The following is a 144,179-nucleotide window of genomic DNA, read 5'->3' as shown; positions in this document are numbered from 1 at the left end:
CCCCTACTGATTGCTTTACAGAACTAAAAACGAGATCTAGCTTCTGATTCTTGAAAGCATCTATTACAACATGAGTCACTGAGGCAGAGGTGGTGGATCTGGGTGTTATCCTTGGTGGCAGGAAGTAGGTATTAAAGGTATTAGGAGGGATCTCACAACAAGAGAGGGAAGGAAAAGAAAGGCAGTGATGGCAGCCACAGTACCCTTGGAGGAACATTTCATTATTGCAGATGTTTGAGAATGTGATCTACTTTAGAATCACCTCAGATTCCCAAATCTTGTCCAAGACTGTTTTTTAAAAACCTCTTTTGCTGTGAGAACCTGTATTTTTTTCTTTTTCTTTCCTTTGGCTGAGCCTCATGGCAGGTGGAACTTTCCTGCCCTGGGATCAAACCCGCACCCCTGCAGTAGAAGCACAGAGTCTTAACTACTGGACCACCAGTTACCTGCATTTTTAACAGTCTCTCACACCTATTATACCTAATAAAGGTTGAGAATTATTCTATCAAGGGTAGATGGCAGGCTTAAAAATCTAGCTCATCATTTCCATCGTGTTTACCATTTTTCCCAAGAAGAAACCCCTTGTGATGTGATAAGATACTAACAGTCACTGTTGGTTCAGTCCTCACCATATGCCAGGCTCTGTGCTAATCAATGCACAGTGAGGTAGCAATTACACAAATTCTGAAGATGATGAAGTAGAGACTCAAAGAGCAAGTAAATTGCTTAAGGTTGATCAAGGAAGGAATGGTGAAGTCAGAGTTCAAATGCAGATTTCTTTAACTTCAAAATCAAGGCCTTAGCCTAAAAGCCAGTGGTTTTTTGACTTTAACAAAAAGCTCATCAGAATCACCCAGAAAGCTTGTGAAAACAGTTTGCAGGCTTTACCCCCACCCTAGTCAGCAGGTCTAGGGTGGGCCCTGACAATCTGTATATCCAAATTGAGGCTGATGCTGTGGGTCCAGGGACCATACTTCAAGGACCACTGCTCTAAACCACACAGCTCTCATTCCTCTTTTGGGTAAACCTGGAGACCTCGAGCCCAGCTTTGTCTTGAACAGCCACATTCAGAGATGCCAACTGAAGACACTAAATGAGCCTGTGTTGAGTTTGTAGTTGACTTAATTGCTATGAGTTTAAAGGCACAGATACAGCCTCAGTCACCAGAAAGCTGACTCAAAAGTGTAAGAGACTTGAACTCACCGATCAGAGGGACATTTTCTGAGGCTGGCATGATCTCTGCCACCATGAGCTGAAATACAGTCATGGCCAACAGTATGGTCACTCCCAGGGAGACCTTTTCCCCAGAGGCTGCTGGGAGATAGAAACTCAAGGGAGCCAGGAAAGATATGAGGACGCATGGGATGAGGAGGTTGACGATGTAGAAGGAGGATCTCCTCTTCAGAAGGAGAGTGAACGTCACATCCGGGTAAGGCTCAGAGCAGCAGCCGTAGGAGATGACGTTCTTCACAGCAGGCATGCCGTGCACCTCCCACTCCACGTCTTCAATGAAGTCGGAGAGGTCTCCACTGTCCAGGGCATTGAAGATATCCACCTGATTGCCATTGTAGGTCCAGGAGCCAAAGGTCAGGTTGCACTGCTGATTATCAAAGGGGAAGTAGGTGACGTCCACCACACAGGAGCTTTTGGTGATGGCTGGTGCATCCCAAGTGATCAGGCCGTCATACCGCAGGACCACATTGGTGTTCATGGGCTCAGAAGACTCATCGTCAGCCCTGGAGGTCAGAGGAGGAAAATGAGAGCTGCTTACCAGGACAACTCACCAAGTTCTTTAACCCAGACAGCTCACTGCCCTTTTCCCATCACTTCAGTGTCTTTGGCAATGGACCACCATTCTCGGTACACTGGCTTGCAAGTCCAAAATCAACTCTAATTTGCCCTTCTTCTCCACCTCCTGTAACTAGTCAGGGCCAAGTTCTCTTGGATTTTTCCTTTAAAGCACCTCTGCCAGACTTTCTTAGTGGTCCAGTGGTTAAGAATCCACCTGCCAATGCAGGGGACACGGGTTCAATCCCTGGACTGGGAAGATCCCACATGCTGCGAGGCAACTAAGCCCATGCCCCACAACTACTGGGCCTGTGCACACAGAACTCGTGATCCACAGCAGAAGAAGCCACCGCAGTGAGAAGCCAGTGCACCCCAACGAAGAGTAGACCCCGCTCACCGCAAGAAGAGAGCCCACGTGCAGCCCAGGGCAACCAAAATTAAACAAATAAGCATCTCTGCCTATTATCCTTTCCTCTCCATTCCCAATGCCATTCTCTTGGTCCAGGTATAATGATTCAAATACCTAGACAAAAAGTAAACGAGGCTAAAATCTGACAGAGAGGCTCTGCTTAAATGGTTTTGTTAACTTTGGGCACAAGAATATTAAAGTAGCTCTTTGTTGCTGTTGGAAGAATTTTACATGTTTATTGTAGAACATCTGAAAAACACAGAGGAAAAAATTATTCATCTATAATCTAAAAGATAATTTATTCTAGATATATCTTGTTTTTGCTTTATCAACATTTATGGCTGGCATTTTGGGGGTACAAAATTTCTATTTCGCTTTGGGGAATGACTTTCTCCACCACCATTGTAAGGCAGATGAAATGATCAAGGTACCCTAGGCTCCCCTGGCCAGGGGCTTGCTTGTGACCTGAGCTAGGTCCAACTGATTCACACTTCCTGGAGTTTAAATATTAAGCAGAGTGACCCAAAGGCCAAAAAGAGTCAATCTGATGATGGATTCCTAGAAATTACTTAAAATTTTTTAAAAAATTCAATAGCCCCTTGTCTTGAACTATGGAGTAGTCCTAGTCTGTTCTTTCCAAGGCCCTATCAATGATTTTTCTCCTTTAATTCAGTGAGCTGAGCATATCCTTCCTACAAATTCCTTTTTTGACAAAGTCAGTTTTCAATGTTTTCAGCCTTAACTGATACGTTTCTGTTAATATTTAATGCATATTTTTCTGATTGTTCCTTACAATTTTTTTCCCTATAAACTATATTATGGATAAATGTAATGTGATATGCTGGATTAGATCCTGAAACAGAAAATAGGACATTAGTGGAAAAGCTGGTGAAGTCCAAATAAAACCTGTAGTTTAATTGTGTGCTCAGTCGTTCTGACCTGCCCAACTCTTTGTGGCCTCATGGATTGTAATCCACCAGGCTCCTCTGCCCATGGAATTCTCCAGTCAAGAATACTGGAGTGGGTTGCCATTTCTTACAACAGGGGATCTTCCTGACCCAGAGATCAAACCTGCATCTCTTGTGTCTCCTGCATCAACAGGCAGATTCTTTACCAATAGCACCACTAATAGTATTATATCAGTTTTGGCATATGTATTATGGTTATGTAAGACATGACGTTAAGGAAAACTGTGTGAAAAGTATACAGGAACTCTGTACCATCTTTCCAACTTTTCTGTAAAATTATCTTGAAATAAAAAAGTTAGTTTACCAAAAACAAGACTGAGACAATTTTAAAATGTAGGTGGTCATCTGTCCATAATCTTCTGCAACATTATTTTCATGGTTAAATGATATTCAATTATACTCCTTTTTAGAGATGTGCCATAGTAATTTAACCAGCTCACTGATGTTCCGCATTATGGTTGTTTCTATTTTTCACATTTACAAACAATGCAACAGTGAACATCCCCGTGGTCAAACTGTTGCATTTATCCACTGACTCTTTCCTTAGGTTAAATTGCTAGAAGATGATGTATTAGATCTAAGAACTGACATGTTTTACAAGTTTTTTCCTACTTATTAACCTTTAGGTACCACAATGCAATGGTCTGATTGTGTCCACTCTAATCAAAGCACTGCAGCTGAATTGTGGTGCTCAATTTTTAATGCAGGTCTAAAGAGGGGATCTTTAATGTGGGTCTTGTGAAGACAACAAAATGGCATTTTTGAAAATGCCAGAACCTACCCTTTGTAAAAATAAAAAGTATATATAATTAGCTATCCAAGAATTGAGAACTGGAGCATCACTCACCTATCCTACGTTGGTACAAGAGATCTGGGAGTCAGAGAGAATATATTTGGAGCTAGAACGATTCTATTAGTCATGGTCCTTGCAGGAAATGGATGGCACATTCAAATTAGATAGCTTGAGGAGGATTTAATAAAAGGACTCTACTAAGATAAGTATAGGGCAACCACTTTAGGACTAGTAACAGCAGAGTTATTACCATTCCTGGGCCTGAAGAAATGAAGGGAAGGTGCAATTACCAATACCTGGAGGGAAGAGTGGCAGAAGAGGGTCACCACGATAGGAGACATGCTGCTGCTGCTGCTGCTGCTGCTGCTAAATCACGTCAGTCGTGTCCGACTCTGTGCGACCCCATAGACAGCAGCCCACCAGGCTCCTCTGTCCCTGGGATTCTCCAGGCAAGAACACTGGAGTGGGATGCCATCTCCTTCTCCCATAGAAGACATGCCTTCTGTCAAAGGATACAGCCAGCCAAAGATAATAACTCTAAGAAGGGAGCAAGGGAATACATGCCCCAACCTTACTCTCTTTTCTTCCTCCAACTGCTCACAATGTTTCTCATTGGGCCAACCCAACCAAAAGCCAGAGGGTAAAGGAGCCCACTGTCTGAAAACATCACCCCAGCTACTCAGGAGGAGTTTGAAGACATTACTATTAATTGCTTCATGACCAGTACTTTGTTTTATTTCCCTGGTTTCTCTGATCACATCATTTTACAGCTCAGCACGTGCAACGGTTTCCTATGGCCCACCAGTGCTTCCAGATCTCCTTGAGCAGTTCTATAAGGGCTTAAAGGGGTTTTGATAGCTCTATCCCTGACCTTCTTTCCAGGCTTTAAACTGGCCTTTGCAATCTCTTTGTTGACCATCTCCGTGCGAATGTTCCTTTGGTCTTCCAAACTGAACAGGTCTCACAATAAATCCATACATTTTTCTCCAAAACTTTTCCTCTTCTCCCTCCTTTACTACTAATCTCATCTTTTTTTTTTCTTTTTAAAGAGTTTTATTGATTGGCATACAATAAACTGCATACATTTAAAGTGTAAAATTTGAACAAATTTGACATATGTATATCCAACCTCATCTGAAAGTTTTCCTACACTTTCTTTCATCTAAGCTACGTAAGCAGAACTTAAAGCTAAATTATAGACAAATCTTCTGATTTCAGCAGGGTACCTAATTTCTCATTAGGTCTAAAATCCAAGTGTTAAACCTGTTCGTTAAAATCCAACCATTAAAACTGTCTCATAATAAACACACATCTGAAATTTCTGCAATCCACTCTTTACCTAGTTTAAAAATGTCAGGAATCCTTGCAGTCTCTTACACCAACCATTATATTGGCCACAGACCTATACTAAACAACCCCACCAGAACTTCGAGCTTCAATTTATTTATTCCTTTACTGAACTGCTAATAGCCAATATCTGCTTGAATCATTATATTGTTATAGAGCTCACTACCTCTTAGGAAAACTCATTATTCAAATTATTAGTTTTTCTTTTAATTGAATTAAAATGCAATTTTTAAAACCCTTTAACTTCTACTCGTTGTTTTGGGTTTTGTCCTCTGGAGGAATTTCCTCTTTTCCCTCCACCTTATTTTCTCTCTGATTGCCTATGATAGCCATCAAGTCTTCCTAAGGACCTCTCTCTTTCTAACTAAGCATCAATCAATTCGACTGCTCCTCACACGAAATAGCTTCCAGGCACACCACCATCCTGCTCACTCACTCCCCAGATAATCTACCCCATGGACTCAGGCACCAATGGTGAATCTAGATGTTCAGCATCTTCCTGCCCAAACTATGTTTATCACACACGACTGCATCACCTGTCCTACACCCCTCTTTATTCTCCCTACCACCACTCAGGAAGCCCATTCCGGGGTCTACAAGGTTTGGTACTGGTTTCTGAGAAGTACTGATATTATATCTGAGATCAGAAGATTCTACAGGTCCAGGGATTCAGCTAGAAGGACCAGGGTCAGGGCAACAGCTATCACTGGAGATCCTCCTTTGCCTGATACTCTAACTCTCTTCCATTCTCATTTCAGCTGCTCAAAGGGATGCAAATGACATCCAATCACAGCTACATTTAGGGTTTCCTCTAAATATTGATAGTAAAACTCTGATGTTACTGAGAAGGAGAATACACAGGAGAAAAGAGGATTCAAAACAGAACTGTCTATAAGAGCAGAGCAAAGAAGACTAAAGAGTTAACCCAGACGAACAGAAAAGAATTGATGAACCAGTATAGTGGGAAAGGTCTGTGTGGGGACCAGAACTCACACATCTCAAGGAGGCCAGTGATCTGGGCAGGGAGGGGAAGGATGGAGAATGGGGACAAAATTTACCAAAGCCACCACAGGTTTGTGTGAGCTCATTAGTGATTAACTGGCTTCTCTGATAAAGGAGGTCTGGGGCAGGCTTAACTTAGGTCACCATGCCAGCTCACAAAGAAGACTTTCAATAAGAGCTGGTCACTGCTTCAGTCAATCAAAGCAAGAGGAAAAGGAGAACCAGCATTCTGTTTTTTTCAGGGAGAATTCTGAACTTACAGAATGCTTTAAGTGTTCTATGTAAAGTATATCCTCTGATTCTTCTCCAGGAGGAGGTGATGGACATCCTGGCCCATTCTCTTGCCTTCTACATGTGTGTATTTGTGTGTGTGCTGGGGAGGAGAGGTGGGGGCAGGGTGTGAACCATGGTAATAAAGCACCAGTACTTGGAGAAGGAAATGGCAACCCACTCCCATATTCTTGCCTGGAGAATCCCATGGACAGAGGAACCTGGTGGGCTACAGCCCATGGGGTCGCAAAGAGTCAGGCATGACTGAAAGAGACTTAGCACTTGGATGTTACCTTGCTTAGGAAGGCATACAGAAGATACCTCTGGCCACTCAGAGTGGGGAATAGTCAGCAGGATCAGAGGTATGATTCACAAGGTTGTGACCCTTGGACAAGCTGAGTAGGGACTAAAACTAAAATCCAGGCTGCAACCAAGCAGTGTGGCATCCTGAAGGGAAACTCACGCCCAACAGATGGCTGAGTCCCCAGGAGAGTCCCCCTGTCCAAGTTGCTCCTCATTCATCTCTCTCTGCTCAAAGAGGAATTTTCCTAACTCTGAGAGACTTGAGTTCCAGAATAAAAAGAGAGAGAGCCCCTTTGACAACAGGTGGAGCAGCTGAGCCTGAGTTGTGACAGAGTGATCTGGTTCATTCTCAAAGTGTGGTCCATGGGCCAGCAGCACTACCGTCTGGAGCTCAGAGAAATGCAGAACGACCAACTCTACCCCAGACCTACTGAATGAGAATCTGTATTTTAGCAGGCTCCTCAGGTGATTCATGCCCACTTTACAATTTTAGAAACTGAAGCCTTACCTGCCCACTCACTAAGACCCCTTGCTCTCAGACCAGGAAAAGGCCAACTGGTGATCTTATGGTCCAGTTCATCTTTCACTCTATACAAAGTCCAAAATCCATAGGCCAGCTTTTAGCTGGTCCATTCTGATTAAATCTTAATGTACTCAGTAGCTCAGTTGTGCCTAACAGTTTGTGACCCCATGGACTGTAGCCCGCCAGGCTCTTCTGTCCGTGGAATTTTCCAGGCAAGAATACTGGAGGGGGTTGCCATTTTCTACTCTAGCGGAACTTCCTAAGCCAGGAATTGAACCCCTGTCTCTTGCATCTCCCGCATTGGCAGGCAGATTTACCACTGCACCACCTGGAAAGCCCCTTAATCTTAACAGTAACATGTATTTTCCATACATGATCATTGACAAGGAAGCACCACTGTCATGGGCTGAATTGCATCTGCAAAAATTTCATGTGTTGAATCCTACCCCGGCACTTCAGAATGTGACCTTATTTGGAACAGTCATTGCAGCTGTAATTAGTAGTTAAATGTATTTAAAAGAAGAGGTCATATTCTGTGGGATTATGAGTAATTTTTACTTCTGTCTTAGTGCCTTAATTTAGACAACTTTATCTTTTTTAAACAGTAAGTCTGTAATTTTTGTGTGTTAAGAAAAGCACAATAAAATTATCTTTAATTTTTTAAAAAAGATGAGGTCATATTGGTGTAGGGTGAGCATCTAATTCAACATGACTGGTGTCTTCAATGCAAGGGGAAATATGGACACAGGGAACAGGATGCCATGTGAAGAAGAAGGCAGAGATTGGGGTGATGCTTGTACAAGTCAAGAGACCAAAGATTGCCAGCAACCACCCAAGAATCTAGGGCAGAGACAGGGAACAGATTTTCCTCATCGCCTCAGAAGGAACTAACTTTGCCAATACCTTTATCTTATACTTCTAGCCTCCAGAACTGTGAGACAACAGTTCCTGTGGTTTAAGCCACCCAGCTTGTAGTACTTTGCTACAGTAGCCCTAGAAAACTAACAGGACTTCCAATACAGTTTCTCACCTGAAAGGGAGAATGTAGCTCTAAGATTTTTATGACCATTATTATTTTATTATCTGAGGTTTTCTAACTATCAGTTCAGGATCTAGGAACATGAATTGACTTAACTTCATGCATGTTTCAAACTTCCCTCTTCCATTATGTTTGGTGGTTGGTGGTGGTTTACTTGCTAAAATCATGTCGGACTCTTTGTGACCCCAGGGACTGTAGCCTGCCAGGCTCCTCGGTCCATGGGATCTTCCAGGCAAGAATACTGGAGTGGATTGCCATTTCCTTCTCCAGGGGATTTTCCCTACCCAGGGATTAAACCTGGGTCTCCTGCATTACAGATGGATTCTTTACCAACTGAGCCAGCAGGGAGGCCACATTATGTTTACGTTCTGCCTAATCAAGTTCATTCCTGAGAAGCTACTGACTTGCACTTACTTGTTATATAGGACAATATCCGGTCTCCACACCAGGTCGCTGGGGATCCTGATGGAGTCCAGTCCATCATATTGGTCTCGATCCCATGTGAGATACGCATCATGCCAGATTTGGCGGATCCACAAATAGGCAGTCAGAATTTGGTTTCTCTCATCCTGCACAATTAACCCAGATATAACTGTCCAGTAGACACCTCAACCAAACACATTTTGTCTGTAAAACAGCTGTCTTCAAAACAGGAATTCCAAGAGCGCTAATCTATTTCCAATAAGTAAGCGAGAGTTTTTTCAAATCAATCCCCTTGATTGTCTGCCAAGGTTATATTTTTCCTGCTTGATTAGTGTTTGGAACATCAAGTGGACAAATATTTAAATCATCATGCATGGGTCAACTGCTCAAATTTCTCTGAAAATTGATCAACTGATGAATTATTTTTTTTATGAAAAAGTCAGCAAACATCAACAATGTACAGAAGAAAAGATTTTGAAGTTTCATAACTTTGTGTAACTAAACACATATGAGCATCAATGTATGTCATCTTAAAACATCTTTTAAAAATTAGGATAAAATTCATATTGCATGAAACTCACCACTTTAACTATTTAAAGTGTGCAATTCAGCGGTTTCCAGTTTATTCACAATGTCATGCAACCATCCCCATTCTCTGCTTCCAGAACATTTTGTCATTCCCAAAGAGAAATCATATGACAATCAAGCAGTAAATCACTATTTCCTCATCATTCTCACAGCTCCTGGCAACCTAACTCCTCTTTCTGTCTTTATGGTCTTGCTGACTTTACACATTTCATAGAAATGGAACATGTAATGTGTAACCAACTTTCTTGAGATGTTCTAAGACTGTTAATGTTCATGGAAAGACTCAGGTAATTTAGTGCAATTAATTTTGTAGAAAGTGTTCCTCCTCTGGAATTCCCTTCTCCCTCCAGCTTGCACACAGAGCTGTCTGTTCTCATTTTCGGTCAAATTCAGGTAAGACATTCCCTTTAGAAAGCACTGTTAGTTTCATTCGAACCATTCAGAAGAGTCAACACTATGTTACTCACCATATCCTTAATCTGAGAAAGTGTAATCTGGAGTGTGACGTTCAAGACTTTATCTGTATCCTCTACTGGACGAAGAGCATTAGAGTAGTCTTCAAAAAGGTCATTGAACAACTTCTGAGCATATTTTCCATCTGCTGGTTCTACAGCTGCTCAAAAAGCGGGATCTGGATCAAGCTTCAGTGTTATGAGTGTTTCAAGGCAAAGAGCAACAGACCAAGGACTAGCATTGGTTCTATCATCCCTGCCTACCATCCTAGCTATCTACCTACCTACCATCAGCTGGGGACAAGCTCTGGGTCAAGTGGAGTTATTTCTCTGGCAGGCCCTACAGGATCAGCATGAGACTGTAAGAAGCTGAAATACTTCCTCACAGTTAGAGCGTCTGTTCTTTTCCTGGCCCACCCAACATTCCACCAAAGAAGTGATCCCTGGGCTAAGAGAGTTGCACACCCACCAGCCTCTTACCTCTCAGTCTGGAGGCAGCAAAGTAAATCCAGCAAAAGGAGATGCAGGAATGGGGCCAGTTCATCTTTTTCCCTAAGTGTCTATAAGTCCCCGGCTAGGCACTGCAGTCTTCCACTTCTCCAGCAGTGGGAAGGGTCTGGGCACACAGCTGCCGCTCTGTTTCTGTCTCTGCACAGCAGATGGGGAGCTCAGGCTTGCCAGACACAAAGCAAGCTTGCCAGGTCCCCTCCCCATCAGTAATCTGAGACTAGCAGCTCCAGCAGGTAAGATGCCAGGAGCCCCAGGTGGGTTAGGTAAGGCAGTGCTGCCCTGGGGGAGCTGCCCCAGTTGAGAATCCCCAGCTACCTTCACTAGGAATATCCAGACCAATCTTTCAAAGGAAGAGAGGTGGGAGCCCAACACACCTGAGATTCCACCTATCCAGACCAGGCATTTTCTACACCTGCAGTGAGTAGATTCAGTCTGAGTTCCGGGTCTAAGAAAAGCTGAACTGACCCATCCATGGGGTAGCCCATCCAGAAAGGCCCTATGCGCTTTGAGTGCCTTTTGAAGAGGGAAAGAGAAGCAGTTTCATGATCTTTGGGTTTCTTCTCTGCCTCTGCTTATCATTCCTTCAGTTGTCCCACTGACCATGGACCTTGTACACTGTTGCGTGAGTCTGCATGTGCGCATGCGTGCACGTAGGTGGGTGGGGGCACCAGTGGATGGGAACAGAGCATTAGCTTCCTTCGGAAGCTGCAGCAGCCCTGTGATTTGGACTAACAGTAGACGACCTAGGTTTGACTGCTAGTCCAAACCCTCCCTCATTATACACAGCTTTCCTGAACTAGAGACAGGGAGAATAATCCCTCTCTCCCAGAGTTACTGGGGTATTGTATGTAGAAACCGTTTGTAAATTGTAAAGCGCTAAGAGTTGGACACATCTGAGCGACTTTCGGAGAAGGCAATGGCACCCCACTCCAGTACTTTTGCCTAGAAAATCCCATGGACGGAAGAGCCTGGTAGGCTGCAGTCCATGGGGTCGCTAGAGTCGGACACGACTGAGCGACTTCACTTTCACTTTTCACTTTCATGCATTGGAGAAGGAAATGGCAACCCACTCCAGTGTTCTTGCCTGGAGAATCCCAGGGACGGGGAAGCCTGGTGGGCTGCCGTCTATGGGGTCGCACAGAGTCCGACACGACTGAAGCGACTTAGCAGCAGCAGCAGAGCGACTTTCACTTTCATGTAAATATTAGTAATTTTCCCCTCTGATCAGCTTTGCAGATACAGAATTTCTGCATTTACCAAGTCATCCACGGTTTACTAGCACTTAAAAAAAAAGTTCAAATGCTAAGAATGTATAAGAATGATTCATAACTAATGGTGCTTTGCATTTGAATGCTACTTTATATACTTTATGCTACTATATATACTTTATATACTTTATAATTTTGTGTGATCTAATTCTGCTCACACAAAAGAATGTCAGTTTCCAATTGTCATAGTCTGTCCCTTCTCTTGCCTGGGGAAACTGCCTTGGAAAACTAAATTAAGATCATTCGGTTGCCTGGAATCAGAGCAAGGAAATTGGATAGCTCTACTTCATCAGGTTACAGCCATCTGATGAGTCAGCCTGTCCCTCTTCAGGAATATAACCTCCAAATGGAACAGACACTCAAACCATCAGCTAAGTGTGTTTCTTAATTGCCTGTGCCCTTGTGTTGATCGTGAAGATGTAACTTTTCTGACGCCCTTAGTCTGACTCATTCATCAGATGACACAGTTCCTGGTGCCCACGCACAGCCCTCCCTCCTAGAAAAAACCATCCACTCTGGAATCTTAGAGGCTGAAGGTCCTTTTGAAATGGAGTCAAGTGCCTCATTTTCACAGGAGGAAGCTGATGTCTAGAGATTCGAGTGGCTTGCCTCTAGCAGCACTTGGCCAGACACAGAATCCAGGCCACCCACCCTGGCTCAGTGTGCTCCCCATGCTAACGTGGCCTCTTCTTCTCATGGGGAGAGATGCTCTATCTTCTGTCTTTGATGCCCCATCACTGGGAACAGCCCCTGGGAATAAGTGATCAGTGAACACACACATGGCGTTAGCTACTGCTCCAGCTGCTTGAAAGCCGCCTCAAAAGCAATCATCTTTGGTAGTCTGATTGCTTTCCGTTAACTCAGTTCATTCAGTTGGTCACTTGGAATTCGTTTAAAAAATGGTAAGAGCCCTGAAATCAGTCCTGAATATTCATTGGAAGGACTATTGTTGAAGCTGAAACTCCAATACTTTGGGCACCTGATTCAAAGAGCTGACTCATTTGAAAAGACCCTGATGCTGGGAATGATTGAAGGTGGGAGAAGGGGACGACAAAAGATGAGATGGTTGGATGGCATCACCAACTCGATGGATATGAGTCTGAGTAAACTCCGGGAGTTGGTGATGGACAGGGAGGCCTGGAATGCTGCAGTCCATGGGGTTGCAAAGAGTTGGACACGACTGAGCTACTGAACTGACTGAGGCTCATCTGTCAGTGTTAACACAAACCAAATTAACCCAATACTTTTGAGGGGGCAATTCTGCCTTTTAGGGCAAAGATGTTAATAACTAGAAAGCAAACTCCTCTTCAGTTCAGTTGCTCAGTCGTGTCCGATTCTTTGCGACCCCATGAATTGCAGCACACCAGGCCTCCCTGTCCATCATCATCTACTGGAGTTCACTCAAATTCATGTCCATTGAGTCGGTGATGCCATCCAGCTATCTCATCCTCTGGCATCCCCTTTTCCTCCTGCCCTCAATCCCTCCCAGCATCAGAGTCTTTTCCAATGAGTCAACTCTTCGCATGAGGTGGCCAAAGTACTGGAGTTTCAGCTTTAGCATCATTCCTCCCAAAGAACACCCAGGGCTGATCTCCTTCAGAATGGACTGGTTGGATCTCCTTGCAGTCCAAGGGACTCTCCAGAGTCTTCTCCAACACCACAGTTCAAAAGCATCAATTCTTCGGTGCTCAGCTTTCTTCACAGTCCAACTCTCACATCCATACATGACCACAGGAAAAACCATAGCCTTGACTAGACGAAACTTTGTTGCCAGAGTAACGTCTCTAATTTTGAATATGCTATCTAGGTTGGTCATAACTTTCCTTCCAAGGAGTAAGCGTCTTTTAATTTCATGGCTGCAATCACCATCTGTGGTGACTTTGGAGCCCAGAAAAATAAAGTCTGACACTATTTCCACTGTTTCCCCATCTATTTGCCATGAAGTGATGGGACCAGATGCCATGATCTTCGTTTTCTGAATGTTGAGCTTTAAGCCCACTTTTTCACTCTCCTCTTTCACTCTCATCAAGAGGCTTTTGAGTTCCTCTTCACTTTCTGCCATAAGGGTGGTGTCATCTGCATATCTGAGGTTATTGCTATTTCTCCCGGCAATCTTGATTCCAGCTTGTGCTTCTTCCAGCCCAGCGTTTCTCGTGATGTACTCTTAAATTCATTCTAAAAACAACCACTACAACGAGAAGCCCGTGTACTACAAGGAAGAGTCGTCCTGCTCACCACAAGTACAAAAAGCCCACGCAAAGTAAAGAAGACCCAGTTCAGTCAAAAATAAAGAAAGAAAGAAAATTTTAAATGAAAGAAAACAACCACTAGGTGTTCTCCTGGGGACCCACACGCGTTTACCCAATCACTGAGCTCCCATTAGTTCCAAATTACAGAGAGAGACGAGACGTCTTTAACATAGTGGTCCTAGAACTTGTAAGAAACTAGTGGAAGAAGTAATCCATTAAGCTCACCATTTAGAGTTCAATAAGGCTAAAAAGCAAGCAGACATAATTTAGACTGACTTTCTAAATCATACTCAGGCAATGAAGATTATCTAAATAAACCACAGCCATCCAGAAATCTGGAACCTCCAGGGTACATCCCATTTCCTCAGAGTCCATTAACTTTGGAATGGTCACATCTGTTAGCATATTAACTCAGGTTCACAGAGCACAAAACTATTTAAGTTGGGAAGTTCATGATACTCAGGCCAGCAGTTACCTTTCCTGGATCATGGGTAGAAATTCCAAACAGCATTTCACCATAGTTTGTGTGATATCACCATCTGAGGGAGTATATTCTGGCCCTGCCCAGGGACCTACAATTCAGAAAATTTCTACAGAGCACAAATCCTTTCAATATCTGTATCTTTTGAGAAGCAGCTTGTTGTTATTCATTAGTAAAGTCACGTCTGACTCTTTGTGATCCCATGAACTGCAGCACACCAGGCTTCCCTATCCTTCACTATCTCCCTGAGTTTGCTTAAACTCATGTCCATTGAGTTAGTGATGCCATCCAACCATCTCATCCTCTGCTGCCCTCTTCTCTTACCCTCAGTCTTTCTCAGCATCAGGGTCTTTTCCAATGAGTTGGCTCTTTGCATCAGGTGGCCAAGGTATTGAGAAGCACCATTCCTTGCCAAAATAAAGTATTTCAGCCATTTCAGAGTTTAGATCAGATCGGATCAGATCAGTCGCTCAGTCGTGTCCGACTCTTTGAGACCCCATGAATCGCAGCACGCCAGGCCTCCCTGTCCATCATCAACTCCCAGACTTCACCCAGCCCCACATCCATCGAGTCAGTGATGCCATCCAGCCATCTCATCCTCTGTCGTTCCCTTCTCTTGCCCCCAATCCCTCCCAGCATCAGAGTCTTTTCCAATGAGTCAACTCTTCACATGAGGTGGCCAAAGTACTGGAGTTTCAGCTTTAGCATCATTCCTTCCAAAGAAATCCCAGGGCTGATCTCCTTCAGAATAGACTGGTTGGATCTCCTTGCAGTTCAAGGGACTCTCCAGAGTCTTCTCCAACACCACAGTTCAAAAGCATCAATTCTTCGGTGCTCAGCTTTCTTCACAGTCCAACTCTCACATCCATACATGACCACAGGAAAAACCATAGCCTTGACTAGACGAAACTTTGTTGGCAAAGTAATGTCTCTGCTTTTGAATATGCTATCTAGGTTGGTCATAACTTTCCTTCCAAGGAGTAAGCGTCTTTTAATTTCATGGCTGCAATCACCATCTGTGGTGATTTTGGAGCCCAGAAAAATAAAGTCTGATACTGTTTCCACTGTTTCCCCATCTATTTGCCATGAAGTGATGGGACCAGATGCCATGATCTTCGTTTTCTGAATGTTGAGCTTTAAGCCCACTTTTTCACTCTCCTCTTTCACTCTCATCAAGAGGCTTTTGAGTTCCTCTTCACTTTCTGCCATAAGGGTGGTGTCATCTGCATGTCTGAAGTTATTGATATTTCTCCCGGCAATCTTGATTCCAGCTTGTGTTTCTTCCAGTCCAGCGTTTCTCATGATGTACTCTGCATGTAAGTTAAATAAACAGGGTGACAATATACAGCCTTGACGTACTCCTTTTCCTATTTGGAACCAGTCTGTTGTTCCATGTCCAGTTCTAACTGTTGCTTCCTGACCTGCATACAAATTTCTCAAGAGGCAGATCAGGTGGTCTGGTATTCCCATCTCTTTCAGAATTGTCCACAGTTTATTGTGATCCACACAGTCAAAGGCTTTGGCATAGTCAATAAAGCAGAAATAGATGCTTTTCTGGAACTCTCTTGCTTTTTCCATGATCCAGCGGATGTTGGCAATTTGATCTCTGGTTCCTCTGCCTTTTCTAAAACCAGCTTGAACATCAGGAAGTTCACGGTTCACATATTGCTGAAGTCTGGTTTGGAGAATTTTGAGCATGACTTTACTAGCGTGTGAGATGAGTGCAATTGTGCGGTAGTTTGAGCATTCTTTGGCATTGCCTTTCTTTGGGATTGGAATGAAAACTGACCTTTTCCAGTCCTGTGGCCACTGCTGAGTTTTCCAAATTTGCTGGCATATTGAGTGCAGCACTTTCACAGCATCATCTTTCAGGATTTGGAATAGCTCAACTGGAATTCCATCACCTCCACTAGCTTTGTTCGTAGTGATGCTTTCCAAGGCCCACTTGACTTCACGTTCCAGGATGTCTAGCTCTGGGTCAGTGATCACACCATCCTGATTATCTGGGTCATGAAGATCTTTTTTGTACAGTTCTTCTGTGTATTCTTGCCATCTCTTCTTAATATCTTCTGCTTCTGTTAGGTCCATACCATTTCTGTCCTTTATCGAGCCCATCTTTGCATGAAATGTTCCTTTGGTATCTCTCATTTTCTTGAAGAGATCTCTAGTCTTTCCCATTCTGTTGTTTTCCTCTATTTCTTTGCATTGATCGGTGAAGAAGGCTTTCTTATCTCTTCTTGCTATTCTTTGGAACTCTGCATTCAGATGTTTATATCTTTCCTTTTTCTCCTTTGCTTTTCGCTTCTCTTGTTTTCACAGCTATTTGTAAGGCCTCCCCAGACAGCCATTTTGCTTTTTTGCATTTCTTTTCCATGGGGATGGTCTTGATTCCTGTCTCCTGTACAATGTCACGAACCTCATTCCATAGTTCATCAGGCACTCTATCTATCAGATCTAGGCCCTTAAATCTATTTCTCACTTCCACTGTATAATCATAAGGGATTTGATTTAGGTCATACCTGAATGGTCTGGTGGTTTTCCCTACTTTCTTCAATTTAAGTCTGAATTTGGCAATAAGGAGTTCATGGTCTGAGCCACAGTCAGCTCCTGGTCTTGTTTTTGCTGACTGCATAGAGCTTCTCCATCTTTGGCTGCAAAGAATATAATCAATCTGATTTCGGTGTTTACCATCTGGTGATGTCCATGTATAGAGTCTTCTCTTGTGTTGTTGGAAGAGGGTGTTTGTTATGACCAGTGCATTTTCTTGGCAAAACTCTATTAGTCTTTGCCCTGCTTCGTTCCATATTCCAAGGCCAAATTTGCCTGTTACTCCAGGTGTTTCTTGACTTCCTACTTACTGGAGAAGGGAATGGCAAACCACTTCAGTATTCTTACCTTGAGAACCCCATGAACAGTATGAAAAGGCAAAATGATAGGATACTGAAAGAGAAACTCCCCAGGTCAGTAGGTGCCCAATATGCTACTGGAGATCAGTGGAGAAATAACTCCATAAAGAATGAAGGGATGGAGCCAAAGCAAAAAGAATACCCAGCTGTGGATGTGACTGGTGATAGAAGTAGGGTCCAATGCTATAAAGAGCAATATTGCATAGGAACCTGGAATGTCAGGTCCATGAATCAAGGGAAATTGGAAGTGGTCAAACAAGAGATGGCAAGAATGAATGTCGACATTCTAGGAATCAGCAAACTGAAATGGACTGGAATGGGTGAATTTAACTCAGATGACCATTACATCTACTACTGCGGGCAGGAATCCCTCAGAAGAAATGGAGTAACCATCATGGTCAACAAAAGAGTCTGAAATGCAGTACTTGGATGCAATCTCAAAAACGACAGAATGATCTCTGTTCGTTTCCAAGGCAAACCATTCAGCATCACAGTAATCCAAGTCTATGCCCCAACCAGTAACGCTGAAGAAGCTGAAGTTGAACGGTTCTATGAAGACCTACAAGACCTTTTAGAGCTAACACCCAAAAAAGATGTCCTTTTCATTTCAGAGTTACTATGAGCCAAATCCTCTTCTATGGACAAATTTCAGGGGACTTGTCTGTTCCCAAAATATAATGTTAGGATATTAGCCCTAAATAAAAATCAAGGGTCTCCAGTTCTTCCTCAAGGGCCAAAGATAATATCCTGAGCCGTATCCTTGAGTTGTTTTGTAGGTACTAAGACCACCACCAGGTAGAAGACATTAACTGCATGCTGACCACCATCACAGAGATCCCAGATGTGAGACAGAGGCTGATATTGTTGACTTCTGAACTACTGTTCTATTAGCTCACCATCAGCCAATCAGAAGAATGTGCATGAGCTGCTGAAGCACCCCAGAACTCTCACCTCTAATGATGTTTTTAAAAGTCCTTCCCTGAAAGCCACTGGGGAATTTAGGTCTTTGTGCATTATCCACCCATTCTCCTTGTTTGACACTTTGAAATGAATGCTGCCCTTTTCTTCAGCACAACTTGGTGTCAGAAGATTGGCTCTGCTTTGAGTTGGGTGAGAGGACCCAAATTTGACTTGGTAACACCCTGATAACAGTGCTTAACTATAAAAAGTACTAAACAAGTGACGATGAAAGGGGAAAAATGCAACCCCAGCATTTTTTAAAAACTGAACATATAAACTATAGCCACAATTTACCTATCATCTACTCATTTCTCTCCTCTCTCCCTGCCCCCTGCCCTTCTTCCTCTTTCTCTCTCTTCCAGGTTCTTGACAGCCCTGATTAGAGAATTATTATTTTATCTGACAAGCAATCTGCACTATGAGTGGGAGAATGTGAGTGCTCCCATTGTCTTCTTTCCTCCTTTTTCATTGCAGTATTAGTACTATTGTCAATCCACTGTGGATTTCATTATTTACATATTTTTGTAACAGTCTTTTTAACTCTTTTTAAGGATTTATTTATTCATTCATTGTTATTTATTTTATTTTTGGTTGCACGGGGTCTTTGCTGCTGTGCACGAGCTCTCTCTAGTCTCAGTAAGCAGGGGCTGCTCTTCATTGAGGTTCTTGGGCTTCTCCTTGCAGGGGTTTCCTCTTGTTGTCGCTCCCAGGCTCTAGAGCGCTGGCTCAGTAGTTGTGGCACATCGGGTTCGTTGTCCCAAGGCGTGCAGTATCTTCCTGGACCAGGAATAGAATCTATGTCCCCTGCATTAGCAGGCAGATTCTTTACCACTGAGCCACCAGGGAAGCCCTTACTCTTCTTTTCTGCTCTGTGAGAGTTAGCAGATCTAAATCTATCACTGAGGTTGGCAGTCTCTTTAGATAAAGGGCCAGATAGTAAATATTTTCAGCTTTGCAGGCCATATGGTCTCTCTAGCAACCACTCCTCTCTGCTATTATGTTGTAAAAGCAGCCAAAGGCAATATGTGAATGAATGGGCATGGCTTTGTTCCAATAAAACTTTATTTACAAAAATAGGTGGCTGGTCAGAGTTTGCTGGCTCTTAATATATCTCATCAAACCCTTAAATCCACTTAACCAGGCTCAAACAAACTGCAGTAGGGATCAGCATTCCAGATGAAGATGGATCATAGCCTGAAGGGAAAAGAGAGTCACAAGGCACAAGCATGATTGTAGGCCGATGCCTGGTGAGTCTGGAGCTGACACTGAGTTCAGCTCAGCCAGTTCCATTAGATCCCACCTGTCTTCCAGTGCAGGCTCCCAGGGGTCCTGTACCAGATTCCGAGAGAGAGGGAGCTCTCCACGTAAAAGGAGACTTTCCACTGAACAGAAACACATGGAAACTGGAGAGCCCACATCGGTCCTGTTTGATGTCTGGAGGCTTGACAGTTGTCCTCACTCCCACATAGTGACCACAGAAGTACTCTGGCAGGGAATCAGAGTCCCCAGATATGGGTGACATACGCAGTGGTGATAGAACCTGTGGCAACAGCCAGGCTAGGAGCTGAGAGCAGTGAGCAGCAGAGGAATGTTTCAGAAGTACACGTGAGACCCTCTCGGGTCCCCAGGAAGGAGACAGAGAGACCCTGGAGGCAGGACTCCAGCAGCATCACTGAGTAGCAACCCAGATCCCTACTCTATTTCTAGGATGGTGACCCCACTGCCCCTCAATTGTGCCCACATCCATTTGGCTTGGGGAAATGCAGGTGAAATCAGAACAAAAGGGATTCCAGAGGGAAGAAAAGAGGACCTCCAAGAACACAGGCAGAGGGGGCTGCTTACGTCCACATGGTGCTGACACCCCACGCCAGTGAGCATTGTAAAGTGTCCATCTGACCATGCCACCCCTCCACTCAGCTCTCCCCAGTAGATTCTCGTTTTGCTCAGAGTAAAAGCCCAAATCCTTACTAGCAACTACAAGGCCCTGACTTTCTACTTCTAACACTCTCCCTTCACTGACTGCACTCCAGCCAGGCTGGTCTCGGCCGTCCCACAAACAGGCTTTTTCCTCCTGTTCCTTCTGCCTGCAAGACCCTTGGTGATATCTTCTTGGTTCCCTCTCTCTCTTCCCTCTTGGTTCAGTTAGAATGCCACCTTATTAGAAGGCCCTTCCCAGATGACCTTACCTAAAGCGACACTCCACTCACGTCTGCCCATCTTCCCTGCTTCAGTTTCATCCCGCTTATGCCTAGCTGAAGTATATGCCTGTCTCTGTGTGCTTGCTTGCTTATTGTCTGTCTTCCTACAGGAAATTAAGTTCCCTGAGAGTAGGGACTTGGCCTTGTTCTGTGCTGTACTCTTAGACCCAGAGAAGATATCTATTGATTGAATAAATGAGTAATATCTAGGCTGAGAAAAGAAATCCAAGGAATTAGAAAGCAGGGAAAAGGCCAGCTTTCAGACAAAGGACACTGGATATATTTCCTATGATTCATAAGCTTGCCAGAATCTCGTTAGCACTCAAGGTTGGAGTGTTATTTATGGCCTTATATTGCTAGTCTACAGCTGCATTATATTTTAACCTGTGTCAAAGCAAACTCCTTGATAACATGGATCATAATTTCCACTTCTTTATATGTAGACTGTGCCTTGTATACAGTCCTAGATCGAAGGGAACAACCACAAACATCATTAGCAGTGTCTGCCATGGATGCAGGAGGAGGGTGGGGAGCCGTCTCCCCATGTTTCTGCTGACCTAATGCAACAGAAAGAACATAAAGACAGAGTAGGAGTCCTGTGGGCCAGGTTCAAATCCTGGAACCATCATTTACTACTTACGTGAGCATGAGCATGTCATATAATTTCTTTGTGTCTCAGAGATCTGAGTTCGATCCCTGGGTTGGGAAGATCCCCTGGAGAAGGGAAAGGCTACCCACTCCAGTATTCTGGCCTAGAGAATTCCATGGATTGTATAGTCCATGGGGTCGCAAAGAGTCAGACACGACTGAGCGACTTTCACTTCACTCACTCTGTCATTTTGTAAAAATGATAATTATAAGATTTACTTAAAAGGCTTATTGTGATGATTAAAGAGAAAACAGATGAAGCGCCAAACATAGACTTGTGTATAGCAGGCTGTGGATAAATGTCAGTATGTTCCCTGCTGACCACATGGGCTCCAGCAGTCAGCAAAACCTCTACTGGTAAAAAGAGACCCATTATATTGCCGAGAGAGGAGCCAGGTTCATGAAGAGCCACAAGCAGGTGATAAGGGATGTGCAGTTTTCTGGGTCAGGAGAACAGCTGATACGTGATCTAGGGTATCCGATGTGTCCCGGTGAGTGATCTGGGGACTGGGGCCGGCTCTGATGTCTGTGCTTTGTCAGAGGGCTCATGAGCTTCTTCCTGAAATCCCCAGGGGTATTATACTGGAAAGCCATAACGCCTTACACAGTTGTATAGCGTGAGTACCTCTTGGCTTCCTCTTATTTGTGGTGTTTGTCTTTACTATGTGTTGAGCAGCCCCATCCATGAGACTCTTTGGGCCTCCTTGTCAAGGTCACTTGCTTCTCAGGGCTTTTTTGAAATTCTTCTTTGTTCTTGAGTTTCTGATCCTTTTTCACCCCAGTAAGTTCTCAACCCACCGGCTTTACTTCCTCTTTTCACAGCGGCTTCTGTGGTTCCAATTGCACAATCTTTTCCTGCTATTTGCAGTCACCATCAGTCTGATTACCAGGCAGAGTTAGGTGAAAGGCAGATGAGGAGAATGCAGGAGGGGAACCCTCTCCTCTTGTGAACCCAGCAGGCTACTTCCGTATTGCCAGTTCTCGCGAAGAGGAATGAAGAAACGTGGGAACTGAACTCCCACCCTTCCAGGCCACTTGAGATAGACTAGCTTCCAACGTCTCCCACAGACACGCACCCCAGAGAACCAGCACTTCCTGAGGTCCCAGACTCTCACCTCTCCCTCCCCCACGCCCTGCCCTGGTCCTGGCCACAGGAGAACAAAGCGAGCGTGTTAAAGCAGAAAAGAAGCAAGAAGGGACTTTCTCACTGGAACAATGCCCTCCTCTACCTCAGGCCCACTCAGCAGACAGCAGCTAGGTGTGAATGAGTGACTCAGGCCCTGTTCCTGAGAAGCAGGCTTGGGAAGAACATGGAGGAAGGAGGGTGCTGTAAAGGAAAACAGGAGAAATGGAAGATTCCATTCCCTATTTTTCCCCCAGGGCCACCTTTAAGTTTTCTGTTCTCTATTTTTTCTTCTTCTCGATCACTGCCCTTGACCTAGGCTCCTTACCCTTGACCAGAATGAGAGGACATGGGAAGAGACACAGGAGGGACAAGGAGACCATGGGTGGAGGTGGGGTGGTTGCCATGCATTCACTGAACATGCGAGGACCCGGTGAGGGGCTAGGCCATCGAGTTTTTTGGGTCTTTTCAGTGCCTTTGGAGCCATATTGGAACCTGAGATAAAAAAGGGAAAATCAGTAATAATGATTCCTGTATTTAAAATTGTACTATTTTTATTTATAATGAATTTTTTGCATTAATTTTGACTTTTTAAATTAATTGCATTAGAATGTGATCTATATTCATTACTGATGTTTTTTGCACCTCCTTAAATTTGCATTTGCCTCGGCCTAGTCTTGGTTTTCCTAGCCTAGCTATGGTGCTAGCCAATCCACCTGATTGATGGTTTCTTTAGGAAAGAAAGGCTGAAGGATATAAAAATAATCTAAAAGAATAAAAGCCTATTTTTTAAACATGTAACTGCAATTCTTCAAAAAAGAACTGGAATGAAGAATTCTCTATCAAAAACCAAATTTTAGACACAATTCAAATCCTTTCTTTTCTAACAAAGCCGGGGTACTTTACCTTATCAGCCACCAGGTGTCGCTGTCAACTCCCTGCACGTCCCCACACAGAGTATTAAAGATAACGTCACAAGTGAAATCTGGTTTTCAGCCAACTTTAAAGAGATGGCGGGCGCGCGCACACACACACACACACACACACACACACACACACACACACACACAGCTTGAAATGCAACAGCATCAGATACAAAAGCTACAGAGATCCATCGGTTTATCTAGGATTTCTGGCTAATAGCTAAATGCTTTGATAATACAATCTACCAACAGATTTAAGCTATGAAATAGATTATTACTAGAGTTAGTGTGTCCTAATCAACATACTTTCTAGAATGTTCCTGGGTTATTCTGTCCTCATTCCTTACCCAGATTAATTTCTAACAGAGCACTCTCAGGTCTCAGGGAAACTGACTCTTCATTGGATTTGTAGGACTAGATCTCTCATTTCTTTGGGGCAGGAAATTTTGAAAACAGTATTCAAGGTCAGGGTCCAGATTACAAAGTGGTGGGAAAGTTGTGCCATTCTGCACAAGTCAGTGTACTTAGATGTGTTATCATCTTCTTCCTTTACACCACTTATCCTGCCCTCAAAAAGAAATGTAAACACACCAGTGAACAGACTATTTCCTCTGACCTTAAATTTTTTCCTGAGTTTATTCTACAAATCAGCTCTTCTTCACTCAATACCCTGGAGGGATCATAAATCCTTTCTCAAAGGATCCAGGAATATTACTCTTATGAGAAATCTCTGTACTGATGCTTCTTGGGTTTCCCTAGCTTGTTCAACACAGCATCTGTTCTTCATTTTTTAATTACTACTAATAATAATTACAGGAACAATGGCTGATGTTTATGGAGGACTTACTATGTGCTCATCAGTGTGATAGGAGAACCTGACTAGAGAACCTTGAAAGGTCTCTGCTTTGGGTTTCCATGACTGTCACACTCTCTTGTTTTTTTCCTAGATTTCTGGACAACTCGACCTCATCTACTCCTTCCAGTACTGAATTCCTCGGATTCAGTCCCAGGCCTGCTTCTCTTGGCCAATGTAGCAGAAAATCTTAGCAGTTAAAATGAAAGCTCAAACTAAGAAAAGAGGGGGAGCGATAGTGGCTGCCAAGAGGATAAATGAATTGCATGACCAGAAGAGGAGTACCAACTGCAGATGACCCGTCATCTCCAAGCAGATGAGTTCTTTATATTAGTGCGTCTCAGTGTTAAAGTGCAATCAAATTATAGGGTAGATTGGTATCTTATTATAATGCAGGTTGTGAGTCTGCTGGTCTGAAGTGAGATTCTTTGTCCACATGATGCTGATGCTGCTGGTCCGTGGACCACACTTTGAGTAGTGAGGTTCTAGATGACACTACCATTATAATGAGGTATTAATAAAGCACATGCAAGTTGCCAATTAGTAACAGATCAGATCAATATATTATGATGGTTGAATTGTGGGACATTTTTTTAAATTTATTTTTAATTGGAGGATAATTGCTTTATGTTGGCTTCTGCCTTACAGGAATGTGAGTCAGCCATAAGTATACATATGCCCATCCCATCACCCACCCCATCCCGCCCCTCTGAGTTGTCATAGCACACCAGGTTGCACTCCCTGTTATACAGGAACTTCCCATTAGCTGTTTTACATATGGCAACATATATGTTTCAACGCTACTCTTTCAGTTCATCCCATCCTCTCCTTCCCCCACTGTGTACCAGACTGTGAACATTTTAAAGAACCCATGCTTCTTTTGGTTTTCAAAACTCAAAATCTATTAGAACTTAAAAGGGACGTTAAAGTTCTGTGGCATCAAAAATGAGACTTGATTGTTTTTAAACGTTTCAACCTAAAGACTAATTGTGCAGGTTTGAATTGCTAGGTATGGTTTCCTCACTAAAGAACCAACTATTTGATAATTCAAAATCTGCAACTTTGGCTGGACTTTAATTTTTTGGCATGGTGGGGGTGATGTGTATGATTATTGTTGCTATAAACTAATAAAGAAATAGAAATTCCAGGAAGGTATAAAATTAAAATTAAAATATGGCTAAGAAGGGATAGGATGAACAACCAACTTAAATCCATGAGAGTAGCAATTTAAAAATACATTTTGCATGATAATTTCTGTAACCACTACAATTTTAGTGTGCATCTTGTCAGTTTTTTAAGATTTCTGATGCATTTATGAAAATCCAGTGTGCTCACATTGTGGTTTTAATTAAATGGATGAAAGAATTTATTAATTTAGGCTCACAATCAGCATTCAAATGTTTGAGGGAAATTATTTTCTTAAAATCATGAGTTTCGCTTTATTAGTCATATACATCCTATAGAGAGAGAAATGCTGACTGTTGAAGACTTAATAGAATGCTAATTGCTAAATAAATTTACAAGACAGTCTCCTGTTGATTCTTTTAGTGTTTCAGCCACTCTGAGTTCCCTCCCAAAGCAAGACTTCTGCAGTTCCTCTTTCCTAGAATGCGTTTTCCCCGTTTCACACATCTGTTTGTGTCTTAGTGCCCTTAATGACTCTTACCCTGGATCGTGAAGTCTGTACCACTTTCTGTAACCCTCATGACTCTATGCAGTTAATTAATACCATCCCATGAACACATGAGGAAGCAGGCTTAAAGAGTTTTAAGTAATACCGCCAGGCAGAGTCAGGATGGAACCAAAGTCTCCCTGACTCAGGAGCCCATGATCATTATAATTGTTGTTGTTATTTAGTCATTCAGTCATGCTGGACTCTTTGCAACCCCAGGGACTATAGCCTGCCAGGCTCCTCTGTCCATGGGGTTTCCCAGGCAAAGAATACTGGAGTGGGTTGGCATTCCCTTCTCTAGGGGATCTTCCTGACCCAGGGATCGAACTCAGGTCTCCTGTATCTCCTGCATCACCAGGCAGATTCTTTACCACGGAGTCATCTGGAAAGCCCTCAGTAAGATTACACTGAATTTAACAGATCTCTTACTGAATGGTAATGCTGCTCAGGGAGCCTGCTATGGTCTGCAAATACAAAGTCACACAATTATAGGAACTCCCATAGCTTTTCGTGGAAAGAAGATCTGGAACAAATTGTTGAACACTGCTTCCTTGAAGGATCAATTATGGGAGAACACAGTGAAAATGTCCACCTGTGATTTAGGCCTTAATGTAAATTAGGTGATTTTCCCTTTACCAAATCCATGCAGTGATAAACTGAAAGCTCAAAGTGATGTTTCCTTTATTTTTACTTTTTTACATAGAAAGGCAGCATAACACAGTAGTTAAGCGCCTCTTTTTAAAAGGATTCTGGGGCTTCCCAGGTGGCACTACTTGGGCCAGACTGTCTGGATTCAAATATTGGAAATGCCACTTTTTAGCTGAGTGGCCTTGGATAAATCACTTAAACTCTCTGTGTTCAGTTTACTAGTTTCCAAAGGAAGCTTAATAAAGGACATACTGTGAGGTTTTTCTGAAGTTTGAAGGAGCTTAAAACTGTGACTGTATCTCTACAAGTAGTTATCAAACATCTATTACACATCTGATAATCTATTACAGACACCTAACCAATTAGTTGAGGAATCAATATTTGAACCCAGAATATTAGACTCTAAACTCTGGCACCAAGTCAGACCCCTACCTTTCCACTGTGGCTGGACTTTGCTACCATTTGTACCCTGTAAACAAGATGTCTCTGCCCCGCTTCCTCGCTTCCACTGCTGCATTTCTTTTCACTGTGCAATTGAAAACCCCAACTGCAGAAGAAGGTCTATTTATAGCTGGAAAAAATTAGTGTTATTTAGCCTGAGCGTTTCTGCAACCATCAGTCCATTACTGTAAGAGCATCCACATTTACATTGCAACATCATTCTATTTTCCCAGTGCCCTGTAATCATTAATTAGCTTCTCAAAACAATGTTTATTGAATGTCTGCAGAAACAGAAGTCCAATCCAGCCTCTACCATCAGAAACCAGCCTCTTCCAGGAGCTTGGATTCCCAAACACCAACCACTTACTAGGCAGCTCTGCTTGGAGGTCCCACATGCAATTTAGATGTGGTCAAAATGTAACTCACCCACTGCCCTGACCTTCTTCCCTGACCTCCACCATGTGTTCCTGATTTTGCTGAAAGGGGCCACCATTCCCATCTCCCCATGCCAAGACTGGGCATGTCCTAGACTCCCCCCACAAACCACCACAGCCCATCTGTCACTAGCCAGGCTTCCTCAGTCCCATCAGCTAAGGCCACAGCGCCCCTCTTATCTCTCCTGACACAGACAGGGTGGTGTGGCCTGGCCGCCTGTGATCACTGGTCCCTCTACTTCAGGCTCTGCCTCCTCTAGCCCCACCCTCACGTGGCCATTGAAAGTGAACGTGTTAGAGGCCAAGTCCTGTCCCACTCTTCACAACCCTGAGGACCGTAGCCCACCTTGCTCCTCTGTCCATGGAATTCTCCAGGCAAGAATACTGGAGTGGGTTGCCGTTCCCTTCTCCAGAGGGGTCTTCCCAACCCAGGGGTTGAACCTAGGTCTTCCGCATGGCAGGCAGATTCCTTACTGTCTGAGCCACCAGGGAAACCCTCATTGTCATTACATAGATATTTTGAAATCTGTGTTACAGCTCCTCCCCATTTGAAATCCTTCCACATTCTCCCATCATCCAGAGCATGGAGACCCAACTTAAGTCGAAGAGGACCTTCATATTCGCATCTTGGGTCATCCCACCCAGTGTTAGTAACTAGGTGCCTTCCCTACATCCCTTCTCGCTTCTATGCTACTGTGCGTGCTGTTCCTCAGCCTGGAGCCCTCAGCCTGCCTCACCCAACCAGAACAACTTCTCCTTCAAGATATTTTGAGAATCACCTAATCAGTGAAGGTTTTCCCAGCCTCCTGGGGCAGAATTCTGTACTATTCCCTCTGTGTTCTTGAGGTTTCTCACACTTCTTTCTCTCTCTTTTTTTCTTTTCTTTTTTTTTACAGTTCCAGTATATATTACAATCATTTTTTAAGTAGATAAATTAAGATTCTTAGTTGGAGTTTCAAAATCAAACTCTCAAAAAGTAATGAATATACAGAAAAGTAGAAGGATATGATAGACCTGAAGAGCATCATGAACCAATTCAACATAACTAAGATTTATACAACTTTCACACAACAGTAGGATACAAATTCTAATCAAGTTTCCATAGACTATAAGCTAGGAGACACCAGAACATATCCAGGGACATAAAACAGGGTGCAAAAATTATGATCTAAAGGTTATGATCTAAAGGTATTGAAATTTCCCAGAGTCTGCTCTCTTTTCACTGTCTCACACACACTTCTAACGTGTATCCAATTGTATGTTTACAATGGATACGTGTTAGACTAGCACCTCTCAAATGCCCTTTTGTCACTGTATCCCCACTGTCTGGCAAACAAGAAGTGTCCAATAAATGTTCATGAAATATATGATTGGAGAGGCCAGAGCCTGTCAGGATGCCAGCTGACACCCTCCCACACCACACTTGCCCCTGGTGGTCTTGGCCTGCTTCCCCTGAGGACTGGTGCTGTCTGATGTCCACTGTGGGAGGATGTTGGGGGCTGAGCGCTTTGGATCTTAACCTGACTATGTGTGTACCTGTGCCAGGCTTGGATCCCTGGAGGGCAGCCGTAAGAAGAAGGCAAAACAAATCTGGATATAAATGCATCTAGCTGGGAAGCCAGCGACTTGATCCCAGGTCCACCCGCGTCGCAGCTTGTTGGAGCAGAATCCTATATCTGGCCTGGGAACCAACAGATTCCAGTTAGAATGGAAGAGGTGAATTTGAATTTAGATTTCACCTTTGACCCAAATCCAGTGTTGAAACAGCCCAGCTACACGTGTGCTCAAGATGCTAAGTTCCTAGAAAAAGAGATCTGGATTTCACTTATCTTAAGTAGTTAACCCCTCAGTGTGTGTGTGTGGGGGGGGCAGTAAAAAAGTCATTTAATTAGATGTTTTTGATGAGAATGTTTTCAGATAAAAATTAAAATCGTTTGCTGGTTTCCTAGTACCAATGAGCCCTGGGAAGTTATGTTTTGACCAGAATTCTGCTGCTAAAATCATTCTTCCTGCAGATATTTACTGAATGCTGGGCACAGTTTAGTGAAAAATGAATAAATTACTCTTTCCTTCAAGATGCTTATGGATTTCTTGGAGAAAAAGACAAACCTCTAGGGAAAGCTGAATAATAGTAACAGAGTTGAACAAGTGATATAAGAAGAATATGCCTTGAAGGGGTGACTCGCTGTTAGATGAGAAGTTCAGACAAGGAGGAAGATGTGGGCCTCCAGGCTGGACTGACTCAGAGGACAGAGACAGTGGGGTTTCCACCTGACAGCTTGGACCAGCCGGAGGGCATGAGGTGGCAGGAGGGGGCATCATGGTAGAAAGGAAAGAACAGATCCTTTGGAACCTGTAGTTTGAGTTCCTATTCTGCCATTTATTAGCTACATAGCTTGGGCATTTTTGAACTTCTCTGCACTTGGAGAAGGCAATGGCACCCCACTCCAGTACTCTTGCCTGGAGAATCCCATGGATGGAGGAGCCTGGTAGGCTGCAGTCCATGGGGTCACTAAGAGTCGGACACGACTGAGCAACTTCACTTTCATTTTCACTTTCATGCATTGGAGAAGGAAATGACAACCCACTCCAGTGTTCTTGCCTGGAGAATCCCAGGGACGGGGGAGCCTGGTGGGCTGCCGTCTATGGGGTCGCACAGAGTCGGACACGACTGATGCAACTTAGCAGCAGCAGCAGCAGCAGCCCTTCAGTTTCTGGAAAAACAGGGGTAATGTTATCTACCTCATGGGTTCCATACATCATTCAAGACTACAGACATTTTGCACAAACACAGGTGCTAAGTCCTGGAGTACAAAGATGGAAAGAGAAGGGTCTTGCCCTTAAAGCCTATCACACGAGGTGTGTGGTCATATGCTCAGCCGTGTCCGATTCTTTGCGACTCCATGGACAGAAGTCTGTCAGACTCCTCTGTCCATGGGACTCTCCTGGCAAGAGCTGCAGCAGGTTGCCATGCCCTCCTCCAGCAGGTCTTCCAGACCCAGGGATGGAACCCACATCTCTAGCGGCTCCTGCATTGGCAGGCAGATTCTCTATCACTGAGCATCTCTTGTGTCTCCTGCACTGCAGGTGGATTCTTTACCACTAGCACCACCTGGGAAGCCCACGTGAGGAGGGGTAGAAAAATATTAGTCCCCCTTTTCCTTTACCCTCTAGGCATCTGCCACTTTAAAGGACAGGTGGCCAGATCCAGTGGCCCATGACTAGGGGGAATTCAGGACGCGAGTTCTCAAGTTTGGAGGCAGAATAGGCTCTTTACTTCACATTCCTGTGAAGGAATTCCTGTGGAGGATTCCTGCCCTCCGGTTCCACCTTCTATTAGGTGTATTATTATTACTTCTATTCTGTAGCTCCTGAGGCCAGATCTCCTGATCTGAAGCTTCCCTCTTGAGCTCTGATGAGGTCTAGAGGGAGCCAAGGTCAGAGGCAGTAACCCTTAGTCAACTGCTATCATTGCTCCAAATGCTTTTTGTGCTGTGTGCTCAGTCGTGTCTGATTCCTTGAGACCCCATGGACTGTAGCCCTCCAGGCTCCTCTAGGGAAATCCTAGGATTTCCCAGAAAAGAATACTAGAGTGGGTTGCCATTTCCTTTTCCAAGGGATCTTTCCCACCCAGGGATGGAACCTGTGTCTCCTGTGTATCCTGCATGGTCAGGGAGATTCTGTATCATTGAGCCACCTGGGAAGCCCTGCCTGCTGTTTACTTCCTTACTTAATTTTTGTAATTACAAAAGACTACCACCAGGGGGTGTAGGAGCAAGTAGCTGAGGTCTGACCCCATTTACCAAGCAGAATGCTTTTTGTTTTCTTGCTGAAAAAATGTAGTTGAGATCCACAAGCATACCTTGTGGGTTGAGAACACCACCTTCTGCACCTTGTACAAACCCTTTGTAAAGAACACGGCTCCCCTGAGGCTCAAAATCATTTTTGACTCAGCCCATCCTCCACAGCCCATCAGGCTGGGCCAAGGGTTTCTAGGCTCCGATTCCAGTTTTCAGTGTTTCTTCCTGATTAAAAGCCCTTTGGCTCAGCAGGATTGTCTATAATGATAGTAAATGGCTCACATGATGATGAGGCAGGCTTGTCACATCTTGAGCTGCAATCTGTCTTGTAAAGACTCACCACTATCTGAATCCACAGCCCTGGATTCTCAGGAAAGCCATCTACCTGGGTTATTGGTTTTGGCCCCTGTTCCCTTCCCCCACCCCAATTTCCCACCACTTGCAGAGACTCGAATAGCTGTCCTACTCTACCTCCCTATGGCGATCCTCATTAAAATCAAGCACTCATCGGCCAGGAAAAAAAAAAAAAATACCACAGGGTCCCTGTGTGTCTCTGGGGTCACAGAAACTCAAGCCTCCGTGACAAAGCTTGTTTTTTCCTCACAGGAGTCTGCTTTCGCAAGGGTTCATCTTTGAGGTCCATTTTCTTAGAGACACTCACGCACACTCCAGCAACAATGGAAAGGAACATGATTTCCCAAACAGGTTGCCTAGAAACCACTCCTGTTTTTCTGAAACTAATTTAAACATAAAAATTCAGCTCCTGACTCATGCCAAGAATACATGTAATGGTTTTCTCAGTATTTTACTTTCCTTTTCTCTCACATTACAAAATAATGCCTACTCATTGCACAAAAAATTGAAAAGAATGTGCAAATACAAAGGTCCAGAAAGAAAAAAATCCCCCATAATCTTACTATCAGAGGCAACCACTACTGTCATTTGGGAATGTTTTCTTCTAGGCTATTTTTCTCCCGATGCATTTTTTACCTCATTGATATTAATATTGATTTCACATGGAGCTTGCTTTTTCCATTGGTAGAGTGTCAGCATTTCCCCATCTGGCTAAAATTTTCAGAAAATTGATTTTGTAGATGACTGCATTATCAGTTGAGTTCAGTCACTTAGTCGTGTCCGACTCTTTGCGACCCCATGAACTGCAGCATTCCAGGCCTCCCTGTCCATCACTAACTCCCAGAGTTTACTCAAACTCATATCCATTAAGTCGGTGATGCCATCCAACCATCTCATCTTCTATCATCCCCTTCTCCTCCTGCCTTCAATCTTTCCCAGCATCAGGGTCTTTACCAATGAGTCAGTTCTTCGCATCAGGTGGCCAAAGTATTGGAGTTTCAGCTTCAGCATCAGTCCTTTCAATGAATATTCAGGACTGATTTCCTTTAGGATGGACTGGTTGGATCTCCTTGCAGTCCAAGGGACTCTCAAGAGTCTTAGTCCTTTTTCCATTACTTACTTAACCATTCTCTTCATGCTAGACATTTAGGTTATTTCCAGTTTTATAGCATAATAATAAATGCTGTCATGATCATGTTGGTACAAACATTTACTATATATTTTCTCAGGATAAAAATTCATAAAAAGGGTTTCAAAGTCCTGATCATTTAAAAATCTTTTTTTTTTTTAAATATTGAACTATTTATGATTTGGGGGAGGCGGGGTGTGTTGTACGGCTTGTGGGGCCTCAGCCCCCTGGACCAGAGATTGAACCCAGGCCCTCAGCCATGAAAGCACCAAGTCCCAGCCACTTGACTGCCAGGCAATTCCCTGTTCATGTAATATTTAAACGGGACATTAAAAAGTAAATTTCCCTCTCTTGTCTATCTAGTACCACTTCCTAGAGTAACCACTGCTATCAGAAATTTTCTATGAATATAGAAGTATATGTATATATTAGTTTATTTGACATTATACATTGTTCTATGACTTGTTTTACTTACTGTATCTTAGACATCTTTCTACATCAACCTAAATTGATCTATTCTTTGTAGAAGTTGCATAATATTCCATTTGGTGACATACCATCACTTATTTGCATGGACAGAACTTCTTAGTGCACTCGCAGCATATTGAGTGAGCTGGGCTCCCAGCAGTGGGTCTGAATCTACACTGCTCCACTCATACCGCACTTTCACTGGGAGAGGGGACAGTTGGTGACAGAAAGCACCAGCTTTACCCCTGGAATTAGTATTATGGTCTATGGAAGTCTCCGGGCTTTTCCTCTTCTGTTTTCTTTTTGTTTTAAACCTAAGGTTGATACTTCTACTAGTCCCTCCCCTATTTCCCCTACTCCACAGCGCCTGGCCACCGCAATTCTAGCCTCTGTTTCTGAACTCAACTTTATTTATTTGATTCCATATATAAATGATACCACGTGGTATGTGTCTTTGTCTGGCTTATTTCACTTAGCATAATACCTTCCAGATTCATCCACATGAATCTGAAATAGCAAGATTTTCTTCTTTTCAAAGGTTGAATAATATAATAATCCATACATACACACGCATACATACATACACACAGGACTTCCTAGGTTGTTCAGTGGTAAAGAATCCACCTGCCTGCCAATGCAGGAGACACAGGAGATGCAGGTTCAATCCCTGGGTCAGGAAGATGCCCTGGAGGAGGAAATGGCGATCCACTCCAGTATTCTTGCCTGGAAAATTCCATAGACAGAAGAGCCTGGGGGCTGCAGTCCATGGGGTTGCAAAGGGTCAGATATGACTGTGCACACACCTGATATATATACATATATATCACATTTTCTTTATCCACTCATCCATCAGTGGACACTTGGTTGTCTCCATAATTTGGCTATTGCTAATTAAAAGACAGTTACTTCTTGGTAGGAAAGTTATGACCAACCTAGATAGCATATTCAAAAGCAGAGACATTATTTTGCCAACACAGGTCCATCTAGTCAAGGCTATGGTTTTTCCGATGGTCAGGTATAGATGTGAAAGTTGGACTGTGAAGAAAGCTGAACGCCGAAGAATTGATTCTTTTGAACTGTGGTGTTGGAGAAGACTCTGGAGAGTTCCTTGGACTGCAAGGAGATCCAACCAGTCCATTCTGAAGGAGATCAGCCCTGGGATTTCTTTGGAAGGAATGATGCTAAAGCTGAAACTCCAATAATTTGGCCACCTCATGTGAAGAGTTGACTCATTGGAAAAGACTCTGATGCTGGGAGGGATTGGGGGCACGAGGAGAAGGGGACGACAGAGGATGAGATGGCTGGATGGCATCACTGACTTGATGGACATGAGTTTGGGTGAACTCTGGGAGTTGGTGATGGACAGGGAGGCCTGGCGTGCTGCGATTCATGGGGTCGCAAAGAGTCAGACACGACTGAGCTACTGAACTGAACTGAACTGAATAATACTGCAATGAACATGGGAGTTCAGCTATCTCTTTGGGGTTATGATGTCATTTCCTTTGGATATATACCCAGAAGTAGGATTGCTAAATCATACATAGTTGTATTTTGAATTTTTTGAGGAACCTCCATGCTGTTTTCCATAGTGACTGCACCAGTTTATATTCCCACCAACAGCGCAAAAGGGTTCCCTTTTCTCCATATCCACTCCAGTATTTATCTACTGTGTTTTTGAAATAACATTCTGACAGGTGTGTAATGATATCGCGCTGTGGGCTTTGATTTGCATTTCCCTGATGATAAGTGATGCTGAGCACATTTTCATGTAGCTGCTGTCCATTTGTAAGTCTTCTTTAGAAAAATATCTATTCAGGTCTTTTGTCCATTTTTAAATTGGATTGTTTGTTTCTTTGCTGTTGAGTTGTATGAGTTTTGGGTATATTTTGTATGTTAACCCATTATCAGATACGTGGTTCCTATTCTATAATTTTAATTTTGTTAATGATTTCCTTCACTGTACAGAAGTTTCTAAGTTTTATGCAGCCTCATCTCCAAACTTTTCTGATTTATACTCCTGTTGATTAAAATTTTGAACATATACCCCTGTCATTTATGAATTTTTATTTATTTATAGCTTTTGAATTGTGGTGTTGGAGAAGATTCTTGAGAGTCTCTTGGACTGCAAGGAGATCCAACCAGTCCATTCTGAAGGAGATCAGCCCTGGGATTTCTTTGGAAGAAATGATGCTAAAGCTGAAACTCCAGTACTTTGGCCACCTCATGCAAAGAGCTGACTCATTGGAAAAGACTGTGATGCTGGGAGGGATTGGGGGCAGGAGGAGAAGGGGACGACAGAGGGTGAGATGGCTGGATGGCATCACCGTCTCGATGGACGTGAGTCTGAGTGAACTCCTGGAGTTGGTGATGGACAGGGAGGCCTGGCATGCTGCGATTCATGGGGTCGCAGAGTCGGACACGACTGAACAACTGAACTGAACTGATATACATACATACTTTATTAATACATTATTATTTACATGATAGAACATACAGTAACATGGACTTCTAATGGGGGTAAGTTAAACTTATTTATTTCTATAATGTTAAAATTATATATTGTTTTTCAGTTATTAAGTCATGTCCAACTCTTTGCAACCACAGGCTCCTCTGGACTATAGCACCCAAGGCTCCTCTGTCCTCCACTATCTCCCAGAGTTTGCTCAAATTCATGCCCATTGAATTGGTGATGCTATCTAATCATTTCATCCTCTGCCATGCCCTTCTCCTTTTGCCTTCAATCCTTCCCAGCATTAGAGTCTTTTTCCAATGAGTCAGCTCTTCGAATCAGGTGGCCAAAGTATCGGAGCTTCAGCTTCAGCAACAGTCCTTCCAATGAATATTCAGGGTTGATTTCCTTTAGGATGGACTGATTGGATTTCCTTGCAGTCCAAGGGACTCTCAAGAGTCTTCTCCAGCACCACAGTTCAAAAGCATCAATTCTTTGGTGCTCAGCTTTCTTTATGGTCCAACTCTCACATCTGTACCAGACTACTGGAAAAACCATAGCTTTGACTGGGCAGACCTTTGTTGGCAAAGTGATCCTTTTCAGTCTTCCGATAAGAGCAGTCTGATTGACTATGCTTCATTATATTTAAAAAATATTAGTTTAACATCTTCTATTACAATTTTTCTGGGGTTCAGCTTATTTCAGTGGTTGCTTTAAAGGGCTGTCATTGCAAGAAGAGACCCCCCCCACCACCACCACCACCAAGCTATGTAGATCCAAATGGAAGAAGCGTGTTTCCGGCCCCACTTAGAGTCCTTCCAACCCAAAATGCAAGGTTGCCTCCCTGACTCTGAGAAGTTATTGTAGTCAAAAGGAAAATACTATTCCAGATGCCACACATGGGAGTTCCCATCCTCCTCGTGAGGCCTGCCAGTCTCTGGGGAGTGTCTCTCCAGTCAGGAGCAAGACTTGCTGCGACTGAGAGCCTGACAGGCCTGTGGACCGGAGACTCATTTTCTGGTTGGATGTCCAGTTTTGTTCTCTTTCTGTTACCATCCTTGGCTCATCCGCTATGTCACCCAGAGCTAGAAAAGTAGTTATCTCATAGCCCTGATGACTAACGAATGAACAGGTCCACTCTCTGTCCCCAAGAAGCAGACAAGGTGGTGTTTTTGTTTGCAGATTAGCCACGTATTAAGGCACAGATGCTGGTGTTGGTTGATTATTTGTAAGGGAGTTAAGCAATGACAGCTTTCGTTTTTCTCCCTCTAGGTGGGGGAGGAGGTGTTTTTTCAAACATAGTGTGTCTTAGCAACTGAAAGGAACCCTAAAAGGGCCCCTTTCTGGTCTGTGGCTAATCCAGGTGCCTTGGGATCCCCATTTCCTCGAGATTAGCATGCTCACAGCACAGCACTGTACCCTCTTTATCAATTGGTTGCAAATACTTCCTGTCCCAGCGGTTTGAGATGGGCGATTGTAGCCGATACTACCGGATATAAACAGAAACTTTACAACCGTGAGGTTCCTTCTTGGTCACTTTAGCCCTCTTGCTTCCAAATCTCAATGGGAAAATAAAGTGGGCCTCCTGGCCACCAACCCCATTTCTAGCCAGTTCCAGCAGGAAGGAGTCCTGTGGTAGGCTGGCAAGGTTAAAAGGATACCTGGGGGCCAGGGACTGGTAATCTATGCTTAATTACCCGCGGCATTTAATGGCCACAGAGAGAAGGAAAAAGCATATTTATTTTCTATTTAACTGCTTGATCTTACAGACGCCAAGACAGTTACATAAAGTCATAATGTTAGAGCAGGAAGGGACCCTGGAGATCAAATTATGTAACCTTATTTTAGAAACACTGAGGTCCTGGAATGTTACACTTCTCTCTCAAGGCAGTGACACTGGCTAGCGGCAAAGCTGGAACTAGACCCTGAGCATTCTGGCTGTGATCTAAAGCCTTATCCCAGCACAAGCAGCATTTTCACAATGGCAGAAAAAAGTATGAGAGCCTGATTTTAGTCCTGGATTCCTACTTGAATCTGAAGATTTCTCACAATCCCAGGAATAGGCTTGTGGAAGAGAAGTAATTGCCTCCAAAACCCATTCTCCCATTCTTCAGTAATAAAATATCAAATGTTAGCAGGGCACAGGCTACTCAGGGGGGAAAAATGTCACATTTCCTAGTATGCTTTACAATGAATTCACTTCCAAGTCCTGGCCAGAAGATTTAAAGGAAGGTGGTGAGTGCTTTAAAGGACTAGAGGGTACCCTTCTTGGGACCTGACTTCCTGACCAGTAACTGGAATGCTGACCCAAGGTCTGGAGCTGGAGCAGCCGTCTTGAGCCACAAGGTGGAAGCCAAACATTGAAGAAAGTGAAAAAACAAGATAGAAGGAAACTATACCAGTCCTGTCATGAGAGAGAAATATTTTTAAATCTTTTGTTGTTGTTGTTGTTGTTCAATTGCTCAGTCAAGTCCAACTCTTTGTGACCCCATGGACTGCAGCACGCTAGGCTTCCCTGTCTCCTTCACTGTCTCCCAGACCTTGCCTAAACTCATGTCCATTGAGTCAGTGATGCCATCAAAAATCTTTTTTAAGCCATTGCTATTTTGGGTTTTTAATCTCAAGCAAAATATTGTAATTCTAACACCAGCAGTAAAACTATTTTGAAAGTTTGTGGCAGAATTTCCTGGAAAGAAATAAAAAGATTTTACTTCTTGGATCTAGATGCCTACTTAAAGAGAAGGTATGTTTCATAAAGAAAGGTGAGAGCCAAAGAAAGATCCCCATCATGGTGATACAGCCACTGTACTTCCTGCCAATTTGACTTTATTTGGGAAGGCAATGGCACCCCACTCCAGTACTCTTGCTGTGAAAATCCCATGGACGGAGGAGCCTGGAAGGCTGCAGTCCATGGGGTCGCTGAGGGTCGGACACGACTGAGCGACTTCACTTTCACTTTTCACTTTCCTGCACTGGAGAAGGAAATGGCAACCCACTCCAGTGTTCTTTTCTGGAGAATCCCGGGGACTGGAGAGCCTGGTGGGCTGCCGTCTATGGGGTCACACAGAGTGGGACACGACTAAAGTGACTTAGCAGCAGCAGTTCCTCTTTTAAAACGAATGTCCCCTAGGAAAGGTAAGCCACCCTTGGTGGTGCACCCCTGAGAATCAGATGTCCTCCGATGATTTATAAGGAATCTTGGGAAGGGCAGTTGTTGTGAGTAGGTTGGAGGAGTAAGTGACGCCTCGGGAAGGGTGGGCCTGGGCCGGGTGGGACTGATGGGGGTTGGGAAGTTCCAGAGGCAGGGTGAGGAGAGGTGAGAAATGGGGCAGAAAGGGAGGTGTGGGGTGCTGGGTGTCGACTTTGACTTGTATCCAGGACTCTGGGGCCAGCCCTTACCATGGGAGGGCAGCAGCAGGAGGCGACATTCCAGGGACTCCACAGCTCAGGTCCTCCCCAACTCCAGGACCCCAGTGTAACTCAGCTTTCCTGTCCAGCCTGAGTCTTCCAGCTTTTCTTTGTCCAAAGATGCCTTCCTTAACCAAGACTAGTGGGAGAGGAGTCGCTTCCTGAAGGGAGGAGGCTGGACCAGCAGCTTGCATACTGGCTCAGAGTTCCCTCCCTACATACTTTTTGCGATGTCTATATCACACATTCAACCTTGTATCAAAAGAGATTTTAAATTGGATTGTTAAAACAAAAAAATAAAAATAAAAAAATTAATTGGATTGTTTTATTTTTAATAGAAATAGACTTTAAATTGGATTTTTTTTTTTTAGCCTTGCCCTAAGTAATATAACCTATGAAATGACAGGTTAGCATGCTAGTTATCTATATGTGGCTTAATTATTACATTAAAAAAATGTATCATCAGAAAACCATATAAATATTTTCCTTGGAGAAACATTGCATTATTTCATTCAGTTCCCCCAATGATCCAACAAAAAAGATACTAATATTAGTCCATTTTATAGACGAGAAAACTGAGGTTAAATAGCTTTCACACGAGTTTTCACCAGAGGTGAGATTTGATCTGTTAAGAAACAAAATTCAACTGAGTAAATTTGAATTTCAAAATGTCTTTACCCAGCCACTCCAGTACTCTTGCCTGGAAAATCCCATGGACGGAGGAGCCTGGTAGGCTGCAATCCACGGGGTCGCTAAGAGCCGGACACGACTGAGTGACTTTACTTTCACTTTTCACTTTCATGCATTGGAGGAGGAAATGGCAACCCACTCCAGTGTTCTTGCCTGGAGAATCCCAGGGACCGCAGGGGTCGCACAGAGTCGGACACGACTGAAGTGACTTAGCAGCAGCAGCAGCAGCAATTCATGAATCAGACAGCACCACATCTAGCATATAAAAGGACCTCCAAGGAGCTGTACAGAATGGAAGACTTTTGCAGGCAAGATGGGGAAGGGATAAGAGAAGAGCAATTGCCTTATCTTCCTCTGGGGGATGAAAAAGGATCTACGTGGTAGATTCCTTCATTGGTGCTCACCAGAAATTTTCAAACAGGAATTAAGATGACATTCCTGGTGGATATAAAAACTACAATTAGGTTAGTTTTAAGTTTTGATTTGGTGACATGGGCTTGGCACAAGTGACTTCAGTTGAGGCCCATTGTCTCTTTTTTCACAGAACGATCTATTTGACTTAAAAGTTGGTGGTGCTTCCTCTCTCCCAGGTGAAGGAAGGCAGAGAACCCTGAAGTTAAAGAGGAGGAGCAAGAAGAAGAGCCAATACTCCTGATCCTACATGAACATTCTCCCTTTGACTCTCCCCCACTTCCTCCCTTTTCTTCGTCTTCCATTTCTAAGAATGTCTCCTCCTCACCAAACCAGAACATTCCACAATGCATTCCTTATGAAAAAAGGCTACCAACTCCATGTCAGTAATAAAATTCTCTTTGGGAATTTTTATCACTTCTAAAGTTATCATTATGGAATTCACTTGCCCTTTGTTCTGGATGCATGGGGAGAGGAAGAACTGAATTTCTGGGGAGCCTCACAACACACCCGTGGGAAGCAGAGTAACAGCTGCTTATCACATGGAGCCCAGAGGGCTGCTGGGAATAGAAACCTTCACGTGTACCTGAAGCGACTGTTACTACGTGAGAGTCACGGTGATCAGTGTGGTAGAAAGAGAAAACCCCAGACTCCGCCGCTTACCGGCTGAGTGACTGAGGGCAAGCCACATAACCCTCTCTAAGCTGCAATTTCCCCATCCACGGGAGAGGAGAACAATCCCTGTCTCAGAGGGTTATCATAGCATTAAACAAGGCACCTATAACTCAGGGCTCTTTCATTATTATTGTTTTAAATTACTGCCAGAGTAAAGAGGGCCTTAATGTTCAGAACCCAATCGGTGTAAATTGTAGCACTTGGCAAAAATTGCCTTTTCTACTTGAAACTTCACTTTAAAAATAAAAGAAAGAAAAGGTAAGGTGAAAAAGCAAAAGGAAATGGTTATATTTTGAATGATCCCTGACCCCAAAGTCCTGCTTTAGACACTGTTTCCTCTTTCCTAATATTCTAGCTCAACATGCAAAACCCTTTGCTTTTACGCCAGGGCCCCCACAGGAAGAATGGACAGGACAGACAGGACATGTCTTTGCCCAAATTAATTTCATTTCCTCCCCACTAGGCCAGGGTCACAGCGATGGAGAACTATTGTCCATGGCGCTGAAAGCTGCATTTCCGTTTTTATCAGTTCGAGGCCGGCAAGAGAATTAAGTCAAAGAGCTTGGTGAGTCAAGTTAGTTCCTAACTACAGACAGTCCTGGACTCACAATGGTTCAGGTTATGATTTTTCAACTTAATAATGTTGCAAAGTGATATACATCCAGCAGAAACTGTAATTTTTGATATTTTCCAGGCTAGCAATATGCAGCATCACCGACACGATGGTCATGAGTTTGAGTAGGCTCCAGGAGTTGGTGATGGATAGGGAAGCCTGGCGTGCTGCAATCCATGGGGTCACAAGGAATCGGACCGGACTGAGCGACTGAACTGAACTGATCATGCGATTCAACCCTCCCTCAGGATGCTGGGCTTGGGCAGTGAGCCTCAGCTCCCATCAGCCCCTCAATTTCTAGGATAAACAACTGACGCACTTACAACCATTCTGTAACCAGGCAACCATCCCATTTTTCACCTTCAGTACAGTATTCAGTCAATTACATGAGATATTCAATACTTTATTATAAAATAGGCTTTGTGTTACACGAGTTTTCCCCAACTGCAGGCTTATCTAAGTGTTCTGAACACGTTTAGGGCAGGCTAGGCTAAGATAAGATGTTTGGTAGTTTTGTGTGTGCACGTGTGTGCTCAGTCACGTCCAGCTCTTTTTCAACCCTTTGGACGGTAGCTTGCCAGACTCCTCTGTCACGAGATTTTTCAGGCAAGAATACTGGATCGGGTTGTCAAATTTCATCCTCCAGGGATCCAGGGATCCAGGGATCGAACCTGTGTCTCCCGAGTCTCCCTGCATTGCAGGCGGATTCTTTCCCTGCTGAGCCATGGGGGAAGCTGGCTTGTTAGGTTAGGAGTATTAAATGCATTTTTCATCTTAATGTTTCAATTTTATATCCTTCCCTGCTCCTGTCTGGAGAATGGTATTCAGTCACCTGAGACTCATTCTGCAAAAAGAGCTTGATTGACCCAGGTTAGAGGACATCATCAGAGAAGGCAATGGCATCCCACTCCAGTACTCTTGCCTGGAAAATCCCATGGACAGAGGAGCCTGGTAGGCTGCAGTTCATGGGGTCATGAAGAGTCGGACATGACTGAGCGACTTCACTTTTACTTTCCACTTTCATGCATTGGAGAAGGAAATGGCAACCCACTCCAGTGTTCTTGCCTGGAGAATCCCAGGAACAGGGGAGCCTGTTGGGCTTCCGTCTGTGGGGTCGCACAGAGTCGGACACGACTGAAGCAACTTAGCAGCAGCAGCAGCAGAGGACATCATTCTCCTTATAGCCTGAATGTAGACATCGGTGACCCCAGCTTGTCTCCCCACCATCCCTGAAATGTAAATAGCTACATCTTAAAGGCAGTGTCTCCATTTCTGAGAATTTTATCCATCTAACTAATTGACTTAATGTTTAGGGAGCTTGGAACCATCAGATACCCATCAGTGGCTGAGAGATAAAGAAATATATTAGATCTGTTAGAGTTACTTTGTGCCAGACAGAACTGGCATGTGTTTTATGTCTAAAAAACTGGTTGTTGACTTTGAATGGAGTTTTGCTGATGTGGTTAGAAAATACTTTATCACGAAGTGAAAATAAAGATGAACTGTTTCTCTGAAGAGGCAGAAGGTAAGAGATGATTAAAGAAGGAAAAAAATGATGCAATTTTGTTTGATGTTTGATAGCTTTACTTGTCCCAGAATATTGCTTTGGGAATTATTTTCCCTTTTGGTCTTGAGGAAGAGTGTGAATGGACATAGAAGCATCTGTATAAAAGAAGAAGGGGGATACATATGTCAATCAAAAGAATTTGCCAGGAATGGGAAAAGCACATAATTAAATAAGCAGAAACTGACTGGCTAACTATTACGTTGTAATTCCTTCTCTACATACCAACCAATTATTCAGCAAGATCCTTCAATATAAGGAGCATAGAAAATGTTCTTTTTCAGGTTTTTCTCCTCTTGCTTCCAGGTAATCCATCACCACATGTTTCTTCCCGCTTCCTCTTCAGAACCCCTTCTCCTTTGGGGAGCAGACAGTTGCACTCATCTTGGTCTTGTGTACTGTGGGGACCTTAGGATGGTCTGATGCAGGTATACAGACTCTCCAACTTGTCTCTCTCTTGCTTTCTTTTCTTGTTTGCATGCCTCCATTCCAGGCTACACTCCTCACCCAGATACTTCCATCCCCATCAGTTTTGTCTGTGATCACGCTTGACTCTTCCTCCTGATCAGGCCAGCCTCAGAGCATCCATGAGGCTACATGATATGGAATGAACATAGGTCAAAAAATGTCAAAATTCTGATTGTTTTATGTCCTGACTATATGATCTTTGACAAGTTACCTTTTCTTAGCATTTCTGCTTTGAAGAAACAAAATAGTTATACTACCCCATAGGATTTATGAGAATTAAATGAGAAAATGTATGTAATATTCATGGCACATTAAGTTTTTTCTTCCCGTCTTTGTTGCCCAAAATAATCCCAGTCTGGACACTTATGGGCAATCTAAGTAGCTCAGACAGTAAATAATCTGCTTGCAATGCAGGACACCCAGGTTCAATCCCTGGGTCATGAAGATCCCCAGGAGAAGGGAATGACTAACCACTCCAGTATTCTTGCTTGGAGAATTCCATGGATAGAGGAGCCTGGTGGGCTACAGTCCTTGGAGGTCACAAAGAGTCAGACACAACTGATTGATTAACAACAAACTAAGTTGTTCAGCATTATTATTATCCAAAGTTCACTCAATACTTTCATTCATTATTCGAAAGAACACATGTCATTTTTGGCTCCTGCCTCTGGGGAGGCAGTAAGTTCTTTTTTTTTTTGGTCATAGATCATTTTTATAACTAGTCCTTTACCCTCACATAATACAGCAGGGTCTGCTCAAATCGAAACTGTGAGAATCCTCAATGGTTTTCTGTTTAGCACTAGGAAGCCTCTCTTGGACCCCTGAGAGCCAGAATAGTACCAACCAAGAAATTTCTACTCTCTTCCACTCAAGAGCTGTGCTGAGAAAAGGTGGGAGGGCTGCTTGCTCAAGTGTGGCCTTCAAAGACAAGGTAGAGATGAAGAAGAGATGAGAATGTAGCCTGTGGACCTGAGATGTGTAGCTGTGGATATAAAAGCCCCTGAGGAGCCATGTGGACAAATCATTTACAGCCAGAAAGTGGCACCACCTGCAAACAGAGCCTGTGAGACGTGGCCAGGGTTTTCCAATATTGATTTAACCATAAAGCAATGTTATGCCTCATCTCAGCCTTCAGTGCAACCTGATGCTGGCCACATAGGTCCCATTTATAAGGAAAAACAATCTGCCAACTCATACATTTTCTTTTCTTTTAGACCTCAATTCCAATTATGCCACAGACTCAATTGCAAACACAGTTGTGTTAATTAAGATACAGATGATGCTGCTGTGAAAAAGGGGATACAAAACAGAAGTTAATTTTTCTGATATAACAGTCTGAGCATAAGTTTTCCAGAGCCGATATGTAACTCCTTGATGTTGGAGACCCAGTTTCTTCCTATTTCCTGTTAATCCTCAATACACGTAGCTTCCATCTTGTGATATGAGATGGTTGCTCCAGCTCCCACCATCACATTCACTTTGCAGCTTGTAAGAAAAAGAAGAGACTTTTCTGTAAAAAGCAGTCTGGAAGTTTCAAATGTCAATTCCATTTTCATACTACTGGCCAGAACTTAGTCACATGACCACACCTAGCTGCAAGGGATACTGGGAAGTGTAGTCCTAGATGGGCAGTCATGCCTGCAGCTATAACTTCACTATAGAAGAAGGGGAGACTGTAATTTTGAGGCAAAGTTAGCACTCTCTGCACAAAAGGATCGGATATGACTATAAATCAGTGAAGCCTGCTGGGTATAAGGGCATATGCATATTTTATGTGAGTAGTAGGTCTTGAAGCAAACAAGTTCAGTTCAGTTACTCAGTTGTGTCCAACTCTTTGTGACCCCATGGACTGCACCATTCCAGGCTTCCCTGTCCATCACCAACTTCCAGAGTTTACTCAAACTCATGTCCATTGAGTTGGTGATGCCATCCAACCATCTCATCCTCTGTCATCCCCTTCTCCTCCCCGCTTCAATCTTTCCCAGCATCAGGGTCTTTTCCAATGAGTCAGTTCTTCACATCAGGTGGCCAAAATATTGGAGCTTCAGCTTCAGCATCAGTCCTTCCAATGAATATTCAGGACTAATTTCCGTTAGGATTGACTGGTTGGATCTCCTTGCAGTCCAAGGGGCTCTCAAGAGTCTTTTCCAACACCAAACTTCAAAAGCATCTATTCTTTGGCGCTCAGCTCTCTTTATAGTCCAACTCTCACATCCATACATGACTACTGGGAAAACCGTAGCCTTGACTAGACAGACCTTTGTTGGCAAAGTAACATCTCTGCTTTTTAATAGCAAACAAGAGAGCCCCACTTTAGCAGCAGCTACTTTCATCCTAGATACTACTGTCATGCACAAATGTAGGCTCAGTGTTCCAGATCTGTGGTTTTCAAGAGAAGCCTGCTAACAACATTAAAAAAAAATGTTATCTCCCGCTTTTAAAATGTTGACCCAAAAAATTTTTTTAAACACTGTATGAGCCAAATACAGTGTTTAAATACTGACATTTGAGACCATTTATTAGATGCAATTTGCGTGAAGGTGTCAACTGTGTTTCACTCTCTGCCTGAAATGCAAAACTTTTGAAATCCAAAATTAGAGCTATAAGACAAAAGGTTAATAAAGAGCTGTGATCATGATAAATGCTTTAAAGTAAATAATGTGTTTGGTTTGTTAGCTGAGCGCTGAGACAAGAAAATCATTAGTCGAATATTATATTTCAATTTTTGGACTTCCCTTGTGGCTCAGAGGGTAAAGTGTCTGCCTACAATGCAGGATTGACCTGGGTTCAATCCCTGGGTTGGGAAGATTCCCTGGAGAAGGAAATGGCAACTCACTCCAGTACTCTTGCCTGGAAAATCCCATGGATGGAGGAGCCTGGTAGGCTACAGTCCATGGGGTGGTAAAGAGACATGAATGAGTGACTTCACTTCACTTCATATTTTAATTTTAGGTGTAAAATAATCTTAATCTCTCTGTTGGTTGCAATGACCTGGTGTTAGTTAACCAGATAAATGAATTAGAGAAAATGCTCAGGCCCCCTTTTTATGAGTAAGATGAAGATGATCTGCATGACAGTCACAAAAAGTGCTGCTCAGGTCTCCTGCTGGGGTCGGGGGAGGGAGCAGCAGGGAACATAACTGACCCAGATGCTGCTATGGTCACATGAAGACCATACTTCCATGAGTTGTTGTTACTGTTGTTCAGTCACTAAATCATGTCTGACTCTTTGTGGCCCCATGGACTGTAGCACACCAAGTTCTATCTTCCACTAATCTCCCAGAGTTTGCTCAAATTCATGTCTATTGAGTTGGTAGTGTTATCTAACCATCTCATCCTCTGCCACCCCCTTCTCCTTTTACCTTCAATCCTTCCCAGCATCAGAGTCTTTTCCAATGAGTCAGCTCTTTGCATCAGGTGGCCAAAATATCAGAGTTTCAGCTTGAGCAGCAGTCCTTCCAATGAATATTCAGGGTTGATTTCGTTTAGGGTTGACTGGTTTGATCTCCTTGCTGTCCAAGGGAGTCTCCAGCACCACAATTTGAAACCATTAATTCTTCGGTGCTCAGCCTTCTTTATGGTCCAACTCTCACATCTGTACTCAATTACTGGAAAAGCCCATAGCTTTGACTATATGGCCCTTTGTTGGCAAAATGATATCTCTACTTTTTAATATGCTGTCTAAGTTTGTCATAGTTTTCCCTCCAAGGCACAAGCATCTTTTAACTTCATGGCTGCAGTCACTGACCGTAGTGATTTTTGCAGCCCAAAAGAATAATATCTGTCACTGCTTCCACCTTTCCCCCTTGTATTTGCCATGAAGTCATGGGACTAGATGCCATGATCTTAGTATTTTTAATATTGTGTTTCAAGCTTTTTAACTCTCCTCTTTCACCCTCTTCAAGAGGCTCTTTAGTTCCTCTTCACTTCTTGCCATTACAATGATATTATCTGCATATCTGAGGTTGTTGATAGTTCTCCCGGCAATCTTGATTCCAGCTTATAATTAATCCAGCCTGGCATTTCACATGATGTACTCTGGATATAAGTCCTGTGAGATGCTCCCAACCAATGACTGAGCACAGAAGGGAGACTTCTCCAGGAGTCAACTTTGACTCCAGAACTCATCATCCACCTGGCCAAACCTTTCTCGTAACTGCGCTGAAGTCTGAGACTCCTTCAGCCCATGCCACGTACTTTTCACAAAACTTCTGTCTTCACTTCCTCCTGCTCCTTTCTCCCTCATCCTGCACAGGCCTTCCCCCCTATAAATCCCTTACACACCTAATCCCATATGGACCCCTGCTTCGAAGCAGACACAAACTAACACATGATGCTAATGATAAAAACAGCAATGATGGGAACAGTTACACTTTTCTGTGTGCTATGTGCCAGGCACTGCTTACACAAGCATAGTTTCCTGGCAATAATAATAATAATGGCTGACTTTCTTGAGTATGTTCCAGGACCATGCATTTCATACACTGTCTTCACAAAACCTAAAGTGAGTAATAAACTGCCATTCTCATGATTTTGCAAATTAATTGGTCATACGTCAGATACTTGTGTACTCCCCAATTTCTAGCACATCCAAACACCACCACAAACTATCCTCATGACTTACACTATTTATGAATAGCACCTGTACAATTATTTACTTATCATTTTTCTTTAACTGATTTTTAAAACTTGAATATACTTATTTTTAAAAGAAACATAATATCCCTAAAATAAATGGTAAATTGCTATCCATTGCCATAAATTAAAGACAACCTTAAAAAATTAAAAATATAATACTAGAAATAATCACAGCAAAATTATTATCAAATTTTATCTAGACAATATTATAGTAGATATTATAATACATCTAATTAAAGACTCTAAATCTGAGGTCTGTACTCATTTTGTGTATATGTGTTTTTAAAGGGAGATGAACAAGTGTTAGATGTTAAAGAAATTCAAGCTTCAAGTGAAAAATTTTTTCCTGACAAAATCAGGAAGATTGAAAAAAAATAAATAGAAAGGGACTAAGTTTCTCAGTCTGTGACTCAATGCTCTTTTATGCTGCATCCATGTATCCCAAATCCCTAAATTCCTCTTGGTGTGCCTTGGGAAATACCAACCAACAGGAAAGTGGAGAATGTTCATTTAGATGGAAAAACAGTTTTGTACAATTGTCCCTTGGCCCCCGAAGAAAAGAAAAGCAATTTCATAGCTTTTCAGCCTCCAAAGGTTCTCAGTGCACACAATGGTTTATCTGGAGGGTGCAATCTTTCAAAAGTAAAACAAACCAGAGCCTGAAGCATGAGGGAACGCTGCTTTTGGGGCAGGTGTATCCGGTAGAGAAACAAAACACCTCTCTCTGTGGTTAGGCCGCCTAGTGTTCTAGAGTTCAGCACATTCACAAATCAGCCTGCCAAGGAGGGGGCTGTGCCACACTCATCGACAGCCTAGGGCCGGTGTAAGAACCTCCTAGCCTCTCTGGGTTGGGTAGGCCACAATAATAGGGAGCTGAGCAACACTGATGGGAGAGGGAGGCCCACACCACCCTCCAGGCTCTGCATTGGGCCCTTTCCAGCCAGAGCCTCCAAGTTACTCATATAGACAGCAGAAGAAATCCTACTGCAACAGATTACAGCTTTCCTGCAGTTTAAACACATTTTAGAAAATCATACCCCTACTCTTCAGACTTTAACCCAAAGAGAAGAGACCAGAATCTGACCACTTGGGAATGGAAAGTGCTTGAAACCCAGAAAGGAGGTGGAGAGGGTTTGTCCCCAGCCCTCCTTTCTGATCCTGAGCTCCTGAATCAATTTCCATTATGCATAATTTGCATTTGGTTTAGTACCTGGTTTGCAAACTTAATTCGATCTGGAAATAGAGATGGCTTGGAATGCCATAGTGGAGAAACCTGGGAGGCCTCCATTTATCATCACAAAGTCTCAGTATTCTGCACACTTTGCAGATGGAACATAGAGTCACAACTGAAATTTCAGAACTGAAATGAGGTCTGATAGTGGGTCAGAGGCTGATTCCTTATTCTGTACTTCCAGAGACCTCTGGATCTTTAGCATACTATGCTTTTGAATAAGTTACCATCCAAGTAGAGGTAAATAATAGAGGAGGAGGAGGAATAATTAACATTTTTGAGTGCTAAACACCTTATATACCTCATCCCATTTAATGCTAAAACCTCTGTGAGATGAATACATATATATATTTATATTTTTATATATATTTATATTTTTCATCCCCTATCTGCCAACAAGAAAATTGAAACACAAAGAGATTAATGGTCAAGATCACCCAAAATGAGGTTTCAAGCCCAAGCATTAGGGCTCTGAGCCCGGTGGTCACACTCACAACCACTATACTGCCTTTTGAGTCAGACATAACTGAGTTCAAATTCAGGCTCTATCTGATAGTAGCTGTGCAGATTTGGGGAAGTCACTCAACCGTTCTGACCAATGTTTTCTTTTCTGTAAAGTGAGGATTAAAATAGTGCCTATCACTTAAAGCTGATGAGAAGAGTAATTAAATGAGGTAATGCAGGCACCATGCATGGTGCCCAGAACACAGGAAGAGCTCAATAAATGCTCAGTATTATTAGCAACGAAATCGTGGTCCAAAAAAGGGTTGATCCACTTTCTATTTACTTCTCTGATGGCTGCCCTCCTTACAGTTGCTACCTGCTGCTGACTTAAGCATAGCCTTCCATTTTACCTCAGTCACCCCATGCAGCTTTCTGGGGAGGGAAAGTCCACCAGAGAGAGGAACACTCGTCCAGCCTCCGCAGACAGCCTTTCCCCTTTGACGCCGTGTGCAGAGAATCATGGTGGACCCCAGAACGCACTTTCAGAACCATCAAGGGTTTTTAAAGGCAGTGACGAAAACCAGGAGATAGATGGCATCATAGAGCTGTTTGTCCTAAAAGGTAATACACTTAGTATGGGGGCCTCTGAGAATAGGTGGATGTGTGCTAAAGCTCTGTGTGTGCCCCAGGATGTTCAGAGAATGAGCCCACTGTAAGAGTCAACAGAGGAATGATCATTCTCTGATGAAAACCATAAAGTTTGCAGAGTTACTACATATGATGGTTTTAGAAGATACAGATGTAGAGAATGGACTTGTGAACACAGTCGGGGAAGGAGAGGACAAGAGAATGAAGAAAGTAGCATCAACATATATACATCATGAGGTGTAAGGTGGATGGCCGGTGAGAAGTTCCTGTATAGCACAGGGAGCCCAGTCTGGTGCTCTGTGATGACCTGGAGGGATGGGATGGGGGAGAGGAGGGAGGCAAGGGAGGGAGGGAGGGAATGTGTGTATAATTATGGCTGATTCGCATTGTTGTATGGCAGAAACCAACGCAACATTGTGAAAGTTAAAAAAAAATTCTTTAAAATGAAAAAAAAAAAATGTTTGTGTATTCTTTGGCACTCCTCACATAAAGAGTTAGAATCTAATTACCGTACCCTCGAATATGGGCTGTACTTAAGGACACTGTGTGATTTCTGAGGCTAGTTTATAAGAGGTGTTTTAGCTTGGTTCTCTCTCTTGAGGTGCTTCCTCTTCAAGCTCAGTGCCATGTTTTGAGGCAGCCCAGGTGGCAATGGAGAGGCCAAGAATAGACCTTCCCTTCCTCAGCTTCAGTTGAAGCCCTAGACAACAGACAGCCTTTGAGATGCCTCCAACCCCAGTCACCATCCAACTTCAAGTTCACGAGAGGCCTCAGGTGAAAACCAGCTCCTAAGCCCAGTATACTGAATTAAATAATGGAAACGCTACAGTATAGTTCAGAAAACTTTAACTGAGGGTCATGGTTAGCTACCACGAGCTTTACTTCTTCTTTCTTAGAAACTATTAGTTTAACACTTACTCTCATAACGCATAATAATTAATTTTTGTTGGATATTTATCGAGTATTTTTATGACCCACAGTAATTATTTTTATCAATTTTTTAAAATCTAATAAGAACTGGATACATTAGTCACATCATGTAAGTTCTCCTGAGAGAAGTGCAGCTAGGTAGGCATTCCTCAGAATAAACCTGAGGACTATTCTTTAGCTCCCTATGCCATCAAAAATGGGGAAGCTTTAGGGTTAACTGACCCTTGAAGTCCTCTTTGAAGCAGAACTGAAGCCAGCTGATGAGCAGAAACTTGATCCTTTGACAGCCCCAGCATGTCAGGGTGTGAAATAACGATGCAGAAGCTGTCTGCAAACCATCAGCCAACTGTCAAGTGTTTTCTAGGAGCTAACTTGGTCTTAACTCTTGTGCATGTAAAACTTCCAGCTCTCAGAATCTACCAAAAAAAAAAAAAAGATATCTCTATAAATGTTAATACACACAATGCTTTTTTTTTTTACACACAGTGTTTTAAACCCCACCTACACAAGGTACTGAGGGAATAAGAAACAATACCTGTTTTCAAGAATATATTGCCTAATAGGGAAAGTATTAGCTGTTCTAATACTAGAATAGATACTCATGCAGGCTTCAGTGGGAACACAGGCAAAGCACATTAGCCCACCCTGCGATTTAGATCAGCTTCTTGGAAGTGGAGTTTCTTGAGCTAAAGCTTGAGGAAAGTCTTAGTTAACTCAGGATACTATAACAAAATACCAGATTGGGGTGACTTCAACAGCAGACTTGTATGTCTTATAGTTCTGTAAACTGCAAAGTCCGAGATGAAGGTGCCTGCAGATTCAACGTCTGGTGAAAGCCCCACTTCCTGGCTCGCACAAGGCTGCCTTCTCAGGGTGTCTTCACACGGTGCAGGGTGGGGGGCGCTCTCCTCTGTCCCTTCTTATAAGAGCGCTATTCCCAGTACAGGGCTCCATCTTCTGGAGTTCCTAAAGCCTAATTGCTTCCCAAAGGCCCCACTTCACTGAATACCATCACACTGGAGAGTATGGCTTCAACGTATGATTTTAGGGGGAACACAAACATTCTGTCCATAGCAAGGGAAGTGTGCGTCCAGGCAGAGCAAGATGGGCATTCCGAGGGGCAGGAGCAGCATAAGCAAAGAAGCAGAAGTGTGAAATGACATGCAGGATGCAGTCAACTCTGAGCAGTTTGGTGTTATCAAACGCGCCAAACCCTCCCTCCCCCACCACACACAGAATCCTTTCTTCAAACAAAAAAATTGCATGTGGGAACCCAGCAGATAAAACAGATACAATCAGGGGCTGTAGGGGATACCTCCCCAGAGGGGGCTGATAGGGCACGTCTCACAGGGCCTAAGACTCCACAGGCAGGCGAAGGGGGGTGGGCGGTGGTGGTGGAGGCAGGCGCTGGAGTAGATCTAGAGATCTGTAGCACAGCGGCCAGGGCTTGGATGGCCTAACATACTCAGCCTTGTGGGAATGCGGTGGGGCACCACTGAGGAGGTTTTTCTAAGGAGTGTATGCTCAGATTTGTGCTTGGGAAAAGGGAGTGGCAGCATAAGGAAGAAGTGCCTTAATCTAGAGAAAACGTCATAAAGGCTTGAACTAGGGCAGAGGCCATGCCAAGAGGGTAGGTCACTGGAGTACTTCACTGATCCTACTTCTCAGAAGACAATTATCCACTAGTAGGATTTTTTTTTTTAATATTCATTTATTTGGCTGTGTTGGTCATAGTTGTGGCATGCGGGATCTTCGTTGCACATGCAGGGTCTTTCACTGTGGTGTACGGACTCTCTAGTTGTGGCACACAGACTCCAGAGTGTGTGGGCTCAGTAGTTGTAGTATGCGGGCTTAGCTGCTCCCCAGCATGTGGGATCTTAGTTTTCTGACTAGGGATCAAACCTTTGTCCCCAGTATTGTGAGGCAGATTCTCAATCACTGGACTACTGGAAGGGAAGTCCCTCCAGTAGTAGGTTTTATAGAGGGAGGCCTGGCTGCCTAAGGAGGATGTCAGCCTCTAGAGCCATGCCATAGCCCTTCATTCCTACCAACTTCTCTCCAGCTGCCACTTACCCATGCAATCCCCATAGTCCAACTGAATTGATGCCTATTTTACAGGTAAAGGTTGTGGCTGGTGTGGTGAATTTTATGTGTCAAGGTGGCCAGGCTATCTAGTGGTACCTAGAAATTTGGTCAAGCACTAGTTTGGATGTTGCTATGAAGATATTTTTAGGGTAGATTAACATTTAAATCAGTCTTGGTAGGAGTTCCCTGGTGGCTCAGACAGTAAAGCATCTGTCTACAATGCAGGAGACCTGGGTTCAATCCTTGGGTTGGGAAGATCCCCTGGAGAAGGAAATGGCAATCCACTCCAGGACTATTGCCTGGAAAATCCCATGAACAGAGGAGCATTTACATCAATGCACTTGAGTAAAGCAGATTGCTCTTCATAAGGTGATGGGCCTCATGCAATCAACTGAAGACCTTAGCAAAAAAGAAAAAGAATCAATCCCCAGACGAAGCAGGAATCCTCCTTGCAGTCTGCCCCTCTTCCTTTGGTCTCCAGCCTGCCAACCTGTGCTCCATTTCCATTTTCCATTATATGTATACTGCTGCTGTGTCTGACTCTGTGCGACCCCATAGACGGCAGCCCATCAGGCTCCCCCATCCCTGGGATTCTCCAGGCAAGAACACTGGAGTGGGTTGCCATTTCCTTCTCCAATGCATGAAAGTGAAAAGTGAAAGTGAAGTCACTCAGTCGTATCTGACTCTTAGCGACTCCATGGACTGCAGGCTACCAGGCTCTTCCGTCCATGGGATTTTCCAGGCAAGAGTACTGGAGTGGGGTGCCATTGCCTTCTCCGTATGTATACTACTATTACTATTATTGGTATATATACTATTGGTTTCTCAGAAGAACCCTGACAATTACAATGGCTTATCCCATCGTCCAATTATCCCATTGTCCAGATAGAGGCTGGAATAAAATGCTGATTTGTAACAACTCATTAATTCAAGGTCATCACAGTTTCTCCCATGAAAGTAAGTTCAAAAGGTGGAGAGGTCCTGCCCTTAACTGGCATTCCTGATAACATCAGCAACCTGCTCAAAATCTTCAGCTATTCTCTGTAGTCTTCCAATAAAGCCCCAATTACATGGTCTAACGTTAGGAGTCTCCATGTCCAGAATTCAGTCTCCATTCCCAATCCTACCTCTCATGACCTGATAAATTGATTATTATGCATTATATCCACCCCCACAAAAATAACACTGTCCATCCACACCCTTTGCCTTATAATTTGTAGTCCCCCCTGTGGGGAGAGTGAGAGATTTCTGATCCACTGATCTGGCGCTTGTCCACATGACTTGCTTTGCCCAGTGAAATGTAATCAGACATGACATACCCATCCTAGCAAAAACTTGAAATGCTTGTGTGGTTTGGCAGAATGGAGGGCAGATGGTCTCTAGGAAGGTGGGGATGGAGAGTATAAAATTCTCTCACAAAGATCATTTTACTTTTCAAGTAACAAAAGTAACAGCTGCCTTTCATGCAACTTTTTCTTGGAAGTCCAGATTTTCTGCTCTGTTGCAGTGTGAAATTGTATCATTTTAAGCAGTAAGCAGCCTCTTTTTCCTGAGGGTTTATTCAGCCACTTAGTATTTGGGATGTTTACCAAACAGGCGAATGGATTTTTTTGGATCTTAACTCAGTTTTTTGGGGAGGATGGGGGAGGGGGATGTCTTTAAATGATGCCTTGTTTTATTTTTACCATGTACCAGGGTAGGAAAAAAATATCTTAACAGCTGGCACCAACTCCCAATTTGCTTTGCATATAAAATACCTTTGCTTAGGACAATAGCTTTATAGGTCCTTTGGGATGGAAAATGAATCTCCCTCAGTCGTGGGAGAACAGGTGAGTGGAAATAAGAGATGGCTAAAATATTCTGCTTTAAAAACAAATAAGAATGAGGGCAGAGCAGGGAGGCAGAGGCAGACAGCTGAAATTAAAGGAAAATGGAAAGAAAGAAAGAAGGGAAAGTTTAAGCAAAGGGCAAGAGGCTTGGTCGAAGCAGAGACCTCCAGTTATCTTCAAAACCCAGTTCCTCCTTTCTGGCATAGTAACAGAATCCCAGCTGGGCTCATGACCACCCTGAGACTACATCTCCCAGGTTCCATTGCAGCCAGTGTGATCATGTGACTACATTCTAACCAATGAAATGAGAATGGAAGTGATGTGAGCATCTACTTGCTCTGGAGGAAATCCTTGGCCTCCGTTCCCTCCTCTTCTGTCTCCCATGGGCTGTTTGTAGCTGTGGTCTGACCTGGCTTTGTCTATACAGAAGAGGATAGAGTCACTCCCAGGGGATGCCAAAGCAACAAGACAGAAGGGACTGTGGTTAGAAGTTCCTTCTTCCAACCACAGTGGGAAGCAAAGCAGACACAGCCTAGACTTGGAGGGAGAGAGAAAGCGGAGTGTTTTTTAGCGGGAGAGTCAGCAGGGCTTGTGGGGGAAGGATCTCGTTTCAGCAGCTTAGCCTAAGTCTTAACTAATACGATGGCAAAATCACTAGGGGACTTTCGAAAAATGGAGCTAGCTATTATTCAGTTTCTTTAAATCTGCATTTTTATGTGCTACAAAACCTCCATGTTTTGACCTTTGGCAAAATATGTTACAATGTGTAAGAGGCTTGGAAGAAATTAGGGAAAGTATCTGGGTCCGTAGTTGGGCTGACAGAATGCGGACAAGGAAGAGAACACATGCACGATGGCCCAGGGACCAGAAGAATTCCACAGAAGCAGGAGCTCCAAGCCAGATTGCCATGACAGTGCAAGCCCACCTGAATTCCCAGCATCTCGGGGAGGGCCTGGACATCACACAGGGTATGGAATGGAGAGATGATTCAATTCAATCTGGGACCTAGGGGTCAGGATAACTCCTACAAACACCTGGACTGAAACAATAATTAATCCCTAAAGCAGGAATGTGTAGTGATTAACAGTATAGATTCTAGAATCAGACTGAATGAGCTTCAATTTCTCTTCTACCAACTACAACTATGTGACTTTGGGGAAGTAACTTAAAATACGAGCCTCAGTTTCCTTATCTGTAATTTGAGTATAATAAAAACAATCTTTTCATAGGGTTATTATAGAGAATTAAAAGGAATAATGTACATAAAACACTCAACAGAGTGTGCAAGATATGATGAAGGAAATATTGACTGGCCTTTATTAATGTTAATTTCATCACGATATTCATATAAGATCCTAGCTATTAATCAAGGCTTAGAGAACAATCGCTAACTTTGAGACTTCTCTGGCAAAGTCATAAGCTCAAATGTTTCTGACATAACCCAAGGACAGTGGGTGGAGCAGGGCATCACTCTAGCCTGTAAGGTGTCTCAGGACCAAGTGTTTCCCATTGTTCCGCTGAGAAAACAAACAAGTTGAGGAGTGCCTGAGGTAGCAAGTCACTGGCAGAACTAAGACTGAAACTGGGGTCTCACACTATCATTTGCGGTCTAAGGCATTCCAGCAAAGCCAGGCTGAACAAAGTAAGAACACTGTTACCTGCAGCGCTCTGGGACCTGTCCCCACACCTTGCTCCTCCTTACCACGGTGTCCCCACCTCAGTGAGCCACCACCAGCACTCAGGAACTCAGGCAGGAAAGCCACAGTGGTTCTATACTTCCTGTTTTCCCTCACCCCCTACTTCTAATCAGCCCTCGGGTGGTGTCTACTTCTGCTCTGAAGTCACTCTCAAATCCATTCACTTTCTCTACCTTCACTTCCAGTGTACCTCAAACCACCTACAGTAGCCTCTTAATTGGCATCTGCCCTTGCTTTCTTCATTTTCCTCTCCTCTTGGAAGTCATAGGGATTTTTTTTTTAACCCAAATATCATTATTTTTGTCCTGCCTAATTCCTTCTGTCAGCCTCCCATTGCCCCGGGGTGAGGTTCAGCCAGCCTACCTTGTTAGTGTCAGTTTAAAACACCCCACCCCCGCCCTGCTCTCAAAGCCCAAACCACACCAGACAGTTTTTCTGTTTCTAGAACAGAGTACAGAGCCCCCAGCCCTTGAATGCTATTTCCTCTGCTTAGGACACCGTTTCCTTCTCTACTTCCTTTCATCTACTAACTCATTCACTCAAAAACATTTTTTATCACGCTCCTACTATAGGTCAAAGCACTGTTCTCGGCCACAGAGATAAATATTTTTGTGTGTGCCGTGATCTCTATTAGAACTCTGATGACACCTATGGACCATTTTCTCAGGCTAATGCTTTTTTCTTTTTTTAGGATGATGAATTCTGTGTAAATATCACTTTATATCACTGTTTACTTAGTTCACTTGAACCTCACCACTTTGATTAGATAAGGTAGATATTATTGTACTTCCTCTTTTTCCCAACATATTACAAACAGTTGAAAAGATTACAATGAAGGTTGATAGGGGAGGCAGGATAATAACTCCCCTAAAATGTCCATGGAATCTGTGTATATGCTATGTTATATAACAACTAACAACAAAAAACCTTCCAAATGAAATTAAGGACTTTAGGGAGATTATCCCTATAGGGAGGTTATCCCTATAGGGAGAGTGCGTTAGATTATCCAGGTAAGTCCAGTGTAATCAAATGTGCCCTTAAAAGTGGAAAAGGAAGGAAAGTGGAAGAGTTAGAGAAGATGGAAGGAGAAGTAGGAGAGATTTGAGACTTGAGAGGGACTTGACCTGCCATTGAGGGTTTTAAAGATGGAAGAAGAAAGCTGTTGTGTACGTTGAATTATGTCCCAGGCTGTGCTGTGCTTAGTGGCTCAGTCGTGTCCAATTCTTTGTGACCCCATGGACTGTAGCCCACCAGGTTCCTCTGTCCATGGGGATTTTCCAAGCAAGAATACTGGATTAGGTTGCCATGCCCTCTTCCAGGGGATCTTCCCAACCTAGGGATCAAACCCAGATCACTCGCATTGCAGGCAGATTGTTTGGCATACGAGCCACCAGGAAGGACCAGGCTAATGCTTTTTAAATTCATAGAACAAACAGAAGGGATTATAAAAGAAGCCAAATGTATTAAAATGGTGATTAAACGTTTGAAAATTTTGATACAGTAACGTATAGGTTTCTTTACTATTGCGTTAAATAATAAGATCCAGCAGTGGGTCTAGAAAATGCTTTAACTTGTTAGTGGTCAGCGTAAGTGACATTTCAAGATATCTGTAAAAGGGCAGTGGTTGACAAAGTCTCAAGCACAGTTCAAGGACTGTGGTTTGTTGCGTACATTCACAACGAAAGGAAATGCTACATTTCAGTTAGGGGTTAGTGAAAATAAAGGTATAATTTTTGTTTTATTTAAATTCATAGCCTCCAAATGCTAGGCACAGCTTCCAGAGGGTCTCCAAGTTTAGGTTCAACCCAAGGAATATAGTAAGAAAAATAGGAGCTTGCATTCTAATCAGGGGAAATTGATAATAAACACAAAAGTTCAGTTGATGATGAGCTATTTAAAGATGATAAAACCATTCAGACTATAATTAATTTAAAGAAAATAAACAAAGTGACAGAGATTGAGTAAGTAGGGTAGCTGATGTGTGTGTGTGTATGTGTGTGTGCTCAGTCTTGTCTGACTCTCTGCGACTCCCATTAAGGTGATTGGGAAAGGCCTCCCTTGGGCTTCCCTGGTGGCTCAGTGGTAAAGATTCCACCTATCAATGCAGGAGACAAGAGTTCAATCCCTGATCTGGGAAGACCCCACATGCTATTGAGCCTGTGCTCTAGAGCCGGGGAACTACAGCTACTGAGCCCACATGCTGCAACTCCTGAAGTCCATGCACCCTAGAGCTGGTGCTCCTCCGCAAGAGAAGCCACCACAGTAAGAAGCCCCACGCACTCCAGCTAGACAGTAGCCCCTTTACTCCACCGCTAGAGAAAAGTCCATGCAGGAACAAAGACCCAGCACAGCCAAAAATAAATAAATAAATTATATTTTTAAAAAAGAGGAAAGTCCTCTTGAGGAAGTCCTCATGAAAAGCCAGGGTTGAGGATCAAAAAGAGGGGGACAGTAAGAGGCAGGCCAGGCGTGGCAGTGGAGGGAGATGATGTCAAAACAGGCACACATAAGTCTCAAAGGCCAGAGAGGGAGGTCCTTGAGCACCTGCTTCAGTCCTCCTGAAAATTGGGAAGCCATTGACACAGCATCTGGGGTTATTTTAGGAGCTCTTGCGATAACAGGAGTGAAAGACCCTAATGAACAACACTCACTGGAATCTTCTCATGACTCATATATCATTTCGTTTAACTCTTCAAGTGCACACTGTTCAGATGCTTAAAGTCATCAGCTTAAGGTCTCATCGACGGTATACGACAAAGCTGGGATTCTGACAAAGCCCTTTCCCTTGATCACCACCTTTTTCTATCTCTTTTCTACGGAGAAAGCATAAATTCTTTCAAATCAAAGTCACCTCCTTCCCCCATGGCTCCCAGGACATGCCTGTCTGCAATCTTTTCCCGTTTGCAGAACAGTGTCTCCCAGGAGAAGAAGTTAAAAATCTAAATGCAGCAGCTAAAAGCTGCAGGGCCTGGGGGAAGCCACTTAGCCCTAAATTCCTAGATGTTAAAACCAGCATAACCATGGCAACGCACTCCCAGGGCCTTCATTAAAGAATCTGACAGTGAAAATCAGACTAAATCAATGTAAGGAGGAGAATATTCCGTTCTCTCTAAGTGCAGCTGGTTCACACCCTGAGGAACTAAAAGCATTCTCCCCCACCCCCTGCAGCAGGGCAGCCCACCACCCACTAGGGACTCCCCATCTGTAAGACAGAAATTTCAGTGAACAGTCCTGTGCACTCCTGGGCCTGTCCCTTTCCCCAGAGAAGGTTCTCTTGCAGAAGACATGTCCACCTTTCTAAAGAAGCCCCAGTGCAGCCAGGTAGCATCTCCTGCACATTTTCAAGGAAGAGAGAAAAAGAGAGAGAATTGGGCAGAGAGTGAGAGTTCAGTCAAACCTTCTCTATTTTCACTCTCACTCCTGTTTTTCTCAACATTTTTCCACTTCTCCAACTTGACCTCAGAGCCTTCCCTTGATGCCTCTCAGAATCACACTCTGGTTGGTGCTTTGGCCTAAAGTATTTGTAATACAGGTTCTCCCTGCTCCATCCAGTTGTGTTGGGGCAACTGGAGCCCTGCCTCCTCCACCTGTTGTCTCCAGGATGAGAAAAGACATCGGCAGCTCTGTGCCTGGTCAACTCACTAAGACCTGACTGGATTGGGAAATATTCCAACTTCAAGTGGTACTGAAGCATTGGAAGTACATTCTGTGCACTGTGGACAACCTTTGTCAGACCAAGTAGTACATTTTATTACCTCTTTAATTTCTCTGTCACCAGCAAGACTGGGGATACCCCAGGAATGACAGAGGTGAACTTTTTACTGAGTCTCCATATGCCCCACTCACACGCTGAGTACATTACCTCATTTCAATTTAATTACATTATGAGATGGGTATTATCATTATCTTATTCAATAAAAAATTATTATTTTATAGAACCACAATCTGAAATTTTAAAAGTTTGATAACGTCTTCAAAGTCATTTAGGGAGACTTCCCTGGGGGTCCAGAGGTTAAGACTTTGCCTCTAATGTAGGAGGTGTGGGTTCGATCCCTGGTCAGGGAACTAAGATCCCACATATCTCATGGCCAAAAAACTAAAAGCATGAAACAGGAGCAATACTGTAACAAATTCAATACAGGCTTTGAAAATGGTTCACATATAATAAGTCTAAAAAAAAAAAAGGTTTAAAAATAAAGTCGTTTAGGGTTTTAATTAACTCAGGTTGTCTGACTCCATGGTTTTTTTACTTCCCCGGATATTGTCTCCTGGTCAGAGAATGGATCTAGAACATTACAGTACTGATTAAACCAAGTCTACTCTGGGCCCAGAATTGACTTGTCAACATGAGGTGACATGGGAGGTGTTGTGTCATGGGGAGTCTTACGCATATACTGTAAATGGTCACAGATACCTCTGTGAATGGAAAGTATTAACTGCCCCTAAGGTAGCTGCAGGCACCTCATGGAAATGAGGGCTCTGACTGACTCATTCGCACTGCAGATACCTAATGGTGGCAGCAGCCTCCTTTTTTGATGTGGCTTCCTTCTCATGCTTATCTTGCCAAACTGCTAGAGAGACATGAAATTCCTTCCATGGGACTGAGTCCTTCTCATCTTGGCTACAGCACGCTGGGAGGAGGAAGAACAGAGAAAGAAGGAGAGTGAGCAGGTGAGCTTCTGGCTGCAGCTGGTAAGGAAGACGGGCTTCCCCAGCCGGCACAACCTGACAGTCTGCAGTCTCTTTTGATAGATGGAAAATATGCAAAGGGTTGGATCAGTTCAATTCAGTCACTCAGTCGTGTCTGACTCTTTGCAAGCCTATGAACCGCAGCACCCCAGGCCTCCCTGTCCATCACCAACTCCCGGAGTTCACTCAAACTCATGTCCATCGAGTCAGTGATGCCATCCAGCCATCTCATCCTCTGTCGTCCCCTTCTCCTCCTGCCCCCAATCCCTCCCAGCATCAGAGTCTTTTCCGATGAGTCAACCCTTCGCATGAGGTGGCCAAACTACTGGAGTTTCAGCTTTAGCATCAGTCCTCAGGGTGCGGCATATATGAAAAGGCAGAGAGAGAGCCAGTTATATTAATCAATCTGTAGCATTTAATCTGTCAGTAAAGAATCTGCCTGCAATGTGGGAGACCTGGGTTCAATACCTGGGTTGGGAAGGTTCCCTGGAGGAGGGCAAGGCAACCCACTCCAGTACTCTTGCCTGGAAATCCCCATGGACAGAGAAGCCTGATGGGCTACAGTCCATGGGCGCAAACATTTGAACACGACTGAGTGATAAAGCACAGACCAGCACAGCATTTAATCACACAAATTAAATGTTTGTTTACATATTATCTCCCACTTTTGACTGGAAGACCCTTTAGGGAAGGGACTGTGTTTTCTTTATCTTTGTTTTTCACAGCCTTTACTTGGAAGACATGAAAATTTTGCTGAATGAATATGGGCCTGGAGTCCAGACAGCCCTGGTTCAAATCTCCTTCTCAGCCAAGTACTGTGGAAACAGCAAATTATTTACCTAGAGGTTGCAAACGGCCGACAAACCACATCCAACTCAGACATGATGTGTTTGGCCCACAGAGTGTTGACCCACCACTGTCTTGAAAGTTGTAAATTAGTTGGTAGTACATAAAACTCAGGAGATTTCATGTATAAAGATCTGGATTTCTAACTTCTGCTGAAAACTTGGAAGACAGCACGTGGTCGATTGGTTGCAAAGCTGGCCCCAATTCCTCACCCCTCCCTTTGATCACACAGTTTGCAGTGTCATTTTACAGCACTTCCCATAAACAGTTGACACCTATGTCCCCACATTTTGCCTCTAGATCAAGCCTTGTGACTTGCCTTGGCCAACAGAATATGACAGAAATGAGTTATGGAGACATCTAATCCAAACACTCTGATCGCATGTGGACCCCTGAAATGCAAGATCCTCCCAGTTATTTAATTGAAATATGCCAGTAAGAATTTTGAGGCTTGCATTGGTGGTTCAGTGGTAGAATTCTTGCCTGCCACGAGGGAGGCCTGGGTTCGATTCCCAGCTGATGCATTGCACTGTGTTTTGGGGCTTCTCTGGTGGCTCAGTTGGTAAAGAAACTGCCTGCAGTGCAAGAGACCTCAGTTCAATCCCTGGGTTGGGAAGATCCCCTGGAGAAGGAAATAGCTGCCTACTCCAGTATTCTTGCCTGGAGAATCCCATGGACAGAGGGGCCTGGTGGGCTACAGTCCATGGGGGTGCAAAGAGTCAGACACCACTGAGTAACTACACACACACGAATTTTGAAACAAATATGACCATTTTGCTGGAAATTTGCAGGCATCATTCTCCATAGCTGTGAATGCACATCCTATTTTTAGTAAGGGAAAATGGATCTAAGTATGCCATACCTGAGAATAACAGTCATCACTTATTAATCTTCTCTAGTCCCATGAGAAGGAAACTTCCACTGCAGTGCCAGAGGTCTTGGGCAGTCTAAAGTGTTATTTCCCAGGAATCTCCTGAGGTTCTTTGGCAACAGCTATCTTAAGCTAGCTATGCTTATTCCTTTTTGTAAATCCTAATGGCTCTTGGTTAATAATAAACTATCTTAAAATTGTCTAAAATAATAATATGACAGAAATGAGCATGCCAGTCCTAAGCCTGGACCTAAGAGGCCTTGGACATAGCACTCCCTTTCTTGGAAACATGCCAAGCCCCCTGTGAACAAGCTTAGGCTCACCCACAGGAAAGTAAGAGATCATATCAAACAGACACAAATTATCTCAGTTGTCCCAGCCAAGGCCCAAGACACACAAGAGACCCTATTCAAGATCAGCAAACTGCTCACAGCTGACCCAAAAGATGACCTCACACGCATGAGTGAATCCAGCCAAGACTGAAGAACTACCTACCTGATCCATAGGTTATAGGTAAATAATAAATACTTATTGTTTAAGTCACTGAGTCTGGAGGTAGTTTGTCAGGTAGCAATAGCTAACTGCCATACCTGGCCATGCTGGGCCTGCTGTCCCCCGTGACCATACTTAACTGGGGGGAGCAGAGCCCCCTTGAGAGGAGGCTGGAATGCTGTGACTCCTCACTGCTCCTGCCACTGTACCCTCTTGTCTTTCTGACATAGAAGCTGAGTGAAAGTTGACACTAATTGTCATTCTTTTTTTTGGTTTTTAATGAGTCATATGCTCTTTTATAGATCTATTTTCTCAAAGTACGGAACAACAATGAGAGTCATGGCATAATAACGGTAGGATTACTAAGTTTTATTGTTGGTAACTGTATATTGTCACCCTGTTTATTTAATTTATATGCAGAGTACTTCATGCGAAATGCTGGGCCGGATGAAGCACAAACTGGAATCAAGATTGCCGGGAGAAACATCAATAACTTCAGTTATGCAGATGATACCATGCTTATGGCAGAAAGTAAAGAGTAACTAAAGAACCTCTTGATGAAGATGAAAGAGGAGAGTGAAAAAGCTTAAAACTCAACATTCAAAAACTAAGATCATGGCATCTTTTCCCACCACTTCATGGGATATAGATGGGGAAACAATGGGAACAGTGAAAAACTATTTTCTTGGGTTCCAAAATCACTGCAGATGGTGACTGCAGCCATGAAATTAAAAGATGTTTGCTCCTTGGAAGAAAAGCTATGACAAACCCAGACAGTGTGTCAAAAAGCAGAGACAACTTTGCTGACAAAGGTCCATATAGTCAAAGCTTTGGTTTTTCCAGTAATCATGTATGGATGTGAGAGTTGGACCATAAAGAAGGCTGAGAATGAAAGAACTGATGCTTTGGAATTGTGGTGTTGGAGAAGGCTCTTGAAAGCCCCGTGGACAGCAAGGAGTTCAAACCAGTCCATCCTAAAGGCAATCAGTCCTGAATGTTCATTGGATGGACTGATGCTGACGCTGAAGCTCCAGTACTTTGGCCACCTGATTTGAAGAGCCAACTCACTGAAAAAGACCCTGATGCTGGGAAAGATAAAAGGCAGAAGGAGAAGGGGATGACAGAGGATGAGATGGTTGGATGGCATTACCGACTCAATGGACATGAGTTTGAGCAAGCTCCAGGAGATGGTGGAAGACAGGGAAGCATGGCATGCTGCAGTCCATAGGTCACAAAGAGTTGGACACAACCGAGTGACTGAACAACAACAGCATTGTTGGTAACACTGATTGAACAGTTACATGTGCTGTAGTGCATGATATCATTTAATTTCTATACCACACTATGAAGTAGATGTTCTGCTAAGTCGCTTCAGTCGTGTCCGACTCTGTGCAATCCCATAGACGGCAACCCACCAGGTTCCGCCGTCCCTGGGATTCTCCAGGCAAGAACACTGGAGTGGGTTGCCATTTCCTTCTCCAATGCATGAAAGTGAAAAGTGAAAGTGAAGTCGCTCAGTCGTGTCCGACTCTTAGCGACCCCATGGACTTCAGCCTACCAGGCTCCTCCGTCCATGGGATTTTCCAGGCAAGAGTACTGGAGTGGGGTGCCATTGCCTTCTCTGGAAGTAGATGTTACTGTTCACATTTTAAAGATGAAGAAACAGAGGTTGAGAGCTTAAGTGACTTAACTATTTGAGTCACAAGCAGGCTTGACAAAGTCATGTCTTAAACATTCCCCTGGCCACATTGTCTTTACCTATGATCTTTAACAAGGATGGTCATCTTAAACTTTAAGTTGTTTGTGTTGACTAATTGAGAGGTCTTAACTCTCACTAGTAACATCTCATTATCATTCTTAAGTGGTTGTTTTCCTCATCATTTGGTTAACAGCAAACCAAGAGTTCTTATAATCTTGACTATCAATACAGATTGAGAGAGCTTTATATTCTAAGCAAAACTAGTGGAGGGAAAAGCATCATCTTACACCCACTCCCTACGAGCACCTTAGTTTGAGCTCTTGATTGAAACCCTGTAGGCTTCAGTTTTCTCTGTAAAATGAGATTAAAAACACAGGCTTTGGGCTTCCCAGGTGACACTAGTGATAAAGAACCCACTCACCAAAGCAAGAGACGTGAGAGAGATGGGTTCGGTTGGATCCCTGGGTCAGGAAGCCCTCCTGTAGAAGGGCATGGCAACCCACTCCAGCGTTCTTGCCTGGAGAATCCCATGGATGGCGGAGCCTGGTAGGTTACAGTCCACGAGGTCGCAAAGGGTCAGACATGACTGAAGTGACTTAGCACGCACACATGCCTTGGTGGATTCTTTAAGAATTAAGTTTAGCAGAACAGACAATGATTTGGTGCATAAATTCTGGAGCTAGGTTGACAAAGTTTAAATCCCAGATTTCCCACTTATTAACTAAATCCATGAATAGTGCCTAGACAGATGCAAACTATCTCTAATAGATATTCAGTGAAATTACTTTAGTCCCTTTCCTCTGAAAGAATTATTTCTAAACTTTACTTGGTTCTGGTAAATTATTATCAATTAAAGCTAATTTTAAAGCAGATTATTTATTTTGAAATATCCTAAGAACTGATAGGGACCAAAATAATGTGAATTTGTTGAGTACTAAATAACTTTGATAAGAATTATAAAATATTTATACCTTCTGATCAAGGTAAAAACACCTTCTGAAGATACTTCAGAAAAATAGCATAGGCGAAAACACTTTAGATATTACAGCATCTACTCATGCAATGGAATATTTAACCTTAAATATCACTGTGGGAAAACATGAAAATGTGTTCAGAAAATAGTGTTAAATGAAAAATATGCATGCACAAAATAATAAATACACATTAATTGCAATTCTACAAAAATACAGTACACATTGAAAACACTTGGAAGAGGATATTGAATAATATAAATAGTCCTTTCAGTTAAAATTTTAAGAAAATTATCAAGTATACTCTAACTCTAAAGTATGGAAAATACAGATCATTATGCTACCCCATCATAAAAAGTGTAAGTATTTTAGGCTATTACTCAAAGTGAATAATCACAATATGTTATTTTATTGGTATTTATCATAAATGTAATTGAATATTGATATGTTTCATTGGGAGACATAAGAAAAAGCTATTATATAAGCAAAATTTTTATTCTCTTAAAACCAGCAATCTGAATGTTTACACTAGGACTCATTCTTTCATTCCTACTCCCAAACCACATTCGTTCCTTCTTGTTGTTAAAAACCAAACAGAACAAAGCAAAATTTCAACACTTCTAGCTCTCGATCAGACTGTAACAGGGAAATAAAAGGTTCATCCTCACCAGTGACAATATGCTATGTTCAGCCCACCAGGCGTGTTGCCCGGTGGACTGAACACAGCATAATCCTTGTTCTCTGGGTTCCAAGTTGTCTGATGAAACATTCACACCCAGGGTGTCACAGTCACAGTCAGCTTTCAGCAGGTCCTCCTCTGGTTGCACGTGGAAAGGAAGATCTCCCTCCCCCTGGATGCCACTGAGGAGTAGAAGCCACTCCATCCATCAGACATTCCTCTAAAGGAGGGTTTGGGTGCATGTGCAATGCGGGAGACCTGGATTCGATCCCTGGGTTGGGAAGATCCCCTGGAGAAGGGAAAGGCTCTCCACTCCAGTATTCTGGCCTGGAGAATTTCATGGACTGCATAGTCCATGGGGTCGCAAAGAGTCGGACACTACTGAGCGACCTTCACTTTCACTTTCACAATGGAGGAAGGGAGCTACTGACTAAAGACAGCTTAATTGATGAGCTGGTGGAACTCAGTTTTCTTCCTGAATCTTGTAGTTTGAGTATGGACTCTGGTTTTCCATGGTGTAAAATGGATGATTCTTTCTGCCCTTTCTTATTTCATAGGTGATAATGATGGTGATGATGCTGGTAAGAGCGGCCAATGAGAGCCTGCTATGTGCCAGACCCTATGCTAAGCTTTTAATCTTCATTTATCTCACTTCATCCCTGCAAAAACCCATGAGAATGGTATTGGTATTATCCCCAATTTTATATTTGAGAAAACAGGAATTTGGAGAAGCTACATAATTTGCCTTTGTTCACACAGCTAACAAATGGCCATGAAAGAACTTAAACTCAGATCCATCTGATAATGCTAAAACCTGGCCTTTGACCTTCCTACCATACGCTCTTGATGTAAATTTATGAAGCATCCTAGGGAAGCATGTTAAATATCCAAAAAGGCTAGAAGAGACATATTAGAAGACTAGTGAAAGGACATTTTATGTTATTATTTTGGGGAGGTAGTATAGGTTCCAAAACAAACTTCATTTCTGAAACACTCTTTCCTACTTGTTGGGAAGAAAAACCAAAAAAAGTTTTGCTTTTTTAAAACATTACTCTTAACTCATAAAACTTACAGTCATGCTATATCAGCTCAGAGCACCAGAAGGGACTTTCAAGGTTACAGGAACCAGTCACCTCCTTTCATGATAGAAGACACTGCAGCTGGCACAACAGACGGTCATGACCACACAACGCTTTAGTCCAAGCTTAATTTTTCGAAGCCTTGATTAATTCTCTCCTGGCCCCTTCCACAGAGCTTTAGTCTCTGTTCAGATGATTCTTGGAAGCACTGAAAAAGTCACCTGCCCTATCCCCGTCTCTGTCTCCCTCCCTCCCTCCCCGCTCCATCCCCCCTCCATCCCCCACCAACCACATCCTCAGTCCCTCGGTCAGGTCATCTGCCAAGCTGTTTGTACTTGCTGGGCGGCCTGCTTTTAGTGCTCCACACACAGGTGCAGGAAGGGCTGCAGGTGAGAGCTTTGATTCGGTGGCGAGAGGCTCCCCCAGACCTCAGCTATTCTCAGCTCACCACATTCCAGGTAGTCTCATCACTCTGCCGCAGACAGCGGGTCTCCGCCACCCTCTGGCCACCAACAATTACAGCTGAGATGTCTGCAGACCTGCATCTCCAAACTTTGCAAGGATTCATGCAGCAGCAAAGGAATGAAATATAACCATACAAAATACAGAGATCTGTAGAAATACAGCTGATGAAGGCCCATTCTTTGACATTTCAGTGAGATCCAATCAAAAAATTCAGTTTGACCCAATTGAACACATTCTAATCAAGCTTTTGCCAATGCTTTTCAGATGAAAGGGCTGTTGATAAGGTTACTATTATGTTAATAAATCCAACAGCCAGTTCTCAGTTCTCTTCCAGTTGAAACCCAGTAGCATCTGACACAGTTGAAGAATGGGTAAGTGACCAGGTAATATTGTCACTTGGCTGAGAGGTTATCAATGCCCCAGTGACAAAGTTTTAGTTAACATCAAAATGGGCCAGTATTCTTTGTAGTTGTTGAACATTTGTTTGTGCTGAAGTGGTGTGGACATGCCCCTCTGTGAAATAAGTTCAATTCTTTTTATTAGTCTTTAGGAAGTACCACATCTTTCAAGTCACATAAATCTCTCAACAGAAATCTGTTAAAGTCTAAGAGGAGGTAATATTAAAACTACCACTCTCACACCTGCCATTTGGTGAGAGTCCGCTATGCATCAGGGATTACATAGTCCAGTAGTTAAGATCACAGACTTCCTGGAACCTTCTGAACCCTCACCACCTAGGTTCAAATTCTGGCTCTGAGGCTAACCGGCTTAGGCAACAAGAGAAATATACAACATGTAAGACTACCTCGAGCAGTTGCCTAAGTTGTTCACTGCACAAAAGTACTCAGCCAACAAGTGAGTGGTAGCTACAGTTATATCCACAGTCCTTTCGCCAAGCCCTGTGTCCAGTGTGAGGTTATGTCCACCTGAAGGAGGGGGCTCTGCTTGCAGAAGTGCGGGCCTTTGTATACACAAAGGTGTCAGATGGCCCAGCAGTTTGCAGCAACCCTGAAATTGGGTTCTCAAGGCGGCAATTCTGAAACTGGGGCCTCTGTGGTCAATTAATTTCACCGTGGGATAGGTTACATTTAGAGCCTCAGTGCTGAGAATACCACCTGCCGCACAGCACTCAACAACGTTTGCTGAGTGAATTAAACAATTCAGTTAAACAATGAGAATCATCTTCATGAAAAAGCTGGAAAAGTAATGAACAATAATCACTGTAGAAACCTCAAAAAAAAGTCAAAATTATTTTATAATAATACTAAGGACTGACAGACCTATTTCTCTCATTCTCTGCAAGTGTTCAGAGTTCATCCATGTGGTTCAGATTTTACCTTGCAACTCACCTTTAAGAAATCATAACATCAATTTTTGGAGCACTTTCAAAGAAGAAACATCCACAATGATCTAAAAAGCCTATTAAAGTGCATCTCTTTGTTCATGTGAAGCTGAAGCTCTGAAGTTTCTTCATATATCGAATCCAAAACGACACATTGCAAATTGTGCCAGACTGAATGCAGAAGCAGACTGAGACCCAGTGTCATTTATGAAGCTAGACATTAAAGCAAACTGCAAAAATGCAAAACAATGGTACGCTTCTCATTAAAATTGGTGTTTAGGAAAATATTTTTGAATCAAGAATATGTCATTTATGTTAATGGTGAATGGATTTATCATTACTTTCAGTTCAGTTCAGTCGCTCAGTCGTGTCCGACTCTTTTCGACCCCATGAATCGCAGCACGCCAGGCCTCCCTGTCCATCACCAACACCCAGAGTTCACTCAGACTCACGTCCATCAAGTCAGTGATGCCATCCAGCCATCTCATCCTCTGTCGTCCCCTTCTCCTCCTGCCCCCAATCCCTCCCAGCATCAGAGTCTTTTCCAATGAGTCAACTGTTCGCATGAGGTGGCCAAAGTACTGGAGTTTCAGCTTTAGCATCATTCCTTCCAAAGAAATCCCAAAGAAATTTGAAGAAATTTCCAGAGAAATCTGAAGAAATTTCCAAAGAAATCTGAAGGGCTGATCTCCTTTAGAATGGACTGGTTGGATCTCCTTGCAGTCCAAGGGACTCTCAAGAGTCTTCTCCAACACCGAAGTTCAAAAGCATCAATTCTTCGGCACTCAGCTTTCTTCACAGTCCAACTCTCACATCCATACATGATTACTTTAAGTAAATATATAAATATTTTGTCATTTATCCATTGTAATTTTAGTTTGGTTAACAGTAATAACTACAATTTACATCAACAAAAACTCTTCAGATTTTTCAGTGATTTTTAAGAGTGTAAAGTGGTCCCGAGACAAAAAAAGAAAGTTTGAGAATTGCAGATTTAAAACAAACTAGGTTATCAGAATCATCTAGGGAACTTGGTAAAAATATAGAATCTGGGCCCCACCCATCTAGATTCTAATTCAGTAGGGCTAGAACAGAGCTCTGAGAATTTGTATTTTATAAGAACTCTCCTAGTAATTCTGATTATCAGTCACTGGTAAAAACAACAAACATATTGAAGGTTTGAGAAAATACAGCCCCAGTGGAGGCGTGCACTACAATTGTCAGAGAAGGCTTCAGTTATCCAACAAACGTTTACCAAGCACATCCTAACTTCCAGGCAATATTGAGATCGCTGGCCAGACACAAACCACGTCCTGAAGAAACTCACTGACCAATGGGAGAGGTGAAGAGGGAAGGCAAGAGTTCCTGTACACAGTCATGGGGTCTGTGATGGAGGAAATGGGGTGCTGTGGGAACGCAGAAGCAGGGCACGCCACATCAGAGGGCTGGCCTTAAATGATGGGAAGGTTCTGACAAGCTGAGGGGAAAGTGGTAACAAGGACTTAAGATAAAAACCCAGAGGCTGATGGTCATGATATTCATGCGGCAGGCAGTACATTGGCCAATCCAGCTGAATTGGAGGACTAGTTAGAGAACAGAGCAAGATAAGGTCAGGGAGGTTGGGTGGGCCAGACAACGGAGGAGTTTGACACCAATGAGCTGCTTGGAGTTATAATGAAATATACAGAGATATAATGAAAGATACAGTTTAGGATTGTAACTCTGGTGACACATGGAGGATGAGGGGATGAAGAACGGGATGGCCTACTAGTTGGCAATTAGAATAATGTGGTTCTGGGGGCCATCCAAGCCAGGTAAGACATTCAGCAGCAGTGTTCACGCTCAAGGTCTAAAAGAAATTAGATAATCTCCTGAAAATCAGACAGTGTGATAAAATAAATTTAATAAACCCTCCCTGAACTTTCTACATCCTTTTCATTTGGATTCTGTGAATCATTTGATAGCAGCAGCTCTTGAAATTTTAGGATCATAGACTCCTTTGAGAATCTGATGAAAGCTTTAGACACTCTCTCCACGGTGGGGGAGGTGGGGAATGAATTTAAGCAAAAAGTTATGTGTGACTAGACAGGATTTTCTCCAATCTCATGTTCCTTTACCCTCTTATCTTTTTCTTCTTCTCCTTTCTGAAAGAGGTGCTGTTTGGTAAGAAGGGAAAAAAAAATTCTTTCAGCAGAATAAGGCACCAGAGTTTTCCCGTAAGAGGTAGTATTAGTAGCAGAAATGTTGGGGGTAGAAAGTTCACTTTGGAGTCCAGGAAGCCTCTTCCTGGGGAGCCAAAAGAAGCAATATAAAGGGAAAACAGAGACGGAGCCCAGGTTTGGTGAAAGAGGAAGGGGAGAACTCAGTTATACAGGGTTTGACTGATGCCTCATGGAGGAAGTAAAGACTGTACAGGATGAGTAGAGGGACTGCCTAGAAGTAAGGCTTTCTTTCGGGAAATGCGCTGTATCTTTACACCCAGCAAACATGGTAGCCGTAACCCAGGGCAGGTTTTACACCTTAAGTCAGTTTCTTGTAAGCCTCATCTTTCACAGCATTTGGGAACCGTTGTCCCCCAGTCAGAGCTGCTGGTCACAGTTGAGTAGGCTGTTCACCAAACAAAACTCTAGGCAGAGGGGACAATGGAGACTGAAGGCCCACACGTGCTGAGTTTGCCAAGCTCGGTGGGGCCGTGAGCACCCAGAGCAGGCGCCATTTTCTAATTCTCACACAGGTGCTCTGCAGGCTGGTTTCGCTGTACCGCCTGCATAACATTCTTTCTCTTCTGCTGCTTCCTCCTCTTCTATGGGGAGAGCGGACTATGGCAGAGAACGGTCTGGGAACACTGGCCAGACTCCTATCTCCCCTCCTCCCATTCCCTGACTCCACCCTTCCATCTCACCCTCATGCCTTTTCCAGAGCCTCTTACACACAGACTCTACTCTCTCAGAAAAAAAATAAATGAGGTTGAAGGAGAAAAATTATTCACTACATGACAAGTGTGCTTCTTCTACCAAGAGCACGAAGAACAAAACAGACCTCCCTCCTCCCCTCAACCCAAACCTCGAGGAGCGAAGAGAAAAGCTGTGAAAAAGGACAGCCCATAAACGGTGCCTGAGTAACAGCCACAGAATTGAAACCACAGGAGACCGCTGCCTTCTCCCACAGCTGTGGGGTGAGTCGGCTTGGCTGGCTTCCAGCTCACACACCTGCTGTAAGTCTTTCAGCCAGAATTGGCCCCAAGCGGATTCGAGCTTAATGCCCTCCCCTTGACCTTAGGGGGAGATTTCAAGGTGTGGGAAATAGAGTGTTACCCCGTCAGTCAGCAAGCCTGGCTGACTTTCCCCACTTCGGGCTGTCCCCTCCTTCCCTGAGGGACTGGGCTTTTGCTGCCCTGGGTAGTTCCTTTGCTGAGGCCCCTGGTGGAGTTTGTGCCTCCAGTCTCGTTCCCACCAGAGCAAGCTAAAACCCAGAGCTTGACTTGGAGCAGAGGAGCAACTTGGCAGCCCAGGCCTTTTGACTTCAAGGAGACCCGGAGTCCACAGTCATCACCTTAACTCATCACTGACCAGGGGGATTTTTGCAGAAACTTATGCCTGTGGCCAGCAATTTGTTATGTAAGTGAATATTGAAACGTCTCCAGTTATCCAGTTAATAATGTTTGGGTAACAAAAGACATATCGATACATATTAATACGTCTCTGGTCAATAATGTGATAACAATGGTGAACACTTATGGTGTACATGTTACTTACCAAACACTTTCCATCCAATGCCTCACCTAATTCCCACAACCTGAGGTATTATGCTCTCCATTTCATAGATGAAATGAAACTCAGAAATATTACAAAGCTTGCTCAAGGTCACAGGTTCTGGCCAACTCCACCAACCCATCAAAACTGTCTCCTCCTTCCTTAGATACGATCATGTGGCAGACTGCTGTGGGCTTTCTTCAAGGGAAGAAGTCTCTAGGAGTCCGTTTGGAAGATTCACGCTTGATAGGAATGGCCAGATAATCAGACTAGAAAAGGGAAGAAAAGAATGTATGGCTAAATGTCAACTACACAGTTGTCTAACGGTCAACAGGGGATGGGGGAAGGAAGTGCGAGGGTGACTGGTTTCCCAGAACAAGTCTCAATCCCATTACAGTCTATCAGAAAGTTGTGTAGGTGTTTTATCAGGGGCATTGATTTTCTCCCCAGTAAGAGGTTTTGAATGACATCACACACAGAAAGAATCTGTCCCAGACCAGGTCTAAGACAATTTTTATTTCCAATGATATTATGATGAACATCACGTTATCTTTATGTATTCCAGGACTATCGAAATTTAATTATGTAAAAATAACATATAATCATGGTGTTACAGTAAACCTGAGAAAGTCAGGATCAACCTGTATGCCCGGCCTGTAACAGGTGCTTAGTAAATGTTTATTGAGAGAATGAATGGGCAAATGAATGAACTTTTCCAAACAGAGAAGGGACAAGTGAACTAGATCAAAGTTACTCAAACTGTGATCCAAAGACCAAGCAGGGCAGGTCTGCAAACTGTTACTGGACCACAGCAAGATGAGCAGAGAAATCAAGAGTATGTATTTAGAAAGTTTTTTAGCAATTCGATAATGTCTATTGAATCTACAAATAAAAACAGGACTTGCATTTTGTCTTTTTTTTACTTCATTTTTTCCTATTAAATCTTTGTCTTTTCTTCTTATTCCACAAATTCATTGCACTTTTAAGCAGTATTGGTCTGCAACAACGGGAAATAAAGAAAAAGAAAAGGCCTTTTACCATCGTGATTTAATCAGATCACAGACCCACTGGAAAGGCCAGATGATTTTCTTACATGACAAATTCCATTCTGAAAACCTGAAAGAGATGAGACTCTGAGTCTGTCCTACACAAACCTCCAGCCAGTCAGCTCTAACAGCAGACTTACCAAAGACTGTCATTCTTTGGAGGGGAGGGAAATAGAGGTGTCCACTCAAGGGTCCTCATCAAACAGCTTCTCAAAGCTCAGAGGTTCAGCGGCTCTCGTGCTCTCCTCCCTACCTCACCCCCAAGCTTCAGAATGAACCAGGGAGAATCAGAGACGTTAGCATCAAAGCGGAGCAAAATCCGAAGCTCTGTGTTGTGGCAGGATGGGGGTTTTCTTCCCCCCTCACTCTCTTTCCTTCCTCCTCAAGATCCCCTCCCAGCCCTTCCTGGGAGGAAGTCTGGTAAAATGGAAGAAAGTGACTGTGAGAGGCTAACATCAAATACTTCTGACAGGTGTCAATAGTAACCAAGGAAAGTTGTGTTTGTTTCATAACTGTTTCACTCGGAAGGGCTTAAGCCTCCCCTGGAGACCTTCTACATGGAGCCCAAGCCTGCAGGAAGGGCAGAGAAAGTAGAAAAAGATGGGATGACAGGGAAGGGAAAGATGGTCGAGAAGACCAGAGAAAAAAGAGCTGGATGGATGGTCGTTAAACTCTGTGATGAACTTACAGGTAGCTTGATAGGAAAGCAAGAACTCTCTGGACTTCATATCTGTCATACTAAGACTTTTCTTTCTAGGATTGGAGTTCCTACAGCACCCCCTCCCCAGTTATGTAACAGGAGCTAGAGTGTGAAACCGAACATGTGGAACCATTCTTGGAAGTGTAGTGTCAGGAGCATAAGCTTGCCCCACATAGCCTGGACTGAATCTTGACTCTTATGCAGGCTAGGTGTCTGACCTTGGGTAAGTTTCCTCATTTGTAAAATGGGGATAATAATATTAACTTCATCTTGGGTGCTTACAAGAAAATTAATTAACATACATAAAGCACATAGTGCCAGATAAATCTGTGGTTTTTACTACAGCTTTAAGCAAGGCCACACACACACACACACACACACACACACACACACACACACACACGCTTCCCAAAGTTCAATAGATGCCCAGAGATGCAATTAACAAATATGTGGTTTCAGGTTCCTGGGAAAAATCTGAAGTAGTTACCATGCTGCTTTACATACAACAGCATAGGAGTATGTATATTCATTAATATGCTGGCATTGAAAGCTGTTCCCAATATAGAAATATTTAAAAGGTAGATTGGAAATCAGATTGTACCTTATGATCCCATTTTTGCAAAGATACACACATATATAAGAAAAATTCTGGAGGGGTAAATACAAAAAAAATCGTTTAACAGTGATTATCAGTGTTATCAATAATAATTAAAACAGTAATTTTAATTATTGTCTTTTGTTTTGCTTTTTTCTAATTTTTTTAAATAACAGGCATGCAATACTTGTATAATCTGGGAAGATAGGCATAGAAATACATATCTTGGCTTCCCTGGTGGCTCAGTGGTAAAGAATCTGCCTGCCAATACAGGAGACACGGATTACATCCCCAATCCAGGAAGATGCCACATGCCGAGGAAGAGCAAAGTCCATGTGCCACAACTATTGAGCCTGTGCTCTAGAATCCAGGAGCTGAAACTACTGAGCCCACGTGCCACAAATACTGAAGCCCACTCGCCCGAGAGTCCGTGCTCCACAACGAGAGAAGCCACCGCAGTGAGAAGTTGGTGCACCACACTAGAGAGGAACCCCCACTCGCCACAGCTAGAGAAAAGCCCGCGCAGCAACGAAGACCCAGTGCAGTCAAAAATAAATAAAACTTGTATTAAAAAAAAAAAGAAATACATATCTATGTCAAGAATCTCTTTCCTTTATGACTCTTTTAACCTGTCCTGACCAGGCTGGTTTGCTGATTTCCCTTCTGAGCATTTGGGTGGAGGAAGGGAGAGTGTGTCTCTGGTTTCCCCTGAACCCATGAAAGCCCAGCTCTGAGTTGTTCAGGGCTCATAGTTCTGGTTGTTGAGCTTGTTAATAGCATGCAAGGCAGCGCTGCTGACTGGCTGCTGTGTCTTACACCTTCCTGCTCCTCTACTGTTTCTGGTTTCACGTGTTGGCCTTTCCCTCTGACATTTTCTTTTTTTTTTTTAATCACCTGCCAATGTCCCTGACATTTTAAGCAAAGAGTAAACCTTTAAAATTCCATCATTGAAACCTGAAACAAATAGACACAGAGCCCAAATCTCAAAGGCAGAGCTTGGGAGGTCTGAGGCCTGAGGGAAGATGGAAGAGCTCCTCAGGGCCAAGACCTGGCCTCTAAGTCTCAGCTTTGCCTGCAGCTCTGTGTCTTGGGCAACTACGAGAGTCAGTTTCTTCATCTGCAAAGTGATAAGCTTGGGCCAAATCCTCCCTGAGATTTCTTCCAACTCCAAAAATGTGAGTCTAGTAATAGCACATTAATAATAATATAATAATTATAATATAATATATAAACAGTGATACTATACAGTAAAATAATTAAAATAGTAAGACAAAAATAATAGAGAACACAAGAAAATGTTCCAACCATGTTGCTTTAGATATTAGACCCTCAACAGAAGCATATACACTAACAGAAGGAGAGAATAAAAAAAGTTAGTGTGAGTTTGCATGCAGTGTACAGAGAATTAGTGCAAATATGGTGTGGACCTGGACAGATAATTTCCTTCTTTCAGACTTTTCAATTTGTTGCTCAGAGGCAAACACATAGAAGTGGGTTCAATTTTTTTAATGTGTTCTAATAATAAAGATGATACTATTAGCGAGCTGGGCTTAGAAGGGACCTCACTTCTGGACAGTAACTGTGCACAGCCTAGACACATCACATCACCTTCCTGGCTCTCATTTCTCTCTCACTTCTTCACAGGGTCATCTTGAGCCTCAGATGAAATCCTGACAGAGTGGAAAAAACAGGAGTTCAGAACCAAGAGATCTAAGCACAATCCTGATTTTGCCAAACATTAGCTAGATGTACATAGATGGGGTCATTTAACCTTCCCCTATAGTCAAAAACCACCACCACCACCATAGTCAAAGCTATGGTTTTTCTAGTATCATGTATGGATGACCGAGTTGGACCATAAAGACAGCTGAGTCCTGAAGAACTGATGCTTTTGAACTGTGATGCTGGAGAAGACTCCTGAAAGTCCCTTGGATTGCGAGGAGATCAAATCAGTCAGTCCTAAAGAAAATCAATCCTGAATATTTACTGGAAGGACTGACACTGAAGCTGAAGTTCCAATACTTTGGCCACCTGATGCGAAGAGTTGACTCATTGGAAAAGACTCTGATGCTGGGAAAGATTGAGGGCAAGAGAAGGGGGCAGCAGAGGATGAGATGGTTAGCTGGCATTACCGACTCAATGGGCATGAATTTGAGCAAACTCCAGGAGATAGTGGATGACAGAGGAGCCTGGTGTGCTGCAATCCATGAGGTTGCAGAGTCAGACACGACTTAGCAACTGAACAACAGCAGCAACCTTCCTGAGTCTTAGCTTCCTGGCCTGTAAAATGGGCCAAATAATAACACACAGCATTATTGTGAGGTCCTGGGAGAAAATGTACACAAAGTTAGAGATTGCTAAGCAAACACTGGCGATTAGTACCATAAGACATGGAAAGGCACTTTGGACACATTTAAAGTGCTCCATGAATGAATGTGTGGGATGGTGATCATGGAGACTGATTCACTCAGGAAATAGAGGTCAGGGTCTACTATTAGCATGGCCCCATTTCAGATGCTGGAGCAACCAGAGATGGGTGACAGGGGTACCTGGCTGCAGAGAGAAATGATGACGAGGAAGAGAAAATGGGGAGGGAGAGATATATTTGAGAAGTACATACGTGCAGTGATTTATTGAAGACTTTCTGAAACCTTAAAAAAAAATAGCTTCAATCAAAATCCTCAGTAAGTCTTTAGTTCCCTGAAATGACGGCTTTACCATCCAACAACTGCCCTTCGGTTAATTCCAGTGACTCACTCGTAAATTACACCCCTGCCTGTTTCCCTCTGCATGAAAGTTCCACAGACAGAAGACAGATTGGGCATCTTGCTATGCTTTATTTAAACAACACGGCCATAAAGGGCAAAGTACTTCAACTGGATCAGTAGATGGGCTCTAGTGTGCTATAACCTTGCTCTTTCTCAAGCCTGTGCCACCATACATGCACCAACTCTTGAAATAGGTCCACAGAGTACAGCAGGCAAGCTCTTGGCACTCCTTTGTGGCCTATCTCTTCTATGAGTTCTAAGTCATTTCCTTCCTTGTTTTCAGAATCCGTTGGAAACCACTTGCCTGTGTAAGCTCCCAGCATCAACCTGCTTCTGTAAACCATGTCACTTTTCTGAGCCAGTCTGCTAATTCATTTTTTGGAACTGATTCCAACGGGGTTGGAACTGCCAGATGGGCTGGAATCCCCAGTTAAGTCTCACTTCTGGAGGGAACGGTGTTGAACACTGATTACTGTGAAAAGCATGAGTGTCCCTTTTTTGAGGCCAGCAAAGTTAAGTTTGCTCTCTTTTTCAGAGGGGTGGTTCATTTTTAAACAATGCAGTCTGTCTACGTCAGCCAGACTTCTCCTCACTTCAGAGAATAAACTACCAAATGTCCTCTCTCTGTCTTCCTAATTTGTTTCTTTATAGCATTGGTCATACATCCACATTTATCAGATTTGTTTACGTAGTTATTATCTGCACATACGTAGCTATCCCTACCTAACTAGATCCTAAACTCCACAGAAGCAGTAGCTTTGGCTATTTTCAGTCTTGGTGCTAAGAAGGTCATGGTCCAATGGGGCATGGAAACATAAACACATAATTATGAAATAACATTATAAATCCAGTGATGGAGAAATGCTCAGATCTATATCTCTTTTAGTGATGGAGTTCTCTACTTTCTTTGACTCACCCCTTTTAAAGAACATCAAGGTTTAGTTGCTCGGTCATGTCCAATTATTTGTGACCCCACGGATTGTAGCCTGCCAGGCTCTTCTATCCATGGACTTCTCCAAGCAAGAATACTGGAGTGGGTAGCCATTCTCTTCTCCAGGGGATCTTCCCGACCCAGGAATCAAACTCAGGTCTCCTGCATTGCAGGCAGATTCTTAACTGTCTGAGCCATCAGGGAAGCATAAGGAGCCTAGTAAATGATGAATAAATGAATAAGGGATTGAAGGCTCTGTTGATACCTTCAGTAAGGCACTGAAAGTCATCTGTTTTGTGCTAAGAAAGAGTACTATAAATTACAAAGTACAGGAAACCTGGATTGAAAAGTGAGCTTATGAAAAGTGAACAAGTGAAACAAAACCCCTGTACTCATGAAGCTGAGAGGAAGAGAATCCAAAGGGTGGTAGCGAGAATGAGGTGGACCTTGTCTGCCACAAGCTCATAGAGCTTTGGTAAGGTCATTTAACAGTCCAGGATTATAATGTCTTTGTCCACTGAAGAGCAGATCCAGCTCTGAGATACACAATACGCCAACTGAATGATACAGCTGCCATTTGTTGGAAACTTACTATGTGCCAGTCATACTGCAGCCTTTACCTGTATTCATTCTTTTCTTTAATCCTTGCCACCTTCTGATACTCTTTTTTCCATTTTACAGATGAGGAAATTGATGCACAGAGAGGGGAGTTAACTTGCACAAGGCTGCAAGGCTAGTGAGTGGCAGAGCTGGAACTCAAATTCTGGTAATTTGACTGTACAACCTGAACTTTAAAAAAAAAAAAAATAATAATCTGTTTAAATTACGAAATACATCAGGCACACAAGAGTGCATAAAACACATAAGAAGAGTTTTGAGTGCTCACTGACTGCCAGCACATACAGATGACCTTGAATATTTGGTGAGTATACCAGCCAAAATCCCATAGGAAACCAAATTTATTCCAGATGGTTCAGATGAAGAGATGTGAATGAAAGCACTACTGGGAGAGGTCTGGATTAAGGCAACATCCCAAGACTAGCACCAGCAGGACCTCCTATACGACTGAGACAGAGAGAGGAAATACAGTCCAGAGGCCCTGTGGAGACATGGCGAAGCTGCTCAGCAGCGGGGAGGGACTCTATGGACAAGCATCACCCAGGCAGGAAAAAAAAGGAAAAAACACCCAACTATTCTCTTATTCTACCCTCTGACTTCCAGACAGAGTCTCCCAGCAGCTGCATCCAAACGAAAGCCAGCCAGGAAGAGACCCTGGGTGATGCAGTCCAAGGGTTAGCCTCTCAGCCACAGGGGAGGGCAGTCAAGGGTGAAAAATGGAGACGGGGGAGTAGGGACAACCAGCAGAGACCACCACGAGCATGTGATAGGAACAATCTGAGACTTTCTCATAGGAAAAGTGACAAAAGGAAGCTCACGAAGGAAGACTGCCAAGCCCTAACCATCCGCATGTAACAAGAGTCATTTTCACCATCTTAGCTAAGGTAGCAAGTGTAATGAGCATTAAATATAATTCACTGTATAATTTTTAACTGGTGGAGTTTAATTACACCAAAATTACACTTTGAAAAGTAAAGATGCAAGGAAAATATCTCTATGTATTAGTCTGAGCCTCGGTTTCTCATCAAAAGAAAGAGAATAATATCTACCTTATGAGTAGTTCTGAGGATTTAATTAGATGGTGTATGTAAAGTTTGGCCTAGCACAAACTTGGAACCAGTAGGAATCAAATATAGTTTGTTGCTATTATCATTATGTGCCATTTTACTCATCTTATTCTATTTAGCCCTGCTACAAACAGCACCTGCTTCTGTGTAATTTCCCATTATGTGGCCCAGTATCAACAAGTCCTAGAATATTCTGATCAGACCTAGATTCTTCAGCCCATGTATCTGCACAGAGATCCACCCAAACCATGAAAACAGCCATGAACCATAGTTCACAGACAGAAAACATTTCCACAGTCACTACTGTATGAATTCTTAGAGAAATCCAGGAATTAGTATCTGTTTTAATTTAGAGAAACTGAGGCTGAAAGACACATGACCCAGACTTTGTGACTCCAAAATCTGTCACAACCATCTGCCTCTTAACTTCCATGTTATGGTGGTCTATCTACCACTAAGGATTAAGTTCTATGTCAGGACATGGACACCTTTGTAAATGATGGTGCTCCATGCCTTAGATGGGTCCCTTTCTCATTGCCAGGAAGAAAAATAAAAAGGCAAGACAAAGATCAGACTTGGAATATTTTATTAAAAGTCAGCTTTAAAATACAGGCCACTTGACTGGTAGAGCTGGGGCCTACAAGGTTATATGAGATCACATGTGGCAAAGACATTCAGTCAGGCTGCTCTCGACACGGCGGTTTTGAGCACAGCTTTGAAGTTCAGCAAACACACTTGAGACTCCTGGTGCTGCTACTCACCTGCTGTGGGGCCTTGGACTCATCAGTCAGTGTGCTGGGCCTCGGTTTCCCCACATAAGATGGTACTCACACCACGTGGTGAGACAACACTTGAGTGTTTAGCACAGGACCTAGCATTTCCAAAGCCCTCAACAAATTATAACTGTTGGAATGCTTTCTACTCTCTTGTCACTCAGCCTAATTTCATTGCACTAGCTTCTACCAGCCCATTTTGTCAGTATAAAGGAAGAGAAAATAGGATGAGTTATTCAACCACTCAAACCAACTCTTTTCAATGTAAACAAGAACATATTTAATGTTGCTACGTGGGATGGTTAAGAATCAACAATTTTAAGAATTAATTTAAGAAAAAAATAAAAGTCCTGCAAGTTTTGAAGTGTAAGAAACACATACTGGAGTCCAGGCAGGAGAAACAGATATACAGTCACACAGAACATTCACGCAGAATACACTGCATGAATTCTAACAAAATGACCTATTTCCACTCCTTTCCCTCCCCAACCTTCACCCCCACAGGGTGGGGTTCCTTCCCATAACCACTTTCAACACAAGAGCCCAATTCTTGTCCTTCTCTCCAGTTCAACACGACTGTGTTCAGCTGCAATTCTTTCCCTGAGCTGGGCGCTGGGAACCCTAAGGAGGTGGCTCTGACTTCAAGCACTATCATCTAGCAGGGGAGACAGACACCAGTTGGCCTCAGTTTCTGCCAGGTCCCATCACTGGCGAGGGTTTCCACATAGATTCCTATTCTCAGATAAGAGGGTTCCCAGAGGAAGTCCTTGAGTTTGGCCCCAGCCAACAGGCAGGGGACTCATCCATGTGCCCAGGCGAAGGCAAAGTCATTGGACTGTGTCTTTCTGGACTTCCCTTCCTCCACTGCTTCCACTGTGGAATCATTTCCTCTTCCCTCACTTAGAGTCAGTTGCCCTTCCTGTTTTCAGATCCCTACCTCCACCACCCGTCATCCCACAAATCTCCCTTCCATAAGAAAGAAAGAAAAGCTTGAAAACAGCCAATTTTGTCATTAGAAATTTATTCCTGCTATCACAGTAAATGGGGCTTCCCTGGTGGCTCAGAAGACAAAGAATCTGCTTGCAGTGTGGGAAACACAGCTTGGATCCCTGGGTTGGAAGATCCATGGAGAAGGGAACGGTACCCCACTCTAGTATTCTTGCTTGGAGAATTCCATGGACAGAGGAGCCTGGCAGACTACAGTCCATGGGGTTGGAGAGAGTCGGACATGACTGAGCAATACCTCCCACCCTAAAGACTGGCCCTGAAGGAAAACCTGCATGAGTTAAGACCATTTGCGATTGTTGGAGAAGAGGAGGGATGTCAACAAGCATATCAGGAGGAGATGTGCTCCCATCACTGCCCCTGCCTGGCCAGCTTTGAAGGCCTCCACTCCCTGGATGCCCAACATAGAAAGTTGGATAGAGTAGCTCTCATGTCACGGGAAACAGGTAACACAGAGGCGACGACAAGCCATGGGACTGGAGAGCGAGAGCTGGCGCTGCCGGGTACAGGCAGATGTGTCTGCCCCAGGGAACTGAGGGAATCTCGGACTCAAAGACTCAGACCCCGGGTCTGAGTCTCCTTACTGGAGGTGGATGAGAGAAGAGGAACAAGAGAGAAGGCAGTGTAAAGATGAGCACACTTTTGATTTTGACACTGACTAGTGCCATAAAGAATTGACCACATAAGGAAACTAGAAAATTGGTTTGGTCAGGTCAGTGTAAGTCTAATCACAGCCATTTATGCCAGCTGCCTTACCACTGGTGTGTGCTGCACCATAACAATGATGGACTTTAATAAACATGGTTCAGAGGAGTTCTAGGTTTTATTTGAATAAGTAAGTAAATGCAATATGAGGGTTCCAGGCTTTACAATTTCTTAAGTTACATAGTGCTCTGTTTTCAGCTTAATAGATGGTTAATACTGTTGCTTTTAAGCTATGAGATAGAATGGTGGGGGGATGTTCCTATTGATTCAGTATTTCCCCTGATAACTTTGTATTACAATTGCTATACAGTTTTCCTGTTACCTGTCCTTGGAATTTGTGCTTTTTTTTTTCCACTCAGATGTTTCATACTCAAGAAATAGTAAAAGCTATAAACTCCCTTTTTCCCTTTAAACACATATCATTCATGTAGACACTGCCCCAATTATTCTGATTAGACCCTAAAATTAATGAATTATGTTGCCATGCTAGCTCAGTTTAGAGCTCAAACAACAAATTTATTATGGATAACTTTGAGCCTGCTCTTTCATAAGACCTACAATAAGTTAGGAAGCAGGCAAAGTGCAGCAGATTCTGAAATGAAAGTAAGACTTCCTCACATCTGTTCCAAGTTCTGCTGCTATCACTTACGGCAGTCTGATTCTCTACCTGATAAGTTTTCCTTCAATCTGTTTCAGTGAATGACAGAATACTTAGTGCATAATTGAAATTCTTTGGGTGAAAGGCAATACCATAAGAAATAGTTTTTTTCAATAATTACAGACATAAAATGATAGTCATTTAAAAATCATTAGGCAGTATTATAGTAACCTTATGTCATTTAACTTTATTTTATATATATAACCTTGAATAACAAATGAGTGGAAAATTAATTGCAAGGATCAGTTTACAGTGATTTTAAAATTGGTTACCTAATAAAATCTAACAGGCAAGTGTGATTTCAACAAAATTAGTACTTCAGGTGAAAATGCTAACATTATGAACATATGTCAGAGCCCTGTAAGGTCATTTCACTCACACATCAGTTTGTGAGTACGGAGGAAAAGACTTTCCAAGTGTGAAAACTAATTATATACAAATGCTGTTCATTTGTTATTATTTAAATAAACTGTGTCTTTAAATATGGTATTCTTTGGAAAACTCACTTCATTGTCCAAAATTGTGGAGACCACTTTGGTTTTTGAATCAAAGATGAAATAGTCATTACAGTGTCCCAAATAATCTTCTAATTGTACTGGACAAAGAGTTCATTCGTAGAGTACATATTATAAAAAATATCCAGTGGCCAAGTCCCATCAACAACTGTATCCTATCGTAAAAGCCAGTCAGGCCATGCCCAGAAAGAGCAACAGTCCTTTGCTGGCTTGCCTGCTCTCTCTGTCCCAGCTGGTCTTTGTGGTGAGTAAGTCAATGTGGGATGAAGTCTCTGGAGTTTAGAGGATCTTGCACTCGTTGATAGAGAAGAACCTCCTTCTGTTTCGTCTCCTGGCTTGGTTGACAGCAGTTCGGACGGCACATTCAAATACCTGCTGGACGCCCCGGTTGCTGAGGGCCGAGCACTCCAGGTAGCCTTTGGCTCTCACATCCTGGGCCAGTCTCTTTCCTTCGATGGCATTGACGCAGGAGGCCCGATGGGGCCCCACCTCCCGCTGGTCCGTCTGGGTGGCCACCACCAGCACCGGGGTGCAGGGCAGGTTGCTCCTGACTTCACCGATCCACTTGTTCTTCAGGTTCAGGAAGGAGTTGTGGTTGGCCACGGAGTAGCACATCAGCACCACGTCTGCCTGCTGGTAGGACAGAGGGCGGATGCTCCTGAAGGCATCGTTGCCGGCCGTGTCCCAGAGGCCCAGGCTGATTTGGATCCCGTCCATGAAGACGTCTACACCTGTATTTTCATATACTGTAGGCTTATAAGCCTCAGGGAAGGTTTCCGAGGTGAAACGTACCAGCAGAGACGTTTTCCCCACAGCAGAGTCTCCCACCAACACACACTTGATGGAACTCAGCATCTTCGCGGCCCAGACTCCTAGTTACAAGTTCAGAATCCTGAGGAAGACAGCCCTCAGTGGGCTACTGAGACAGACGCCATTCGACACGAGGGGGAAGGACAACCAGACAGCTTTGTGTTCTCAGGACCTCTGACAGCCGCTTGCAGGATGTTACTTTTTCTGGGCCATCCAAGGGAGACACACAGTCTACTTTGAAAGTATCCAAAGGCTGGTGTTCAACTGGAACAAGGAAGAGAAGTGGAGAAATTGAGTCTTTTCCCCCTTTTTTGATGACAGGGATCTTCCTCATTGGCAAACAGATTAATGAGGGGTCCCATCTCTGTGGAGCCGCCCGACCCCGCTTGTCTAAGCCACTCTTACCCCAGCAGCGAAAGCTTGAATCTGTTATACCCCAGCATTGGAACCCACAACTCCACCCAGTCAAAAAGCAGAAGCTGATTTGATCTCTAAAATCAGCCCAGCGATAAAAATACAAGCAGCCGCTCTGGCAGCAACATGAAAAAGACCTCAGTAGCAACCTGGTGTGAATGAGACGTGTTCAAACAGCTCTCTCTCTCTCTGGCCTTCTGCTCCAAGAAGTGGGGACCACAGCTGACAGAGGTCTCCGCCGCTTCAGTTTCTAATGGATCCCAGCCACTCTGGAAACTGCAAAAGAGAGCAATGTGATGAGCCTCAGATACCATGAGCACTTCCTTTCATTTATTGATTTATCAGCCAGTGTTTGATTTATGAGGGAATTTGTACCAAGGTCAGAGGGAAGAAATCACCAAAACTTTTAAAATTTGCTGTGGTTTTTCCCTTGAGGTGTTTCCAAAAACTGGCTACAAATGTAATGGAAAGGGCACAGTCCTTGGCATTTTCTGCATCTCAAGTCAGACTCCATTACCTGTGCAACGATACGGCTTTGCTTAATCGGTAGACCCAGTTTAGTCATCTGCAAGATTGTGATAAATTTAGGAACAACTTCTCAGAGATCTTGTGGGGATAAAATTGTTTCTCTCTTTTCTGGACAGCTACTTATATATCAGGAACTCTGCTAGGCTTCTGGTTAAACAAAATAACTTGCTTAAAAGCAGCTGTATTCAGTGCCTGTCACTTAAACAAGGCCGCATAAATATGGCGGCATCTAAATTTCATGAAAGGGTCAAATAAATTCTCATTCACTGCAGGTGAAAGGGCTCCAGACGATGAGATCAGCCTGGAGACGGTATCCTGTCTGCTGAAGGACATCATCACAAGGCAGCCCGGCTTCAGATGAGGGAAAGGTCTTTTGGGCCAAACTTCAAAGTAAAGGTTATTAATACAATCTGGGCTTATAACCTCCTCCACTGGCAATCTTCCTGACAGGTCACATGTAAAGTAATGTAAAACAGATCTATAGGATATGTCCGCTTCAAAACATAATTTTTAAAAATCACTCATCTAAATTCAGACATTCCCCTCCAAGACATTTTTATCCTTGTCCACCTACAGTCTCTGTTTAATAAGACATAATAACCTTTACAGTTTTCCCTGGTAGCTTAACTGGTAAAGAATCTGCCAACAATGAAGGAGACCCCGGTTTGATTCCTGGGTTGGGAAGATCCCCTGAAGAAGGTATAGCTACCCACTCCAGTATTCTTGGGCTTCCCTGGTGGCTCAGACGGTAAAGAATCCACCTGCAGTGTGAGAGATCTGGGTTCAATCCCTGAGTTAGGAAGATGCCCTGGAGGAGGGCATGGCAACCCACTCCAGTATTCTTGCCTGGAGAATCCCCATAGACAGAGGAGCCGGGCGGGCTGCAGTCCATGGGGTTGCAAAGACTCAGACATGACTGAGTGACTAAGCACAGCACAGCAGCCTTTACAAACGAGTTGATCACATAAATAATTCACATGATTTTCACATATTCACTTTTACCACACATAAGCTGGGTAACCTTGGGCAAGTTACTTAACCTCTCTGAGCCTTGCTTTCTTCATTAAGATGAAAATAATAAAGGCAATTTCTTGATGGAATTATTGTAACAATTCAGTATATGGAGAGTCTGGCTTAGCACAGAACATGGCACATGGAATCTATGGGCAGGCACCATATTTTTCAACTTCTACTACTGTTTATTTAAAATGCCAAATATTGACTGTCCAAGTGTAGGGGATGGGATGTCAGATATTCAGCCAGACTTTAAAGACTCCACATCGAATCATTCTCATACACCATGGTCCTGGACACCTCTTTGTCACCAGACCTTTGAGTAAGGTCCCCTTAGGAGCTCCCTGGGTCTCAGACTTTAGCTCCTTAAACCTATGGATGATTTAAATGAAGCAATTGTGACCTCCTCATTACTGAGTCCATTATCAAGACTTAAGACATGTTTCAAGTTTGATGTCGACCCCAATGTAGTAGGACCAGGACCAAGAAAAATATGCATGTGTCAGGTATTTTGGTTATTAAATAATTTCTAAGAGATTGAATAAAGTCAAATTTCCTGAGTATATATCTACAAAAGGAAGTTGCTGAGGCAAAACTGTTAAGAATGCAGGCTCTAAAATCAGGTACATATGGAATTGAATCTGAACTGACCAACTGATTACCTGTGCTGTGAACTTAGAAGAGTTTTTTAACCTCCCTAAGCCTCAATTTCCCTCTTTGTAAAATGTGATGTGATAATACCTATTAACACTGAGCTGTTGAGAGTATTAAATGTGATTAAATATATAAAATCCTTAGCATAGTACATCACGTAGTACATCAATATGTACATAGTACATACTGCAAGTACATAGTCACCACATAGAAAACACAATAAACAGTCCTTATTACTAAAATTATTGTTGAACAGGAATTACTAAATATAATAATCAGTTCAGTTCAGCCGCTCAGTCATGTCCAATTCTGCGACCCCATGGACTGCAGCACGTCAGGCTTCCCTGTTCATCGCCAGCTCCTGGAGCTTGCTCAAACTCATATCTATCGAGTCAGTGATGCCATCCAATCATCTCATCAAATATAATAATAAGCAATTTTATATCGTCAGTGGGGAATTCAAAGTAGCACTAAAAAGGTTTCTGTGGCAAAGGGTGCTCTAAGAGTCTTATACACAGCTGTGACTACAATACATATATATTCTACAAAATATATATTCTTCTTGTAGCGTATTGGAAAAGACCCTGATGCTGGGAAAGATTGAAGGCAGGAGGAGAAGGGGACAACAGAGGATTAAATGGTTGGATGGCATCACTGCCTCAATGGACATGAGTTTGAACAAGGTCCAGGAGTTGCTGATGAACAGGGAAGCCTCGCACGCTGCGGTACACGGAATTGCAAAGAGTCGCACAGAGTCGGACACGACTGAAGCGACTTAGCAGCAGCAGCAGCAGCAGCAGCAAACATGACTGACTGAACTGAACTGAGCATAAAAATAAAATATGATATGAACAAAGAAATTTGTGCCTCAGCTTTGCCACTCAGAGTCCGAAGACTCAGACTGGAGAAAAAAGCTCTGTTCAGTCAAGTGACCTTTATTCCCAGGCAGTTCTGGCACTAAGAGGCACATCAAACCAGCTCTCAGGGCCTCAGTTTCCCAAATCATAAAGTGATTGGACAAGATTAGCTCTCTGCAGGTCTATGGAAACTGAGGTCAAAGGAGAAAGCTTTATAGCCTGCAGCACATATACAATTGCATAACTCCATATTATTCCAGAGCACCAGTGTAGCAGCAAAGACAGATGACAAAACTTGATGACATGTGTAGCCTTTGGCAGATGGCTAAATATGGATCTAGGAGAGGAGTAGTGGGAGGAGTTATGGTCTAAACTAGAGCAACATCCTATACAGATATGATAGATCACCTTCAGGTGATGCCCACAACAGGGCCACTACAGGTCACTACATAATGTGTGGAAGTTTGACTGGCTTTATTTCAGTGGAAAATTTCACCTGAAGAGAAAGATTCTCCTCAAAGGAGCTCTGGGTGAAAAATAGAAGCAGGTTTTCAACAATATTTCGCTAGTGGCTAATTGGCAGGGGTGCTCCAATTTTATGTCAGTCAGTACGGAGGATTTACCAAAAGTGACTTCAGATAGCATCGTGAGTGACCCTTCTAGGACTTAAGTCAGATTGGAATTAATGAACCTTCAAGTCCAGAGCCTCTCAGGTCTCAGTAACCTCCCTCTCTCCTCTTTCCAAAGTTTCACAGAAAAGATGCTCTCCCCAGAGCCCCATGGTTCACACACAGAGATAGGAAAAAGGCAGGGAGGCTTCATCTTGCAAAGTCAATAGCATCTATCATAGCAAAGGCACAGAGACAGAAAAAACGGAGGGCTTAGAGATGACGAATCCTGGTCCATTCTATCTTCTGGAGGGCTTTCTAGTAGGAAAGCCTCATTTCACTTTAGCCTCAGTTCTCATCCCAACTACCGTACACTTTCCACTATCATTCTTTCTTCAGACACATTCTCCGGTACTCTGTTTTCCAAGGAAGACTCACTCCTCCAACTGCTACCTCTTCTTGAAAAATCTTTGATCACCTGACCAGCTGCTAGATCAGATATCCCCTCTGTGTTGCCATAATACCCCCCTGTGCCTCCATCATCACACTGCTCACATGTTTGGTCCTCCTGCACGTCTCCCTCACCTGAAAAACTGGAATGAGAGCTTTCTCACAGGGAGTTCATAAGGACCAGATGGAAATGATAACAACACAGCAATAATCGATGCTTGTACTTTTATAAGACTTTGTACATCCAAGAATACCTCTTGATTGTCTTATGAGAAAGTTCCTTCATAATGATAGAGCATAAAAAATAATAATCTAAAAAAGAAAAACAATAATAGACAATATAAACTATTGCTTAGAAAAACAAAATAAAACTAAGATGAAATCATGACTCATTGGCTAATAATTGTTACTGCACATTTTAGGTTATCTGGGCTTTGATTGAGGTGGCTTACTTCAAAATGCTGATGTACTCAGTCGCTCTGCTGCTGCTAAGTCACTTCAGTCGTGTCCAACTCTGTGCGACCCCATAGACGGAAGCCGACCAGGCTCCCCTGTCCCTGGGATTCTCCAGGCAAGAGCACTGGAGTGGGTTGCCATTTCCTTCTCCAATGCATGAAAGGGAAAAGTGTAAGTGAAGTCGCTCAGTCGTGTCCGACTCTTCTCGACCCCATGGACTGCAGCCTACCAGGCTCCTCCATCCACAGGACTTTCCAGGCAAGAGTACTGGCTGGAGTAGGGTGCCATTGCCTTCTCCCTCAGTCGCTCAGTCATGTCCAAATCTTTGCGACCTAGTAGCCTGCCAGGCTCCTCTATCCATGGGAATTCTCCAGGCAGAAATACTGGAGTGGGTTGCCATGCCCTCCTCCAGGGGATCTTCCCAACCCAGGGATCAAACCCAGATCTCCCACACTGCAGATGGATTCTTTACCATCTGAGCCACCAGGGAAGCCAAAATACTGATAAAAACTCTTTTATTTTTTTTTTTTAAAAGATGAATCCATGGCAGCCATCAGCTGAGGATGGCCTGTCAATTACAGAGAATACATCTGAATGTCATCCTTCTTAAAAGAGTTTTGGGCAAAGGACCTGCTCCGGCAGCAGCCAATTCATTCATTAAGGCAATTGCTTCTGCCGTGTATCTAGCACGTAGATGATTAGGAAATCATCATGCTTCTCAGTAACTCATCTCCTGCCAGTGCCTTTGCTCCATGTCCCCCCAGCAGCCTGGCAGGGACAACACAGCAAGAGCAGGCCCTGCTGGGGATGGATGAACGAATCCAAGTATGGGGAGTTGGGCGTGGGGGCTGGTGCTTCATTTCATTTTGTTTTCTTCTGGGAAAAGAGAAGGCATTCAAAAATTTAAAGTAACTTCATAGAGGAAAAGTAGAGTCACTTCTAAACTTTCTCAATCCAAATTCTCACTCAGTTTCATTCACTAGTAAATATACACTTTATATATCTTCTAAACATTGTTTTCAACATAAAATTTTTTCTATGTTCAACAGTCTACATACTTGCCAGGTTTTAACGAAATAGTTTTCCATTGTTTCAACAATTCATAAGTGCATAGCCATTTCCCACTATTAGCAGTCTTTGAATTAGTTTCAGTATTTCACAGTCATTAACAAGTGTTATTTTATATATTAAATATATATGCATTTATGGAAGTAATTATTATGTGGAACAATTTTCTTAGAGAATATATTTATAAATGTGGCATTAATGATCAATGAGTTCATTTTGTGACTTTTATTTACATCATTAAACATCTTCTAGGGGCTGTATAGAAGAAGACAGTGGCAACCCACTCCAGTACTCTTGCCTGGAAAATCCCATGGACGGAGGAGCCTAGTAGCCTGCAGTCCATGGGGTCACTAGGAGTCAGACACGACTGAGCGACTTCACTTTCACTTTTCACTTTCATGCATTGGAGAAGGAAATGGCAACCCACTCCAGTGTTCTTGCCTGAAGAATCCCAGGGATCAGGGAGCCTGGTGGGCTGCTATCTATGGGGTCGCACAGAGTCCGACACGACTGAAGCGACTTAGCAGCAGCAGCAGCAGCAGGGGCTGTATATAGTATTCATCAGCTGTTTTATTCTTTTTTTTTTTTAAGGCAGTTTTCTGGGGCTTCTTGTGGCAGGCACTGTATCGATCCTAATAGCATGGTAGTGAGCAGGCTGGCTGCTGTCTTCGTGGAGATCTACATTTCAGAACTGCAGAGACTTCAGGGGGTTGAGAATCCTGCCTACAGTCACTCTTCAAAACAATGGCAGAGACAAAGTTAGACCTAAATAGAGGATGACCCCAAAGCTGCAGCAGCTCCATGTGTCACATACACCCCACAATTCCCATTGCCCAATCCATGGCATCTCAAGTAAAACCAAGGTTCCTGAGCAATCCCAGTTTCGAGACAGTTTTTCTGGCCATCCTTCAGTCAGGTCCCTACTCCAGTTCTACTCCTACAGATGAGTAGCTCTTGATATTTACAAAAAGTGTGTTGTGTCTTGATCTGGAAGCTAGTTCCACAAGTGTGTTCAGCTTGTGAAAATTTCTCAAGCTGCAGACCTACGATATGTTTACTTTTCCATACAAAGATTAAACTTCAGTAAAAAAGTATTTAAAAAAAAATAAGGTTACTGCTGAATTCTCTGGTGGTCCAGTGGTTAAGAATCCGCCTTGCCTTGATAGGTTCAATCCCTGACCCGGAAGGATCCTACATGCCTCGAGACAACTAAGCCAGTGTGCCACGATTACTGAGACTGTATGCTGTAACTACTGAAGCCTGGGCACTTAGAGCCTGTGCTCTGCAACCAGAGAAGCCTCCACAATGAGAAGGCCAGGCACCGCCACTGGAGAGGAGCCCCTGCTCACCACAACTCAAGAAAGCCCACACACAGCAACAAAAACCCAGCACAGCCAAAAATAAATAAATAAATATTTTACAAAATAAATAAATAAAAATAAGGTTATGCCTTTACATGAGATTATCTTCTGAAGGAGTATTTTATCATAAATTTTTCGTCTTGCAAGATGTTCATTTCACTAAATCTCAACTGTCTTAGTAGTAGTAGTAGTTAGCTGCTCAGTTGTGTCCATGGGATTCTCCAGGCAAGAATACTGGAGTGGGCTGCCATTCCCTTCTCCAGAGGATCTTCCCAACCCAGAGATCCAACCCAGGTCTCCAGCATTGCAGGTAGATTCTTTACCATTTGAGCCACAGGGAAGTCGTAATTCTCAACTGTACTTCAGTAATTGCCCTTAGTGCATTTCTAATTGCCACAAATAATGATTAAATTCCTCCTCCAAATCACGAAAGGAAATCACTTTCAAATCAGTTTGTTTTTAATCTGTATTCCAAATGGATTTTGTTCTGAAACTTTGCTTGCAAGATGGTTTGTGGCTTTTATTATGTGTTCTCCAGAATGTATTTAAGCAATATTTACATTCGCAAACTTAAAGCCTATGTAATCCCATTACAGTTTAATTAAAATGGATTGTCACCAATCCCTGAGTCCTCTTCAAACCCAGAGCCCTGTCCCTCTGACCCCATACCAAGCAGGGACCATGGCACCCTTCCCCTCTTCTGTCCCAACCACCCTGCCCTGATTGGTCCATGCCACTCATAGGAACACAATAATTGGATTCTCACCACAGGTCTAGAGTTTTCAATTTGGTCCAAGTTTAGAGTCAAAAACAAGTCAAGCCAGCCAGGCAACTGTCCAGAGCACCCTTAAAAACACTAGAATCTCATCTCAAAATTTACATGATGGGAAAGTGTAGTTACTGCAACCTCTCTTAAAGCAGTTGGAAGGAATTTTCTGAAAAACTGCTTGGAGTTGAGGGTGGAACCCCTACAAGACATGCTCAAGGAAAGGTCACCTGGTCTCTGACTTGCTTTCTACTTGCTTTCCCATGGACAGAGGAGCCTGGTGAGCTACAGTCCATGGGGTCACAAAGAATCAGACACAACTGAGCAGCTGCTGCTAAGTCACTTCAGTCGTGTCCAACTCTGTGCGACCCCATAGACGGCAGCCCACCAGGCTCCCCCATCCCTGGGATTCTCCAGGCAAGAATACTGGAGTGGGTTGCCATTTCCTTCTCCAATGCATGAAAGTGAAAAGTGAAAGTGAAGTCACTCAGTCGTGTCCGACTCTTAGCAACCTCATGGACTGCAGCCTACCAGGCTCCTCCGTCCATGGGATTTTCCAGGCAAGAGTACTGGAGTGGGGTGCCATTGCCTTCTCCGAACTGAGCAGCTAACTACTACTATTACTAAGACAGTTGAGATTTAGTGAAATCAACATCTTGCAAGATGAAAAATTCATGATAAAATACTCCTTCAGAAGATAATCTCTTGTAAAGGCGTAACCTTATTTTTATTTATTTATTTTTTAAAATATTTATTTATTTATTTTTGGCTGTGCCGGGTTTTTGTTGCTGTGTGTGGGCTTTCTTGAGTTGTGGTGAGCAGGGGCTCCTCTCCAGTGGCGGTGCCTGGCCTTCTCATTGTGGTGGCTTCTCTGGTTGCAGAGCACAGGCTCTAAGTGCCCAGGCTTCAGTAGTTAAAATAGCAGAGTATAAGCGCATTAACTGACACAGGAAAAGGGTCCCTAAGCTGAATGACATAAAGTTAGTGTTAGTCACTCAGTCTGACTCTATGTGACCCCATAGACTGTAGCCCACCAGGCTGCTCTGTCCATGGAATTCTCTAGGCAAGAATACTGGAGTGGGTAGCCATTCCTTTCTCCAGGGGATCTTCCTGATTCAGAGATCGAAACTTTGTCTCCTGTGTCTCCTGTATTGACAGGTGGGTTCTTTACCACTAGCACCACCTGGGAAGCCCCCACCCCCATAGAAGCAGCTTTCAAAATATGAACAGTATGATTCCAGAATATGCACAGTTACGAAAAACTGTATGAAAAGCAGTATATACCAACATGTTAAGATGAAATGTCTATATTCCTGGAATTATAGCTGATTCTCATTTTATTCTCCTTGCTTCTGTGCATTTTAAAATAAAATTAAAATTAAACATGAGTTATGTGTACAGTTTTGAAGTGCTTTGTATGTGTTCCTTTGTTTTTTAGGTTTTAGGCTTGAAAGGGCAGAAAAGAGTGATCTGAGGTCCCTTGAGGCAAGAGAATGTTTATGACTCCCATTAGTGTCTGAAGACAAAAATTCTCAATATCTGAACAGCCGAATTTGTTTAAAATTCTGAGAAGCAGTATCTCTGGCTTCTGGTTCTTTTTTCCAAGGCCTATCCTGGAAAGAAGACAAGCTAAGCTCTGTGTATTATGCCTATTCTCAAAAATGCCCTAAGCCACCCATCTCTCCTTTTTCTCCTTATGAGAGAATTTTTAGAATTATATGTGTGTGTGTGTGCTCAGTCACTCAGTCATGTCTGTCCCTTTGTGACTCCATGGAAGGTAACCCATGGAAGTCCATGGGATTCTCCAGGCAAGAATACTGGAGTGGGTTGCCATGCCCTCCTCCAGGGGATCTTCCTGACCCAAGGATCGAACCCAAGTCTCTTACATCTTTCACTTTGGCAGGCAGCTTCTTTACCACTAAACATGAACTGGGAAGCCCTTATATATGTATAAAATATATGTGTGTTAGTTGCTCAGTCATATTATATGTGTGTGTGTGTGCCTGTGTTAGTTGCTCAGTCGTGTCTGACTCTTTGCGACCCCAGGGACTATAGCCTACCAGGCTACTCTATCCATGGAATTCTCCAGGCAAGAATACTGGAGTAGGGTACCATTCCCTTCTCCAGGGAACTTCTCGATCTAGGGATCAAACTCGGGTCTCCTGCACTGCAGGCAGATTCTTTACTGTCTGAATCACCAGGGAACCCCATGTATGTGTATTTTTGGTAGCACCATGTGGCTTGTGGGATGTTAGGATTTTAGGTCCCCAACCAGGAATTGAACATGGGCCCTCAGCAAGTTCTGAGAGCTCAAAGTCCTAACCACTGGACCACCAGGGAAATTTCATCCTTCCTGTATTTTCTAAATATTTAAAGAAGTTTGAATATGGCCAGGGTGTTTGATGACATTAAGGAACTCTTGCTAATTTTGTTAGGTGATAATCACATTGTGATCGTATACATTTTTAAAGTCCTTATCTCACAGGTGAAATGAATATGATGTCTGGGATTTATTTTAGATTATCCCAGAAAAGGGGGAAAAAGTAAGGATGATGCATGAAATAAGACTGGGACAATATTGAGAACTGTTAAAGTTGAATGATGGTATATGGTTTTAGTCTATCCTCACTATCTTTATATATGTTCAAAATTTTTCATGATAAAAGTTTTAAAGCGTAGGATCTTTTGTTTTCTATAGCATTTTGTCAAAGCTGTGGTTTCATTCTCATATTTAGCTTTAGAGAGAATACAGAAAAGCATCACTAAAAAATAAAAAGTATACTTTGTGCCACAATGACTTATTCAAGTATTTGAAGGAAAATTGATGCATCAAATAACAGACGACATAAACGTAGACAGTGCAGAGGCTTAGAACCTGCCTGCTGGTGGAAGGGAGACAGAGGAGGAAAAGCCATGCCCAGGTGAGGATTCCCAGCCAAGTCATAAAAAGAGAGCCTTCAACTTCAAGTACAAGTCTACCTGCATCTCAGTACGTCATCACCACCTGTCTCTGGGAAGCAAAGGCCACGTCTAGAAAATACTCCAGCCAAAGGATACTCTTGAAGTTCCTTTGAGGTTACCTGAACTTCCTAACTGGTATAACTATGTTCACTAACTTCCCTTGGCCCTCCTTGCTCCAGTTTTGCAGAATTAGCTCTTTGCAAAAGTGCAAACAGTAATAATGAAAATTACTTTTAAAAAGCAAGAAACTCAAGAGTGAAAATGGACTACCCACATAAAACCAGATGACAAATCAAAGTAACTCTGAATGTGAGGCAGACCCTCCCCGCTGGGGTCTTTTTTGTCTGAAAAGGTGAAGGGGCAGTGAGGAGTTTCTACTTTTAGATTTTATGTTTCCTCCTTAGACTTAAAGTAGTTCTGATCTTTACTTACTTGGAAAATAGGAAATCTACCTGATATCTAAGTAGACTCCACCAAGCCCAAAATACCTCCCAGCTCTAAAACATCATCTCTAACAAAGAAAACCATCACATCCCTGGGTTCCCCCATCCCCCACACCGGAACTACCACCACCACCACCATCACCACCACCACCATCATTCAACACACATATTCAAACCATTAGTGGTAACAACATTTCCTCCCTTATTTGCTGATTCAATCAGACTGAAGATGTCCTCCTCACTCTGACTTACTTTTCCCCTCATTTTCTCTGGATCATCTCTGCATTCTTTTTTTCCCCTGATTATAAAAGTAGTTCATCCACATTATGGAACATTTGAAAAGTACTAAACCATCTAAATGACCTAAAGGAGAAAAGCAACTACCACCTAAAACCAAAAGCTGCAAGAAATTAGTGTACCTTTTCCTGTTTCGTTTTTTCAGTGTGCCTTTTTTTTTTTTTCAAATCTAATATCATACTTTATATTCAGCTGGGCATTTTGCTTTTTATTTAACATTTACATTGTTAATATTTCTTATGTTATTAAGATTCTTCAAACATAATTTTAATGACTGTCATACTTCATTATACAAATGTAGCATTATTTATTTAAGCAATTGACTATTATTTAAATTGTTTCTAATTTTTACTGTAGTAACAGAGTGAACATTTAAAAAATAAATTTGTACAAATATACAATTATTTCTTTTAGTATAAATAGATATGAGCACAATTACTAGACTAAGAAAGATGAAAAACTTGGATCAATTTGTACCCCATAGCCATATATGAATATATTTATTTCATCACACAACCATCATTGGGGGTAATAGTTGCCAGTTAGATCTGTTTTCATTTGCATTTCATTTATGACTAGTGAAAATTAAAATTCATCTTTTATTGACCACATATTTCTCCTTTCATAAGTCACTTACTTTGCCTACTTTTCTAGTAAGGTGGCCATCATTTCTTAAATGATGATTTTTAAAAATCTTTTTGAGATTAAGGATATTAATCCTTTCTTGTTTAAATACATATGTAGCAATTTTTCCTTATATATTTTTGTGTCCATGAATTCTGAGAACTTCCCAAACTCCTGGTACTCCCCCATCATTGAGCAACCACTAAATAGCATGTGAAATAGTATGTCCCCTGATTGTGGAAAGAAACTTCGCACGATTAAATACCTGAAAGGTCATCTAGTTCAACCCACTCATTTTCCCATGAGGAAACCAAGGCCCTGAGACAAGTGGTTTAGTTTCTGGAGGCTGACTTGAAGCCCAGAAACTGAATCACTGAGTCAGCACTCTTTCCATCTACACTGTATTTTTTCAAATATGTATATCTACATTTTATATCCCATACTTCATTTCCTTAATTTTAAAATGTAAACCCATATAGATAGATCTATAATTCAAATAGGTGGCTTTTTACTCAAAAGATAACTGCCAGTTTTAACATTCAACTTGTTTTCAAACACATGTTCTCTTACTCATTAACTTTCTTTGAGAGACTGATCATCTCTCTTCCGGGGCAATAATTAAGGCTTCCAACACCTTCTAGAATTAGGGTAAACCCTTAATTTACAGATTGTTCAAACTATAAAAGAAGGTATTTTGTCTTGGAAATTTAACCCAGAGCACGGCAGGGAATGAGGTGACTTAGTTTCAGTTTCAAAGTATAAAATGGGTAATGTTACATCATTTGCACAGAGCCTGGGTTGTGGAGTCCAGGCCTCGGTTAGATTCTCATCTTCATTGCCGACTAATAGTATAACCTCCAGCAGGTCACATAACCAGAACTGCAAGATGTGGATAATAGTGCAGAGTTTGAAGGATTTTTTAAGGCAATTAAAAAATTCTATCTCCCATGCCTAGCCGCACACCTATTAGGTAAATAAATGTGAAGTGAAAGTTACTCAGTTGTGTCTGACTCTTTGTGACCCCATGGATTCTACAGTCCATGGAATTCTCCAGGCCAGAAAACTGGAGTGGGTGGCCATTCCCTTCTCCAGGGGATCTTCCCAACCCAGGGATCAAACTCAGGTCTCCCGAATTGCAAGTGGATTCTTTACCAGCTGAGCCACTAAGGAAGCCCAAGAACATTGGAGTGGGTAGCTTATCCCTTCTCCAGCAGACCTGGATCCAGGAATCGAACCAGGGTCTCCTGCATTGCCGGTGGATTCTTTACCAACTGAGCTACCAGGGAAGCCATTAGGTGAATAAGGATAACAAGAATCACATGGTATTTAGCATTGGTCAGATACTGTTTGAAGTACTTTATGAAAATTAACTCTTTCATCATTACAATAACATTATGTGTTCAGTACCACTGTGGTTATTCTACAGCTGGGGAACGCACAGAGAAGTAAGGTAACTTGCCCAAGAGAACAAGCTAGCGAGGAGGCCTTGCCTCCAAGTCCATTCACAGAGCTGTCTCCCCTCCCCTCCTCTCTCTCTCATTTGGGGCAAGTCTGTCTGTCTTTGCCATCTTGATGAAACTAAGCAATCTGCTATGATCTGATGTTGGTGTGCCCCTAAAATTCAGAGTGAATTAAGTTGACACCTAACCCCCATGATGACAGTTATAGGAGGTGGGGACTTTAGGCGGTGACTAGGCCATGAGAGTGGAACCTCATCAATGTAATTACTGTCATTATTAAAGAGCCCCAGAGAGCTCATTTGTCCCTTCCACCATATGAGGACACACTGAGAAGGCACTGTCTAAAAAATCAGGAAGCAAGCCCTCATTAGACATCATATCCACGAGAGACATCATTTTGGACTGTTCAACCTGTGAAAAATAAATTTCTCTTGTTTACAAACCGCATAGTCTGTGGCATTTTGTTATAGCAGTTCAAATAGACTAAGAGACAATCCTAAAATTAAAGCAGGAGGTGAGGTGGTAGACTCAGACATTTTTCAGCTGGTGGGTGATTTCTTTCTTACTACAGGCCTGGTTTCTAAAACATATGAAAGATTTCTCCCTCAAGCAGTCACTCTCACACACCATTGGAAGATGTACAGAAGAACACCATCTTTGTAGAAGGCGATTTGACAGAATCCAGCAGCACACTTATTGTTTTTGACACTTGGAGCTGATCATTTTTTAAACTCTTTCATCTACATGGCAAAATTAGTTTCAAAATAATGTATAAGAGTCAGGAACAATCATTTTTTCCCTGATTCATTCTTTAGCTTTAAAATAAACAAGTAATAGTTATACCAAAGATAAATTTCAATTTTTAAAGTATTATTCAAGTGCAGTAAAATATTTTGTGTATGAACTAAAACTTGTAATTATCAATCAAAAATATTATACTCTGCTATTTGTGTTCTACTCACTGTTTTAAATCTAAACACAAAACTCTAAATAGTCACAGAGAATAGCAGAATTAAAGTTAATCAAGTTCTGTTTCATAGTCTCTATAATCATTGTGTTATCATTCTTTAGTTCTCATCTACTGTTTAGGAGTCAGGAATATGCAATGCTCCAGGCAATCACAATATATCCCTGAAGTCAGCTCTAATGGAATCCACACACTCCCCTAAGCACTAACTCTATCACTGCCAGTGCGTGGTGATAACAAAAAGCAGACCCACATTGATTTTATTATTGTCTTTAAATTCTTGACAGATGATTCACTCCCTTATTGCCTATACCTGGGGTGGACACCTTCCACCCCTATGTCCTTGGTATGTCCCTGCCAGTAGCTATCAAAATTTTAAATGCATATACCTTTTAACCCAACAATTCCAACTCTTTAAATGCATTGTTTTGTTGTACCTATACAAGTAGTGAAGATATATGTGCAAGAATTTTATTGCAGCGTTATTCACAATAGCAAAAAAAAAAAACCGAGAATAACTAAAAGTTCCATCATAAGTCAGTGGTTGAATTAATCGTGCCATATCCATTTGATGAAATCCAATACAGCATTAAAAAGAATTAGGATAGGAGTGGGGGTGAAACAGGTGAAAGGGATTAAGAGGTGAAAACCTCTAATTATAAAATAAATCACAGGAATGTGATACTAAGTAGAACGATGGTCAACAATATTGTAATAACTTTATATGGGGACAGATGGTTACCAGACTTGACTCATGGTGGGGATCACTTCACAGTGTATGCAAATATCAAATCACTATGTAGTACACTTGAAATTAACATAATATTGTACTTCAACTATATTTTGATTTTAAAAAAGAATTAGGTTTTCCTTGTATGTATTGCACAAGAAGGGTACCCGTGACATATTGGTAACTTTAAAAAAAGCAGTTGAACAATTCATTAAAGAATCTCATTTATATAGAAAGAAAATCTACAAGTCTGGTCTGAAGCCCCTGAGTGCCCAGAATGGCCAGAGTGGCATTAGGATAGGCATAGGGGTGAAACAGGTGAAGGCGGTTAGGAGGTACAACCTCTTACAAGGTACCATGGGTACAGTGGGTCTATGCAGAGTGAAAGTATCTGTGCAGTAGTGGACACAACGAGGCTTATTATGAATTCCAGTCATCCAATACATGTCCCTCTACAGATAAACTGTACTAAGGGCACGGCAGTTACTCTCTGCTGGTACTTTAGTCGCTAAGTCGTGTTCGACTCTTGCGACCCCATGGACAGAGGAGCCTGGCAGGCTACAGTCCTTGGGATTCTCCAGGCAAGAATACTGGAGTGGGTTTCCATTTCCTTCTCCAAGGGACCTTCCCAACCCAGTAATCGAACCTGGGTCTCCTGCATTGTAGGCAGATTCTTTACCAACTGAGCTACAAGGGAAGCCCAGTTACTCCCTAAGTTGTCTAAAGGAGAAGAGGAACAAAGAGGAATAACCTAAGAATACAGGTTTGTACAGCGTGTCTTAGGTTTTTTTAAATCCCCTTTTGGAATATCGATGTTTATACTTCCTATACTGATTATGTTGCAGCTATAATACACAACAGTGGGATTAGCTATCTCCTTGGATGCTCAACTTCTGATGGAGGTCTTACAGAAACTGAGAGAAACAACTTCCTAATGAACCTGAAACTATCAAGATACTCCAGAGCAAAATTATTCTTTTAACTGTTTAATTTATTGCTTATGCATACATAATGTTCTATTAAGTTCCAAATCCATAGAAGTCTGAAAATAGATGACAGGATATCTGACTTTAATTGCCTTTAAATTAGGAATTCTTTTAAAGAGCTTAATGGGGACAGAAGATAATGAAGAAAATGTTAATATAGTTTAGCTTAGGCCTAGAGGTTTTTTGGGAGAAGGCAATGGCACCCCACTCCAGTACTCTTGCCTGGAAAATCCCATGGACGGAGGAAGCTGGTGGGCTGCAGTCCATGGGGTCGCACAGAGTCAGACACGACTGAGGGATTTCACTTTCACTTTTCACTTTCATGCACTGGAGAAGGAAATGGCAACCCACTCCAGTGTTCTTGCCTGGAGAATCCTAGGGACGGGGGAGCCTGGTGAGCTGCCATCTATGGGGTCGCACAGAGTCGGACACGACTAAAACGACTTAGCAGTAGCAGCAGCAGAGGTTTTTTTGTTTTTGAAAAAAGTTTTTTCCTATTTTGTTAATGACTCTGACCCTCACTTCTTTGTTGAGGTTGCTCTCTATAGAAGAAGTGAATTCTTAAGAAGAGGTAATGAGATGGCCATGGAAAGGTAGCTGGTATGGCTGTTCTTCATCATAATAAGGCCCCATATAGCTGAGATCTTAGAGAAAAAAATTCTAAATTAGAGAGAAAAGAAGCAACCTTCTACATACAAATTATCTCATGCACAGCTTCCTCCCAGGAAAAAAAATTAAAATTTAAATGGACAAATGCCATAATAAAGGTAAATGCAAAATGCCAAGAGAATGCTGAGGACAGAGTGCTTAAAACTTCCAGGATGGTGGGGGTGGAAGAAGCAGAAAGGAGTGACATTTGAGATAGGTCTTGCAGAGCGGGGGAGAAAATGGGATTGGTGGACAGCATCCAGAGAGAAGTGGCCAGTGTCCAGATGTGCGTAGGAGAAGGGTTTGTATAACGGGAGGGCAGAAAGTCAGCTTTTGAGACTGAAGCACAGGAGGGAGATCATTTTTAAAGGGACACTGAAGCCAATTTGTAAATGGCTCATTTCTGCATGGCAAGTATAAAATAACCTCCTTCCACCATCTCTCTCATTACCTTTCTCCTCTTCCCCAGCCCCACTTCACCAAGCCATCGCTGCCTCCAGATTGTGTAACATCCCCCAACTCTCCCTGCCTTTCCTGACTCAGTAATCTTAAGTGTAGGCTTCCCTTGTGGCTCAGCTGGCAAAGAATCCACCTGAAATGTGGGAGACCTGGGTTTGAATCCTAGGTTGGGAAGATCCCCTGGCGAAAGGAAAGGCTACCTACTCCAGTATTCTGGCCTAGAAAATTCCATGGACTGTAAAGTCCAAGTCGCAAAGAGTCAGACACAACTGAGCAACTTTTACTTTCACTTTCAATCTTAAGTGTGCTGCTCTCGTCTCCTGAAATACCTTCTTCTCTGCTCTGACTCTTCCTGGTAAAATTTCGCCTGGCCCAGAGCCCAGCTCAGATGCCATCTCCTCCAGGAGGCCTTCCTGAAACTCCTCATAGGCATTATTTTTCTCCCCTTATTTGAGCTCACATGTAATCTTTGAGTGTTTTTATGTTTACCTTTTGAATACTTAATACATGTCTATTGTAAAATTCAAAGAGGACAAAAGTGAAAAATACATCTCTCTCATCTGCCTGCCCTCCAGGGCCTCAGGCCATTTTCCCAGAGATAACTATTATATGAAGTTTTTTATGCATTTTCCCAAAGATATTACATCATGACATGTATTCACAAACATATATGTATGAACAAATATGTGTAATTATGACACACATTTGCTCTTTTTTTTAATATACAAACTATAGCATACTATTCTTTACTCCCTGGTGCTTTTCTCAATTTATTTTTTCTTTATCAGCAGATTTTCAGGCAATATCTCAAAGATATTGTGGATTTGGATTCCAGACCACCACAATAAGCAAATATTGCAATAAAGTGAGTCACATGAATTTTTTGGTTTCCCATTGCATATTAAAGCTACACTTCAGTTCAGTTCAGTTCAGTTCAGTTCAGCCAGTCAGTATGTCCGACTCTTTGCGACCCCATGAATCGCAGCATGCCAGGCCTCCCTGTCTATCACCAACTCCCGGAGTTCACTCAAACTCATACTGTAAGTCTATTAAGTGTGCAATAGCATTATGTCTAAAAGTAATGCACATGTCTTAATCAAAAAGTAATTTGTTGCTAAAAGATGCTAACCATCATCTGAGCCCTCATCAAGTCATAAACTTTCTATTGATGGAGAGTCTTCCCTCAGCATTGATGGCTGCTGAGTGATTGGGGTGGTAGTTGCTGAAGGCCAGGGCAGCTGTGGCAGTTTCTTAAAATAAGACAAAAATGAAGTCTGCCACATGAATGGGCTTCTCCTTTCATGAACAATCTCTTTGTAGCATGCAATGCTGTTTTACCTACAGTAGAACTTCTCTCAAAGTTGGAGTCAATGCTTTTAAACCCTGCTATTGCTTTGAGAGCAAATGTTGGTAGAGAAGAGCATGGAGGGGCAGATGGTTCAGCCTTCCTGCCTCTGATACCCTTTTCCGACTTTCCTTTTCACCTGTCTTTGACTGTCTTTCCTTTTCTACCTCCTACCTTGACACAGAGGCTTGCATGATCAATTATATCCAACTCTTTTGTGACACCATGGACTATACATAGCCCACCAGGTTCCTCTGTCCAAGGAATTTTCCAGGCAAGAATACTGGAGTGGGTTGCTGTTTCCTTCTTCATGGGATCTTCCTGACTCAGTGATCGACCTTGTGTCTCCTGAGTCTCCTGCATTGGCAGGCAGATTCTTTGGGAAACCACCCGTGACGCAGAGGCACGGGCACTAAAAAGCCTTCAGCTCTGGCACATTTGCCAAACAAAGCATGAGGGGCCCTGGCAGGCGTCTGATTTCAAGACAGTGTTCAGTTGCGCCCATCTTAGCAGTACACAAGATAGAAAGAGAATTTGCACCTCTTTTCCTGGGAACATGTACCAGTCCAATTTAGCATCCACTGGCCTAACTTGTGACAGAAAGAACCTGTTAACATTTTGCACTCTAGAGAGTTTTCAGAGACCGGAGAAAATCCCCAGCCCATTTACAGACCACGGCAGCAGAACAACTAGGTAGGCAAGGTGTCAGAAAGGCCCAAAGGGGAATGTCACTTAGACCCCACAAAATCCCTCAGTTCTCTAAGGCATCCTCACGGCTTTTCTTGGCACAAAAAGCAGCCATTGGCCACGTCACTCATTTGCCTCCCAATTCTCCACACAGAAGTTCCCAGGCCTGTAAAAGTGGTCCCCACGACAGTAAAATGACCAGGTCCTAGCAGGGAATGGGACTGGGTAACCATCCTCTCTTGGCGTGGTAACTCGTGGCTCTCTCTAGATTATCCAGAGATCCTACCTGGAGTTTGGTGTTCATCCTTTAGGCCAACTCTCCCACCTCCACACAGGTATTCTCAACATGCATGAGAGGAGGCCTCATCCTAAATCTGTTTCTAATAGCAAGGACTTCCAGAAAACACTCCTTGTAGAATGGACTTGCCATTTCTACTCATTTTCACCCTCATTTGTCTTAACTTCTTAAAGACAAGACAACTTGCCACAAAGGATAACTTTTCAAAGGAATACACACGTTTTTATTATTGAATTCCTTATAATTTTAGAAAAATATTTAATAATATGGAGAAAAGTATATGACAACACTGTTACATGAAAAAAAAAAAAGTGAGTTCAAAACAGTGTATACAACATGATCCTGATTTTTCAGTAAAATTAGAGAAAGGAATAAGAAGCTAAATCCAGATGTTAGTGATGTGCTGATTGGTGCAATCACAGATTTTTGTGTGCTTATCTATGTTTTACAAATTTCCTTTTAAAACATATACTGCTTCCAAGGACTTTCCAGATAGTCTAGTGGTTAAAACTCTGAACTTCCATTGCAGGGGATTCGGGACTGATCCTTGGTCAGGGAACTAAGATCCCACATGCCACACGGCATAGTAAAAAAAAAAAAAATATATATATATATATATATATATATATATATACACTTCTTCTATAACAAGTGAAAGTGAAAGTGAAGTTGCACAGTCGTGTCTGACTCTTTGCAACCTCATGGACTGTAGCCCCCCAGGCTCCTCCGTCCATGGGATTCTCCAGGCAAGAATACTGGAGTGGGTTGCCATTTCCTTCTCCAGGGGATCTTCCCGACCCAGGGATTGAACCCAGGTCTCGGGAGTTGTAAAAGTAACTCATGACTCTGTAAAAGAAAATATAAATGCATCTTGCAAACATAAACGCATCTTCCTGGATAGAAATAGCATTTGCTAGTATCACCAGATACTGTAGTCACTTTCAAGAAAGTATCACACAGGAGACCCAGATCCTGGGTCAGACTCAGACTAATGAAATGATCCGGGACCAGTCCAGGACCTCCCCTCCCCCACCACAGTCACTTCATCTGTCAGATGAGCAGGTCTCACTGAGTCTGTAAGTTCCTTTCTTACTCAGTCTGGAACTCCTCATTCCTCTTTCAGATACCACTCACGTAAAAACAAAGCAAGCAAACAAACACACACTTTGGAATATTCCAGTGAAGTGTGGATTGTGCAGACTGCCCTGCTCAACATCGAAGAAAAATCTCTCGGGGGGGAACTCAGATTCTAGGGAAAGAGGCTTTTTGTGTAATAGAGATGACTACCACTGTTAGGATTTATGGGAATGTATTTCCTTTTGTTACTGAGTATCAGAAAGGTCAAGGGCATGCTTTAGCCTAAGGCTCACTTCATCTCTATGGTCTTGTGAAAGTGTAAGTGAAGCCTCTCAGTAGTGTCTGACTCTTTGTGACCCTATGGACTGTAGCCTACCAGGCTCTTCCATCCGTGGGATTTTCTAGGCAAGATTACTGGAGTGGGGTGCCATTTCCTTCTCCAGGGTATCTTCCCGATCCAGGGATCAAACCCCGGTCTTCTGGATTGCAGGCAGATGCTTTACTGTCTGAGCCACCAGGGAAGAACATAGTCTTGTGAATAGATCCTAATACAGGAAGTCTGTTAGCTGCGATTCTCTGTTCTTTGGCAATGCATGGAAGGTCACTGCCAGAGTACAATTCTCAGACTTGCTTGTTTTGTACGTTTCCATGGGTCACCACTCTCTTTTTTCTGGTCGATATCTCTTCGTATGAATGCATCTTCTCAGGAGATGACTGTCTAGTCATCTTCTTGTACTGGGCTACCCAAGTCTTGACTTAATGATACAAGCCTACTTGAAATTACTTACAAGAGACAATAGTAATTTCCAAAAGAAACCCCAGGATATCAGCATTAGCCAATGTCTCAAATTCATAATTCCAAAGTGAACTGAAATGCAACAGAAGGTAATCCCCTAAATTCATTCCATCTTCCTCTAACCACCTCTTCACTTGTACATTATGTCTGTATCTTACAACACTCACGTATCTCATGCAGACATCCATCAGAACACTTCTTTGGGGTTTATCATGCCCAAAGTGCTTACCTTGTAAGATTAAATTCACAAACCTCCTCATGAACTCTTCAGTATTCCATTTCCTATGAAGCTGGACTAGCCCAGTGCACATGTGCGTGTATGTGTACAATCAGGAACTAGAAGAGTGAAGTTCATGCTTGCTAATTTTTTTTAACTTTTTGTTGCACCAATCAGCTTGTGGGATTTTAGTTCCCCAACCAGGGACTGAACCCCAGCCCTTGGCAGTGAGAGCACGAGTCCTAATCACTGGTCTGCAAGGGAATTCCCCACACTTGTTATTTTTCTAAAGTCCCAGGAAACTTGACTACCACAGAGTTAACTATCAGTAGGTAATTTCTTTTTTCTTTTTGCATCATGGGGCACAGAAAGAGACAGAGGACTTCCTTTCTGTGCCACATGTAAGATCTGTTATCCCATCTTCTCCTTTTAATGATATTCTCCAGGCTGTATTCCAGTGTCTTTTCAACTAGGAGTCATCACTGCTTCTCGTGCGTAGAACTGACAGTTCTGGGCTTCTCCTTTTTAAGGAGGACAGTAATTCAGAAGCATGTTGTAAGATCTCCCCAGCACAATTCTCCATCTGGGATCATCCAGAGGCCCAGCTCAGTGAGCCACAAGGAGATGGCAAAGGAAGCAGCTTCCCAGTCTATCAGTAGTAGCTGCCATCCTGATGATAAGGATCCCCTGAAAGAAAGTCTGACACGTGGGCTTCCCGATCAGCTGGTATAGCAGGCCCAGTCCGTGCCCTTCAGAGGACAGCCTTACCAGAAGGTACCGCCTCCACAGGGGACATCTGGGTGATGGGAATTCCCCTCCCTGCTGCGCATCCTCCCACCATTGAAACAGCCCTTTCTCCAGAGGTTCAGTGCTTTGTTGGAACGCAAATATCCTTAGAAGGTAAAGCCCTTTTTACAGTTTTCATATTTATAAGAATGTGTTCAAGTCTTATTCTATCGTCAAAGCCACTTTTGGTTGGAGGAGGAGAAATTTTCACAAAAAAAGCAAAAACTGTATACAAAGAGAGGTAAGACACTGGACGATATCTTTTATTGGTCATTAATCCCATTCTGTGGGTCATTCCCTTCTATATCCAGGTGCTTCCTAAACTGGAATAGCACTGGTAGCCTACCAGTCTCCTGTACTGTCTGCAGACTGATAATCTGAAGCGTCATTGATCTCAATTCTCAATAACACCATTCATGTGCTCATTCCTCCAATATGTACTGCACTCTAAATATGTGCTGGGCATTGTACTAAATGCTGCAAGTATTTAGTATTATCAGTTCAGTCGCTCAGTCATGCCCGACTCTTTGAGACCCCATGAATCGCAGCACGCCAGGCCTCCCTGTCCTTCACCAACTCACAGAGTTTACTTAAACTCATGTCCATCAAGTCAGTGATGCCATCCAGCCATCTCATCCTCTGTTGTCCCCTTCTCCTCCTGCCCCCAATCCCTCCCAGAATCAGGGTCTTTTCCAATGAGTCAACTCTTCGCATGAGGTGGCCAAAGAATTGGCATCTCAGTATAATATAATACTGACTACAGTATTAAAGAAACACTTGGTATTTATTCACTGCACTTGCCCCACAGTGATGTGATATACCATTAGCCCTGGGAAGTATCATTATTCTCAATTTACAGATTAAAAAAATTTTTTCCTTTGGTCATGCCACGTAGGATCTTAACTCCCCAACCAGGGATTGAACCCAGAGCCATAGCAGTGAAGCACCTAGTCCTAACCACTGTACCACCAGAGAATTCCCTCAGTTTACAGATAAACTGATCAATGTCCAGGAGGTGAAGTCAGAGATCCCCAAATGTGAACATCCTCAAAATTAGAGTTTGTTTAAAATGTTTTCCTGGGCACCTCACGGGGACATTCACATTCAATAGGTCTGGGAAGAACCAGGGAGGCAATTTTCAAAGTACGAGTCATCAGAAGCAGTCAAATTGGAAAAACAGTGTTACACAGCTAAGTACAGCATTCCCATACAGCTTTTCATTTTACCTTCACAATCTGGAAAATATAATTATTATATTAATATCCCCAGTTTACATGTGAAGCAGCTTTGGCTCACACACACACACACACACAAAATTGTCCCCCCAAAACAAAACCCTAGTCTAGAGGCGAAAGCCCTAATCAGGAGTCAGGATATTTGGGTTCAATTTCATCTCTGTCATTGGCCTTGTAACCAGAAGTAACCACTCACCTCTAGGTGCTTCTTTTATTGAGTAAAAGATAGGAGGGTTTCATTCCAGCTTGAAATGTTATGAAATGTAGATACTACTCCTATTCCAACTCCTTAAGTAGAAATACCTTTTAAATAAGTATACCTAAGTGACTATTTCTCTTCAGGGGAATGCTAAGAGGGAAACTCAGTAAAACAAAGATATATTGCCCCTGAAGCATCGGGTGGATAAACTAAGCCATCCACAGCTCCATTTATTGAGTGCCATGGTGCCTGAGGCAAGCACCTTCATATCTGACCTCGTTTTATCCTCACGACAGTCCCACAAGGAAAATAGTACTATCCCCATTTTACAAATGTGATGACTGAGAGCCAGAGAAATTAAATAACTTGACCCTGCTTAACTCCAAAACCCTGAGCTTTACACCCTGCCTCCACACCTCCAATTCTCTCATGCAGAGAAGATCAGGAAATGGAAGGCAGAATCAAGCTAGTGAACCGTTTCCAGCTCCTAAATCTGGCCTTTAGGCTTGTCTCTTATAAGTGAATTCCCACGATGTTGGTTATTTATGTTAAAACACAAATAGTGTACAGTGGGTTTTAGAACTGCAAAGAAAACCACGTCCAGCTACTTACTGGCTCTCATCTATTGATGTTTGTCACTTTTAGCTAGTATAATCAGCTTTTACCAATTGCTTTCTAGAAGCACAGCACTACAGTGGACATTGTGAGAGATTCCCTGCTCTCCTGGAATTTAGCCCATTGTGAAGACAAGATATAGATGCTCGAGTCAGGTAACTAACATTAAAGACATTATGTGCGTGTGTGCTAGGCTACTTCAGTTGTGTCTGACTCTCTGCGACCTCATGGACTGTAGCCCACCAGGCGCCTCTCTCCATGGGATTCTCTAGGAAAATGTTGCCATTTCCTTCTCCAGGGGATCTTCCCGATCCAGGGTCAGAACCTGAGTCTCTTATGTCTCCTGCATTGGCAGGTGAGTTCTTTACCACTACACTTAATTACTTAATTGGGGTTTCCCAAGTGGCACAGTGGTAAAGAATTCTCCTGCCAGTGTAGGAGATGTAAGACACAGTTTCGATCCCTGGATCAGGAAGATCTATTGCATTAGGAAATGGCAACCTGCTTCAGTATTCTTGCCTGGAAAATTCCATGGACAGCGGAACCTAGCAGGCTATAGTCCATGGGGCCGCAAGAGTTGGACAGGACTGAGCATACATGTGCACGCATGCGCGCACGTGTGTGCACACACACACACACACACACAATTAATTAAGTACACCAAAGAGTGAAACAGATGATAAACACTATAGGATTTTAAAAGAATTGGAATTACTTTTTAAAAAAGAAAAAGAAGGAAGGAAGGGGGAAAAAAAGAAAAAAGGATGGAAATGTGCCTGGGCTGGGGGCACTGTAAACAACTTGCAAAGGGAAGGGATATATATATATATATATGGTGGTGGTGGTTGGTGGTTTAGTCGCTAAGTCATGTTGGACTCTTGTGATTCCGAGGACTGTAGCCTGCCAGGCTCCCCTGTCCATGGGGTTCTCCAGGCAAGAATACTTGAGTGGGTTGCCATTTCCTTCTCCAGGAGATCTTCTCAACCCAGGAATTGAACCTGGGCCTCCTGCATTGCAGGCAGATGACTTACCAACTGAGCCATGAGGGAAGCCCATATATATATATATGAGGCTTGCGACCTCATGGACTGTAGCCCACCAGGCTCCTCTCTCCATGGGATTCTCTAGGCAAGTGTTGCCATTTCCTTCTCATTATGGCTGATTCACGTTGTTGTATGGCAAAAACCAACACGCCATTGTAAAGCAATTACCCTCCAATTTTTTAATTTTTTTAATTAAAAAAAAAAGAACTTGCAAGAAAGCAGGGCTTAAACTAGGTTTTGAGGAGAAGGATTAAAAAGGTTGGAGATGAAGGAAAAGGTCTTCTAGGCAAGTGGAACTGCCCAAGGATTCCCAGGGGAAGTGACTTAGACTAGAGTCCCAAGGGGAGAGGATTTGGAAGGGTAACAAGAAACGGATTGGCCTGTGCAAAAGCACAGAGGACTGAGAGCAAAGATGTGCTTAAGAACAAAGTGGATCAGCATGCCTGGACCCTAGACCAGAGCTGAGGAAATGATAGGAAAAGAGAATGAGAAGGTAGACCTTGCGCCCGTAAGAAACTGAAAGCTACTGAAGGCTTTTGGGTGGGGAAATAAATTCAAATTACTGCCTAGGGTGATTGTTCCAGCTTTAAAACAAGTAAAATGGTTTTTCCACTCAACATACAAAATATATATATTGGGGGGTCTATATACTAATATACAAAGATGAATAGAACACAGTTCCCATTCTTAGGAAATTGCCAATCCAGTGAGAAAAGATCACCAATTACAAGATAATGTAAGTTGTTCCTTAATTTAATTTATGTCATTATCTGTGGCAGGCATTGTTAGTTTTCTACTTAATATCTGAGCCTCTCTTTGTCATTAATAATAGAATCCAGGGCTTCCCTGGTAGCCCAATGGCTAAGACTCCACACTCCCAATGCAAGGGGCCTGGGTTCAATCTCTAGTTAGGAAATTAAACTCCATATGCTACAACTAAAGACTCCATATGCCGCAAGGAAGATCAAAGAACCTGCATGTCGGAACTAAGACATGGTGTAGCCAAATATATCAATAATATTTTCCTAAAAATAGAATTCAATTTTGTTGCAAGACAATGTGCAAGACCTTAGGCAATGGACCAGGCTTGGCCTAAGCCACCATTTCTCAACCTTTTTTTCATTATCATTTGCCTCAAAGCATTTTTAGACGCTTTTTTCCTAATCATGCCACTCATTAAAATTTAATATCATAAATGTACTCTGTGTATGGCAAGCATACCTGTGCTTTATACATAAAAAGAGTAACATCTTTTTTCTGCCCCTCCTCCTCACCAATAAACAATTCTCCCCCATAGGAGTTATCATCATCATCATCCCATCTACCCTCACCCCACCCCTACCCATACCTCATCCTACTACACTCCCCACTTGCCTCCCTGTTGGGAATGCATAGCCTAAGACAATTATGTAACAATTCTACTTCCTGTTTCCTCACCCTCCTCACAACTGGGCTGGGCATGTAACCCAATCCTAGCAATGACAAGATAGTTGATATCTGTTGAGGAGATCTCTGGGAAAACTATTGTTTTCCTAGAAAATGCAGCAGCCACTGCCAGATCAGCCTCCTTTTTCCCGTCACCCAACTCTACGACTTAATGGAGGCACAAGATCTCTCATCTTGCAGCTATGATGACACACAAGAAAACTGCAGAGGCACTATCATTGAGCCCTGAACCAGGGGCAGGAACATAGACCTCCAGACTTCTGGCTATGAGGGAGAAATGAATCCATTTTTTTTGTAAGCTATTGTTAGGTATCGTGCAACTTGCAGCTGAAAGCTCTGCTAACTGATATGTTGTGTGTCTCATGAACCATAACTTGTCTAACATAACCAGGAATTACTGTTAAACCAAAGCCAGAGAGAAGCACAAACAAAAGCAAACAAAAATGTGATCAGAAATATTATGCAGTCAAACAGGAGATTTTGTTCATGTTTTAAAGGAAAATGCTTTCCTTCACTTATCAACTTTTCAAATAAATGTTAAAGCATTTGAAATAATATTTAGCATTTGAAACTAATAAACTTTAAGATATCTGTTACTGTGCAGAAAAATGGTCATGAAAGGCTACAAGTTAATTTTGCTACTTTATAACTGATTTGCCTAGTAGGTATCTTTCAAAATATTTGAAAAGTCAATTATTTCTAAATTAAATATTTAAGAAACATAAGGAATATGTGCTTCTTAAAGGATCCCTCTGGGAATCTTTTCCCGTGTTAAAAAACTTTTAGATAAACATCTATATTCATCATTTGAATATCATATATTTTACTTAAATTCTGATACTAGTTAAAGCTAATTCTCTTATTTTAAAAACATAAATCAAACCTATTTAATAACTCCAAAATCTCTCATAAAAGTGATTTTCAAGGTTCAAGATAAAAGAAACTTGAAATCCCTTTAAAGCTAAAGATCATTTAAATCTTAAAGGATAAAATTTAATTATAGGCTTAGGACTATCAAGCACTAGGTTTTCTTCAAGATGTCAAAATAATTCTCACATCAAAATCATTTTACTAGTTTCACTATTAACCTCACTCCATAAATTGACTTTCTTTTAAAAAGATTTTTTCCTTTTTATTATAAAAATAATATGTGCAAATCACAGAAAATATAGGAAACATAAAAACCATATATAATTTTATCATACACTAGATGATAACTTTTAACATACTGGTTTATCTACTTCATATTCTGAATTCATGTAAGAATATATAAGCCTTTTTAAATAAAAATATATGATTTTAAACTCTGATTTTTTTCTCACCTATTAAACATTCTTCAAAAAATTACTGTGTTGAAAAGCTTTGCTTTTATAGTAAAACACTTGCTGTTTTCTTAGGATCAATTCTTAGAAGCAGTCACAGGATAGGACATTTTAAGGCTATTCCTTCAGACTGCCCAGTTACTTGCAATTTTTCTTAAAAGAATGGCCTTTCCATAGCCGCCTAAAGTAATTTAAAATAATAATTTAGAACAGAGCATATTACATGGTGAATAGAAGGATTCACCATGTGAATCCTTTTTCCCTGACTGGAGATATTATTTATAAATTGTACTTTGGCCTTTATTTTATAGGAAAAGGAAAAACTTGATAATAATTTAAAAGTTCATCAAACTCTTAAACAAACTCTGATGAACTCAAAGAGTTCATCAAACTCTTTGAAGGCAAGTGAATTTGCTTTGTTATTTACCCTACATTTTTGTAATTACTTTGTTAAAGATCTAGTATATAAGAATCATTAAGCACTTGCAAAATTGGCAAAAGAAACAAGCAATTATAATCGGTAGGTAAAATAATGAAATACATACCTGTTGAGAAATAAAACCAGTCATGACCAAATATATAAAGGAGCACTAATACTGAAAACTCCAAACAGGGTAAATGTAGGAAAAATTTTAAATATGATCACTTCAGCCCTCTAAAGAAAAGAACAATAAATCCGAGGGAGCTTCAAGATAATATAACTTCATAAGATTGACTGGTCACAGGTCGGAAGAAAAAGTTGAACATGAGCTTAAGCTGAAAATGCTGGTGACTTTTCTTCTTGAGTGCAGTTGCACAATTTAGTTTCTAAACTGAAAACCACAAGAGTCTAGCCCCTGTTGGAAGACAAAACTTTTGTTTTTCCTTCCATATTTGTGTGTGTTGGGTCTTTCCTGGATGACATATCAAATGGGTAGCCCTTGGGGAAATCCAAAACTATTGGTTTGGGTTTTCAACGTTTGGTCCAAGTTTTACGTAGAACTTCCCTGTCACGATGCCAAAACTGCCTGTGTGTTTTCATGGCTCTAGAATTTAATAGAAACATTGCCATAATCTACATCTTGAAATCTCTTTTCCTGAGATGTAGAGAACAAAAAGGAAGAAAAGATACCTATGGGAGTCAGCAAAGTTGCTTGCCCATCATTAATTCAAGTGATCCATTTAATCATCAGCTATATTTCTCTTATGTTAAGAAGCAACGTTCAAGCGCCTTTCTATAGTTTCTGCACATTTTGGAGGGAAAGCATGACGGTGTTTTTAATACGTGAAAACCTAAGTACTCATAAATGAAATATATACATGTATATTTAGATTAAAAGCATATGCTACATTTTTTACAAATATGTGTTACTATTTTCCTTCTCCAAGGGACCTTCCCAACCCAGGGATGGAACCCATGTCTCCTGAAATGGCAGGTAGATTCTTTACCTCTGAGCCATCAGGGAAGCCCATTATAAAGTCAACATCATTACAGATATTTCTAATATTACCAGATAGTTTGTGCCTAGGAATAGAGTGACAGTATCATTTGTCATATCAACAAATGTAGGAAATTGTGGTACTGTCAACATGTAAGGTTTTTCTGCCTTTCCCCTCCTATTTCCTGTATATATGTCCAACACCCTCTTCTACTTCCTTATTATAGCCAGAGGAAGAGAGAGAGTGAGTGAATGACTATCGATATAAATTACAGCAAGTTATAGTCCAAAGTTATTGGAGCTCAAGGAAAGTCAGGTTTTATCCCCCCATAAAAATATACCAAAGGGATTTCTGAACTCTTTAAGGGTACTTGGAGCAGATGACAATGGTCTTACATTATTTAAATTTGAATCCCAATACATGGCCCTCCTTTGTTAGAAGGATTAATCACAGGCATTCTTATACTTCTTAATCATGGTTGAGATCATTTTCAGCTCAAGATTGGAACAAAGACAGGTAGAATTTTTTGTGGCAACTGAGAAAAAGCTTCATGATAAGATATGTGTATTTATTATTAATTTTTTTTAGTGCTTAAGAAGGAGGCACCTGGAATAGCACTAGGGAAAACAAAGGAAAAGTGGGGATTCTACTTTTCAAAGGAGGCTCTGAAAAGAAAGGAAAAGTATGGAGAAAAAGACAAATGTCAGTCAGTTTCCCACATCAGCAATTAGGTTGCTAGGCAGAATGCTGAAGCAGGGGAAGCAATCTGCAGGAGAAAGGGGAAGAAGAGTTTGCCAGTGGCCTTTGGAGCACGTGGGATATTTTTGTTTTCTGAGCTGTAACTGAGAATTCTATATGCAATATTATTATTTAAATGCCTTAAATGTATTAGGGCCTTCCCAGGTAGCTCAGTAGGTAAAAAAAAATCCACCTGCAATGCAGAAGATGCAGGGGACTTGGGTTCAATCCCTGGGTCGGGAAGATTCCCTGGAGGAGGGCATGGAAACCCATTCCAGTATTCTTGCCTAGAGAATCCTTTGGACAGGGGAGCCTGGCAGGCTACAGTCCACTGAGTCACAAAGAGTCACACACAACTGAAGCGACTGACCAGGCACACATGCAAAAGTATTAAATTAAAATACATTTAATGAGGACTTCCCTGGCAGTACAGTGGCTAACATTCTATGCTCCCAATGCAGAGGGCACAGTTTCAATCCCTAGTCAGGGAACTTGTATCCTGCACACTGTGGTCATGGCCAAAAATAATAATAATAAAATACACAGAATACATAAAAAAACACATTGAATACACTGAGTTGACATTGGCAGGAGCTGTAGTCATGCGTTTGTAATAATTAAAATGGTTGTAGAAGGTGAAGTACACGACTTACTTAAATATATATTGGTATTTGTTACAGATTTTCCTATTCTACCTCAAAGAAAGACGTATATAATCCTTACATTATGCCAAACCAAGAGAAGCCTGATTCAATATCACAATTTCACTAATTTCACAATTTGTTAAGCCAGTTGTATATACTTTATCTCTGGAGGGTTGAAGATGGTGCAATTCCCCTCCCCATACTGTATCTCCCCCACTCTCAAGTCTCCTGCATCTCATTATCACTTTCAACAGAGTTGACCAGTTTAAACAGATGAATTTGGGGTAAATCTCCATACCCTGCCTAAGTCCCTATCACCGTCCAAGTGGACAGTACATTAACAAAGGCATGAACTTTCAACCAAAAACACCTACTTCCCCAAATTGCAAGTCAGATACCCATTAATGGAAGATGGCCAACTGGGCTTCTGTGGTCTAGAGGCTACACAGGAAAAGTACTATCTCCAAAATCAGGGCCCTAACAGATGTTCAGCTTCAGATAGGAAAACCAACATTTCACACTCCGAAGTGATCACATTACACACAAGCTAATAATGCCTTTTGCCTCTAAAAGTAGCCTGGCTGGGTATCCAGTACTCACTGAGCACCACTCGCTACACTCTGGAGTTGGCTAGATCGGTATTCAAAACCTGCCTGCATTTCTTGTGCCAAGTAGGTACCACACGACAGTCAGTAAGACATTAAAGTAGAATCTTAGAGACTATTTTCCAGAATGGCTACTGATCTTGGCCTCACATAAGAGAATTTAGAATTAAGGACTTAGAACATTGGTCATATATACTCTGACAAGAACCAGCTCTAGCCCCACATGTTTACCCAGCTTAAGGATCCAGTGCTATAAAACTACATGTGTACCTGCCCTCTTGTCCTCTTTTTACTATCAATTTTTCTCTCTAGCAGCTAAGTCCAACATCAGCAATGACCAGGATTTTTGCAACTTCTGCAAGGCCTCCTCTGTTGCATTGACAGTCTCTGAGCAGGATTTCTTAATATGAGGCATCTGGACTACTGATCTTCCATGGATGCACTCTGAATGTTAGTTGCTCAGTCATGTCCGACTCTTTGCAACCCCATGGACTGTAGCCCGCCAGGCTCCTCTGTCCAATGGAATTCTCCAGACAAAAATACTAGGGTGGGTTGCCATTCCCTTCTACAGGAGATCTTCCTGACCCAGGGATCAAACCCGGCTCTCCTGCATTGCAGGCAGATTCTTTACCATCTGAGCCACCAGGGATGCACTCTAAAGGATATCCCTAAATCTCCTAAAAGTGTATGACAAATATGCAGTTTCTATACATGGGCTTTTTTCTCAGGGATATGGTCTTTGGTTCTCATCAGATTCTCAGAGGAATTTATGAACATCCTGAGAGACTAGTGCCCCGATGATAGGGAATGTGAAATATTTTTTTTAATTGAAGAATTTTCAGCATAAAGTAGAAAAAACCCAAAATATTAAAGATGATTTGAGAGCTTATTACTGTCACTAAAGTTTTAAAGCCAGGTGAAATCAATAATCTCAGTACCAATGGCTTCTGCTACTGCGATGCATTTACTTCAATATGTTTATTTTGTGATACATACGTTGTTATTATGGCACATGTCTGATGTTATCACTTTGAGGGCTATAGTTCTCTATATAAAATACTACATTTCATCAAACATCAGGCTTTCTTTACCTCTTTAATGTGATATTATTATACACTACAGCTCAAACATTTTCTAAACACGGCAATGTGTATTCTCCTCCAGGTTTATGCTTGATGATCACTTCCCAATGATTTGAAATAGAATATTCATGGGTCTTCAATTCTCCATTTGACCATTTTTCTCTGTGCTTCCTTCTTGTAGATCCCCTGCTCATAGCTGCTTTCAGTTGGTCCAAATGCCTGTAGAAGGGAATTTTACGGCATAATCTACATTCCCCTTTAAGGGGTATCACGAGTGTGGCCTTCTGGTTTTAGTTTGTTTCTATAGATTCAACACAATAGTTTGTCCCTTTGGGGCTTTCTCTGTTGTCATTCCTCTTTTTGATCCTAAGCCTCAAGGTATTAGTAGGCTTGCTCCCACACACACACACACACACACACACGCACACACACACACACACACGTGTGCGCGCGCGCACATTCTCTAAGCCAACCCAAACTATCACCTTTAATCCATTAGCATTTCTCAAAGTATGATCTGCAGACCATTTGTTTCAGAATCTTTATGAGGCCAGAGGACTAGTTAAAAATATTCCTGCCAACCTCCAGACCAATTGGATCAGAATCCATGGTGGTAAAAACTGCTTTTGTTAATACATCCCCCATCCATCCAGCTGAGATTAGAGAACCCATGATTTACAAGAATCATTTTCTTCCTGATTTGAGCCCTATTGTTTTGAGATCTAAATGGAACTACTTTCATACTCATCTGACTTGCCTCTGAGATTAGCATCTCTTTGTCTTTTCCTAAGAAATCTTCTTCCCTCTCTCTTGCCTTTGACAGTAGCTTTTCTCTGGGCTCTTCCTCAATCTCCATAGGCAGCCAGTGGCTTCTTTCTTCCAGAGCTGCCCTAAGGAAACCTCCTTAGCATCCACCACTTCAGACTGCCTGGATCCTAACACCATTTACTCTACCTGGGGTTCACAGCACATATTTGCATGTCAAAAGCAAGCCCCATCTGGCCCACAAAACTCCTCTTAGCCTTGCCCTTAAATATTAAGACTACTTAAAACCGCTTATTTACAGTCTTTCTCCGCATTTTTAAGGCACACACCACTCCTACAATACATGAACTAAAAACAAAATTCTGGTATCTCACCATTCTAACATAAATGCTTTATTTTTTGGTGTTCACATTTCATCCTTATTCATAACAAAACCAGAATGTGACATGAAAACTGTAATCCTGATTTTCTAATTTAACACCATATCAAATATATTTTCATAGCTACTGTTAATGATGACCTTTAAGACTATAAAATATTGCACAGGTATTAGTGCTGCCAGATCACTTTTGGTTATTATTTAGGCTATTTTTGGATCATTCTGTCCTAATAACAATACAGTTTCATAATAACAATACATAATGAACAATACAGTTCATGCATGTTACTTTTTTCCTTCTTTGAATTATTTATTTAGAATAAATTCCCAGAGGTAGAATTAATGGATCAAAGTGTATGAGCATTTGGATAGCTCTTGACACATATTGCCAAGTTGCCATGGTTGTATTTTATACATTTCCTAAGCAATATGCTGGTAAATGTTTATTTAATAGATTTTTCTCAAAGGAAAAGAAAAAAGGGTGGAGTTTGATTTATAGCATTTGCCAATTTTGTGGTATAAATACCCCTATCGGGTCCAATTTCAAGTGATGAACATGATATCACTGAATACAGATGTTTCATAGCATCATTATATGATATATTGATATAATATATATATCACATCATTATAATATTTCTATCACACAGATAAATTGGAGATGATAACTTCAAAAGCACAGATGACAGAAAAATATTGTAAATAATCAGGAGTAATAAGATTTTTGAATATTACATTTATTTTTAATATAAATTATTGAACTGGGATTTATAGAATTTAATTTTTAATAGTGACTGTTTAACAACTGGTTTGGAAATTTTCTGGAATAACACAATCAGTTCTTGCAAGCAAGTACAGGCTCCCACATATATCTCACTAGATATTGCCTATATCTCACTAGATATTTTGCAAAAGCACACCTTTTTTTTTTCATGGAAGCCATTGAAAATTCACCTGATTCCATCTGTGCCACAAGCAACAGCCATGCTTTTAAGTTAGCAAATTATGATAATGCATAGTGAATAAAACATAATCCAAAAAAAAAAAAGAGAGAGAGAGAAAAGAACAGGAGGTCTATGTGAGTAAATTCATTCTGCCCACTGTCCCCCAATTTGGGTAATACACTCTTCATCCATTCATTTTACTGGTGTTTTTTCCATGGGTCACCTATTAAAAAGCACTCAATCATTTATTTACTTGAACGATGACTGGATAACTATATGTAGTTCTCATGGCACATATTATGAGAACCATATTGATGTTACCTAACCACTGTCTTCATTGGTTTTCTTTTCTACGAAATGGGGAAGAGGTCACTGCTGACTTCAGTTTTACAGGAAACTAATGTAGTGATTAGAAGACTTCAATTTATGCTCAAAGAAGCAATCGAGTATTCCGTAATGCTTTGAAATTTTCTTCCAAAAGTAATTCATTAGTATTGTGTTTTACTGGAAGAGAGACGTGGGAGAGTGATTTGGCACTATCTCATGTGAAAGCCGTACTGGAGAAAGAAATGGCAACCCACTCCAGTGTTCTTGCCTGGAGAATCCCAGGGACGGGGGAGCCTGGTGGGCTGCTGTCTATGGGGTCACACAGAGTCGGACATGACTAAAGTAACTTAGCAGCAGCAGCAGCAGCATGTGAAAGCAAATTCCTGTCTTTGCGCTTTCCGTGACACTGAATAGCCTCTACATGTCTATAACACTTCAGGATTTTTCAAGTAGCACCCTACATTTGCAAGTTAACATGTAAATATGGTTAACAAAAACTCTAAACATACATACTTGACCAAATCATCCCACTTACAGAAATTCTCCTAAGAAATAAATTCAAAACAAAGGAAAATGCTTTTGTGTGATATTAACAAGGGCTTCCCTGGTGGCTTGGATGGTAAAGAATCTGCCTGCAATGCAGGAGACCTGGTTTCAATCCCTGGGTCAGGAAGATCCTCTGGAGCAGAGAATGGTTACCCACTCTAGTATTTTCGCCTGGAGAATTCCATGGGCAGAAGAGCATGGCAGGCTATATAGTCCATGGGGTCACAAAGAGTTGGACGTGACTAACCAACTAATACACATGCACGTTAGTAGCCATAGAGGGAAGATGGTTTTACCTCTTTTCAGCACTTACTCAACTTACCATCTTGGTGCTGGGGCCCTGGTAGGAGAGTTTGGATCAATGGCTCCCAAATGCTCACCTACAGAACAATTGTCTCTAAATCACTTGAGTGGGAAAAAATTGTGTATTTTTATCACACAGATTCCTGGACCCCACTCCAGGACTGGGGTGTGAAACAAGAGAATTGCTAATTTTGAAAATCTTCTCAAAGGGTTTTGATGTCCAGCCAACTTGAGGAACTATGATTCCAGGCCAGAACCAGACAAATCAAACCAAATGATCCAAACTGAACAATGATCCAAATCTGGGAACAGTATGATGACTTTCTACATGAGGCATCAAGAAGTTGCTTAGGGCATTCAAGCAGCAGTTGGAGTCAAATGACTGAAAAGCCTCAGAGGAGAAGCCTTAATTCTGGCACCTTCCACGTCCCTCTGTTCATCCTTTCCATCTCTGATCCCCACCCCTCACTGCCCAGCCCAGCATTCGATACTGTGAGGCTGCTTTGTAGCATGTTCCACTTTGGTATCCATCCGAACTTGTGTCCTCCCTTTACATACACAAAGCCCCCAAATTTCCACCCTGAGAATATAGTGGAGCTCTATTAAAAAAAAAATACTATGATAAAACCAAAGTAATCTACATGTGCAGTTGAGAATCTCCGGCATAATGAGTATACTGGCCGTGTACCCATTTTTAAAGGGCGTTTTCTAAAGCCAAAAGAATCTCTGATCTGAAGAGCAGAATGGGAAAGCAAGATGCTTTTTAATCTTGGCTTTTGTCCAGATTCAAGCATCCAGAATTTAAATAAGCACTATGGGCATTCATTGTCAAAATGGTCCAGATTTCTAAATAGAAATGGATTTTTAGCAGTGCCTTCTCAGCACTAAAATTAAAATATATCATAAAATACATAATTTCACTTAAACAGCCCAAGCAAGTTACTCATTTATCTCTAATTCCAAGTACTCTATAATTCCACCCAAAGCATTCAGTGAGCATCAACCATAGATGTCCACAAATAGTATAGCAGTCACTCAGAGAGTTGTCTTATAAGTCTGAGAATTTGCTAAGGAAAGGCTTAAAAAATCTATTTCTAATCTTGTTTCCCTTTTCTCATGTACATTACCACTATAATACATCTAACCCTGTGCCTTGTCTATTCTTGGTGCTAAAAAAAAATGTTAAATCTCAGCCTCTACCTATCACTCCCACTTTCCTTTGAAAGGAATACTGGCATTAAAAAAGTAACTTTACAGATATGTTGTTCCTAAGCCAGGGACCATGCCGTCTTCATTCTAGTGTTCCCATTCTTGATAAGAATTGTAATAGCTACACTTACTGAGAGTTTATTTTATCCCAGGCACTAGGCTAAATACTTTACATGTTTTTATCTCTTTTATCCCTACAACCAACCTCTGAAGTAGATATTTTAATTTATTGTTAGAGCTACTTTACATATTTTTTTAAATGAGGATTAAAGAAGTTAAGTAATGAGTCTGAGGTTCTCATAGGTGAGAAGTAACAGCACCAGGATTCGACACAAGGCAATCTAGCTCCAAAGTCTGGGTTTGTATTCTGGGAGGCACTTTTGTTATTATGTGGATGCAGATATTTCATAGTCCAGGGGGAAAAAGTATTCGGAATCATTAGGGAAAGAACAGCAGCATATCCACAACTTATCATTCAGACACACCAAGGAAGTAACAGATGAGATTTGGGGTCTGACTGTTGAAGAATGGAGACTTGCTTATAATTAGTCAATCAGCTTGTCCTCTCAAGAGGAAGTCTACTTCAATTACCAAATGATTGAAGGGCCTCCTTAGCAGGTAGTAACCAAAAATTGAGCTCTTACAGGTACCGTAAGCCACACAAATCTTTCTCTGCATTAACAACGTACAAGGGGAAGACAGTAGAAGGAGGGCAAGTGGAGAATCACAGATGTGGGAGATACATGAGGAAGCCCGGAGCACGAAGAAGCAAGGATCCTGAGGCAACCTCGCACATGGAATTGTTAGAGCTGTAAGTGCTGAGAAAGAAGTGCCCAAAGGCCTAAGAATCCTAGACAGCCACTGAATGGAGTAGACTCTTCTCCTCAGCAGCCTTGCCTTTCTAGGTCTTCCATAACCCATCTACACCTTAATTTTTCAACCTTATTTCCTACCAAAGTGTAAAACAAGCTTTCATCTTTTCTCAGGTCAATTTCCTTAAGTGGGATGGTCATCTTCTAGTCAGTCTCACCTTTGTGCCTTTGCCCACACAATTTTTCCAGTGTGAATTAACCCCCTTTCCATCTACTCAAATCTCTCATCTTTCCAAGTCCTGTGTCTTTCAGACTACTCAAGCTTTCCCTCAAATCTCATTCTCAGAACTCCTATAACTCTTACAGCCTATGGTCATTCCATCTATTCCTTAATTCCCATCTTGCACTGCTTCCTGGATTTTAGTTCTTATCACATCTACTAGATCCTTCAAAATAGAGAATCTTTACATTTCTCTTACATCCTTCATAACACCAGTTTAGAATCAACAAGTGATAATCAACTACTTGCAGCTTTCTTGAATATTTCAATATTAGCTTTAATTTAGTAAAGAAACCCAAACCAGTGATTTCTCTAACTTTATTTAGTTACAACCCAGGCTACCAAGTGATACCTCACAGCCTATCTCCAAATCAGACCACTTCAAAAAACTAAATTTGATTTCATTTAAAAATATGTACTTATACATCAAATATCACTTTTAGAAAAAGGGACTTTAGCATTGAGAATAGGTGAAACTACAAGCTAGGAATTTCAGATATGAATCTACATCATTTGGATTTTGGTTCTGTTTCTTTTCTGAATTAGAAAATTTTTAAACTCATATTTGCACAGTTTAGAGGATCTTTGGATTTACTTCATCAAACAGGATGATATTTAAACTACCAAAATATTTGAGCTCAATCATAGCCAATTATAAGCATATGAATTCTCTAGGAGACTATCTGGAAAACCAAAAAGCCAACTATATAATGTTTAATGTTTCAGAAACTAAATGCATCCTGTTAGACTTGGGCAGGCATGGGGAGTAGCTGGATATCAAACTAACTCCCTTTGCCTGAGTAACACTGTTCTATACTTCATAACAAGTTGAACAGAGTAATCACTATGTTGAATCTATAGTAAAAGCTAAATAAAATCAGAAAGATTTCTTTTGACAGTGAATAAATATTTTTAAAGAAGTCAAAGTCTTACCTGTTGTAGAATGCTGAAGAAATTTCTTGACACCAAAATGACTGACTCCGGAAGTCAAATTTGTTCAGTGCAGGTAAGTAAAAACAAAAGCAGCCCAAGTCATTTCACTGCTATGATTTCCTTCTAGGATCTATCTTTTCTCGCATTGGAAGACCTAAAATTTTGAGAGCTGGACTGGTAGAGAATCAAACCCAAGATGCTTGGGTTTGGTGTGAGTGGTGACTGAGGCAGCAGGAACAATCCGAATGTGACAAAAGAGATTAGCAAGTTCCTGTGCATAAGTCAATTTCCTGTAGCTGGCTTCTCCGAAGAGAGGGTTTCATTTGTGTGGGTTTAGTGATGTGTGTATGTGTGTGTGCACGTGTGTTTTCCTCCATGACAATATGAAAACTTCCCCAGAATGAGAGACAGAATAAGACCTTTGCTGCATGGCAGATTTGTGTTGAATTTATCACTTCTCAGGGGACCATTTCCCTCTCCCCTTCCCCCAATTTCCCACCAGCAAACCACCTACTTAAAATTGTGGAAAGGAAAAGTAAAAAACCAAGATGATTCCTTAAGGAAGTGAAACAAACCAAGAAAAAAAAAAAAAAAAAGGCCACAGGGCCACTCCACAGACTGGTCTTGGTTCACTGAAGCTTAGGAAAAAGCACCTTAGATCTTCATGTCAACTTGGTGAACATACTGACTGTGGAGGGAAAGCCGTATGTGGGTGATTCACTTTGTTTTATTAATAACTACCAAACAGCAATCTGGAAAGGACAGACTCAGCCTTAGTGAGAGCTCAGACAGCCCCGCCACACATTTACCCTTGGATGGACCCACACCTGTGTTATGAGATACGTGACTAAGAGTTGTTTTCAGACTCCTCGGAGTTTCATTACTTGCCTCCAAACCCAAATTTACACGTCTGTCCTCCAGTGCAATCCAGGTGTAGAGACCATCTGCACACACTTAGATTATGACTGTGTTGCCTGTACCAATACATTTAACTTTTATGATATGGTCACAGTCTCCCCCCTACACCCGCCTCAAATCCCTAACTAATCAACGCTACCTCCCAGGGTGAAGTCTTTGTCAAAATGCCTACACACCAAAAGGATAAAATCAACTCCACTCAAGTTAACAAGCATTTATAGAACCCCTACTGTGTGCAAAGTCCAGTGCTAGGGTAGGGGAGGGTGTTGCTGCTGCTGCTGTGCTGCTAAGTCGCTTCAGTCGTGTCCGACTCTGTGCGACCCCATAGATGGCAGCCCACCAGGCTCCCCCATCCCTGGGATTCTCTAGGCAAGAATACTGGAGTGGGTTGCCATTTCCTTCTCCAATGCATGAAAGTGAAAAGTCAAAGTGAAGTCGCTCAGTTGTGTCCGACTCTTAGCAACCCCATGGACTGCAGCCTACCAGGCTCCTCCGTCCATGGGATTTTCCAAGATGGAATCTCTCACTCATAATGGTCAAAGTCAAGTGAAGGGGAAAGATGGGGACATAAAGGAAATGCTGTGAGTCAGGATCTATTTATAAATCTCACTCCAGGGACTTCCTGGGCAGTCCAGTGGTTAGGACTCTGCATTTCCACTGCAGGGACACAGGTTCAATCACTGGTTAGGGAACTAAGATCCCACATGCCTCAAGGCATAGCCAAAAGAAAAAAAAAAAAATCTCACGCGAAAAATCCTGGGACACCGGAGTCAGTTGAAAGGAAAGTGTGTACAACCTTTTAGCCAGTTAGGATAGCTACTGAATGTTAACATGGATTCTTTTGTAATATCCCAGGGAGACTCGACTGACTTTCAGAGAGCCACTCAGATGTGTATGCATCATCTGATGGCCACCCTCATGCCCTCAGTGTTGCAGATGCGGAATTCTGTTATGTGCCTGATACCGTGAACTGAAGAGAAACACAAAGGCTGAGACAGACGTATTCCCTGTGCTCTCAGCACCTGCATCCTAGTCAGAGGAGACAGAAACATTCATACAAATGCATCATTACAGATTGTAATAACTATTGCAAAGGAATCAGAAAAGAAGTTGAACTACAGAGCAAGACAAGATGTACATCCCAGGGGTGGTGGTCAAGGAGGGCCTCTTTGTGTATCTGACAATCAAAGTGAGACTTGAAGTTGTGAATCTCAACCCTGACTGAGAAGCTTTTGAAAAATACCAGTACCTAGGGAATTCCCTGGCAGCTCAGTGGTTAGGCCTTGGCACTCCCACTGCAAGGGGGCATGGTTTCAATCCCTGGTCGGGGAACTAAGAACTCTAATGCAATACCAACAGGCAAAAAATTACATAGGTATATCAGTACCTAGGCCCCATCCCCAGAGACTCCAGTTTGATTTGTCTGACTTGGGGCTTGGGCATCAGTATAAATTCCCCCCATTATTATAATGTAAAGTTACCTCTCTATTGCTGAAAAAGAGGAGTAGAAGGAAAGTAGGGAGTAGTACTACTTTCTAGTACTTAGTACTCTACTAAAGGGAGTAGAAGGAAAGACATTTCAATCAGAGGCAATAATAATGTGTAAAGGCCCTGAGGTGGGAAAATGCTTGGCATGTTCAAGGAAGTAAAAGAGGATTGATGTGTCTGGTGTGTAATGATGACAGGCGTAAGTGGTGAAAAATGAGCATTCTCAGAGATGCTCATACAACTACTAAGTCCATAGGAGACTCATTAACCCCTGAACCCAGGCATCAATTTTTAAGGTGCAATAAGAACTCAGTCTGGGAGGTGAGATCTTTGAGCCCTCTGATAAGCACATATTTCCTTTTAGAAAAATTTCCCAGAAAAGTCAGATCACCATCATTATGTCACTAGGTAAGCAGAACATATGGCTGATGGATACTTTATTTACCTCTAGTTGGGTCATCAAAAGATTTAGGGCGGCATATAAAAATACATATACCTTAGCAAAATAAAGCAAATTAAAACAAGAAAGATGAAGCCAAAAGAAATGAAGATGAAAATTAAGCTAAAGCCAGGGGTAAGGTTGAATGAGAAAATGAAAATACCATGTAGTTCTAAGCATTTAAGCAACTGGTGTGAAGCAGTAAACACTACCACGCAGAAAACTGAGCACATTGCTCAGGATAAGGAGGGCTTCCTGGCTCTTTGGTGCTGAGAGGGTGCTAAGAGAAATTTGGCACCTGCATTCTCATAGAAGGACATCACAACCGAAGTGAAACATCACCCTTAGACTAAACCCAGCCCGCCACAAGCTCGAGAGATGGCTCCTCACATTTTTCCTCAGTGTAAAATAGGGTGATTTCATCTCATGAAAAACTTCACTAAAAGCAATCCCAGGGGCACATCAGAGAGGGTCCTGATTCGATATGCCAATTTAATGCAGAGATGAAAATAGATTTCAGAAATGCTTCTGCAAATTCAGGATAAAATTGTTTTCTCATCTGAGCTTCTAAAAAATTGAAGGCAGCAAAGAGCTGAAAATTGGTAGTGCTTCCAGGAAGAGATCCAGTGGTTTTCTCAGTGACCCAGCGCCCCTTGAAAAAGCAGAGGAGTGTCCTTGAGCAAGGACAGCTGCCTCCAGGGGTAGCCCCGCTTCACCTCCATAAGAAGGCAAGACTTTGCCCTTTGGGAAACAGAGCAAAAGGCACCACAGTCTGGTTTGTAATTTCAGGGCGTTGGGCCTTGTGCATTTTCTTCACAGAAGAACATATATACTCCAGGGCAGGGTAATCAGGGTGTGTCTGAAGGCCCAAGAGCTCCCACCCGCTCTGGCTGGTGCTGGGAAGAGTACTGCCAGTTGGCTGTAAGATGTTCCTTTCCTGCTTGGCTCCCCGGCTCCCCACCCCACCACCCCCACCCCCACCGCCTCTTCTGATGGCCTTGCTCTCTCTGTGTAGGTAACTGTAGTTTTAGATGTTCTCATAGAGTCAGGCTTTGTGCAGCCTCTCGCTCCTGACAGCGAGAAACGGTTTTTCCTCTTGCCTCTTATATATCTTTAGTCTTCACTAAACATATTTTTAATATATAAGACTCTTCACATATATTTTAATGTCAGAGGAGGTTTTCTGAAGGGGAGTAGGAGAAGGTTGGGAGACAGCTATCTAACTTTTCCCTTTTCTGGAAATCTTTCTCTCTCTCACTCTAGCTCACTCTCTCTCTCGTTCTTTTAACAGACAGGGGTAGTGGTGAGGGGAGGAAGCAAATAACCTAAAATACATGTACATGCTACATGCTTACACACACACACACCCCTGTGGGTATGTAAGTCCTGAGGCTGTATAGGGCCTCGGAACAGAGATGAGGCCCAGCCTTGGGACTGAGATGAGGGGAAACCCTGGGGAATTCAAAGTGGTGGGAAGGAAGGAAATCCTGGGTGTGGAGTTCCCAGTAGGATCTGGCCTCTCATAAGCCATATTCGGGAAGCTTCCATGACAAGCACTCACCACACTGTGAGTTGGACTAGTGTTCTCCCATAAGCTCCCACAGCACCTTCTGTTAACTGCCAAGCACTCACCAAACAGCCCTGTCTCATCCAGCACAGAGCCCTTGAGGCCCAGGGCCTGGCCTTGCTCATTGGTGCATCTCAGGCACCTCATAGTCAGCCACTGACGAACCATTTGCTGATCCATGGACTGATTCTCTCATCTAATCCTCACCACAGTCTTACATGGTAATCATTTTTTAATATATTTTTACAGCTAAGAAGACCTCAGCGGGCTAAGTAATTTGCATGAAAGTACATGACCACAAAAGCAGAACAAAGACCCCCGCCCAACCCATCCATCCGTTGTGGCTCTTCACCCTGCTGGCTCCCAAGGGGGAGAGTGGGGCTGTGGGGACAGGGAAGCAGCCTAAACCCTAAGCCACAGGTCCATTTTCTGTTTTCTGAGCACCCTTCCTCTGAGATTCTCTGCCAAACACAGTTGGCTAAAGGTCAAGACTTGCTTTCTCAAAAAGATCTTCATTTGAAACGTCCTAGACTTTCTTGGCGGAGAAGGCAATGGCACCCCACTCCAGTACTCTTGCCTGGAAAATCCCATGGATGGAGGGGCCTGGTGGGCCGCAATCCATGGGGTCGCTAGGAGTCGGACACGACTGAGCGGCTTCACTTTATTTTTTCACTTTCATGCATTGGAGAAGGAAATGGCAACCCACTCCAGTGTTCTTGCCTGGAGAATCCCAGGGACGGGGGAGCCTTGTGGGCTGCCGTCTATGGGGTCGCACAGAGTCGGACACGACTGAGGTGACTTAGCAGCAGCAGCAGCAGACTTTCTTGGTGGTCCAGTGGTTAAGAGTCCGCCTGCCAATGCAGGGGATATGGGTTCAATTCCTTGTTCAAGAAGACTCCACATGCCGTGAGGCAACAAAGCCACTGAGCCACAACTAATGAGCCTGTGCTCTAGAGCCCGGGAACTGCAAACTACTGAAACCTGAGCACTCTACAGAGCCTGTATTCAGCAACAAAAGAAACCACTGCAATGAGGAGCCCGTGCACCACAACTGGAGAGTAGCCCTACTTTCTGCAACTAGAGAAAGCCCGCACACAGCAATGAAGACCAAGTGCAGCCAAAAATTAATTATTTTAAAAAAGAGATGTCTTCTTATATGGCAGACCAATAGCTTGTTTTCTCTTTAATAGTCTCCTAGAATGAGCACGTCTTTTATTGAGGGTTTTAAAATAATGTAACAACTGAGTACTCTGAACTCACACATAAGTAATATTTTTGTCCATTGCAAAGGTCTCTGCCTTTTATACCAGAGAGAACTCTTAACGACAGTGTTAATTGTAATGAATAGTAAACCTTGGAAACTGTGATATCAATCATTTACCAAATTATTTTTCACCCTGAGTCAGTAAGATGCCTCCCCCTTCTTCTGTTAATGAAATGATTTAGATTTAGTGAGTAGCTTTTAATGTTTACACAGACGTCCATTCACAATATGCCACCCAACAAAATAAAATATTTCAGTGGATTCTGAAGATGTACGAAAACTTTGACTGTTGTGAGTTTCAAACCTAGGGCATTAGACAGACTATTTATTTTTACCCAGTTCCCCACTACGTGATAAGCAACTGTATTAAACCAAAACATGCATTCCTTCTGACTGAGAAATTTTATGATGGGGATTATAAAATGTTAGCTCTATAGAAGAGAAAAAGGTTAACTAGTATGTGTCACTTTCAGTGTAAAGATACATTCATATAAAATACCCATTAAATTCTAAATATTAAAATATGCTAGAAATGCTTCAGGCTAGAAATTACATGAATGATTACCTCCTTATGCACTTTGAATCATTATAAACATCAGCCTTCCTAACCAGATAAGAATATCATTTCAAACATCTTTTAGCTTCCCTCTTTTAGCCATAGCTATAAAAAAACCATTTCCCTTGCTGTGATTCTCATCATCTATTTTCTCTTTAACTGTTTTACTGTAACATAATGTATTGCTTTTTGTTTCAGTGAATGTCAGGTTCTCAGGATCCTCAACTGCCATTTTAATCCTGGTTTGTTTGCTGTGTATAACTGTGTTTATTGAGCAAACATTTACATCCTGGTTCTTTTTATTGCAGAGCCATAATTCATAACAATGCAGGGTATTGTTGCAAAAGATGATAGCATTCAACATAATCATTCGAGCTGTGGTGTAACTTCTTTTTTTAAGTGTCAGAATAGAGTTATTATCGTCTAATGCCCGTTACCCTTCAAAGCCATCCCTGGTTAGTTAATGCACTTTTGCAACCCTGCTGACATCAGGCAAAGCATTTTTAGGACCTTTTTAGAACTTTTAGAGACAGCTTACTAAACTATAAGAGAAAAACCAGTAGTGTTACATTCTATTCACAACTTGCCTTTGACTCAAAGTATAATCTGGTTTGTTCACCTACCTTATTCACTGGATACAGGTCCAAAGCAAAATCAAATCCACCCAAAAAGGACAAAGATGGGCTATCATTGAAGAAATTTGAAAGAATGTGCCTCGGGCTTTGACAGCAAATCCTGGAGAGGAGTTTGCAAAGTAGTATGAGTAAAAGGAGTGTCTTTGGGTCAAGTGCATGATCTCCCAGGGGAGTTCCTCTCTAATGTAGAATATCTGATTCATTTAAGAAAAGAAAAAGGCCATCACTGCTTCTTCTCGGATTCATATTTTACTCGTTGTCTTGATAGGGATCTTCAGTTTGGGCACACACATCACAGGGTAACTGCATCTTCGCACACCTGCTCAGAGTGGGGGTTGCAGACGTTTCAGTTAAAAGGCAGGGCCATGACTACTAACTTGCCATCTTTTCAAAATAACAGATCTCCTGCACAGTTCTAGAGGGATTAGGTTAAAACTTGTACCCAAAACAATCTGAAATTCTGGAGAGCTATAAATTTGGATTCAGATAACGTAAGATTCAAATCTCAGTCCCACTTATGAGCAAGGAGGAGGCCCTGATCTTCCCAGCTGAGAAATAGGTATAATTACACCTCCCTGGGAAAGATTTTGGAAAATGGCTATAGAGTCTTTGGAATGTAGTAGACACTCAGTACATGGTGTCTATTCATAATCTATCCTGTTTTGGACTTTCACCTTCTGAAGTTTTTTCTCTCAATTCCTACTCCCTCTTTAAATGATAACTGTTGACTTTCAGAATTTGAGAAGCTTTGCCAATGCCAGATTCTGGTTGAATACAGTTGTACAAGCTTATACACCATGCACAGGATTCTAAGTCCTATGTTGATTGTCTCAACAGTTTTACATGGTCTAGAAAATTTTTAAACAAATTGTTACTGGTAATTTATTCTTTTTGCACAATTTGAACAATCACGGAATCTCCAGAAACGTCTTCTGAACTCATCTGCTCACCACCCTACAAACATCTTAAGATAAATGAGAATTTATTCTTTCCTTTCTCATTCAACAAATATTTATTGAACCCTTGCTGTAATATTTATTGAGCTCTGTATTAGGCACCAGGGAGACAGCCGTGAACAATAACAACCACAAAGTAAAACAGCCTGCTCTTGTATATCCACTGGAGAGAAAAGTGATGAGCGAGATAATTCAGTAATATAAAATGTTACAGAGTGCTAATTACTAAAAAGGAAAATAAGGCAGGGAAAGACAGGAAGCTTGGGTGGGATGCATATTTAAACAGGATGGCTCAGGAAAATCCTGGGTGTGAAGATGAGAGAAATAAAGTCTTTCAAGGTCCAATAACCACTTTAATGAGCAGTGGTCCTTAACATCAGCATACATCCCTAGATTTGATGATCAGTTGGCCTTCTCAGTGATGCAAGGTCTGCTTCCTCTTCTACTCAAACTTGGGAGAGAGGAGCCAAGAACCCAGCTCAGTGGGGCAGCTCCCCTTCCTCCCCTGATTGAAAGGGAAACTCGTACATGCTCACCTGTCAGCCCCAGGCCTTCACTTAACTGCTCACTTCTCCTCCTTTCCTGGTCCTTTCTGACTCTCTCTTCTCTGAATCTTTGTAAGTCATTTTCATGAGGGACTGCTGATAACTCCAAAGATACATGACCAAAACTAAGTACCTAGTGGAAGATTCCAGAGTAGTAAGTTTTTTCAGATACAGTGGCTCAATGCTGCCTTGTCCTTCAACTTGCTATTATTCTGTCTTCCCTTGATCTTTTTAACCAAGTCATAACAAGTCACACTGGCTTGCCATTTATTGCACATTTAACATATGCCAATCAAGTACTTTATATGCATTTTCCTAATCATCCCAATAATTATGAGGTAGGTAGCATTATTATCTTCATTTGCAGAGGGGGAAACTGAGGCAGAGAGAGGTCATGAATCTTGTTCAAGATCTCAAAGCAGTAAATAGCACACGTGGATTCCATATTCCATCTGCATTTCTTTATGATGGTTGCCTGTTGAATTTTGCCAATATCTTTGGTAACCAAACTACCGGATACAGTTATATCATTTAAATGTTATTTATTGGGTCTCTCACACCAGATGGGTACATCAACATCCCAAACCTGTTTGCCTGATCCTGAATTACCACATGGCTTGTTAATGAAGATTGATTTTAAATTTCAAAAGCTGTCATTATGCTCATTCAAAAAATATATTGTTTTTGTCTACTTTTAAAGAATAGTTCTTTGCCTCTTTTTTGTCTTTGTCTTTTTTTCCTAAGATAACTCAATGTATAGGCGTGAATGTTAGACATTTTTGTTTTTAGGTTCTATTTTTGTTAGTTATTGCACTATACCAATAAGTAAGAGGAATTTCACCCACTACTGAAAGTTGTGCTGACAACATGAAGGACATGTGTAAAAATGGCTCTCACATGACCTCCTGAATAAAGTTCTGGAAGCTGTTACAGATAAATGCTGATTTATAGAAGAGGCAATTCACTAGTCTTAAAAGCACATAAAACTACAGTTTATGTGGATTGTCAGGGTATATTGAGTCAAAAAAAAGATGACCATTGATGCTTTAATTACATATAGCAGTCTAAACTTTTTTTTGCACAAATACCAGGAATGTATGTAGATTTTTGGCCTTGGATGAATGTTGTTTTTTGTTTGTTTTTTAAGATGCTGTTTACAATATCACAAATGGTTAAGAAAACCAGCTCATGATCTCTTTAAGCTCACCAGAAAGTAGCAATACTTCTTAAACCAATGTTTATTTCAACAGAAAATTTATATTTGACTGGTTTGGTAAATCTGGAATAATATGGCCTGAGCTTTGGGAAGCCAGATTCAAATGAGCTTAGCTCTTCTTCCTTAACAGTTAACTTCCTGTGTTGGAAACACCCACTTGCTTAAATGATAAATGTTGACTCAATGAAGTAAAATTAAGAATTCCATTCACTTTATTACTGACACAGCCTTCATGGAGAGAACTAGCTTGAAACATATGTGCAAAAGTTTTTATTTAAAATATTTATCAGGCCGATAAGATCAAACAAAGCATCATGTCATTCAGCTGAGACTTGACAACAGTTGGCATTGCTTATTAGAAACACTGGTTATGGGTGCAATGAAAGAGAGGCTGGTGTAGGCAGTAGAGGCAACTACTTGCTTCTGCAAGACACTGATTTCATCTCTTGACTGATGGTGACTCAGTCCTAAGAAGCAAGCAATTTCAGCTCACTATGAATCAAAAAGTGCTTAATAACATGGAAATGTACATGTAATATATTGTTAATGCAAAGAAAAACTGGACAAAACTTGAATTTGAATTCAATAAGTCACTTCAGTTGTGTCTGACTCTGTGCAACCCCATAGACGGCAGCCTACCAGGCTCCCCCGTCCCTGGGATTCTCCAGGCAATAACACTGGAGTGGGTTGCCATTTCCTTCTCCAATGCATGAAACTGAAAAGTGAAAGTGAAGTAGCTCAGTCATGTCCGACTCTGTGTGATCCCATAGACAGCAGCCCATCAGGCTCCTCCGTCCGTGGGATTTTCCAGGCAAGAGTACTGGAGTGGGGTGCCATTGTCTGCTCCGAACACATATATACACATATGCAAATATTAGTAGAGTAACCCTCTAGGTGACAGGACATTACTAATTTTTATGTTTTCCTTTTCTGTATTTCTCAAATTTTCTATATTATGAAAAACAACTATATGACCCATATAGAAAAGTATTGGTTTTTTTAATTGCATTGAGAAAGTCCACCTAACTTTTCCCCATAAACCCTGTTACTGCTTCCGTCACAGTATGTTTTGCATAATAACCAGTGATTTTATAGCAGTTGATTTTCAGAGGAGAATCACTGAACCAAAGCTGAACCTTGCAAAGTCATCTTCCTCATTGCTCAGCCTATACAGGGTCACATTTAAATGATTCCAACCAAATGCAAATTCTACTTCCACATAGACTCAAAAATAAGGGATTCTAAAGGCTTTCACATTAAACCTCTTAGAAATCCTATCTTAAATTTCCCTTAAAATAGGAATCAAAGCTGGGAAAGAGCCTAGGCTATTTAGTAACTTTATCTTCTGATGGGAAAGATAAAGGAGTACTCAGAAATAAAAGTGAGGTTTCCGGGAAATTTATTCAGTGTCTGAGCTCAAAAAGAAAGAGGTAGTGGGAAATGCTTGGTGCTTATGAAAGGTAAACATGTTTGTGACAAGGGCAGTCAACGATTACAAGATTTGGTTTCAAACTAAACCTGCTGTTTTCTTATGACTATTATTACCTAAATTATTATAGCTGCATTTTTTAACCATTTTGGAGAAAAGAGAGTATTTTTGTAAATTCTCCTTAATGAGTGCTTTCTGTTTAAATGACACCTAAAATTATACACAAAATTTCAAGATTAGTCCTAAACAAATGTCTATTTCCTTTACTTTTTTTTTTTTTTACCACATAAACCTTTAAAAAGGCAAAATTTCTATTAAAATATTTTTTCCAAATAAAAATTTTAAGTTCTCAAAGATTTATCGGAAACAGAATGGTTTTTATAATTCCCAACAAAGCTATTTCTAGGGTATGCTTATTGTTCAAAACATAAAATAAGATTGTTTTGCTCTCTATAATTCTTATCCTTTAAAATAATCTTCAAAATGAAAATAATGAGTTTTTTTAATGCTTTGGAAGAAAAATGCTAAGTTTTCTTATAACTTTGAATCTTTGTCTTTCAGATTCAATTTACAAACTATTTTTATGTACATTACTGTATTTGGTCCTCACAGGATCACTGTAAAATAGCAAAACCAGTATTAATATTATTCTCAGGAATCTCATTTTATAAATGAAAAGACTGAAACTTAAAAAAGATTAAACAATTTGTATAAGACCACGCAGCAAGTCAGTAAGAGAACTCTCTAGATCAATTTACTTCTATATTATTTTCCCTGCCAAAAAGCAAATTACTCTTACTGATTTATTAAAATATAATACAAAATAAACACTGAAGTTATTGTTCAGTCATATCTAACTCTTTGCAACCCCATGGGCTGCAGCATGTCAGGCTTCCCTGTCCTTCACATTGAATAGAGACATGTAAAAAAAATCCAGAAAATCTGTTATAGATTTACTAGTATAAAGAAGAAGATACAAAAATAAAGTATCTATGCAATGAAATTCTAATTTTATATGAAAAAATTATTCATGTCTAAAAGACTGAAAATAATTATATCAAAAATTAATAGTGATTATCTCTGGTGAAATTGGAGAGAATTTTTTCACTTATTTTTCTCTAATTTTTTGTATTCTTCAAATTTTTAGCTATAAGTAAGGATTAACTCTATAATCTGTCAAACAAACATTACCAGCTTTCTTTAATAAAGTGATCTAAACATACTGTTTATTCTCGTCAGTGATTCTCTATGTGGTTTCACTTCAGTTTTTTGATTTGCTAGGAATTTTTAATTAAAAAAAAAGGCATATGTGGTTTTTTTTTTTTTTTAAAGTAATGTGAAATCACAGTGCCATATTCTGAAGAGTTGGTTCTCTCTTCTAGCCCATGTAGCAATATAGGGCAAGTTTTTGAGATCGTAACCTGAAAAAACAATTCTGCAATTTTCTTCATGTCTGCAATAAGTCCCAAAGTTTACTGTTAACTTGGATGAGTAGCTTCCCAATAGCCATTTCTTCTTCCTTGGTAGAAGAATCTCCATTTGGTGATAGGCAAAGTGTCCCAAATCAGGGGATGAATCATGATGTCCCGTCTAAGGTAGTGTGAGAGATTCCTCTGGTTTCTGGCTTCCCAACCTCCCTTGCAGCTACGGGTAGCCATGTGACCCAGTTCTGCTCAATGAAATACTCAGGAAAGTTTTTTTGGCTGTTCCAGTAAAAAGTATTCTTTACTGGTTAGAACAGTGAGAGACATCCAAAAAATACCTGTGCTCCTTTCATGCTTTGACTGTTGTCGTATGAGAATTCGATGTTCTGAGGGCTACAGCAGTCATCTCAGGACAAGAGGGAAAGCCCAAAACACTGAAGAGACACAGAGCCAGAACATTGTTGACCCACTTGCTACCTTTTAATTTTTATTATGTGAGATAATTAAATGCATGTATTATCTAAGCCACAGTTTGTTATTCTAATACTTGCAACTGAATGGCTTCTAATGATGTAGTAACATACAAAAATTTTCCAACTGAAGCTATCAACATCTTACAAAGTGTAAAAAAATTAGCCAATACCCAAACTAAATGGCCAACAGTGCAGAATGTCATAGAGAAATGGTTATTCATCATATATGTCTCAATAAATCTGGAAAAGAAAAACAGTGGTTAGGTAGATTATTTTACTGGACTATTACAAAGTTAGTTAAAAATAACATGTGGGAAAGTCATGTGGTTACATGATGTAAGATTATGTGGGGGGAAAAAGAAAAACAGGACTTGGAATTGTATATACGCTATGATTACAATAATGTTTTTAAAGATTGTGAAGAAACAACCCCAAATAACTATCAGGAATTGTCTTGGGGGATAAAATTACCAATAGATTATTTTTATCCATTCCTCTATTTTTTAAATACTGGGCCTCACAGGTTACAATCTTTACATTAAAAAATATAAAATAAACTCACATAGACAGGCATACCTTGGAGATATTATGAGTTTGGTTCCAGACCATCACAATAAAGCAAATATCACAATACAGTCACACACTATGGATTTTCCAGTGGTCATGTATAGATGTGAGGGTTGGACTATAAAGAAAGCTGAGCACCAAAGAATTCATGCTTTTGAACTGTGTTGTTGGAGAAGACTCTTGAGAGTCCCTTAGACTGCAAGGAGATCCAACAAGTCCATCCTTAAGAAGATCAGTCCTGGGTGTTCATTGGAAGGACTGATGTTGAAGCTGAAACTCCAATACTTTGGCCACCTGATGTGAAGAGCTGACTCATTTGAAAAGACCCTGATGCTAGGAAAGATTGAGGGCAGGAGAAGAAGGGGACAACAGAGGATGAGATGGTTGGATGGTATCACCGAGTCAATGGACATGAGTTTGGGTAAACTCCAGGAGTTGGTGATGGACAGGGAGGCCTGGCATGCTGCGGTCCATGGGGTCACAAAGAGTCAGACACAACTGAGCGATTGAACTGAACGTGCATATAAATGTTATGTTTATACTATAGTCTATTAAGTGTGCAATAACATTGTCTCTAGAAAACAATGAACATAGCTTAATTTAAAAATACTTTCTGGGACTTCCCTGGCGTTTTAGTGGTTGAAACTCCATGCTTCTACTACAAGGGGCATGGGTTCTATCCTTTGTCAGGGGAACTAAGATCCCACATGCCATGCAGAGCAGCCAAGAAACAAATTAATAAAATAAAATAAAAATACTTTTTTGCTAAAAAATGCTAACCATCATCTAAACCTTCAGCAAGTCATAGTGGTAACATTACAGATCACTATAATGAATATAATAATGAAAAGTTTGAAATATTGTAAGAATTACCAAAATGTGACTTGGACACATGAAGTAAGCAAATGCTGTTGAAAAATGGCACCAACAGACTAGCTTAATGCAGGGTTTTCACAAACCTTCAATTTATTTTTTAAAAAATACAGTATCTTTGAAGCACAGTAAAATGAAGTGTAATAAAATGAGGTATGGCAGTATATACCCCTGGAAAAATTTATATCACTGTAAGAATATGTTTGACTCCCTATTGGCAAACTTGAACTTTGCAGCTTGACTTTCAAAGCCCTTCCAAACATGGCCCCCGCCTATTCCTCTACCCCCATCCCCCACTACACGTCCAGTTCCAGTCACAGTTAACACTAATTCATGGCTGAAAAGTCTTGCCTTTTGTGCAAGGTAAACATTGCCAGATGTGGCAGAGACTGCTAATTATTCCCTCAAATCCCTTTCTTCAACAGAGAATGATTTTCAACTGAGCACACCACAGCCGAAGATAAAGGCAGTATGTCCTAGCCTTCCTTTCAGCTGGTCATAGTTATATGACTTTGTTCTGGCTACTGAGGTGTGGGCAATCTCCAGGAAATGTCCTTAATAGGAAAGGTGCTCTCTCCTTTGTCCTTTCCCTCTTAGATGCTTAAGTTTGGGCCGCCAACTTGGACCATGGAAGGAAAGCCCTGAGCTGAGCTTGTAGGAACCAGAAGGCTAGGTCCCTGATGAGCCTGTTACTGCCACTCCAGCCCTGGAGTGCCTACCTCTCGGTTTCATTTCTACAGGAGAGACAAATAGAGAATTTGCATATTCCACCATTGTTTTTGAGTTTTCTGTCACATACAACCTATCCTAACTGATATATTAATTTATGATATAAGCTCCTGACAAAAATGGTTCTAGAAGAGGAATGACAACAATATCATTGAATTACTATCCAGAAGACATGAACTGAAAGTTGGAGGTTTGGGGCTGGCATGCAAAGGAAAACAAAAGGCTGAAGAAGCGGGTAGCTGGTGGTAGGATTAGAAATATGGTGAAAAGCCAGGGCCACCAATGACTATTTGGGGGAGAAGATAAGGGTAAAGAGTTGACTAAAGTAATTTTAAGAATAAGATGACTAATAGTAAACATTAAGCCACCTAGTGTCCTCTGCTACAATGTAATTCCTTAATGCCATCGCCAAATTCTCAGTAAAAATCTAGTGTACGCAGTAGCCTGGTGTGAGCAGGGTTTTTTGGAAATCAAGGCAAAGGGTTCAAGGCAGAAAAAAACAACAGCAGAAATGAAAAAAACCAAAAGGCTGTTCATTCAGTGGAAGCTGGAAATTAGAGCTTATAATAAAGCATAAGCTTTCCAAATCCCCAGAAAAACAGGTATAAATGCTATATTTCCCATTCAATATGGAATGATTTTTAGGGTCAATATTTTGCATATACTAGCAAATTTTACGGAGAAGGCAATGGCACCCCACTCCAGTACTTTTGCCTGGAAAATCCCATGGACAGAGGAGCCTGGTAGGCTGCAGTCCATGGGGTCGCTAGAGTCGGACACGACTGAGCGACTTCACTTTCACGCATTGGAGAAGGAAATGGCAACCCACTCCAGTGTTCTTGCCTGGAGAATCCCAGGGACGGGGAAGCCGGGTGGGCTGCCGTCTCTGGGGTCACACAGAGTCAGACACGACTGAAGTGATTTAGCAGTAGCAGCAAATTTTAATGGCATGTTTACATATACTTTGCATATCATTTTTCATTGTACCAGAAACAGTTATGCTAGACATATTGTTTTGCAACATATTTTCTTTTGGTTTGGCTGGGTTTTAACCAATCAATATGCCACAGACATCTTTTCAAATAGATTCACCTCATCCTTTAATAAAAGCATAGTATTCCTTCATATGGAAGTACCATAATTAATTTAACTAGTCCGTGATTTTTGTTGTTGTTGCAAACAGTGCTGTATTTGTGCAAAACATGTAACACTTGAATGCAATTGTACATGAGCAATTAAGTATTCCTGTGGAATAAATGACAGGAAGAGACTTTGCAGGGGTGCTGGACAGATATATTTTTATTGTAGCAGATACTATCAAATTACATTCCAGAGAAGCCCACCAATGATGAATGAGAGCACCTATTTCCTTGTACTCTCACCACATTAGGTATTATAAATCTTTTTAGTTTTCATCAGCTGAAAAGTGGTATCATGCTAATTAGTGAGATTCAACATCTTCTCACGTATTTACCGGTCATTTCTATTTCTTCTCTGAAATGCATGTCTATATCCTCTGCTCATTTTTCTAAAGGAATTATTTATTGTTTTCATACTAATTTAGAAAAACTATTTATATGCTAAAAATGTCAATAACTTGTCCCTGTATATTTTACAAAAGTATCCCTTAGGTCTGTTATTCATCTTTTAGTTTTATTTATGGTGACTTTGGCAGGGCCCAAGTTTTTAATTTCCAAGATTGATTAGACTATTTACCACTCCAAAATGTAAACAGTATCTTCCTATAGTTATGATTTATCATTCTTTCAAAATTACATGACAATAATGTAATAGTTAAGAGTACAATCCTTTGTACCAACCTTCCTGAGTTCAAGGCCTGATTATGCTGTGTAAACTCAGGAAAGTTATTTAATTTCTATGTGCCTTGGTTACCTCCACTGTTACATGGAGATAATACTAGTGTCTATGTCACAGGACTTGATGAACAATGATTTAGTACATACCAGATGCTTGGGACATTCCTTGCAACATATAAAGTTTCAATCAACATTAGCTACTATTATTTTGCTGTGTCTTGATAACAAGAGTTTTCCAAAATGTTTTAATATCTGATATGCCCCATAATATAAATGCTCCAGAACGCATCCAATCCTTATAAATGGTCTTAACCTTTCTGCCACCTGCCTAGATCAGTAAAATGAAACTCTGCAACTGAAGATAGAAAACTGAAGACTGCAAGTGAGAAAATCAGTGTCACACACAAATCAAATAGAAGTAGCAGCTGCAAAAGCTCAACAAGTCAGAAGCAAATAGAAGAGCCTAAGGTAGGAATTATACATTTTAACTATGAGTCTTGCCCTGACAGGCAGGACTCTTAAACAGCAGCTGCACAAACCAGTCTTACCCCATCTGAGACAAATGTGCCCTTAACCTGCAATGGAACCTTATTTCCTATACATTTAGCTAATATACTGAGCAAGTCTCAGGGATGATCCTGTCTGTAAACCTTTCAAAACCTTTCTTTAGCTTGAGCAACTTTATGTTATTTAGCGAGTTTGATCACTGTCCTTGTTACAATTTGTAGCTAAAGATCAAGCTTGTTCCTTGATTTTACAGTGATAAAGTATGCCCATGTTTGTTAATAATCACGAAAATCTACTAAAAAGGCACATGTTCCCAAGTACCAGGTCCCATTAGTTTTTCTTGTAATGCCTTTATCTCTCCCATATCTGTGATTATCTTTTTTATGCCTAAAGTTGAATTATTTTTTCTTTTTCTTGGTGAGTCTTGCCAGAATTTTCTCTATAACATTTATGTATCTTGAGGAACAGCTTTTGGTTTAACTTACCAACTCTGGCTATATTTTTATTTTCTATTTCACTCATTTCTTTTTTTTTTTTTTTTTGTTTGTTTTTGTTTTTTTTTTTTTCTAATTTTATTTTATTTTTAAACTTTACATAATTGTATTAGTTTTGCAAATATCAAAATGAATCCGCCACAGGTATACATGTGTTCCCCATCCCGAACCCTCCTCCCTCCTCCCTCCCCATACCATCCCTCTGGGCGTCCCAGTGCACCAGCCCCAAGCATCCAGCATCATGCATCGAACCTGGACTGGCAACTCGTTTCCTACATGATATTTTACATGTTTCATTGCCATTCTCCCAAATCTTCCCACCCTCTCCCTCTCCCACAGAGTCCATAAGACTGTTCTATACATCAGTGTCTCTTTTTTGCTGTCTCACATACACGGGTTATTGTTACCATCTTTCTAAATTCCATATATATGAGTATACTGTATTTATGTTTTCCTTCTGGCTTACTTCACTCTGTATAATAGGCTCCAGTTTCATCCACCTCATTAGAACTGATTCAAATGTATTCTTTTTAATGGCTGAGTAATACTCCATTGTGTATATGTACCACAACTTTCTTATCCATTCATCTGCTGATGGACATCTAGGTTGCTTCCATGTCTTGGCTATTATAAACAGTGCTCACGATGAACATT

General features: G+C 42.0%; 2 protein-coding genes and 1 non-coding gene across 6 annotated transcripts in view; 1 reads left to right on the top strand and 2 right to left on the bottom strand.

Annotated features, from left to right (window-relative positions):
* CHRNA9 (cholinergic receptor nicotinic alpha 9 subunit) overlaps nucleotides 1–10,449 on the bottom strand; it is a 13,407-nt gene extending 2,958 nt beyond the window's left edge. Inside the window, exons 1-4 of the mRNA XM_005901986.2 lie at nucleotides 10,386–10,449; nucleotides 9,921–10,066; nucleotides 8,857–9,011; nucleotides 1,204–1,736 (exon numbers count right to left, since the gene is read on the bottom strand). Coding sequence (XP_005902048.1) covers nucleotides 1,204–1,736; nucleotides 8,857–9,011; nucleotides 9,921–10,066; nucleotides 10,386–10,449 — 898 coding nt within the window. The remainder of the gene's footprint in view (nucleotides 1–1,203; nucleotides 1,737–8,856; nucleotides 9,012–9,920; nucleotides 10,067–10,385) is intronic.
* A 52,288-nt stretch (nucleotides 10,450–62,737) lies between these two features.
* Nucleotides 62,738–62,808, top strand: TRNAG-GCC (transfer RNA glycine (anticodon GCC)). Its single transcript has one exon. It is a non-coding gene; the product is annotated as a tRNA-Gly (tRNA).
* A 21,853-nt stretch (nucleotides 62,809–84,661) lies between these two features.
* On the bottom strand, nucleotides 84,662–132,824 carry RHOH (ras homolog family member H). 4 transcript variants are annotated; one of them, XM_005901987.2, is made up of 3 exons: nucleotides 132,484–132,824; nucleotides 86,389–86,515; nucleotides 84,662–86,089 (listed from the first exon to the last, which is right to left on the bottom strand). In XM_005901987.2, the coding sequence occupies exon 3, from the start codon at nucleotides 85,868–85,870 to the stop codon at nucleotides 85,295–85,297; it is 576 nt and encodes a 191-aa protein (XP_005902049.1). In that variant the 5' UTR covers nucleotides 85,871–86,089; nucleotides 86,389–86,515; nucleotides 132,484–132,824; the 3' UTR covers nucleotides 84,662–85,294. The 4 variants fall into 4 exon arrangements, with proteins under 4 accessions (XP_005902049.1, XP_070228391.1, XP_070228393.1 ...); XM_070372290.1 differs by lacking the exon at nucleotides 132,484–132,824 and adding an exon at nucleotides 125,629–125,995; XM_070372292.1 differs by lacking the exon at nucleotides 132,484–132,824 and adding an exon at nucleotides 115,188–115,496.
* Between the last annotated feature and the right edge of the window lie 11,355 nt (nucleotides 132,825–144,179).

This window comes from Bos mutus, chromosome 6 (assembly GCF_027580195.1).
Source record: "Bos mutus isolate GX-2022 chromosome 6, NWIPB_WYAK_1.1, whole genome shotgun sequence".
Classification (NCBI taxonomy): domain Eukaryota; kingdom Metazoa; phylum Chordata; class Mammalia; order Artiodactyla; family Bovidae; genus Bos; species Bos mutus.
This window is presented reverse-complemented; position numbering and strand designations above follow the sequence as displayed.

What these genes read in the sequence shown, in the direction of transcription:
- RHOH (XM_005901987.2), bottom strand. Translation starts at nt 85,870, where the DNA reads ATGCTGAGTTCCATCAAGTGTGTGTTGGTGGGAGACTCTGCTGTGGGG.